Below are 109127 nucleotides of genomic sequence, written 5' to 3'. Positions count from 1 at the left end.
GCAGTCTCGCCGGTGTGTGTGTGTGTGTGTGTGTTTCAAACCTCACACTATTCAAATGATTACAGGAGATAAGAGGTGTGGAAGTTGGCAAACTGTAAGAAGCTCGCTAGGTGGGAATGAGCCCTTAAAGCCTCCTCCCTCACCTCTCACGGCTCCTTGGCTCCAGGCTGTTTCCCCTCCGCCTTTAAAAAGTTCAGGTCTCTCAAGTCTAAAAACAAAACCGTGGTGCCAGCACTCCGCTCCAAAGTGCCCTCTCCAGCAGGTAGCTTCTAAGTGCTTCTCTGCCTCTCCTGCTGGCCTCTTAATCAGTGTCGTCGCGGTCCCTCCCCCTGCCCCTCTCCACTTCCTCATTTCTCAACGCGTGGCAGTCTACTTTTTCTCCCCACACACACTCCCTTCCCTAACCCTGCCCAGGCAAGAGTAACCTCTGATCTTCCTTTTCCCAAAGCGGGCAGGTACTCCTCAGGCCTAACTCTCTGGATCTTTCTGCTACGTTTGACACCTCAAGATGACTCTCACCTTCTGGAATCTCAATGCTCCTTCGGGTTCCAAGGGCATGCCCTCCCCTAATTCTCACATTCTCAGTAAATGAGGCCCCTGCCTCCTCTGATGACATCCTTCAGTGACACCAATTGTGACTCTGCACCTTAAATGAGAGCCTCCCCATAAGCTCCTGTCACTCCACTCTTCTGGGGACTACCTCCATCCTCACCGTTTCAACTACCCAATCAGCCATCTCCAGCCCAGACCTCTTTCACAAAAACTAGACCCAAATATCCAGCTGCCTGCCTGGCAGCCCATCACACAGGCACCCCAAAGTCAGCACAGCAGGGAGTGAGCCCATCCCACTAGCTCCATCTCAGCCCCTCCCTCAGCTGTCCACACCACCACCTACTGCCATCAGAATTAGAAAGTTGGGCATGAGTCATTCTTGATTCAGCCCTTTGCCTTATCCAGTAACCCAGTTATCCAGTAACCTTATCTATTTCACCTCCTTAATAAGCCTGAACCCCTACCTCCTACAGGCTCCAGCCATCCTTTGTAGCAGCCTCCTTCAGACAAACTTGTCCTCCACTCAGCCTCCAGAGTGAACTATCTGAAATGCGCTTTCACTGAAAATGCTGCAGAGGTTCCCCAGGCTTCTGGCTGCGAGTGTACCTCCAAGGCATCCAGCATGAACCTGTCAACGCATTAAGGCTTTTGAAAGACCCCCAAAGAGCCCCCCCAGACTTCAAGAAGCAGCCAAAATCCCCAGAGCAAGGCCACACACGGCAGGGCAAGGGAAAACTGTAGGAAGAAAAAAAGTAATTGAATATATCAAGAAATTCCCTGCTACAGAACTTCTGGGTATACAAGGAGAGAATTTGGATACTGACTGGAGGAGATGCTGAGTCACTAGGAAAAGCTTGAGTGTGTTTATACACTGAGGGGAAAGACGGAGCCAGAAAAGGAAGAGAAGCCCAAGAAGAGTCAAAAAAGAGTGGAGCAAGTCCTGAGAAGTTCCGGGAGGCTTGCTGATTTTCCACCCATGATGATTCTGGGCCCAGCAACTGCTCACGAAGGGCCCAGCCCCTCCCTCCTCGATCCTGCTCCTTCTTTAAGCCCCAACCCATGATCACAGCACCAAATAGACAACAGTCCTCCCAGTAAGCTCTAACTTTACCTTCCATAAGGACTGTCTGGCTTCTCCTCCACCCTCAAAACCCCTTTCCTGCTTGCCTCTGGCATTCACCATCACCTCCCCACCAAGATCACCAAGAGGGAACATCCACACATTCACTGCACCCGGTGTCTCTCCCTCATTCCAGCTTTTGGAGAGGGGCAGGGCCTGCTCCTGAGAGAGCCCACCCTTTGTAGGTCCCGTCCTGAGCCTCCCAAAGGTCACACTGTTGCCTACTCCAGCTGATACTTCTCAGACCTTATCTTTCAAGCTGGTTCTTCAGCATTTTTCTCCTGCTCTGGAGACAAGTTTCTCCCAGTTTCCATAGCTTGCTTCTGGAACTACCTTTTGTTTACTCCCTCTCAACTTATGGTGGTGTCTCCTCTATCCTGCCTTTCAGTGGTGCTGGGGCCCAGGCTCACGTTCAGGCTCAAGAGTGCACGTGTCTCTCTACACAAATTTTTGTTTGTTTAATTTGTCATCTGTCAACTTCACAAGAATTGTGGGTGGGCTTCACGGGTCTACAAATTCCTTAAACTTCAAAGCAAAAACTTTTATTATAAAAGGAAGAAGTGTAGTTTTCATCAGCTTCTCAAAGGTGTTTGGGACACCCAGAAAGGATAAGAGCACTGACCCACATGCAGTCCCCCGGGGTGACCTCTCCACCATGGCTGTAGCTAACATCTGCATACCTGTAACCCCTGTCTCTCTTCAGAGTCCCTGGGCCATATGTCCCGATCATCTTCGCATGATGTCTCACTCCTACCTCGTAAACTCACTTATCCAAAACTCAACGCTTGCCCTTCTTCCCCAAACCAGCTCTTTTCCCAGGTTTCTTGACTTTAGCAAAAGGCACCCACTGCTCACTCCAGAAACCTGGCAGTCGTTTTTTTCCAATCCAATAACAAACCCATTTCACATCCTTCCACATCTCTCCATTTCAACTGCTATTAGAAAAACCCAAGCCACCTCCATCGCTCACCTGGGATGCTGCCTTAGCCCCCAACTAATTCCCCTACTTTCACCCTTAACTCCTTTCCAATCCATTCTCCCATAGCAGCCAGGGTGTATTACTGTGTGGGACTCAGAGCACAGCTCTTGATGGAGGCTTCCAGTTCACGGAGAATAAAATGTGAGTATCTTTGACCTACAAGGTCCAGTGTTGGAAGTGGCCTGCCTCGCTGTCACTCCTCCACCATCACTCTCCTTTTACCCCAGCTCTCCTTCCCCACCTCACCTCATTCCAACCATAGTTGCACCTTCTTTCAGTTCTGCAAACACACCAAACTCTTTCCTGCCTCTGAGCCTTTGCAAAACCTGTTCTTTCTGCCTCTTCCCTTTTTTCCTTGCCTGGCTAACTCTTACAAATTCAGCTCTTGGTTTAAATGCGTATGCATCAGCTCCTGAGAAAGGCCTTTCCTGGCCACTCATTCTTTCCTTTATTTTCTGATGACCTCCATTTGTTTTCTTTATAACCATTATCACAATTACCTGCAAGTTTATGTATGTATGTAACATCTGTCTCTCCCACCAGACCAGATGAGGACCAGCTGCAGCTCCAGAATTTTTCTAGAAGGAGATTAAAAGTGGCAATCTTTGGGGTGCCTGGGTGGCTCAGTCAGTTAAGCATCTGACCCTTGATATATCACCTCATAGCATGATCTCACAGTTTGTGGAATTGGACCCCGTGTCGGTCTTTGCACTGACAGCACAGAGCCTGCTTGGGATTCTCTCTCTCCCCCTCTCTCTCTACCTCTCTCTGTCTATAAACAAACAAACAAACAAACAAACAAACAAACAAACTGCATTAAAAAAAAAAGTGGCAATCTTTTTGGAAGAGGAAATGAAGGTTTGTCCTGAGGCTGTGTTTGCATGGCACTTTATTAAGAGTGAAAAAGTCAGTTGTCAATTTTTGTAAATGGGGGAAGGACTTTTGGAGTTATGGGAAGAGACACATAAAATATCCCCTCACACCATCTCTTAGTGCTGCTACTGGCACAGACTGAGTCAATTTGGTTTATTACTACATACCCAGCACTAGATGAAGCCTGGCATATGGTATACACTCAAATTTTGTAGTTGGATGAATGAATGAACGAATGAATGAGTGGATGAATTTACAATCTCAAAAATCATCTCTTTCAAATGCCTTTCCTGAATCCCGGGCTAAGAATCTCTCTTCTGTGCATCTCATTCATTACACTTACAACGTTAATGAAGTATCTGTTTAGTGTCTCTATCTTCTATTTGTTTATGTTGTACTCATATTTTTGTTTCTATACTTCTAAATATTTTCATGTGTTATTTGATCATCACAACATTGCCAATACTGAAAGTACCAGTTACTGTTTTCTCTATTTTTTATAGGCGAAGGACCTGGGGAAAATTTACATGTATTATCTCATTTAATCTTGAGAATAATCCTAGGAATTAGGTATTATTATCATCTCTATGGTTACAAATGATATTGAGGAAAGCTTAAAATCTCATCTTACAGAATAGGAAAAGATGTGAAATAACTCATTCAGGTTCCCAGAGCTAGTAAACAACAGCACAGCCAGGATTCAACCCAGGAACTTGGCTCCAGAGCCAACTGTTCCCCAAGATGACCAAATGAAGCAATAGTCATTTGTCCTCTAGGATCCAAATTATTTGGAATATCTATTTAAGCACCAGATTCTGACTTCCTCATGAGCAAGGACCTAACTAACCCATCTCTGGGGCCTCAGCGCTTAGCTCTGAGGATAAATCATTATCATTGATTTTCACAACTACTGTGTTGGACTAGCAATGGAATGGCTATGATTTCCTTTTTATTTTATTTTTTTTATTTTTGAGACAGAGAACAGGGAACAGGGGAGGGGCAGAGAGAGGGGGAGGGGCAGAGAGAGGGAGGTGGAGTATCTGAAGCATTTAACAGCACTGAGTTAAATGGAGAGCTCAGACTCTCCATGAGATCCTGACCTGAGCTGAAGTCAGATGCTTAACAGACTGAGCCACCCAAGAGTCCCATGATTCCCATTTTGTAGAAATGAAAAATGAGTTTCACAACTTCACAAGAGGAAGCGACTTGTTTAATTGTCCTTTTGACTGACTCTCACTCCCTTTTGTATTTCCTCTGCTGCTTCCTTAAAAGGTTGGAGGACATGTGTTTAGATTAGAAAGACTTTACCTTAAGAAAGACTGGGGGGAAAACACCACAGCACTCACTGCCTTCCACAGAAAGAGCAGCCATTAAAAGTTCTTTGATTATGACGTTTGCCTAACAAGCTTTCCTTCCTTTAGCTCCTTCTAAGCTATTCTGTCCCCATTTAGCTTGAACCATGCAGGGGTATGTGTGTGTGTGTGTGTGTGTGTGTGTGTGTGTGTGTGTGTGTGTGTGTGTGTTAGAACAGGAACAGGGAGCAGAGCTGTGAGTCAGATGTCTAGAAATCAGAGTCCAGGAACTACCACTGACCTGTTTCTGTTGCTGAGCAAAGTATGTAATCTTTTTTGCCTCTGACATGAAAGAAAAGCCAGGGGCCCCAAATTCTTCTCAGGCCATGGTGCCCTGGAATCTAGTGGATCACATGACACTGAATATTATTCACCAACTCACTGTTTAAGACATAGGGCCCCTGCTGGAGGAGTGCTCACTGACGGCATAGAGCCAGTCACGTGTTAATAAACCAGTCCTCCAAGAGGAAAACAGTCCAGATTTCTAGCACCTGCCAATTTCCTGGTGTAAATACTCCCACTATGGCCAATTTCAGGCTACCAACAGTTTCAGCTGCTCACAAAATTCCTGAAAATTTAGCAATCTGCTCTAATGAGCCAACACAAACCAGCTCCAACACACCGCTGCTTACAGTAACTCCTCATGTGGATGAGGAGAGAGGAAAAATGCAAACAGCCCTTTAAACGATGGTTTTAGGGACAAGACCTACCTCATAGGCTGTTACAGAGAATTTCCCTGTATTTAGATATAATGATTTCACCTCTGCTGAGTAAAGAGCAATTGTATTGAAGAGAGGAAAACTGGGTTCAAGACTTAGCCTTCTTAGAAGTAACATATTTATTTCTTTGAATTTCAATTTTAATGTAAATAATATTACCCACTCCACAGGATAGTTAATTATCTAACAAACACTTATATGGCATTTACTATCGGCCGGACACTGTTTAGTACTTTACAAATACACTAATTTAATCTTTAAAATAACAATGTAGGCTATGATCAAATTAGAGATAAAAGGACCAAAGCACAGAGAAGTTAACTAAGTTCTCTAAGGTCACACAGCTAGCAAATAGTAGAGGCAGGATTTGAATCTGGCTCCAGAGTCCATGCTTTTAGCCTCTAGAACCCCAAGTTGTTTTTATAAACAGAGTTTTATTGGAACACAGCCATGCTCAGTCGCTTACATATTATCTGTGGCTGCTTTTGTGATTCAACAGGAGAGTTGAACAGTTGTGACAGACCCTATATGACCTACAAAGCCCAAAGTATTTACTTTCTGGCCCTTTATAAAAAAAAAAAAAAAAGTTGTCTGTCCCTGCTGTATGATATCCTGCCTCTTTGTATGAGGTGAGACTATAGTCCCCAATCTTGAGCTGGTTCTGAAATTGTATTCTGAGCCAATAAGATCATACAGAAATAATGTCAAGATTGTAACTGTATGGGGGTGCCTGGGGGGCTCAGTCAGTTAAGCATCCGACTTCAGCTCAGGTCATGATCTCACAGTTCGTGGGTTCAAGCCCCACATCGGGCTCTATGCTGACAGCTCAGAGCCTGGATCCTGTTTTGGATTCTGTGTCTCCCCTTCTCTCTGCCCTTCCCATGCTCATGCTCTGTCTCTCTCTGTTTCTCAATAGTAAATAAATGTTAAAAAAAATTTTTTTAAAAAGATTGTAACTGTACCCCATCATTTGTACTATAACAATTGTATCAGTGAAGTAGCATTAAAATGTAGGCTTCAGAAACAAATGGTCCATGAAAATGTATGTTAATAGAAACATGTATCTCCCTTCATGGGATCCCAACATCTCCAGGTTGGAATTATTTTACAGATTCATCCCAACCCCAACTCTTCACTTGGGGAATGCAGTTTCAGGTTTCTGAACTTAATGCTGGAAATCCCTCATGATCATCCCTGGAGTCCCGCAAGCTGATTCCTCTACACAGACATGGGTTTTTTGCACAGCAGAGTCTCTTTTATGGGACTCGGGCCCCAGGCTCACATCTCCACACCTGTCATTCTGTCTCCGAGGAGTTCCACCACACGGCTGTTTCAAATGCCAAGCAGAGCAGCTCCTCAAAGCCTATCACACTGGTCTTCTGTGTAGTCATTAAAAACTTCCCCCGACCTTTGCAGCTACTTCCTGTGAGTCTCTCAGGGACTAGTCACTTGTGACCTATTTTGAGCTGAAACTTCTGGCTACCAGAGGAAATGAAGACCAAGACTGAGCTACACATGGTCAACTGTTTCTTTTGCACTCCTGACACCAAAAAAGACTGGCCCAGTGAAAGGATTGTAGGTCAGATGGGCACCTGGTTGCCCCGCTCAGGTCAGCAGATTTTCATTGCACTCTAAACCATGGGTCAATACCTCAGGATCACTAGAAGGCGGTTTGTTATCTTCCATTTGCTGAAGACAGTTGCTTCCTTAGAGTCATGGAGAAAAAGAACCCGTGTGCTCTCCTTGTTGAGTGTTTTTCCTCAAGGTGGAGATGCCTCCCCAGAATCGGTAAGGTAAGGCGACACCGGCTGAGCTCCTGTGTGCAAGTCCCACTGCCAAAGAATGTCTTTCATAAACATTTCAAAAGTGAGTTGATCCAAAACACACCTCCCCTGTGAGGTTACCTGTAATCTAATCCAGCCTAGGAATCACAGTCCAAACAGCTCGAGGTGCTGCAAATTCCACACAGCTGCGCAAAATGCAAGAGCGCAAGACTTTAAGGTGAAGAACACCAGAAATGTGTCCACATTTCCACACTGTTCTTTGTCACTACACTCCTTGAATGCATTTAAGTAGCCCTTATTACCAGCAAAGACAACCCAAGTGAAACCTCTTGGGGCTTTCCTAAAAAGCCCCTTTACAATTTTTTTAAGTTTACGTGATTACTCTAAGGTATCTTCAAGTAAATTTATGAACTTAATTTCATTTTTATTTTTTATTTTTTAAACGTTTTTTATTTTTGAGACAGAGAGAGACAGAGCATGAACAGGGGAGGGGCAGAGAGAGAGAGGGAGTCACAGAATCTGAAACAGGCTCCCGGCTCTGAGCTGTCAGCACAGAGCCTGACGCGGGGCTCGAACTCACGGACTGTGAGATCATGACCTGAGCCGAAGTCGGATGCTTAACCGACCAAGCCACCCAGGCGCCCCATGAACTTAATTTCATTTTTAAAATACACATACTTTTAAAGAAGTCACAGGGACCTAATGATCTCAACTATTTAAGAAGTACCTAAAGCTCCTTTAGGTTCCTAAAATACTTGATTTTATCTCTCCATAAGAAATTATGTGTTCCTGAGGGGTGCCTGGCTGGCTCGGCCAGTAGAGCATGTGACTCTTGATCTCAGGGTCATGAATTCAGGCCTCAAGTTGGGCGTGGAGCCTACTTAAAATAAAAATTAAAAGAAGAAAGAAAAGAAAAGAAATTATGTGCTCCTAAAAATAAAAATCATGCCCAGTCCATCCTCCTCCATAGCAATCCAGATATTCACAGACTAATTTGCAAGCTCCAAGAGACAAGGTAGGGTCATGTATACACCTTTTTATTGCCCACAACATGTGGCCACAGTAGTAGATGGTCAGTAATTGTTATTGTTGACATATAACCTCCATGAAGATAGGAACTTTCTCTGTTTTGCTCATTCCTATAGGCCCAGCGACTAGAACAACAACCAACAGGTGGTACTACTCAAAAAGTATTGAATAAATTAGCCTATATCCTTAAATGCAGGGGAAGGAGGTTTAGAATTCTTACACATTTTTCAATAACTTTGGTGCTTCTTGTAAAAGTCAGGAATCAATCAGAGAAGTGGAATCAGTAGAAGATATACATTGATATATACTAAAAGATTTATTGCAAGTATTTGGTTGATATGATTATGGGGGCTGGCTAGGCAAGGCTGAAATTTGCAGGGCTGGTCCTCAGGAAGGGCTGACCGGCACTCTTAGATGGAATTTCTTCCTTAGGCAAGCTTCAGCTCTACTTGTAAAGCCTTTCAAATGACTGAATTCGGCTCAACCATATTCTTTTTTTTTTTTAATGTTTATTTATTTTTGAGAGAGAGAGAGAGAGAGAGAGGGAGATACAGAATCAGAAGCAGGATCTGAACTGTCTGCACAGAGCCCAACGCAGGGCTGGAACCCACGAAGCTGAGATCATGACCTGAGCTGAAGCAGAAGCTTAACTGACTGAAACACTCAGACGCCCCTCACCCATATTCTTTAGGATATGGTCAATAACATCTACAAAATACCTCCATAGCAACCTCTAGATTAGTCTTTAATTGAATAACTGGAGAAATTGCTTAGACAACTTGACACACAAAAAAGACACAGAAAAATCAGTAAATGTAATATACCATGTTAAGAGGATAAAGGACAAAAATCATATGATCATCACAATAGATGCAGAGAAAATATTTGACAAAATGCAATACCCTATCATGATAAAAACATTCATGCCAAAGTTCATAGCAGCATTATTTATATTAACTAGAAAATGAAAATAATCCAAATGTTCATCAACTGATACATGAAACAACAAAATACAGTATATCCACACAATGGAATATTATTTGGCAATAAAAAATGAAATGTGGATACACATTGCAACATGGGCGAACCTTGAAAACATGCAAAACAAAAGAAGTCCGTCACGAAAGGCAACATATTATATGATTCCTTTTCTATGAATTTTCCAGAACAGGCCAGTCCATAGAGATAAAAAGTAGACTAATGTTTGCTAGGACTGGGGTAAGGAGGGAATAAAGAATGAGTGCTAGCCTGTATGGGGTTTCCTTTTGAGGTTATGAAAATATTCTGAAGTCAGATACTGGTGATGGTTTTATAACTCTGTGAATATGCTATAAAACACTGACTTGTGCACTTTAAAGGGTAATTTTTATGGTATGCGAGTAATATCCCAATAAAGATGTTATGTCTAAAAAAAAAGTATATTTACAAAGGGTTTTAAATAACATAATGAGGGCCATGGCTCAGTAGTGCTTTATTTAAACCTTATATTCCTCCAAGTACCATAATTCAATTCTGTCATTGAATTAGACCATCAGAAGGCTCCAAATGGAATCGTATTTAGTGCCTCACAATCACCCTAACAGCATCACCTGAACATTTTCCCTATAGTTTTTTTAACTTTTTTTTAATGTTTATTTATTTTTGAGAGAGAGAGAGAAAGAGACAGAGCATGAGCAGGGGAGGGGCAGAGAGAGAGAGGGAGACACAGAATCTGAAGCAGACTCCAGGCTCTGAGCTGTCAGCACAGACCCCAATGTGGGGCTTGAACTCATGAACTGTGAGATCATGATCTGAGCTGAAGTCAGACGCTCAACCAACTGAGCCACCCAGGCACCCCTCCCTATAGTTTTTTAAAATCCAAATTGTCATAATAAATAGCTGCGTGGAGCTTACTTCTGCACTTTTTTGCACAAATAATAAGAACATTGCCCATCCCATTACTATATCACTATCGTTCTTTGTATTACAGAATACTTCATGAAAATTTCATGTTAAGCTTTATTTTAGGAAATGCAATGTCCCTTAGGAATTATCCTTTCTGATAATCAAAACTATACAACTGATTTTAATTTCTTTTATAGCCTGGGAGGAAGCTCAGTTGAACCACAGCAATTATGTTGATCGAAGTAATTAAAATTTTTGTCTCCGTTTTTTTTTTCTTTCTGTTTTTCTTCTCCTATTCATAACCTGCCACCTTAGTGCATGGAATTTTGGTGCAAGTCACCTCAAATCCCAGTATTTATTTGAAGAATTGGTCCAGGATTGTGGACTAAGGTTCAGTACTTAATTGTGCCTCACATTAAATCAGGTTTTTCTATATTGGCACTTTGAGCTAGATCATTTGGAAGTGGGGGTCTGGTGGGGGGTTGCTCTGTGCATTGTAGGATATTTAGCAGCATCTTTGGCCCTCACCCACTAAATAGCAGCAGCTCTCCAGTTGGACAATCAAAATGTATTGAGACATTGCCAAATGTCCTCTTGGAGGGCAAAATTGCTCTCAACTGAAAACCACTGCCATTAAATCATCATGGGAAAAAACTGACCATGCCCCACCCCCCCGCCCAACTCTTCCCAATAACTCTAAGAAGTACCAGAAATTCATCACTGTAGATGGTAGATGATAGATGGACAGACAGACAGACAGATAGATACATAGATTCATACTTTGCTCACTTACTTGAGATGAATCCAGGACACCTCTCCACTTGGTGTCACTCCCTAAAGCAGATCTGTTTCCATATAGATCTTCTCATTTTACAAGGAAAGAATTATTTTAAGTTTATTCATTTATTTTGAGAGAGAGAGAGTGAGAGAGTATGCAGGAGGGTCAGAGAGAGAGAAAGACAAAATCCCAAGCAGGATCTGCACTGTCAGCATGGACCTTGATGCAGGGCTCAAACTCACAAATCGTGAGATCATGACCTGGCCTGAAACCAAGAATCAGACACTGCTTAACCCACTGAGCCACTCAGGCGCCCCCAAGGAAAGAATTTCCTTATCTATTATTTCATGTGAGCCCAACAATCCATTAAAAAGGAAATTATTATTACTCCAATTTTTAGATGAGGAAATTGAAGAGTGAAAATGATCAACTTCAGAGCTAAACTCTAAATTCAGTCCTACTCCCCTCTGTCCATGTATCTCCACTATCCCACCCTCATGGGAAGACATGAGTTAGACACTGGTAGAAAATAACCAAATCCAGAAGTGGGAACATTCTATAGGACAACTGGTCTGAACTCTTTCAAAGTCAGTTCTTGAAAATAAACAATCAAAAAACAAAACCATGCAGGGAATGTTTTAGAATAAAACAGACTAACAAAACATAACAATCAAATGCAATGTGTGAACCTTGATTGGAATCCTGGTAATATATAAAAGGAATTCTTAGAATGAAGGGAATTTTGAGTTTGGACTGGATATAAGATTGTGGAATCAATCTTAGTGTTCTTAGATGTGATAACGGTATTGTTCTTAATCTGTTTTTTTTTTTTTTTTTAAGGGTGGTTTTATTAAAACATGGGACAGGACTGGTAGGCAGAAAGAGCGGCCTGATTTTGTTCTTATTCTTTTTTTTTTAATTTTTTAAATGTTTATTTAGTTTTTGAGTGAGGGAGAGACAGAGTGTGAGCGAGGAAGGGGCAGAGAGAGAGGGAGACACAGAATCCGAAACAGGTCCAGGCTCTGAGCTGTCAGCACAGAGCCTGACACGGGGCTCAAACCCACAAACTGAGAGATCATGACCTGAGCCAAAGTCTGATGCTTAACCGACTGAGCCACCCAGGTGCCCCTGTTCTTATTCTTAAGAGATACTTGTGGAAAGTATTTTGGGATAAAGTACCATGATATCTGCAATTTTCGAATGGGTTGACAATAGCAAAACAAGATAGATGATAGATAAAGTAGATATGGTAAAATATTAACATTTAAAACATTTACATGGAAGAGGGGAAGGAATTTGTTGTACTATTCTTTCCATTTCTCTGAACATATGAAATATTTTCATAGTAGAAAGTTTAAAAAAAGGAAGTTGTGGGGCGCCTGGGTGGCTCAGTCGGTTGAGCATCCGACTTCAGCTCAGGTCATGATCTCACCACTCGTGGGTTCAAGTCCCATGTCGGGCTCTGTGCTGACAGCTCAGAGCCTGGAGCCTGCTTCAGATTCTGTATCTGCCTCTCTCTCTGCACCCGCCCCCCCCCCCCCCCCGCTTGCATATGTTCTCTCTCTCTCACTCAAAAATAAACAAAACCATTTAAAAAAAATTTTTTTTAAAAAGGAAGTTGAAGGGAAATTAACAAGTCTCATTAACGCACTGATTTTATTAATTTTTAATTTTTAATTTTTTTAACGCACTGATTTTAGAGTAGCCCACACATCACTTTGTGGGGGGTATACATGGTTATGCTTCGAGGACCCCGTGACTCCCCCTATAGCTGTCAACAACATTCTTTGTACAGATGTGGCTCTACCTTTCTCTGGGGAGAAGTTCTGTAGCTCCCATCTGATTTTTTTCAAATGGGCCCCATCACTCCAGAAAGGCTGAGGCCTTGAGGCTTGTCTGGGGATTTGGGGTCCGGTGGCTGAAGATACGTGAGATTCTTGGACTTTGAGACATTTTCTGGCTACTTAAATCACGTGTTGTAAATGGCTGCCTAAAGTCACAGGACCTTAGAACCGAAAAGAGCCTTAGAAATGATCGAAGCTCTGAAATAGGCCTTGCCCAAGGTCAGGAATTAACTTCGTGGTAGAAAGAAAAGCAAAGTCCAGGTCTGATTCCCAGGTTTCCACTCTGCTTATTCAAAGAACCAGACTTTGTTCAATCACCTGACCTCTTCCAGTTTCTGCGTAGACTAGAAAAGCCATCAAACATACTTACGTAGGCCTTCCTGACCGCTTCCCCCCACCTCCTTATCTGATATCCCCTCCTACTATCCTACCCTGGCTCACTCCTTACCTGCCACATGGTCTCCTTGGGGTTCTGCTGACACAGGCAGCACTTGTGGCCTCAGGACCTTTACTCTGGTTGCTCTTTCTTGCAGCTCTTCCTCCAAATGTTTAATTGCCTAACTGCCTCACATTCTCCACGTATGCTCAGGTCTCTCCATGTGGCAAATCACCTGTTTAATAGTCCAGCCCCCACCCCACCACCCCCAACATCACTTGGCCCTACTGCTTATCTTTTTTCCATAGCACCTGTGTCCTAACACCTATTCAATTTTCTTATTTGTTATGCTTTTTTGTTTATGGTCAGTTTTCCCCGTTAGAAAATAAGCTCCACAAGAGCAGAGATCTTTGTTTTATCTACTGATAAATCCCAAGTGCTTACAGCAGTGCCTGGTACACAGAAGCTATTCAATACTGGAAATGTTGGTTGAATGAATGAATGTTCTTTCGCTGCAACTCAGGATTTAATTTCAACTTAAAAGGGGCCACAAAAAGGCAAGAAGAAAAAAGGTAGGAAAGATGGAGGAGAGGCATTATACTGAATGTTTTCATTATTTAAAAGATGGGATGTAGGCTTTGGGGCATATGAACAGTAGCCCAGCACTGTCTTGCACAACGTCAGCCAGCACAGCTCTGTACGCAAAAGAGATTAGCAGCGTCTCTTCCGCCGGAGGGCTTACATGTTGCAATTCTCTTGTAATAAGTTCCTAAATATTTAATACTTGAATGACTTCCTAATAGGGTGTTGATTTACTACATCATAGGCATAATTAAGAGGCTTCAATTCAGGTCTGTTGGGATTAAATTTAAAGCCCGAAAGCTTAGCCTTCAGAGCCAAGCAAATCAGAAAACAGCACATGCATGATGCAGAGGAACATTTACACACAAGCTCAAACTTGCAGCTGTATTTCTAAGATCCCCATCTTTGCTTCGGGCCCAATGGGCTTCACTTCCTTCTGAGTCTGTGGGTGAAACCCAGATGAACCCAGAGTGTTACTCCCATAAGGATCTCGGTGGAGGGCCCCACAAACAGTCCCAGCAGTTTTAAGCCTTGGAAGGAGACCTTGATCTGGTATTTATGTAGACAGGTTCCCTCTCATCTTCCAGTACAGATGGATGTGGGTGTTCATTGCTAAATGAAACTGAGGCTCAACTTCAGAGGAAAAAGTATTTGCTTGTAGCACGTTAATGTTCCATATGTTTCGTTAGTAACTTTTTTTTCAAAATTTTTTGAATGTTTATTTATTTTTGAGAGAGAGACAGAGACAGAGCATGGACGGGGGAGGGGCAGAGAGAGAGGGAGACACAGAATTCAAAGCAGGCTCCAAGCTCTGAGCTGTCAGCACAGAGCCCGACGTGGAGCTCAAACTCACGAGCCGTGAAATCACGACCTGAGCTGAAGTCGGATGCTCAACCGACTGAGCCACCCAGGTGCCCCTTGCTAGTAACTTTTCATTGCAAATATGCATGTCTATCTCACCATGACCTCAAGTTATAAGGGAGCAAGTGGACTGATTGGTAAGGGATATTGGAGAGCTCTGACAAAATGTGGACAAAATTGTTTCCCCATCCTCAACATATTGTACACCAGGGTCTGTCAGACAGTTTTCCTGAATTACAAAATTCTTCTCTTCCCCGAGGATCCACCTCATCCCTTTTCCTGATGCAAGCTTACCCGAATAGTTATTGGCCTCTTTTCATAGTGACAAACCATTGCCTCTGCTCACTTATTCCTGGCTTGTGAGACATAGGGAAAAGAGGTTTAGTGAGAATTTTCTTAAAAAAAAAAAAAATACCAAGGCACCTGCATGGCTCAGTGGGTTAAGCACCTGACTCTTAACTTCAGTTCAGGTCATGATCTCTCAGTTCGTGAGCTTAAGCCCCGCATTGGTCTCGGTGCTGATCTCACAGAGCCTGCTTGGGATTCTGTCTCTCCCTCTCTCTCTGCGTCTCCCCTGCTCATTCGCTCGCTCTCTCTCAAAATAAATAAACTTAAAAATAATACGTTATTTTCTGTGGTTGTTGTGGTCACCATTCATTGAAGAAGTATTTTGTGGTGCACCTGGGTGGCTCAGTTGGTTAAGCGACCAACGTCTGATTTTGGCTCGGATCATGATCCTGGGGTCATGGGATCAAGCCCCGAGTCAAGCTCCACGCTGAGTGTGGAGCCCACTTGGGATTCTCTCTCTCTCTCTCTCTCTCTCTCTCTCTCTCTCTCGCCCTCTGCCCCTTCCCCACTTGCACCCTCACTCTCTCTAAAATAAAATAAAATAAAATAAAATAAAATAAAATAAAATATTATTTCATGAGTGACTACTATGCGTTTTAGAATGTGCCAAGCACTGAAGAAACAGTAGCACAGAACACCGCTCCCATTCCTAGGTATTTACAGTTTAAGGTAGTAAAACTGAGAAATAAAAGAAACCAGGAAGTTGAGACACAGAAAGAGAGACGCAGCAAAGAAGGTGAGTACAGATGGTTGTGGAAACTTCCTAGGTACTAAGGAAGACTTTCAGTAAGAAGTAGCATAGCACAAATCTGTGAAATAGGAAGCGAGAACAAAGACAAACATCCATGATGGCACTGCCCAGGCGAGGCACTGTGAGAGCCATACACATGTCCTTTCCGGCACTTTTGAGTCATTTTAATATGGTGGCATTTATCCTAAAGGTAGAATCTGTCACCTGACCTTCTTCCACTTAAAATAAGAATATAAACATTTCCCCGATTTATTAAAAATTGGTCGTAAGCGTTATTTTAGTCGTATCAATATGCCATAGTCTCCTTATCCAGTCCCACATGGCTTATCATTTACGTTGCATGTTGTTTCCATTCATATTAATTCATTCATTCTGCGTCTGTTGAACTCTTGCCTTTCAAGAATGGGGCAATGTGCTGGGTTTGATGATACAAAAATGAGCAAGTCTGGGCCTCCAGGAACTCCAAAGGCAGAAGCAAAGTGACTTGGAAACAGACATCAACAATCAATATATAAGATGAGACAATTTTTTTTTTAACGTTTATTTATTTTTGAGATAGAGAGAGACAGAGCATGAACAGGGGAGGAGCAGAGAGAGAGGGAGACACAGAATCTGAAACAGGCTCCTGGCTCTGAGCTGTCAGCACAGAGCCCGACGCGGGGCTCGAACCCACAGACCGTGAGATCATGACCTGAGCCGAAGTCGGACGCTTAACCGACCAAGCCACCCAGGCGCCCCAAGAGGAAAGAACTTACAAAGCAGCACAGACTGAGTGGCTCAACGAACAAAGATGTATTTTCTCATTCTTCCAGGGTCTGGAAGATGCAGGTCTGGTTTCTTCGGAGGTCTCTCTCCCTGACTCACAGGTGGTCTGTAACCTCTGACGGTCCTTCCTCTCTGGGCTTGCATCCCCGGTGTCTGTGCGTACAAATTTCTTCTTACAAGGACACCACCCCAGACTGGATTAGGGCCCACCATAACTGTCTCATCTTAACTCCTCTTAAATCACTACTTTAAAGGCCGATCTCCAAACACAGTGACATTCCAAGGCATTGGGGTCAGGGCCTCAACACGTAGATTCAATTCAGCCCAAAACATTTAGTGAGAGAAAAATGCTTCTTGAAGGAGATGACACTTAGCTGATTCTAGAAGGATAGTGAAGAATGGAAAATGAAATACACATATGTATAAAGGCCTAGAGACAAGAGAGAGAGGATGCAGCGCTTTTAGGGGAACCACAAGTATTTCAGCGTGATGAGGGCAAGGGGGAGAGAGACAAGGGGAGAACAGAGGCGTTATAATTCATTCTCAAGTGTAAACCTTTGTCCATACTTCTGATTATGTCACTGAGATCAGCCTCAGTGGAACGACTGGGCCAAAGCAGGGTTCTTCCCACACTCCCCTCGCTCTTTCCCTATGTGCTCCGTGTTGACACTTAGCCAATCACGGAAGTCCCTGCAGGTGCTGGTTAAAAGTGGACTCCCAGGCCTCTTACTAGAGATCTGATACTTGTGTCAGGTCTCAGTCACTATCACTCTTCAGCAGCACTCTCTCTCCAGGGACCCAGGGATTTGCTTCCATATCTAGTCACTTCTCTGCCTGCTTCCCTTTCAGGTTGCTCTCCTGTCTCCCCAGCCTTGCTCAGAAGACTTGGGTTCCCAGTTCGCCCGTTCACCTTCAGAGGAACAAGTCTGCACAATTCAAATGAAGTACAAACGAGGAATTAAACACTAGGGGTTGAATTTCTCCATGTCTTCTTTCTTGAGCTGGATTATCATTTGCGTGTCTTGTCTCCTTGTCTCACGAGAGCCTGGTGCTATCACTTAAAATAGAGAAAGATGATTGGTAATTCTTTTTGCTTCCTAGGCCTCTGTTTCCCTCTCTGTAAGACAGGGACCATTTTTTAGAGTCTGTGAATCCAACAAACATGCTAACATCTTTGCACAGTGCTTTCAAATGTATAAAAGGGGCACCTGGGTGGTGCAGTCAGTTAAGCCTCCAACTCTTGAACTCATCTCAGGTCATGATCTCACAGTTCATGAGTTTGAGTCCCACGTTGGGCTATGGGCTGACAGTGCAGACCCTGCTTGGAGTTCTCTCTCCCCCACTCTCAGCCCTCCCCCACTCATGCGTGCATGCACCCTCTCACCCTCTCTCTCAAAATAAATAAACTTTTAAAAATTAAAAAAATAAAGTGTACAAAATACTTTTGACAAACAGGATGCTTTAAATACAGAAATACCCGGTAAATATTTACTGACACAAATAGCAGTGATGATTCTGCATGATGTGAAAAAAACCTACTTATTGTTAAAGTTCCCTCTAGTCATTAAGTTTGAGTCACTTCTTTTTGAGTTAGGTTTCTTTCTTTTTTTTTTTCTATGTTTATTTATTTATTTTGAGAGAGGAAGAGAGCACGAGCTGGGACATGTGCAGAGAGAAAGACAGATAGAATCCCAAGTAGGCTCCAGGCTCAGTGCAGAACCCAATGTGAGGCTCGATCTCACGACCCTGAGATTGTGACTTGAACTGAAATCAAGAGTCAGACGCTCAACCAACTGAGTCACCCAGGCACCCTAAGATTTCTTAAATGACTATCAATCACTATGTGTTAGAATTAATTGTACCTCCTAAGTTTAATTCCTAAATATTGTCACAACCTGAGAAAAAGGTTCTAGGCACAGTTGCTAGTTTAAAAAAAAAAGAAAAAGGAGGAAGGGGCGTCTATGTTGAGTTAAGCGGTACTTTACTAGGGGAAGAATATCTCCCCAGGTGTTTGTTTCTACCTAAGTTGATCGGCATACATTCAACATTTTCATTACCCAGCCCTGTTTTTGTCCTTCTATTTTATTTTATGTGAAACTCCTATTTCAAAATGCAGCTTTTCTCAGAAGAGTGCCTGCCCATTCTCCTGTAGCCATCCTGAACGGAAGTCACTCGCAGGCACCTGCCGGAGGCCATCTGCAGGCGCACACTTGGGCATACAGTGCTCTGACCCCTCAGGTGCGCCCTCTTGTAAATACACGCTCTCCTGGTCTGCTGCCACTACAAGGGTTCAGTTTCACTGTTGCTGTGAGTCTGACGCCAGTGCTAAGGACAGTGAACTTTTAAAAACAACCTCCTCTTTCTTCTCTAATCTGGGAGAAAAACAAAGCCCAAGTCAGGAACCAATCAAGTGAAAGAGAGTGTGGCTAAATCAAATAAACACTGAACTTCACTTTCTCTGACACCAGTGCCTAAAATCTCTTGAGGGGTGCAAGGATCTACGGGACGAGCTGTTTTGGAGAGCCTGGAGGAGGGCGCTATCACAGGGCACGAGGTATAACACCTAAGGGGGTGTGAAAAAATAAGGGGGGGGGGGTGGTCCTCTTCGTATATTACTGCCTTCCTCCTGTCACCTAGGCCTGAACCTCATAAAGCCTAAGAGCCAGGCCATCAGCATTTATTCTCCCGTTAGAGCACTCCCAGGTGAGACTGGAAAATATCTGAGTTGGGAGAGATTTTTGAGGTCTCAAGGGTAAAAGTTTCATTTCACTGATGGGAAAACAGGCCTGGAGGAGGAAGGAGGCTTTTGCCAAGGTGATAGGCCACTGTAGAACCCAAGGTCCTCCTGACATCACTCCCATGGTTCCCAAATTGTGTCTTGCCCTCGAAGCACTAGTCCCTCTCCTAGTTTTTCTGTTGCTATCAGAAGTCCTTTTTCTCCCAGTTAATGAGAGTGGAAACCTGAAAGTCCTTATTAACTACTCTTCTTTATCCCACATTTCCAGTGAATGACTCCCACTGGATCTTACTTTATTTTTTTTTTACATTTATTCATTTTTGAGAGACAGAGACAGAGTGTGAGTGAGGGAGAGGCAGAGAGAGAGAGAGAGAGAGGGAGACACAGAATCCGAAGCAGGCTCCAGGCTCTGAGGTGTCAGCACAGAGCCCAACGTGGGGCTCGAACCCATGAACCAGGAGATCATGACCTGAGCCGAAGTCAAGTGCTTAACCGACTGAGCCACCCAGGTGCCCCTGGAACTTACTTTAAAATATCTTGCTCTCTCTCTCTCTCTCTTTCTCTCTCTCTTTTTTTTGGTAAGCTCCATGCCAATGTGGGTCTTGAACTCACAACCCTGAGATTGAGAGTCACATGCTACCAACTGAGCCAGCCAGGCACCCCTAAAATACCTTGCTCTCTATTCCAGTTGCCATCAACCTTCTGCTTGCCTCCCTTGCCTCTGACCTCTCTAGTCCATCCAGTGGACAGATAACACATTGATAATAGCTGACACTTGTCATACACATACGTGCCATCATTGTTCTAAGGGCTCCGCATTTCCCTATCTCATTTATTCCTCATAAAATCCTAACAGCTGGATGCTTTTATTACCCCCATTTTATAGATGAGGAGATTGAAGTACAGTGCTGTCAAATAATATCCCTAAGATTAGGCTAGGGGGCACCTGGGTGACTCAGTCGGTTAAGTGACTCTTGATTTCAGCTCACATCATGATCTCCCAGTTTGTGAGTTCGAGCCCCGCCTGGGGCTCTGCCCTGACAGTGTGGGCTGTGCTTGGGATTCACTTTTTCTCCCTCTCTCTGTCTCTGCCCCCCACACACACAAAACTTTTTTAAGTGTTTTAAGATTACACAGCTAGCAACTGGCAGAACTGGGATTTTTAAAACACCAGATTGGTGTCAAAGTCCAAATTCCTAACTGCTGTGCCTTATTGCTTTTTTCAGAAGCACTTACATTGCCATGTTACTCTTCTGCTCAAGAACCTTCAGGGGCTCCCCTGTGCCACTGTGGAAAGTCAGAGTCCTAATTTAGCATTGAAAGCACTAAATGGTTTGGCTCTCACTAGCCTTCAGGTAAATTAATTAACTTCTCTGGGTCTCAATTACCTGTTCTATAGGTTGAGGATGATCATAATAGTAACTGCATCACTGGGCTGTTCTGAGGATTGAGCAAGGTACCAAGGTACAGCTCTTACCTCAGTGCCTAGCACAAAGTGACTCTTGATCAATGTTAGCTATCACTGAGTTACCTTTGGACCCTATTTCTCACAACTTCCTTATAGGCCCCGCTGACCAGGATGTTGCTGCAGATAAATTGTGCTTGTTGCTGAGCTGAGTGCTGGCACAGCGTTTCCCTGGCTAGAAATTTTCCCCATTCCCATAAGCCCATCCTCGTCACCCTTCTTCAGCAGCCCCTCCCCCCATGCTAATCGGAGTTTCTGGAACACTTACTCCTACCATCCCCTTTTTCTCCACATCATTTATTTAATCACCAGTTAAAAATTTATTGAGTACCTATCTAATAATAACGATAATTTCACTTGACATTAGCCTTTACAAAGGGCTTCTAGTCCCAACTCTGTCCTGTGAATCTCTACTGAAAGCCTCGGACGGACGCCAGTTCCCACTTCCGAGCGGCTTTTGTTTGAGTGTCAGTCCCAGGGACCGTGGGCAGCAGCGTGCAGATGCAGATCGGAACCCCATGTTCAGGAAGCTCACAGCCCTGTCCTCTCCGCACGTGGTGGCGATCCCGGGCAGCCGGTGGCAAGGCCCAGCAGAGCGCATGCTCAGCTTCAGGCTGGGCAGACATACTCGTCACCATTCGGTGCCTGCCCTGCGGCAGAGGCTCACACACACCATCGCAGAGGGGAGGCTGTCAGAAACAAAAGCAGCTCGCTCTCCAGCTGTCAGGACCTCTGCAGGAGATCCTTGATGTCAGCAGAGGCTGAAAGAGCAACGCTGAGAGAAACGTGGGCTGCTGCTGTCTTCCCAGAGATGGCAGGTGACCAGCCCTGGCCCGGACTGTCTTCTTCAAAGCACAGCTGTAGGCCACCTGGCCCCGTCTTCTGGTCCCCACTTAGTCTTCTGAGAGAGCTGACTGCCTTCTGATAACAAATTGCTACATTTGCTTGAACTTTTCCGTTAAATGAGGCCGATTTTGCTTTAACATGCCCTCTGCCTGCCTGCCACGGAGCAGCCCGAAGCCTTGGGCCGGGAAGGTGGGGTGACGGGGTGGCGGGATGGTGTCTCCCCTCGGGCCAGGATTTGGGAAGTGCCCCAGGTGCGGCAGCACTGGGCAAACTGTCGGTCAAGGTGCACCCCTGCTGCAGAGAGGGTGGGATCGCCGCTGGGTCTCCTCCGTGCCACAGTCCAGTCGCTGTACTGTCACGGCTATAATTCGCTGCAGATGGAAATCAGTTTCCTGGGCAAGCTGACAATGGCTAACAATTTCACATAGCCGTTTACTCTGGCCCGGAAATATCACTCCTAGGAAACCATCCTAAAGACGCACAGAAATTCAAACATTAAAGTATGTATCTTATATATTTTATTTGGCAGATTTCTCTTGGATGTTCGCGAATATATTAGAATACCACAAAATGAAATTTAGATTTGCCAACTTTGACAAAACAAAACAAGTGAACTTGTGCTATTGGGCTGGTGGCATAAATAAACAGTGAGGAGCTATGTCAATGACGTCGAAACTCAGGAAAAGTATTCTCCCTTCTGAACTGCCAGCACCAAGGACAGGCTACTTTCAGTAACCGTGTGACAAATCCACTCAACTTGGTGGTTTAGTTTCCATTGAGAGGTGCCTTTCCATTGGGCTTGGGGAGTGCCTCCCTGCACCCTGGGGTCTGATGGCTGATCTGGCAATAGCAAGGAAAGTAAATTCATTCTGCAGGATGCAGGGACGCACTTCCCAGAGGCTGCCCCTCCTGAGAAGCTTAGTCTTTTGTTCTTACCCATTTATTCACTGCACAAGTTTTTTTTTAGTTTTTTTTTTAATTTTGATTCCAGCATAGTTAACAATGTTATATTAGTTTCAGGTGTACCTATTGTGATTCAACAATTCTGTACATTACTCAGCAATCATCACGATGAGTTACTCTTTAATCCCCACCATCTGTTTCGCTCATCCTCCACCCTCCCACCCCCTCCCCCTACTCCCCCCACCCTGCCTCTGGTAACCATCAGTTTGTTCTCTGTAGCTACAAGTCTGCTTTCTGGTTTCTATCTCTTTTTTCTTTACTCATTTGTTTCTTAAATTGCACATATAAGCAGGCTCATATGGTATTTGTCTTTTTCTGACTTATTTTGCTTAGCATTATACTCTTTAGCTCCATCCATATGGTTGCAAGGGCAAGATTTCATTCTTTTTGTGGTTAAATAATACTCCATTGTGTCTGTGTGTCTGTGTGTCTGTGTGTATATATATATACATATATATATATATATGTATATATATATACACACATATATGTATATATACATATACATATGCAGAATGAATATATATATATATATGTATATATATATATATATATATATATAAGATGTGGTATATATATATATATATATATACATAGATATATAAGATGTGGTGTATATATATATATATATATATATATATATATATATGATGCGGTATATATATATATACCATTTATCTATTGATGGACACTTGGGCTGCTTCCATAATTTGGCTATTGTAAATAATGCTGCAATAAATACAGGGGTGCATGTATCCCTTTGAATTAGTGTTCTTGTATTTTTGGGGTAAATACCCAGTTCCCTGCACAAGTATTGAATGTTTGCTATGTGTGTGTCTTTTAAGTGTACCACATGACTTCATAAAGACTTAATGCAGGCCCAAAGCAGCCATATGGCATAGAGGAAAGGAAGTAGATTTTGAAGCTAGAAAGGACTCAGCTTCAGTCCTGGCTTAGCCACTTTCTAGCTGTGAACCCAGTTTCCTCAGTAAGATGGAGTCAATGCCACCACCATTTTGTTGTTATGAGAATTAGAAATGACAGCTGGAAGCCTCTTGGCAGAGTCCCTGGCACAGATTAGCCACTTCTACTCATTACTGAAGAGAAGGTTGTATGCATGCACTTTGACCTTTCCTCCTTTGGGAACAGCTGGTATGGAGTCCAGGTGATGAGACTGCTGGAGGCGGGTAAGGGGACCCAGCAAGTCCCTCTTCCTGTGGCTAATGGGGGAAGACAAGAAAAGTGCCTGCACACCCTTCGCATTCTTCAGGGCCCCTTGCAAGTCCCACCTCCTGGCACAATTAATGCCGCCTCCCTTCTCCACATCTTTCCTTCAGGTCTGTTTTAACACATTGTTCATGTCATGTATTACTGCAATTTTAAGTAGGCTTCACACCCAGTGTGGAGCCCAGTGTGGCACTTGAACTCATGACACTGAGATTAAAACCTGAGCTGAGATCGAGAGTTGGATGCTTAATTGACTGAGCCACCCAGGTGCCCCAGTGTGATTTTTTTTTTAATTTTGTTTAATGCTTATTCATTTTTGAGAGCATGAGCAGGGGAGGAGGAGAGAGAGAGGGAGACACAGAATCTGAGGCAGGCTCCAGGTTCTGAGCTGTCAGCACAGAGCCCAATGTAGGGCTGGAACTCATGAACTGTGAGATCATGACCTGAGCCCAAGTCAGACACTTAACGACTGAGCCACCCAGGCCCCCTGTGATTTTTTTTTTTTTTAATATACATCTGTTTTTCTCCCATCCTCCTCTTTTTTAAGCTATAAACTTCCAACAAGGCAGTCTTTTTTTATCTTTCTTCCCCCACCCCAGGTGCCCAGCTCAGTGTCAGACACATTGTAGGCCCTTCAAAAACCACTTATTGCCTTGAAAGCATGTCCAGCAAGAGACAGTAACACAGCGGGTTCAGGGCTGGTGGTGAGGAGGACCAAAGTTTCCTACAAAAAAAGTGAAATGATGGGTCACACTTTCTTCCCTCTGGCCTCGCATTTCATCTTTATTTCTGCCAACCTTGTTCCAAACTTTGACATAAGCACTAACCTAAATCGTCTCCCTGATTTGGCTCTCTCTTTTATTCCAGATTAATCACCAAACAAGATCACCTTAATCAAGTTGCTCCACGCTGAAAAGGACAGGATGGTCCTTCTTTGCCCATAGAGATTTAAATTCAAATTCCTTACTCTTGCATGTGGGGCTCTTCACGATTTGATGATATGCACCTGTTCTAAGGTTCTTTCATATTCCCTGAACATACCTACCCTTTGGCCAAGGGCTTACTTGGTCTTGTCCAAATATGTCTGATAGATCTATTTATTCATGCTTGGGCTGTCCTATCCAGAAGGCTGTCTCCCTGTCTCCTTCCCAAGTGGTCCATCAAGGCCCCATTCCTTTCCCCACTCCGATTATCCCTGCCTCTCCAGCCAATTGTCTTTCCCTCCCATAAACTCCAACATTGCATAAGTATTCCTTGTTATATGTGGCCTTTTATCATCAATTAGTTTTCTTATATTCACTCAGGTTTTATTTCTTCAGCTACTCTGTGAGCTCCTTAGAGGCTGTGCACATCACTGTATCTCCCTAGGCCTCTACCACAGGGCCTGCCTGGAGTAGATACTTGATCATTTCTTTTCTATTGATTTTGTAATCACCATGAGGTGTAAACTCCTTAATGTGGCCTACAGATCCTATACCAGTTATCCTTCTTTGGGCTCATTTGTGGCTCCTCTCCCTCCATACTTCATAGCTAACCACCCCCAGTATCGGTCAGTTCCTTAAACACTCCAGCCTAGACATCTCATGCCACTTCCTCTACACAAACACTCAGTTCCTCCTTTGTGTCTGGGTGACACTTACCCAACCTTTGAGTCTGAACCCAGGCATTGCTTCCTAGGCTCTGTTAGAAACTGCATGTTAGTCAGGTGGAGGCAGCCAAATGCAGTGTGTGTGTGTGTGTGTGTGTGTGTGTGTGTGTGTGTGTGTGTGTGTTTGGCAAGAGGAAATGAGAAACATCTACATCCATCCATCTGTGATCTCTCTCCAGCTTCTTCTTTTCCCCTAGTCCTTTCTGGGTGCCAGCCATCTGAAATTACTCACAGGACCTCTGAATAGTCCTCACTTTCTTCTGCCTCAGTGCCTTTGTACACACTTTTCATTCTGCCTGGATCCCATTTAATCCACCACTACCTTTCTTCACGTAGTTAACTCCTATTCATCCTACAATGTCCAGCCTGGGAGTCTGTGAAATGGGACCAGTAGTAACAGTTTCTACTTCAGAGGGTTGTTGTGATGATTACATAAGTATATATAGTTCTTAGACTACTTCTTGGTATATAGTAAGTGCTTGATAATCACCACAGTTCATGTGATCAAGCCCCACATCGGGCTCTGCACTGATAACACAGAACCTGCTTGAGATTCTCTCTCCCTGCCCCTCCCCTGCTCACGGTCGTTCTCTCTCAAAATAAATAAACTTTTTTTTTTTTTTTAAAGGATGTTTGTTCTTGTCTTTACCCATTTTCTAATTAGATTTTTTTTTTTGTAAAAAAAAGGATGTTTGGTTCTTGTCTTTACCCATTTTCTAATTGGATTTGGTTTTTTTTTTATGTTTTGAGAGTTATTTATATATTCTAGAAACTAGTTCTTTGTCAGATATGTGGCTTGTAAATATTGTCTCCCACTTTTTAGGTTGTGTTTTCATCCTCTTGACAGGGTCTTTTACAGAAGAAATTATTTTAATTTTGAGGAGGTCTAATTTATCCATTTTTTCCTTTTATAGCTTATGTACAGATTTAAAAGAATTTTTTTTAACGTTTACTTATTTTTGAGAGACAGAGAGAGAGAACAAGCGGGGAAGGGGCAAACAGAGAGGAAGACACAGAATCTGAAGCAGGCTCCAGGCTCTGAGCTGTCAGCACAGAGCCTGATGCGGGGCTCAAACCCATGAACCATGAGATCATGACCCGAGCTGAAGTCAGACACTTAACCGACTGAGCCACCCAGGTGCCCCCAGATTTTTTAAATGTAGACATATGCTTTCATTTATCTTGGATAAAAACCTAGAAGTAATACTGCTGGGTCATATGGTAAATGTATATTTAACACTATTTTTAAAACTCTTGAACTGCTTTCCAAAGTGACTGTACCATTTCCCATTCCTACCAACAAAGTATACCATATGTATATCCTCCTTAGGAGGTCTGTTCATGGAGTGCCTGGGTGGCTCAGTTGGTTAAGCGTCCAACTCTTGATTTTGGCTCAGGTCACGATCTCACAGGCTCGTTAGATTGAGCCCCGCATTGGGCTCTGTGCTGACAGCGCAGAGCCTGCTTGGGATTTTCTCTCCCTCTTTCTCTCCCCCTCCCCTGCTCATGCTTTCTCTCTTGCAACATAAATAAACATTAAAACAAACAAACAGTATAGTTCATATACAAAGGCTTAGGCTACATATGCCTGGGTCTATTTCTGGACTCTAGTCTGTTTCATGATCTACTAGATGGAACTATAGAAACATTTCATTTTCTATGGAACATATTTTTGTAGTGGTTAAATTTTTTAAATTATTTTTTTAGTGTTTTTATTTATTTTTGAGAGAGAGAGAGAGGGAGGGAGGGGAAGGGACAGAGAGAGAGGGGGACAGAGGATCTGAAGCAGGCTCTCTACTAGCAGCACAGAGACTGATGCAAGGCTCAAACTCACAGACCTGAGCCACAGTCAGATGCTTAACTGACTGAGCCACCCAGGAGCCCCTGTAATAGTTAATTTTTAAATAATGTGCATCTAATACTTTTATTGTCAGTAAAAAAACACAAGGAGTTTGAAAGGAATATTATCTGCCTAAGTGTAAATACAAAACTAACATAATGGTTTGAATAATATATTGGGGAAATTTTCCAGCAAATAGAGCAAAAAGACCAAAAGGAAGAAAATAGGAGAGTAAAGGTTAAAAATTAGAGTACGAGTTTGGAAGGTCTTGCAACCAAATTGCAGTGTTTCCAGAAAGAGAGAAAAGGAAAAAAGGAAAAAGCATCAGAAGCAATCAATGGTATAATTAAAAAACAGAATGAAGGAAGGCCAGATTGAAGGACTTGTAAGTGGCCAGTACCATTTTAGAGACCAAGAGATTTCACTGTTTCCAGGGAGGATAAAAAGTGGGTTACACACAAAGTTTAGGAACCAGAATGGCTTCTAATTTCTCACTAGAAACCCAAATACAATGAAGTCTTTAAAATTCTGAAGGATGTCATTTCCAATCTAGAATTCTACACCCAGCCACACTACCAATCAAGCATGAGAGTAGAAAACAATATTTTCAAGTAGGCAAAGTCCCATTTCTCCTATTGTGCATGCTTTCTCAAAAACCACTAAAAAATAAAGCAAATCAAGGAGAAAGATCTAAAACATGAGAGAGACAAAGAGGTTTCCCAGGAGGATGGTGAAGGGAAATCCCATAATAGCTGTGTACCAGATGTAGAGACCAACCACTTCCATTTGGAGAAGTGTGACTCAAGAAACAAATACTATGAGAACTATTACCACCAAAATTCCCGCTGACATTATACCCTCACTTAGATGTGAGGACAGGTTTATCGTGTTGTCATGCCTTCAACATGTATTAAGAAAATTCCTGCTCATCTTTCTCTCTGCCTTGCTGCTAGAATTAGCTGAGAACATTAATTTCCCAAAAAAAATCCCATTTCTCAGGTGTTCTGCTTTGACCTACTCTTGAGAGCTGGACATAGGCCATGTAAGCTTGTAAGCAGAAAATACAAGCAACCCTCTCCCTCTGCCCCTATCTCTATAGGGTGTTCAGCACCTGGCCCATACTGTAGATCTCCCAGATGCTTAGACACAGGTGAGCCCTCATCGCTAGAGACTTACTTATAAACTTAAGCTCCTTACTCATATGGGTCCCACCCAATGCCCTGTACCCAACTCAGTATTTCTAATTTTGAACTCATAATCATGTTTTTTTCCTTCATTTTAAGCAGGCTCCACTTGCAATGTGGGGCTTGACCTCACAACCCTGAGATCAAGAGTCCCACGCCCTACCAAGTGAGCTAGCCAGGTGCCCCTAAACTCATAATCTTCTTAAAGAGTTTTCCAAATTACATAATCTTTAGACCCCCACAAATCCTGAATCTTTCTCTACTCATCACTTTGCCTTCCAACTTCTCCAGAAAAGTCTTCTTTTTTTTTTTTTTTTACTTTTTTTACATTTTTATTTTATTTTTGAGAGAGAGAGAGAGAGAGTGCGAGCAGTGGAGGGCAGACAGAGAAGGAGACACAGAATCTGAGCTTTGGGCACAGAGCCTGACGTGGGGCTCAAACTCACAGCCTGTGAGATCAGGACATGAGTCTAAGTTGGGGGCTTAACCAACTGAGCCACCCCGGCGACCCCCTCCCCCCAGAAAAGGGTTTTGAAAACTCAGGGAAGGAATTCTTAGCCCAGTGACTCTATTTAGCTTGTTTTTCTGGGAAATCTCATCAAATACTGGCAAGAGTGCTCATTTCTTCCACAGCTGGCTTTGTGTTATTCAAATTCGAGTGATAGATTGTTTAGGGCTGTGTAACTTGGGGAGAAACTGTAAAGAAAAGTGGAAAGATTAACATAAATGTCAGTCCAATGCTTACCGAGGAGGATGGGGGTAGTCAGAAGAGGCAGAGATTGGAGATAGGCCCACATCTGGGCTTCAGATACTAGTGGGTAACAGGTGTTTTGTTTTATTATTTATGTTTAAACTGTACATATACTTCGGTAAATGTGATGCATTTCATAATTTAAAAGGAGGCAGAGGTGCTTAAAGGACATTGTTTCCTTCCTTAAGGGTGGGAGCTGGAGACAGCAAGTGAATATGGGCAGAGTCACTGTCAATAGCAAGTTAAGTACAAAAGGTAACAATTATTTTCTAACATTCTTATAAATCTGTGACTGGTTAGAGAGGAAAGTGGTTACTTCAATAAAGTCCACTGACTGAGCAGAGACGGGGCAAAATCCAGCTGGCTTTCCAGCCCTTCCTGCCACAACAGCACCTTTCTGGTGTTGAGGGTCTTGTGGACAGGGAAACTGAAGGGACCCCATGAAAGACTGCATATTTTTTTTAAGTTTACTTATTTATCTTGAGAGACAGAAAGAGGGAGGACATGAGCGGGGGTAGCGGGCGGGGGGGGGGGGTGGGCAGAGAGACAGGGAGAGAGAGAGAATCCCAAGCAGGCTCTGCACTGCCCCCACAATCTTGACACGGGACTTGAACCCACAAACCACAAGATCATAACCTGAGCAGAAGTCAAGAGTCAGAGGCTCAACCAACTGAGCCACCCAGGTGCCCCAGGACTGCATTTTTGCTGCCTCTATTTTTGCTAGGACACACAGCTCTATCTTACACATGTCTTAACGTATGTCCTCCTTGTAAAGGTGAAGGAGTTAATGATCTCTTTGGAGACTTGCAGCCCAATAGATAACATCTAAGGAGTGACTGGGTGGGCGGGTTGTCATGTGCATTTTCCAAACCTCTGACTTCCCAAGATCCCTGGTTCCAGGGCCTAAGTGACTTATGGAGGACACTTAAACACTCGTCTTTGTTTTAACCAGTTCCTGGATGCTTGAGAAGACACATACATGGGACCACAATCCTCAATAAAAACCCCTGACACCAAGCAAAGATGAGACTCACTCTCTTCTCCTTTCCTTTCCGAGTCTCCTGGACACTCTGTATCTGCTCTGTCTGCTTGGCTTCATTAACCTCTGTTCTCACTTCCTCCCTGTTCACATTTGATTTCTATCCTGTGCAAAGCCAAGGACTCTCTTGGCTGGTCCTGCAGGACCCCCTCTGGGTCCTCGGACCCAGCCAGGCTGCATCAGCCTGATCCTCAGTTTTGCATGTCTTGGAACATGTTTTGGATGCTCCCCTGCAGCTTTCTTGGCATGGAGAGAACACTTCTTAATGACCAGCCACTTGTGAACTCCCTGAGGACAGAGATCATCTTTTATCCATCTCCAAATTCTCAGTGCCTAGCAAAGTCCTACCTGCAACAACAGTTAACAGACTTTCCTGGCAACCTGGATACTCATGTGTTCCAAATAAAACATCCATTCCTGCTCTGGAGGAAGAGCTCCTTTCTGAGGACCTGGTGGCCTGTGAGAAATAAGCCCACTGACCCCATCAAAGAGGGACGCAGAGACTCGGAGCACAGTGAAGTGAGGCTTCACGTTCTTGCGAGAGCAGGTGTCTGATGGACAGGAACACTCGGGGTGGTTACAGCAGGCAATTTACCTCTTAGCTTGCAAATCCCTCCCCTGATTCCTCATTGGCTGAGTACGACAGAGGTTACAGCCTTACCCGAAGCCGGCCAAATAAAGAGGGGAAGAGAAATCTGGTAGTGATAAGGATTTGGGACTCCACTGGCAGGGGTGGGGGGAGTGTTGTACATATTTCCAGTAAGTTGTAAACCTATTGTTGACTAGACAGCACAGCTTTTCTTTGGTATTCCTGAAAATGAATCATCTCGCTTCTCACATGGCCTGACCCTCTGCTGAGGACAGAAATCACCCACCATACTACAAGCTCCTCATGCTCTCGTTCCCCCTGCCTGAGCCTGAATACTCAACCCTGGGGCAGTATCTTGCTCATAGTAAGGACTTGGGGTTCCAGAAACAGATGCAGAAACAGAGTAGCTCAGGCCACAGGCACACTTTCCCTACCCCTCACCCCCGGTCAGGTCACTTTGTGGTCTTTACCTTATCTGCACATATATAATCCTCTAGTCAAGCCTGCAGAGAAGTTCAAACCAGAAGTTTCCTAGAAAAAAGTCTTAGAGTGTCAGTCCTGCTCAGCTGTTAAAATGTGATGGGGAGCATTCGATTCCACTAAGCTAAATACACTTGTCAGTGTACCCTGCATTAGAGCGCTCCAGTCAGAGCTTCAGCTACCGGAACAAATCACGAGAACCAGACTCAGCCCTCGCAAGTTCAGCGCGAGTGATTTGACCATCAGGACCCTGCTCCTCACGTGCACTGATAAATGCTGACTGCCCTGGGGACAAGCAACTGGTTGCTGTGCCTGAAGGGACACGGAAGCTGTGTAAGGCTTGGCCCACAGCCAGAAATAGTTTAGATTCCCAAAAGTTCTTGCCGTGTCCAAGCAGCTAGAACGCTTCCTTTTATCTATAGTCCATCAGAAACAGACTCAGAAGAGTTTAGAAGTGGAGTAACAAGACCAAGCCTAGAACAGAGTTCTCCTAATAGCCACATGTTCATTGTTCTCGCTATCACACTGTGCATCTTTGATCCCATGATCTGAGTATCCCACAGTGAAAGGCCTGCCACCCACCACGGCAAGGTTATGGGTCTTCTGTTGGCATTTATATAGAGTTACATCTTTGTAACTGCGAAAACCATATTAGCTCAGCTAGCCTGTTGAGTGGATAAATAGTGATCACTCCTTCCTGATCCTATCTTTATAATATGGCATGTTTACAGGATGGGAATTCTAATTTGCAATCTATTTCGCATTCATATATGTAAATGAGTTCCCCCAGCCCCGGAGGAAATACCATAAATTAATTAATGGAGCCTATAATAGCCAAATCCAGTTATGTGGAACATTAGTGATGAGGTTTTGGGGTGTTGGTGGGGGTTCAGAGCTGATGACCAGTTACGAATTCTTTGGTGCAAAAAGGTGATTTTATTAAAGCATGGGGACAGGACCCGTGGGCAGGAAGAGCTGCACTGGGGTTGTGCAGAATGATTGCTTATATATTGTGGAGTTGGGGGAGGTAAAGTCAAGAGGGAGTTTCTTAAAGTCATTTCCATATGCTAAAGTGGACTTACAGTTTACTGGAGGCCTAACTGTTGTCAAGTTAAGGTTGTTTTTCCCTCTAGCAAAGCATTATCATTAAGATAGTAGAGAGTTCCTGGAAATTAGGCTATTGATGAGATATGTGTAAACTGATGGAGACTATCAGTTTAACCATTTGTGTTCTGTCCTTTCCTTTGTTCTTAGGCAGCCAGGAGTGCCTGAGGAATGTCACACATATCCCACCTGTTGGGGGTGGGGGGGGGGGAGCGTTGTTCTAGCTCATGCTTGGCCCTCAGCTTGCCTTATGGTCCCTCATCCCTAGGACACCTACCATAAACTGAAGGGAGGGCTTGTTACTTTTTAGCGACTAGACTGACACACACTAGAGGCATGAATTCCTTTCCAGAACCAGGTGGGGTATATATGAATAAATGTTATCCATGTCCCAACTTAGGGAAAGAGATATTATGGGAATCGATGTCTGTTACTATAAATGACAAAGAGACTGCTCGCCCTATTTCTGCTCTACCCTTTGGCTTATTCTGAAATACGGGTGTAGGGTTAAGTGGGGAATCACATAAAAGGTGGACTTCCCTTTAAGGGAGAGTGAGACAGAAGAAGAGTGGGCCTGATTGTTCATCTACTGAGAAAATATTGCTTGAATCTCTTCTATATTTTTTGTGAGGTTTTGCGTGAGGAGGTGATGGAACATCTAATAAGATCCAGGAGCCCATCCTTGGAAAAGAGCCTGATATGACTATTCAGCATGAAGAGCAGACACCTGGGAAAATGTCTGCTGCCATGTGATGGAAGTGACCTCATCTGGAAGCCCAGACACCTGCTGCCAGCCAAAGCTTTGCCATTCACTTTGGGCAAATCACTTCCCCTCTCTGGGTCTCAACATCCTTGGCTATGGAACTAGAGGTGGGGAAGAATTACAGGTGGCAAAGAAGGACCCCTCCCACACAGATAAGGACCTGACGGTCCCTCTGGAGTTTTTAGTCTACGGCTGTCCTGCTCTCCATAGAGACCATTTCAAAACTTCTCCACTTTGCTTGGGTCTCCAAATCCCTTCCGATTCTCCCCAGTCTTAGCAAACGCTCTGGCACCCTAGCGCACAAAGAAAAGACAAAAATAAAACAGAATTTTTATTGATGTGCAATATACCCTCACACATATTTATCCCAATTTTTCAGCCTATCCTTTCCAGTGGGCATGTAATTTCGCTCCTATTTCCCCCTTGTTTTTAAATTTTTATCAGCATACATACTTACTCCTCAGGAGAAATTCCTAGCAAAATAACTGTTGGGTCAAAGATGTAGATAGAGGGGTGCTCACCTTTCTCAGCCTGTGTTCAGGTAGCTGCCTTGATCAAGTTTCCGGCCACAACCTTCTTGGAACCATAGTTGGAAAGTATTTGATGTGCCCAAGTCCCAGACTATGTGCCAAGTTTTCTTTGTTTTTGAAGATGTCAAGTTTCATCTTTTCCTGGAATCCTCATACAGGAAATTAGCAGAAAGTACAATGGAGCTGCCAGCCTGGTGCCATTTTGAAATAGCAAAGTCTTCTTTCTTCTGACTCTGTAAAAGGGCCTGAGCCCCTGCCATGTGACTGTCACCAGTGCTAATTTGCTCTCAAAGGGCTCAACCTCCTGTGTGCAGGGGCATGAAGTGGTGGGGAGGGCGGACATTGGGACAGGAACCCACACAGTTAGTGAGTGCCATGTAGACTGTGGGGAGTCATATTATAAAGTGCTCTGACAGCCCAGAGAGGAGAACAGGGGTAATTTAGGGTTTAGGAAGGTGGATTTGAGAGCCAAAGGACAGGGGAAAGACTTGGACAAAGGCCCGGAGATGTGGGAAGACATTGGGGTAAAGACCTTGTGGCCGTCGTGGATAGAATGTTAGAATGTGTGTGTGTGTGTGTGTGTGCATGCCTGCACAGGAAATGATGAAACGGATATGATTTACTATTGCGAAGGATCTAAATGGTGTGAGGCTTTGAATGAGAAGCCACCAAGGTTAGTCCCTGTACTACAGGCACCTGGAAACTAAGGAAGGACTTTTATTTATTTTTTTTTTTTTAATTTTTTTTTTTCAACGTTTTTTATTTATTTTTGGGACTGAGAGAGACAGAGCATGAACGGGGGAGGGGCAGAGAGAGAGGGAGACACAGAATCGGAAACAGGCTCCAGGCTCCGAGCCATGAGCCCAGAGCCTGACGCGGGGCTCGAACTCACGGACCGCGAGATCGTGACCTGGCTGAAGTCGGACGCTTAACCGACTGCGCCACCCAGGCGCCCCAAGGAAGGACTTTTAAAAATAATGCTTAGTCTGATCAGGGTGGTAAAGCCAGAAACAAAACCAGACTTTCTGTGAGGTTATACACTGGCCCCAGTGTTCTTCCCCTCCCCTCTTCTCCCTCCACCCTGGTGGTTAGGAGAAGGGAGCTGCCTGCTCTTGCCTCAACCTGACAAGTACGTTTTCAGAAGGCTGAAAAATATTCAACACATCTTCCCTTTTGATTCTGACAATATTTAACTACACTGAGTCTATTGAGTGGTGAGCCTCCAAATTCAACTTGTCTTGCAGGCCAGGGGTAATTATTTCAGGGGTCTGGTGCTCTAAGGGCAAAGGGGGTGAAGAGAGGAGGGTGAAGGCTCAGGGAACAGTTTCTGGAATGCGTCGGGTCCTGGCTTGAGTGCCCAGAGATGTCACAATGGAATCAGAGAATTGGTTTGCTAGAGGGAGGAAAGAGGCCCATCGGGCAGAGGACAATGGTTGGCGGGGGGCAGTTTAGGAAGTTTTCCTGGGGTGCAAAAATTGCTAGTTCCCGTTGTGGCTGCTCCTAATATAGCAATCCTCTCTCCCCTCTAATCTCGGTGTGGCTACCACAGCCTTCCAGCTGCTGTGTCCAAGTGGCCAATAGGAATTGCAGTTGAAATTAAGCACCAACAGAAAGACACGCCCCGCAACCCTGCATGTTTTGCTGAACACCGCAGTTTGGAATCCTTTTTCAGACAAGTTTTAATAAGCTGAGGCTCGTATTCAATCCTCCTCCACTTGGAAATTCTTCTGCTCGCTTGGAGAGCTAGTGCTGAAGCCTGAGGAAACCACTGGAAAGCATGTGCTGAGGGCTTCATCACACGGCTGGGCTGTCTTGCCTTCATGGAATGAAAGGAGCTCAGGACCCCAGAGAGCTCAGGACCTGGTCACTCCAATCATACTTTGAGATGGAGATGATGTGGACTGGAGCAGAGTTGGGGAATCCAGTCTACAGGTGCCCTTAAAGCACGGGGCAGCCCTGGGGGTCAGTTTGTTCTGGTCTGAAAGGGTCGCTGAAAGCCAATAAGCTGCAATTTTACTCCCCCCCCCCCTTTTTTTTTTTCACAACACCAAGAAACTAGAAAAAACTGGGAGTCAATCCATATGCATTTCCATTTAACCCGCCAGCAATCTTCTGCCTAGCTTTACACAAGAAGCTATCTTCGTTGTAATCAGGAATGATAATTTTAGCAATGATTGGTAGCAAAGCCATGCTAATTATTTCAAAACAAAACCCACATTTTTCAGATTTTCCTCTTCTTATTCAGCAACCTCTTCTAAAAAGAATCATAAGAGTCGAATGACATTGGTTGGTTCTTTCTCATTTTCCAGGCCTCTGTTGGAGGGGCCCAGGAGGGATCAGCCACGGGGCCTTTTCTGATCACTGGATAGCCCCTCCCTAGGTCAGCTGATCCAGCACTCTGGCTTTCTGTATCATCCCCTGCTGGTTACTCTTAAATAAATGCCTCTCTCCAGATCCAGACTTCCAAGTGCCATTGACATCCATCACCTCGTGCATGTCCAATAAGTAAGTCTGCCCTCCCCGATCACTTGCCCTCCCTTTCTCAAAGCTTCTCCTCTCTCTCATCTTCTTCATTGCCTCCATAAATCAGAACTCTGTATTTCCAGCTGTTCAGGCCTCAAGCCTTGAATTCATCACACATTCCTCTTTCTCCTTCACTTCATATATAAACCATCAGTATATCTTACTTGCTCTATTTCCAAAATACATTCAGAATCCTTCTCACCTCCTCTTTCTATCATCCTAGAGCCAGACATCATTATCTTGCTTCTGGAGTATGCCAAGAGCCTCAGAGCTCACTTCCTAAAGTCTATAGGGATCTTTTTGCAACTTGAGTCAGATCGGGTCAGACCACCTCACTGGTTCCGGCCCTGCCCTTCTCCCTCGGCCCAGCCAGCCTGCCCTTACCCCCTGGTTCTGCTCCAGCTGCTCTGGCCTCTTCCTCAAACAAGGCAAACACTTTCCAGACTCAGCAGATATCTTTGGGGTGTGATCCTTTCACTTTCTTAAAGTCTTCACTGAAATATCACCTTACCAGAGAGGCCTCCTAGGGCTGTTCCTTTTAAAACAGCACCCACGCTCTCCAGTGTTCTCTAGTTCCTTATCCTGCTTTGTTTTTTTTTTCATCACACGGATCACCCCTCGGCATTTTACCTGTTGGTTTGTTTGTTTATTGTTTGTCAGTTGCTTGCCCCCCCCCCCGCCCCCACCCCTCAGGATATACACTCAGTGAGAGCAAGGTCTTTGCTGCTAAATCCCCAGAGCTTGGCACTTAGTAGGTGCTCAATAAGGGTGTTTTAAAAGGGGGACTGATAGGCTCTCAGGGTTCATTCAGTCCAAACATGTCAGTTGACACACGAAGATACCAAGGCCAGAGGACAACTGTCCAGAGGAGGCCACTTAGAAGATTAACGGCTCTGTTGAAACAAGGACCCAAGTGCCCTGACAACCAGCCAACTCTATTAAACTGAGGCCCGCAGCCAAGAGGCGTTCTTACGTTAACACCAACACACACATTTTGTCCGTGTGTATTATCCACTAGTTAACTTTACTGTGTAATACACTCTGATGTTCATATTCCATTCTAACTCAATTTCATTTTGTGAAAAAAGCTGACCACACTCCATGAAATTCATTAACTTCAGGAGCTATTCATGGGTTGTGACCCAGAGTTTGCAAATAATATGCTATGCTATAGGGGAAGGAAAAAACAAACAAACAAACTTTCTATACCTTTTTCCACTGTTATAGTACTAAAAGACATGGCTGATGCACAGACATATCTGTTTTAAAACGTTTAAAATGCCATAGGAAACAATCTACTGAAAGTAATTCTGTAGTAAAGGTAGCCATGAAAAGAAATAAAAGAAATCCCTAAGGTCTGGTTTCTTGGCTCTCCTATCTCATGTATATTAATCTCAAAATGTCATCTTGTTCCTGATTCCATCCCTGTCTCCCTGTTTACAGTTCTGAATTTCATGCTATGCCGTGTCATATTCATTTTCTTGGTTTTGTGTCTTGCTTTCTGCACCAGCTCATGCTTATAAATTGCTGCTTTGTACTTGCAGTCAGAACAGTGCATTCCAAAAGGAGGCAGGCAGAATGGTGAGGGTTTTCACATAGCTGACTTTGTTTTGACAGTGATGGTATCTGACAGAGTGGGAACTGATTTCAGCCCGACCAAGTCACATTGTACACACCAACTATTTATTCATAGCCACCGGGGGCGGGAGATACACAGGAGTGTGGGGGCAAGAGACTGAGAAGCTGATCAAGCTGAGGACAGGGAATATGCAGTTACGCAAGGCATACAGGTCAAGGTCATGTTAAAAATCAAGTATCTAAAATACTGGCTCCAGAATAATAACCCTCTGGTCTAAATTTATCCCCCCTCCTCCAGCTCTCACCGGACTGACAGCAGCCAGTGTCACTGCTCAGGAAAAAGGCAGAATGGGGTCCAAATGTGTGTCTAAAAGAAATCTCAAATGAAAGATGGAGAAGATTTGACCTGATTCCTTCACATGCTGTGAAAGCTGCTCCATGTCACGGGATATTATTTCAGGAGAACATGGTTAGATACATTTAAGACAAAGTCACCACCTTCATTATTATCACTGTCATCACCCACGTGGCAAGGAATTTTATCGGGAGTGTGCCACCGGGTCCAAGCCATTCAGACTCTTCTCACATTGTTGGGGAGAAAGACTGGGTGGCACCCGAGACCAGTGTCCTGGTTATTCTCCACATATCCCTCCTCCCCTTCTATTCCCTGCCCTGCTCTGTGCCCTCTGTTTCCTATAACTGTAACACTAATCTCCCAGTTCCTCTGGCTTCGTGTTGGGTTCAGCCAATGGGAGGCACTGGCAAACATTCCAGGTTGACGCATTGCTTCCCCACTCCATTCCATCCCACCCACTTGACTACAGTTCCAGCAGTGGTCATGTCCTCTGCGGCTCTGGAAGGGGAGGCCCTTCTCTCATGGCTGAAGCTCTCAAGGCCTCCTGGCACACCATTTGCTCCCCGGGCCCTTCAGGTCTGGTCCTAGTTTCTTGCCATTCTGTGTTGGTTCCTTAACTCTAGCCATACCTTTGTAAACAGTTCCTTCATGAAGCTCTTATTCTTTCCCTCCTTCCAGTTAAACACTTTTGAGTATGCACCTGCTGCCTGACGGGACCCTGAATGATGGACTTGCTCTCACATCCATGGATGCTCTAGGCCTTGCTCATGCCCTGCACCTCACAGAGGTCCAGGAAGGCAGAACAATTTGCTGCCCTGAAATCTGACCTCTAGCCCTGGCACAGGCCCATGGCTTTCCCCCTCTATCCATTTAGATCCCGCTTTTTTTGGATAACTGAATGCCAGCAGCTGGGACGTTGAAGGAATCTCTTGAATTTGTTACATGACGTTGGGCAGGATCGGGTAGGGCTGAAGCTCATGGTGGTAACTCCAGGTTTTTCAGGCCTACTTCCTTTCCAAGGGCTCAGGAGAGGTGGAAACATGCCAGTTCAAGCTAGCCCCCCAAGGGAAGTAGATTCTCAGGTCTGGGAAGAACGTTAAAGGTCATCTGGGCCAATCCACTCCCTCTGCAGCTGGGAAAGTAAGACCCAGGAAGAGGAGACTCCCTTGAGAGAGACAGCGTGAGAATCCAAATCTCCTGAATATGTCATCAAATCTCAGCGCTGGAAGGAGCATTAAAGGTTATACAGCCCTGCCACGATAAACAGCAAAGTTCACAGGTCTGCCATTTATAAGGCGGGGACTGCCAAAGCCACAGTGGCCCCTGGCAACCTCCAAACCTAACCTAACCAAGGATGGTCCAGACAGCGCACCAGGGTGTAATGTGGCGTGAGGAGACACCTGCCACCTCCCCTCTCCTAGCAGGGCAAGCTCCCTGCCAGCCTACGGAGCAGCCGCTCAGGGTGTGGGCAGCACAACCTTCCCTGCTTCGTGTGAGTCGGCCAGTGCTGGCTAGGTTCCCTACCCAGGCTCACTTCCAGGTCTACACCTAAACTAGGTTTCCCAGCCCCTGGGGCTTAGATGGGGTCATGTAACCAATCCTTACCAACAGAAACAAGTGAAAGGTATGGGTCACTGCCAGTTGGTGGTGGCAAAGAAAAAGCTTCACTTTCTTTTCTGTCCATGTGGCTGGAAGCGAAGGACTCCAAGACGGCAAAGTTGCCAGAGGGGTCCAGCCAAGATTGCCGTTGTCTCTGGGAGACAGCTGTGTGAGAGCCCTACCCCACCCGTGCCACCCACATCTTCCTGCAATGAGGGGGACGCAATAAGCTTTTGTCGTGCTGAACACTGAGATGAGAGGTGGAGGAGGGTGACCAGCAGCTAGTGCCAACAGTCCCGGCTAATACAGAAATCGAGTAACTTTCCTGGTAACCCACACACCCCTCAGTCCCTCAGGCTTGATCTTTCAGAGACAACTTCGAGCCTCCCTGTCTGCCCCTTCATGGAAGTCTCATTCCACAGTGTCTCCTTCCCACCTCTCCTCTCTTCCCTTCCCCTCTCCCCTGCTGCTACCACCTGGATGGCTCAAATGGCCTTCTAGAGGGTGGCTTGCTTCTCTTGGAAGCACCCTTCCACGCTGCCGGAACCATTTCTTTATGGGGCCCTTGTACCCTCTTCAGTCCTCCAACAACACACCTAGCGTTGCCCTGAGAATTGCCTGGATCCCAACAGTCATCTCTGGGCCGCTTTTCTTAAAGCTGTTGGTGAATAGCAATATTCTCTTTGCAAATGCATGCAGAAATCTCCATTATGTCCTTTATTGTTTTAAAGGGACAATAATTTAAGAGCACTATTTACAAGTTTTTGATAACAACAACAATAATAGCAATGACAGAGATGATAACCCCGCCTTTTTTTTTCCATTGTAGAAACTTCCAGCCATTCACCCTATCAATCCCTTAAAATAGTCCTTCCTATCTCCACTCTTCCCTTTTGGGACATGACCTGGGTTTCTGTGTCTAATCTCTAAGATCCTAGGGTGGTACCCACATAGAGATTTTTTTTTTTTCAATTGCTTCAGGCCATAGGGGAATTTTGTGCTGAGAAGACAATGCAATTTGTGCTTTTTCCCACCCTTCTGGAGGAAGAAACATTTCAGGGGGCACCACACCTAAACATCCTGGGCATTTCCAGCAAATCTCAGCAGATGATGAGATGTGGTGGGAAAAATATGGCAGTTGAAACCTATAATGCAGATTTTTTCCCCCAATCATTGTAGGTGTTCAATTAAGGTAGATTAACCTAGTCTTTTATTGGTTCCTCTTCACTTGCTCTTGAGTTGATCAAAGGGTAAAAAATCTTTAGTGAAATGATTGTATATGATTATTGGATGGTGACTTAGTGATGCTGGAGAGAGTGAATTATTGACTGATTGAGTGAATGGATATTATAATCCACTAGCCTCACGGTCATGTGAGGGCCGTGGAAAGCAGGCTTGCCAGAGTCAAGAGACCTGGGCCTCGGCCTTAGCCCTGTTATGAGCTCAACCGTGTGATCATGAGCAAGTCACTAATGCAGACTGATAGTTGGTTTTATCACTTGTAAAATAAGGAAGTCGGACTAGACCAGTGCTTCTCACACTTCTGTGTGGACACAGATCACCCGGGGATCTTGTTTTAAATGCAGGTCCTGACTCAGGAGGTCTGGGGTGAGGTCCAAGTTTCTTCATTTCTAACAAGCTCTTGGTGATGCTAGTTCTTCTGGTCTGGGAGCCACACTTTGAGAAGCAGAGGTTTCAACAGGAAAGGTCCCTTTCTTAATGTTCAATGGCTCTGTTTTTGACACATTAGAATAATCAGTTTATTTGCTATTCAGCAGCTGAACTCCTTATAAAAGATACATTTGTTTGACCCATTGGTTTCTTCCCATATAATTCAGAATGAAATCCAAATTTCGCCATATGGGCCTATACAGCCCAATACGATCTGATTCCCCCCCTCCGTTACTTTCCTAACCCCATTTCCTACCACATCTTCCCCTTGTTTATAGATATATTCCTGCCAAGGTGGCCTCTTTGCTGTTCCAGGCATGCTCTAGACTCAGAGCCTTTGCATATGCTGTTCCCTCCACCTGAAATACCTGTTCCTTAGATATCTGTGTAATTTGGTCTTTGCTCAAATGTCTTACCAGAAAGAACTTCCCTGATCACCCTATAAAAATTGTTCCCCATGGGGTGCCTGGGTGGCTCAGTTGGTTAAGCATCTGACTTCGGCTCAGGTTATGATCTCATGGTTCATGAGATCAAGCCCCAGATCGGGCTCACTGCTGTCAGTGAGGAGCCTGCTTTGGATCCTCTGCCCCCCCACCCCCCGTCCCTCCCCTGCTTGCACACTCTCTCTCTCTCAAAAATAAGTTAACATTAAAAAAAAATTGTTCTCCACTACCACCCTATCACTCTTTAATTCCTCATTTAATTTTCATTCATAGCAAATATTGCCATCTGGCATCTTGCACATAAGTTTTGCAGTTAGTAATTGTTTTATTTATTGGTGTGTTTGCTTTAATAGTTGTGTGTTTATTAGGCTCTATGTCTATTGTTTCTCTCCCCCACCAGAATGTAAGCTCCACAAGAGCAGGAATTTTATCTATTTTGTTCACTGCTTTCCCCTCAAGACCTGAACAGCACCCAACCATCGCTTGTTAAGCGAGTGAGTAAAGGAATAAATGAATAGAGAAAGTGAGATATGGATAGGCTATTAAAATTTTTTTAAGTTTATTTATTATGAGAGAGAGAAGAAGAGAGAGAGAGCATGAGTAGGGTAGGGGCAGAGAGGGAGGGAGAATTCCAAGCAGGCTCCACACTGACACAGTGCAGAGCCCAATGTGGAGCTCAAACTCACAAACTGTGAGATCATGACATGAGCCCAAATCAAGAGTCCAATGTTTAACCGACTGAACCACCCAGGCACCCCTGGATAGACCATTTAAAAAAAAGGGGGGAGGGTCCTGGGGTCCTCGGCACCGACAGCACTGACTGAGCCTGCTTGGGATTCTCTCCTCCCTCTCTCTCTGCCCCTCTCCCACTCATGTCTCTGTCAAAACAAATAAATAAACTTAAACACACACACACACACACACACACACACACACACACACACACACGGTCCTCTGCTGTCATTTGACCCATCTGTACCCTCTTTGTTTCCAAGAAAACCTGTGAGTGTCCTAACTCCTAGAGACTGCCAGAAAAAAAGAAGTCTGCAGGGAGAATGGCGTGGGGTTCACCCTAGCCACAGAGCAGTTCTGTACTTACGACTCACTTGACTTCCCTTTGCTACCACCGTCACCTGAGAGGTGTATATCTCCCTGGTTGGAGAGTGACCGCATCAGGTCACCATTCAGATCACTGAACTAACTCCCCTCACTCCATTCTAGGGCCATCATTAGCCTCTTGATTATGACTTGGCTTTGCAAGCAACCTCCCACAGTGAGAAAGAACAGGCTGGTCAGGCTGACCCAAATGCCCGCTTCACCAGGCGTTTATACATCTCATTATAAATTAATCATTTGGCATTCTGCTTTATCCCCTCCAGTCTCCTCTGAGTGAGTCAGCTTTCTGAGTGCCATTAACTTTGGGGCCCTGAGGAGATCAAGTTTCTGAACCTTCAAGGCCAGACCCTGGACAGCGGCTACGTCTACAATATGTGACTACCCTCTGAAGGCAGTCAGCAGTTGGCCTGCTGGTCTTTCCTGGGCTCTCCCGGCATTACTGCAAGCTTTGTTTAGCATTTTCCCACAGACCCAGCAATTCCACCTAGAGAAGTTTGTACTAAGGAGAGAATTGGCTAAGTATGTAAAGACATATGCAGAAAGGTGCTCATGATTGAAGTCGTCTGCCCTCTTCCTCAGCTAAAGGTGGTGGTGGTAATTTTGTATCGCATGCAGACACAGATACAGATGCTCTGTATCCCCAGAGTGTGGGTGGGTGCTAGAGCCCCCCAGGCCCTGCCTCATATAGCACCTGGGAGTGGGGGGTGGAGAGGCAAATTAGCTGATGGTGGTGCCTCTTACTATAGTTGTGAGGGGAAACAGAGTAGCAATGGTTTAAGTAATCGGTACCCAAAAACCCAGAAGTGAATGAAGCTTTGGTCGCATTTAGTGACCAAGGAATTAGGGAGCCACATTTATTGCTGGGGCCAGGAGTGGAGTCCTGATCCCAGAGCAATGGCTGGCCTGGGTGGGCTGAGTCCTGGACCAGGAGGTGGCCCAGTCGTCTGTTCTGGCGATTGCTCTGGGCATTGCGGGGGCAGGTTTGCAAGTTGACCTAGAAGTCAGCCAAAGTCAGATGGGCTCCAGTCTCCGGCCTCTCCTTGAGGCTTCCATCTGGAGCATGCAGCTTCTCCAGCCAACCAAAGGCCCCTTATACTCCCTTTCTCAGGGAGCCTCCCCCGACCCCCTCATTCTCCAGGGAGCCTTAGCCCCACAATCACTACCCTCACCACTTGAGAGGAAGCAAGCTACTTTTAGTCTCCAGAGATGATTCATCCTCCCAAGGGTGACCAAGATGACCTCTCTCCCTGAAGCAGGAAATAACCCCCAAGTTAGCAAAAGCCTGGGAACAACTGATCCATCAGTCGGGGTCTGGCTCACTATGTTAAGGTTTATTCATACAGCATATTAAGGTTTATCATAAAGCCATTAAAGTGAAAATACAGATCTATACTAAAAGTGAAAAAAAGAATGTGACAAAACTGCCCATTCTTTTACTCTGGTCCCGATTTTACAAAACTATGGATGTGCAAGTATAAGCACATGTGCATGGAGAAATAACTGAATGATACTCATCAAAATGCTAACAATGGTTATCTTTGGGTGGTGAGATTTCTGGTAAGTCTTTTTTATTCTTCTCTGTATTGCTTGACATTTTACAATGAGCATGTTTATTTTATAATTAGGAAAAAAGGACTTTCAGTTTGAAAGAAAAAGCTTCCATTCAATTTGGCATACTATAATGTTCAAAATGCCGGAGCAGTGGCCGGTATGAGGTACCCTGGAAACACAGAGTTGAGAGTGGCATTCACCCTGCCCGGTGTGTGCAGGACCAACGTGCCCCAGTCAGATGACCTCTATGGTAGGTCTTCCTATTTCAAGAATCTATGGCTTGAAGACGCCAAACAGTATCTCTAGATCAAAACTATTTATAAGAATCATTTCCTTCATAATGAGTTGGAACTTCCACTAACTGCTTGTGTTTAGATGACATCATCTCTGAGATTTATGTGAAATGACTCCTTTTCCTTGATGTTATCAGGGCGCTTCAGCAGTTGAGTTCCTTATATTTCTTTGTGTTTAAATGATATCTGAAGAAGCTGTCATTTGTCAAGGTTTAATTGTCTCCGTTATTTTTTTTCTTGGTAAGTTTCCAGATCATTGCTGGGTAGATTTGATCCTGAGGCCAGCAAAGACATTGAGAGAACGGATCTGCCTCCAAGTTCCAGGTTCTAGTCCAGATCTTCCACTTTTTGGCTATATGACCTTGAGTTAGTCACCTCTCTCTGAGCCTTACCTTTTTTCACTTACATAAAAGGGGAGAAGGAAGGAGGTTAGACGAGATGATTTTAAAGATCCTGTCCATCTCTGCCTCTCTATGATGAGTTTTAACCCTGAGATTATAATAGAATATCTCATGGTTTTGGTCCCAAATATTCTTTTTTTGGAGGGGGGGGCAGCAGGCAAAAGTTTATTAGAATATAAGATCAGAAAGGAAGAATAGTATGAAAGTTCTCTTTACAGAGAGGGGGCATTTGAAAGTGAATGCCCCCGGTCCCAAATATTCTTAAAGTTATCTCAGTATAGGGGCACCTGAGTGGCTCAGTCAGTTAAGTGTCCGACTTTGGCTCAGGTCATGATCTCACAGTTCATGAGTTCAAGCCCCACGTTGGGCTCTGTGCTGACAGCTCAAAACCTGGAGCCTGCTTTGGATTCTGTGTCTCTCTCTGCCCCTTCCCCGCTCACACTCTGTCTCTGTCTCTCAAAAATAAATGTTAAAAAACTGTTTTAAGTTATCTCAGTATAACTGGAAAATGTTATTGTTGAATAATACCTCAGAGTCTACCGCCTGAACTAGGCAGTACCTCCTGCACTACCCCCACTAGGTAGTCACCCAGTACCTACTAACACCTCAGAGACAAGAAGCCTCCCAAAGCAGCCCATTTCCCTTTAGCCAAAAAGAGCATTTAAAAGACGTTTCTTCACAGAAGTGAAATCTGTCACCCTGTAACTTCCACCCAGAGTTCCACACTCTGAGTCACTTTGCAAAGGGCATGGAAAAGGCACTACTCTCTTGTTCCCTTCAGTGCCCCCTGGGCAGCCTCAATGAAAGCGCTTCCAATTCCTGACACGGATTTTTTTTGTTGTTTTTTTTTGAAGACACTGCTCTTGGGGGAGGGAGTCTCCCCCTTCCTCTTTGAGACCTCAGAACCTGGAAAAGGGTGAGCACTTCTTTACTCAAAGCTGCAGTGATAAATGCGAACTATATAGAATAAGGAGTGTGGAAAGTCAAATATTGAATCCCTTTGCTTTGTTCTTTTGCCCTGAGTCTAAGTCTGAAGCCTCACTGCCCTGACCTATACCTTGTGGTTGTCCCGTCCTTTTCTAATATTAGCCTTTCTCCCCCTTCTCCTAGTCTCTCTTTCCTTTTCATAGCCCCTGTCCTCGGAGTCCCTGCATCACCCCACCCCATTTTTCTGAGTTACCAACACTCTCACCAGAAATCTCCAGGTCTAAGTCCCTTCTAGTGCTTGTAAATTACTCAGCCTCTGGCATCTCACTCTCTTCTCTCCACTTTCTGCCACTGGGTACAGAGGAGAGTTGGTTCTGAGACCCAACAATGAAAATAAAGGACATCTAGAATAAAGGGGACTTCCACTTCAGAATGCAGCTTGCTTTCCCCCAAAAATGTTAGACTAAAAAATGGATTACAAACTTGCAACTAGTGGATGAATACAACACGGAGAGCTAATAATGCACAGGATAGTGATTATGGTCAATACTGTATTATAGACTTCAAAGTTGCTAAGAGACTAGATCTTCAGGGTTTTCACCACAAAAAAGAAATAATAATTATGTTATGTGCATGCCTGATGGAGATGTTAGCTAAAACTACCATGGTAATCATATTGCAATATATAAATGTATCAAATCAATACCTTATATACCTAAAACTTACATAATGTTCATGTCCATCATATCTCAGTTTAAAAAGAACAAGATAAAGGGGTGCCTGGGTGACTCGGTTCATTGAATGTCTGGTTCTTGTTTTTTAGCTCAGGTCATGATCTTGCAGTTTGTGGGTTTGAGCCCCTCATCAGGCTCTGTGCTGAGAGTGAGGAGCCTGCTTGGGATTCTCTCTCTCTCCCTCTCTCTCTCTGGCCCTCCCCTAGTTGTGTTCTCTCTTTCTCTCAAAATAAACTTAAAAAAAAAAAGATTAAAAAGGATTAATTAATCCTTCAATGAGTCTATGTTAGTACTTCATGTTCCTTTTGTCAACATAATTTTAATCTTTCATTTTGTAGAGGAACAAAGGTCCCTCTGCTTTCCCAATCCTAGAGTTTCAATACAAGGTACTCTTCCATTTACTTCAGAAAATCATGCCTTCATGCTCCCTAACTCTTGGGTTTCTCTGCTGGATGAGAAGGTGGGAAATAGGAGGGACTTCAGAGACAGGCATTTCTATCAGTCAAGATTCAACTAGAGAAGAACAAGTAGGAGATATATATGAATATATTAAGACATTTATTGCAAAGAATTGGTTTATGTATTTCTGGGGGCTGACTAGATAAGCCTGAAATTATGGGGCAGACCTTCGAGAAAGGTGAGCTGGAACTCTCAAGTGACTTTCTTCTCCAGGCAAGCCTCAGCTACCCTCTTAAGACCTTTGAACTCTTTGAACCAACTGATTATCTAGGATAATGTCTCTTACATAAGTCAATTAAGAACTTTAATCTTATCTACAAATTACCTCCACACCACATTTAGATTAACATTTGGCTGAATAACCGGGGACTGTGATCTAGCCAAGTGGACATGTAAAAGAGACCCAATACATCCCTCAAAGACCTATCTTGGAACTTTGGAAGTGACTTGTTCTATATATGTGCTTATTTCCTTTTTCTATAAGGAAAGGAAGAATTGATAGAAAATGTGCCTGCATGTATCAAGTTTCTTTAAAAATGTTTACCTCCTTTGCTTAGGCCACTCATAAGCCCCTCCTTTGCATGTTAATAAAGAGGCGTATGGAACCCAAAGTGGCTGGGTGTCAGTCTCAAATTCTGGTTCAATGGAATCATTGTGTTTCCCAGTGTAAGCATTCCTCTTTTTGGAACTAAGATTTCTAGACCAGTGGAGCCTAAGAGCACGAGGAAAGAAAGCAGGAATTTTTCTAGTGGATCATTAAGAATAATAGTGAGTGGAGGGACTCCCATTTCCACCCCTTGATTCCTGAACCATGAATCCTGTCTATGGGAGAAATAGCATTAGATATTGAACACTGGTTTAAAGAATATACAGCATTCTAAAGGACATTACCCCAGCCCCACAAGATATTGTCACCTAGCTGGTACTGTAACTGTGTCTTCAAAAGGCCATCCCACCATTCTATCAAGTCAGCTGATTCAGGATGATGGGGGAACATGGTAAGACTAGTGAATTCCACAAGCATAGGCCCATTGCTACATTTCACTGGCAATAAAGTTAAGTCCCTTGATCAGAAGCAGTGCTGTATGGAATAATATGATGACAGATAAGGTATTCTGTAAGTGCACCTATGGTAGTTTTGGCAGAATCATTGTGTGCCGACAAGGCAAATCTATACCCAGACTAAGTGGCTATTCCAATAAGAACAAAGTGCCATGATGGAACAAAGTTTCCATGATGGAAATGGTCCAATGTAATCAATTTGCCACCAGGTAGCTAGCTGATCACCCCAGATGATCTCAGTGTTGGTCTCTGCTGCTGGCACATTGGGCACTCAGCAGTGGCTATAGCCAGGTCAGCACTGATGAGTGGAAGTCCATGTTGCTGAGCCCATAGCATGACCTCCATCTCTGCCACCATTCTCACTTTGTTCATGAACCCAGTAGGCAATGATAGGACTGAGGAAATAAGGTGACGGGTATCCATAAAATAGGGTGTCTTATCCACTTGATTAAATTTTCCCTCTGCTAAGGCTACCCTTTGGTGAACATTCACATGGAATACAAATACATTCACATCTTTTGCCCATTCAGAGAGGTCTATACACTTACCTCCTTCCCAGACCTCCTTGTCACTAACTTTCCAATAATGTTCCTTTCAAGTCCCTGACCATCCAGCCAAACCACTGACCACAGCCCATGAATTAGCATAGAATCTTGCCTATGTATGAGCATAAGAGTTCTGAGTTGAGTGAAAAGTAGTATATCTTGGATCACGAAAAACAGAGTCATGATGGCCCTTCAATCAATTCCTAGACTTGAGCCAGTTTGCAGACCTAGAACCTCTTGAATGAAGTAGAGACCAGGTTCCCTTGAGGAAGAACTCTACTAACATTGTTAATCTTTCTTTCAGTCTTCCCCAAAGGGACCGTGATCTACCAGCTAAACACCATAGGTCTCTATGAATCATAATATTGTGATTATTGCTTGGGCATAATCGTCCATGATGGTAACCACACACAGCTTGTCTTTGGTGATTAAGTGATTATCACTTGGTACCTGCCGCTCCGAGATCCCATTATCCCCTTGCATGAGGGATATAAGTTTGGTGGTTGCAGTTCCTATTATAAAGTTTGACCTACAGACAAGAGTGACCACAAGGAAGCTGAGGCCCCCTTCACAAACTTATTTTCACAGTCAGAGCAAAAGGTTTGTACTCCTGGCCCTGCTGATGTCGGTGAGCAGGTCTTACGTGATAAATTGACTTTAACATACCAGTCTCCCTAAGCTTTTGGCTACCTTCCTCTACAATATGCCAAAGCTGTTCTGGCATTTAACTTCATTTTGTGTAGGCCACCTTTAGATCCATGGTTTAGCCAACGAACCAAACTGTAGAGACCTTTTAACCCCTCAATCTAATACACTGAATTCAGGGAGCGCCTGGGAGGTTCAGTCGGTTAAGTGTCCGACTTCAGCTCGGGTCATGATCTCGCGGTTTGTGGGCTCAAGCCCTGCGTCGGACTCTTATCAATCTGCTTATTGAGCATTTGCTACATGCAAACGCTGTGCTAAATGCTCTACACACACTATCTCATTTGCTGCTCATGGTAACTCCATGAGGTAGATATTTTTATTCCCATTGTACGTATGAAGGAACTGGAATTCAGATGGTCACAAAACTAGTAAATGACAGGAACAGGATTCAGACCCTGGTCCAGCTCCCCCCTGTCCTTGTCCTTATGTAATCCAGCATGAACGGAATTAATCGTGGAGCGAGACAATGGGAGAAAACATAGGATGAAGACAAATCATGAAACATTTTGTTTATGGATTCTTCAGTGCCATTATTTAACATAGAGGCTGGGGTGGGGGTGGGGGGAAGGAGGAAGAATGGGATTAGAATTATGTCACTTCCCATGGCCATCGGGAGGTAGTTGAGAGTTGGGTTAGGAGGCTATGGCCCTGATCCAGACTTGGAGTAAGAAACCCACTGCAAACCCTCAAGCTTTGCTACTCAAGCATGTGGTTTGTGGACCAGCCGACTCTGAGTCACCTAGAGCTTGTCAGAAATGCACACTCTGAGCCTTGCCCAGACCTACTGAATCATAGTCTACGTTTTAACCTGATACCCGGCCAATTCTAATGCACATTGAAATCTGTCCAGCGTTGCCATAAAGGACAGGAGCTCTGCCTGGGTGTCGCACTCCTCCTAGAGGTACACATCTTTTGGGGACGGTGGATCCCTTTGAGAATCAGAGGAAAGTCAAGGACCCTCACCCTGGAAAAAAGTGCTGATGCATACCAACAGTAGCTTACAACTTTAGGGGCATCACGGAGCCCTGAAGAGCATGAAGACCACTGCTTGTCTGTAGGGATCCTCAAATACTTTTTTTTTAATATTTATTTATTTTTTGGAGGGAGAGAGAGAGAGAGAGAGAGAGAAGGAGACAGGCAGACAGAGCGCAAGCGGGAGGGGAAAGAGAGAGAGACACAGAATCCAAAGCAGGCTCCAGGCTCCAGGAGCTGTCAACAAAGCCCAACGCAGGGCTCGAACTCACGAACCACCAGATCACGACCTGAACCGAAGTTGGACACTTAACCAACTGAGCCACCCAGGCGCCCCAGGATCCCCAAATCTTAATTCATTACTGATTTAGTTGGGGAGCAGTGGTGAGGAGTTTACAGTTAAAACCCATTTCAAATCTGAAGTTACGGATTGTCATTTTAGAGACCTCTTCAGAGCTGGGACCAGGCTTCCCACACTGCAGCCAGGGCCAGGACTCTGCTCCCCTCCTCCCCACCCTCCTGGCATTGTTCTCCAAATCCCCTGGTGGTCTGAGCAGATACCCTGGAGCAACGAAACAAGGCCCACCCTGGCTTCCTGGAGCTGGATGGGGCTGGCCTGCCTCCTTTCCTTTAGTCCCAGAAAAGCCAAAATTAGCCTCACTTTTGTTCCTTTTCTCAGGAGCCTCTACATTGTATCTCAGGAAAGGATTATTGTGCTCTGGGGACCCTATCTTATCATGGGGTGTGGGGGAGGTGATGAGTGAAAGGAAAACGGTCTTTGACAAATTGGTTCAATTTGGACAATCACATGGCTTTCCAGTAATTGCCCACCACTGCCTCAGTAAGGCTATTGTTTCAGCTCCCAAATATTTAGCTAAGTAGGAGGTGGGGAAGGTTGGGGAGCGGTCAGAGGTTTGAGAGCATGAGAATGTGGGGAAAGGACTTTGGTGAGGCTCTGGCATTATGTTGGGAATGGTGACACCCAGGAGGCTCTGGTCCCCGCACGTTGAGTTCCTTATCACTAACTGAGTTCTTTGGAGCTCAGGAAAGGTCACTTAGGGTCACTGCCTGAATGCAGAGGAGTGGGAGAGACCCCTTCTGAGGTAAGGGCTCTGGAGGCAGTAGCATTTGAGCCTAGTTTGGTTCAGCAATTACCTCCTTCTTGGCTGGATAGCCTGCCTTGCTGACTCCTCTGGAGCCAGATGAAAATACTCTTTCACCTCTCACAGCGAACACTGCTCAGAAAAACAAAACCATGCACGGTAAGCCAAGGAGCAAATGGGACTTGAGCTGTCAGAGCTAAAGGTTTCACACAGAGAATTCAAGGCATGACCAGGCATTTGTCCTTGTACGACTTTTCAAAAAATTCCTGGGTCTCCAGGGAGAGAGTTCCCGCTGACCTCACTCAGGCTTGCTCAGCCTGACATCACAGGACATTCAGGAGATGAGGCCACAGCAGCACATGAGAATGCGTGTTATCGATGGGGAGCACTTTTCCCCTGTGCTCCTGTGGTCATCTGTCTGATATGCCTGTGGGTGGAGGGGGGCAAAGGGAAGGGAGTGTCCAGTCACCGGCGACAGAAAAGAGCCATGAGGTCATCGGAGCGCAAGGCTTTCCTCACTGACCATTGGCAGCAATGGTTTCCTAGCTTGCATTCCCAGGGCTCACCTCCACTCTCGCGGAGGGTTTTGATATTGGGATTCCTGCTTTAGACATACATTTTTCTTCCATCTGAAATTATGCTCCAATAGCCAGACAGGGGATATATTAATTGGCAAGAGATTTAAGATTTAACGTTGAGGGGGCGTCTGGGTGGCTCAGTTGGTTGAGCGACTGACTTCAGCTCAGGTCATGATCTCATGGTTCTTGCGTTCGAGGCCCGCACTCTCTCTCTCTGCCCTTCCCCTCCTCACACTCTCTCTCTCTCAAAAATAAGTAAACGTTAAAAAAAGGTAAAAATACAAATAAATACTTTAAAAAAAAGATTTAATTTTGGGAACTGCATTGTGTTTCCAGCTTCTGATGCCAACTGTCTGATTCTACCTGGGATGCTGCCCTTGCCTCTAACAACTCCCTGCCGGGGCACGACTGTGTGGGCAGCCTTCCATCCACTTTGTCCACACCCTCCTCACAGGTCCCCTCCTTGTTGCATTCTCAGTAGGATTTGGGGTCCCCGCCCTCTTCCACTCCCAGACCCACTGTATCAGCAATACGTGAGAATCTATATGATAAACAGACCAACCTGATGATTTGGCTGTGCACAGAGTCTGGTAATCATCGAGTCAGCTGATCTCAAAGGACGGATTTAGCTCCAATATTTTAGGATCAAAATGTTCTGGGGGATGGCAGCCTCTGGGGAATAAGCGCACAGCCATTTGCACAGGTGGGTATTAATAACCATTAGGTGTCAGTCTTCTTATTTCAGTGATTGTCTGCCTTGGCTGCTTATTAGAATCACACGTGCGGTTTGTAAAAATTGCACATGACGTGATTTCGAAGCAGACAGTAGATGTGTGGGGTTTTGCCCTCTTCTCTAGGAAACAAAAAAGTGCCTGAGGATCCCTGGCCGTGGTTCCACCACAAGGGCATGTGCTGGCACGTGGTAATTAATCTCTTGGGGAATCTTCCTAATGAGGGTCAGTCACTTGGCACCACAGAGGACAGACAGCCTTCTGAACAAAATGGGGTGTGGGGCCCCAGGACTCACCCTGGTAACTTCCTTCAAAGAGTAGCCTCACTGGGGAAAGGGATACGCTCAGATCCTTAGACTCCAAGACGGTGACAGAAAAGCTGCGGGCACAGGGTGGGTCTCTGTGGGGAAGAGAGTGAAGATTCAGGTTTCGCCAGCTGGAGGGGCTGGAACCAGTCTGACTCAGCCTTGCTCAGCTAGCTGGTCTCCCGGGGAGGAGGCTGTGTAGGTGAACTGCTATTTTAGGAGACCAAGTCAGGGTACCCTTGGCCATGATTAGGAAAGGGGGAGGCTGCTGTCCCTTCTTCCAAGGGCCCCAGCTGGGCCTGAAAGGCTGTAGGGAGCAGGGGGCACGCACCAGCTGAGAACCGAGGGGATCGGTGTCCAACAGTGACACCATGAGGCAGCGAGAGATCACAGCAGAAGTAATGGTAACTGCTAACCTTTCTTAAGTGTTGTTTGCCCAGCATTGAATTCAGTGCCTTGCACTTATTCATTGATTTAATAACATTCAGTATCAGTTCTGGGAGGGAGTCACGACCACTTCTATTGCGCGGAGAAGGAAACCGAGGCATGGAGGTTATACGGAGAACAGCTGCTAGGCTGTGAACCAGAGAGTCTGGCTCCAGAGCCCACCCCCCTAACAACAGGCTGGCCCAGCTGCCTCTACAGCCACAGCCATCATTTACTGAGTGCTCACTGTGTGCTCTTGTGTGCTCCGTGCTCCCTTAGTCTTCACTGCCATCTTATGAAGTAAGGACTGTTTTTATTCCCATTTCGCAGATGGGGAAAGTGGGGCATGGGGAAGATAGATAGATAAGTAGTGGACCGTTCATCATCCGTCCTCTCTTCTCTGGGAATGGAGGCTGGAAGAATGCCACCTAACCCCATCGCAGCACCTTCACTTTTTGGACTATCTAAGCCTTTCGGGTTCTCAGCGAACTGAAGCAAGAGTTGGAGATCTTTACGAGGGGATGCTGAGCTTCCTGAAGTAAACCATGGGCAGTCTTTAGTGAGAGACTGGAGAAACAAAGTGGGTGTGACAATATCTCCACCTTGGATTTGTGAGAGCAGGCCATACCAATAACCGGGGGGGGGGGGGGGGGGGGGGGGGTACTGTTCCAGATACACTGAATCAGAATATATAAAGGGTGGAGCCAGGAAACCTGAATTAAAACAACGAAAACCAACCACAGGTGATTCTAGGGCACAGCCAGCGTTAAGAATTACTCCCTTTATTTCACAGTGATGTTTTACAGCCCCCAGTGAGCAGGCAGCAGTGATTCCAGGAACTGTGGCTAGCTTTCACATCATCTCGCTTAGAAAGAAGCTGCCTGGGGTGCCTGCGTGGCTCAGTCAGTTAAGTGTCCAACTTCGGCTCAGGTCATGATCTCACAGTTTGTGAGTTCGAGCCCCACATCACGTCAGGCTCTGTGCTGACAGCTCAGAGCCTGGAGTCTGCTTCAGATTCTGTGTCTCCTTCTCTCTCTCTGCCCCTCCCCCACTCCAGCATGCTCACTCACTCTCTCTCAAAAATAGATAAAAATAAAAAAAAAAAAAGATTCTTCCTCTCCCTCTGCCTACCTCAAAAAAAAAAAAAAAAAAAAAAAAGGAAGCTGCTTGTAGAAGCTGACCAGAGGGAAGGAGCTGGTTAAGGACTGGGGCAGAGAACCAAAGGCCATGGGACTCAAGACAGACCCGTATGCTTGTTTATACTCACCCCTCATCTTCTCTGTGTAGAAAGTCATTATCTGTTCTTCAAAGACAGGCTCAAACATCTTATTCCTAGTGTAAACTTCCCCTGTCTGGCCACCACTCCTCTAGCCTTGCCCCCGCCAAAGGACCGCCCCTCTGTAAGCCCACAGCACAGGCCTCCCTTAGACCATGGCCCTCCTCTTCCGTTCTCTGTCAGCACCAGGCAAGACACTGCTCACATTCTCAACTGCATGTGATTCATGCACTGCCCCAGCCAGCAGGGTATCTGGGACAGAGAACCTCTCAGAAAGTGCTAGCTGAGTGAACACAAGGGAAAGGAAGAAGGGGAGATTAAAGACAGGAGATAGGGAAGACAAAAAGAGCCAAAGGGAACACCCTGGAGGGAGGATGGCTAGTGAAATCTGATTTAGTGCTGATTCCTCAAGCACATGTGACCTTTGCTCTGACCCATGGGACAGCCACTCCAGGCACTCACCTGGTCACCCCAGAACTGGGTAAGGTACAGAGACAGGAGAAGACGTTTATGATTTCACCACAAATCATTCCTTATCTCTGTTGATGCTTATAACAATTTTTTGAGATAATAACCTCATTTTACAGCTGAGAAAATGAAGGCTCGGAAAGCTAATAAACATGTCCAAGGTCATGTGGCTAGTGAGCAGAGGACAGATTCATCCAAATTCTTGGCTAGACAAAAGGAGTTCAGATTCTTAAGTTTGGAAGAGCCGTGGCATATCATCTGATCCAACTCTCTGGGCAATGGTGCATCTTTCCCAAAACCTATTCAAGGAGGGGTGATGGAGTTGGGTTGGAATAACTCTAGTGCCGGGGAGCTCCGTGCAACCACAGCAGCTGGGGCAGGCCCACGTGAATGTTCTCGCTTGCACTAAGTTATACTCTTCTCTGTAGCAGCTCAGTCCTCTCCTCCTGAAGGTCAAAGGCATTGCTCCCATTCCACTCTCCCAGTTCTGCTCTACCTCACATGAGACCCCAAGGTCCACAGCTCGGACTAAGGAGGAGGCCCTGCTTCCCCTCCAGTGCAGCACAATGACCCACACTCCCAGTGTTCGCTCAGCTACTCACTAGCTCGGGACAGCGTGGATGAGTCACCACCTGTCTATGGGGATCTATTTCCTGGGTAAGGTATCCCAAAGCAGTGACATCTTCTGCTACTCTTTCTTTGCCCAGGAGAAAGTGAGCATCTCAAAGTATCTCACTCCTGCCTCCTCAGAGGTTCAAAGGGGCTTTACTCACACAATTTCACAATACAAATGTACTCAAGGCCCAACTCACTTTGGACCCCTAAGGCGGGGGGGGGGGGGGGGGGGGGAGGAGAGAAGCTATAAAACAAACTACTTCATTCCTATAAGGTAATGATGATGACCAACATTTTACTGGCCTTTAGGAGTTGAAAAGGCCTTTCATGGTTTGTTTTCAGGTTTTGTGGCCCACCGATAAGGCAGGTAGGAGAGGAATGAACTTTCTTGTGAACAAGAATAGCAGGAATCAGTCTCACAGCTGGGGAGTGGTGAGACTGGGATTCACCACCAGGCCTTCTGGGTCCAAGATCAATGACTCCCCCCCGAGGCCCTCTGGAGACCATCCAGGTGCCCACAGCGCCAGGCACGCAGTCCTGTGGCTCACAGGCCTGAGTGGCGGCTGCTCTCGCTGGGTTTGATGCAGCACTTCTGAGCCTGGCGCTTTATTGTGAACTATCTTATCTCAATAGGAAAAGGCAATTCAGGGGAAGAATTTCCTTGTCACGGTGCTCTGGGCTCTCCATTGTCCAGCTTTCTTAGCCCTGGTTCATCCCCTGGGTCTGACCATTACTCATATCCCTGGAGGCGCCTTATCAGGGCTGTCTAAGATATAGGACCTATTTTTTATTCAGTACCAGACAAACTGGAATCTGTCCATCTTTTGTGTCCTGACATCATCCCACAATTAGCCCGCTCTGAATCCAGCCACACTGGAAAGCTGCTTGAAAAGCAGCCTGCAGTAATCTGGTTGGTTCCTTCGCAAAGCCCTAAGGTTTCAGGGTCCTCCACTGGTGAGTATGATGAAAAGCCGTCTCCTGGTGGAGCTGACTGTGAGGGTCTTTATTCCTGTACCTTCTCCCCAACTTTTTACTCGGGAAAACTTCAAACCTACAGAAAATTTGAAAGAATCATCTAACGAACATACCTACTGTTCACCGAGATTCACTAGCTGTTCATTTCATCTTTCACTTTATCTCTTTCTTTCCATATACATACACACCTGAAAAATATATATTCCTCACCTGCCTCAAGCCACTGAAAAGTTGCTGAGTCATAATGCTTCTCTCCTAAGTAGTGTGGCATGTGTATCCTAAGAATAGGGCATTCTCATTTGCAACTATGTGGATGGAACTGGAGGGTATTATGCTAAGTGAAATTAGTCAGAGAAAGACAAATATCATATGACTTCACTCATATGAGGACAAAACAGATGAACATAATGGAAGGGAAGCAAAAATAATATAAAAACAGGGAGGTGGGACAAAGCATAAGAGACTCATAAATATGGAGAACAAACTGAGGGTTACTCGAGGTGTTGTGGGAGGGGGGATGGGCTATATGGGTAAGGGGCATTAAGGAATCTACTCCTGAAATCATTGTTGCACTATATGCTAACTTGGATATTAATTAAAAAATAAATAATTAAAAAAAAGAATAGGGTGTTCTCCTATACAACCTAACACTATTATCACTCTCAAAAAAAAAAATGAAACAATGTTAGCTAATATGCTGTACGTATTGAAATTTCCTCAATTGCCCCAATAATGCCTATATAGTGTCCCATCCCTCCCTTCAGACTCCTTTATACCAGTACAGCTTTCTAGTTCTTTTGTTTGGTTGTTTTTTGTTTTGTTTTGTTTTGTTTTTGTCCTTCGTGACATCTAAAAAAACTCAAGGTAGTTGTTTTGCAGAATGTCCCACAATTTGGATTTGTCTGATTGTTTCCTCAAAAGTATATACAGGTTCCAATCAAAATACTGGACAAGACTATTTCACAGGTGATGTTGTATCCTGTTCAGGATATTGCACCAGGAGGGAAATGATGCCAAATTGTCTCATTTTGGTGATGTGAATGTGATTACTCGGTCAAGGTAACATCCTCCAGATTTTACCATTGTAAAGAAACCCATTTCTGCTTGTAATTCATAATTTGTGGGGTGATATTTGAGACCCTGTGAATATTCCCAATAACCTTCCACCTGATGCTTTTAGCATTTATTGAGATACTTGCCTATCAATTATTATTATGGCAGATCACTTTGTCTTTACCTAATTAAAAAAAAATACATACTCACTACAGAAAAGGTGTAAAATACCAAAAAGTATAAAGGAAATATAATTTCTACATACACAGAGAGAACAAGATAAAAATGCATGCACAACACACAGTACAGTTACACATGAATTTCCCCTTTTCCTAATGTTTATGCAGATTTTGGGGGGGTAGCATATATTCATTTACAACTTTCTTTAGTTTATTTTGTCTAATTATATAATAGATATATACTAATTGAAAAAGTCTAAAAAGAACAAAAAAGCATTAAAAATTATAAAATTCATAAACATATCCCGGGCAAAGTTGTGCATACATTTTCTTTTCCATATGCCTCTTTTTTTATTTATACTAAGAACTCTGAAAAAGTTTTGTCCTTTTAACTTTCCTGCCCTGCCTTTAAATAGCAACTAGGCTGTCATATTTTCCCAGGGGCTCTCTCCTGCTTACTTTCCTCAGTTTGGGAGTACTTACTATCTGGTCTCCCATTACATTACCTTTATCTGGTCTTGGGGGACATACTTGGCAATGAGCTGGATGGGAACAACAGCATCTGCTTGAGCCACAGGGTTTCTCTTGAAACAAGGATGTTTATGCTGCAAACGTTAAAGGAAAGGGAATTTAGGGGGAGATATTTTTTAGTTGGGGGTGTATTTAACTGCTTCCACAGTGGAGAAGCCACTACTACAAGAATTCACATCATCCCTTTGCAATGGAAAGACTAAGAATGACTGATAAGGCTCTTCTGATCTTACTAGTGAATGATGTTCTTAAAATAATTGCTAAAAAGGGGGGACCTGTGTGGCTTAGTCGGTTAGGCACCTGACTCTTGGTTTTTCACTCAGGTCATGATCTCACGTCATGATCTCACGGTTTGTAAGTTTGAGCCCTATTGGGCTCCATGCTGATGGTGCAGAGCCTGCTTGGGATTCACTCTCTCCCTCTCTCTCTCAAAATAAATAAACCTAAAATTTTTTTTTAATTGCTAAAAAACCCAAAATAGCTCCTAACAGTGGCACACTGTCCTGTGTTCTACTACTTTTGTTACTTGAAATTGTCTTTTGTTAAGTTTTTATGTTAACCGTGTTAGAACTGGGAATTCTTGGGGCACCTGGGTGGCTCAGCTGGTTAAGCATCCAGCTCTTGGTTTTGTCTCAGGTCATGATCTCACTGTGAGACTGAGCCCTGTAGGATTCTCTCTCTCTCCTTTGTCCCTGCCCCTCTCCTTGCTTGCACATAGGCCGCTCTCTCTCTCTCAAAATAAATAAATAAGCATTTAAAAAAAAAAAAAAGGTAAAACTGGTAGGAAGGACGGGAGGGAGGAATTGAAAATGGAAGGAAGAAAGGTGGAGGGGATGAGCAGGGCATTGTTACTTTTCTTCATAAACTTTTTGTTACAACCTGCTTCTTTTTTAAAAAACTGTGTATCTGCACTACCTTTCTTTCAAAAAATATGTGTATTTAAAAACAAAGATGAGAGTGACTTACAGTACACCATAAAGGATGTCGAGTGGCCTCAACTACGCTAGGTACGGTAGAATAATCTTAGAGGCATCCCTTTAAAACGCAAGCCGGGCGACTGGCACACCAGCCGCCGCTCAAGCCGACTCTCCCGACCGCAGCCAGCCCGCGAGGCGGGAACCTGCGCGCCGCGCGGTGGGTGTAGAGTGCGCATGCGCCAGACCGCCCAGTTCCTCTCCTCCCGGAAGTGCCCGGCGGGTGGTTTGAGTGGACCGCTGGACGCCGAGGGGTTGGCGGCTTCCCCGGGAAAGAGGTCCGCCGATAGGAACCGGGGTTAAGTTCTGGCAGGGCCAGCAGCGGTCCCGCACCTCCCCTCGTAGTCCTACGTTGCTTGAAGAGGGGCCAGCGCACCTGAACCCCATAGGGACTAAGCCCTGCTGCAGTCACAGCTGCAGACACTGAGGACCCGGAAAGGAAGAGCAGGGAACCTCTGTCGTCAATGCCGGCAGCTGGTGGAAAATTTCCAACGGAATGGGGGTGGGGGTATGATGAGTTCTCCAAGCAATGGATTAATTTGAAGTGAATCTGAAGGCACTTCAAGTGAACGCGCTGTTGAAGTGTCCAGCCCCAGAGGAGCAGTCCTGGATGCCTGGTGCTTGTTTAGCTTTCAGAGTTTGGTAAGGAAAAAGCAGATCAGATGTTCTCTAAGTCATTTGATTTAGCACCGCTTCTTGAACTTCTTTCTTGTTTAAGGTCGTCCCTCTCACCTGATGGTGACCTTTGGGGTAATATCACACAGGATGTGTAAACTTGAAAAAGATCTTTGTCAACATTGCATTATAGCTTGGCTTGTTTCAAGGCAGAGCGGTCTCTGCTAAAGCATCACCCTGAACTTGGGGAAAGGGGAACAATGAACAGTGTAAAGTCGGAGAGAGTAGAGCAATGCCCTCATGGTTGAAAAATGCGGAGGATGATCAAGTAGGCACTGAAAAAGAAGTGGACAGAATCTTGGAAATATTTAGAAGTCAGTCTTGAGACACTCCTAAGACATCTCTAGCCTTTTCCTCAGTGATTGATACAGATCCCTTTTCTTGCACTGTGGAAAATATTTTTCATATATCCTTCAATATGAGAGATGGTTTAGCAAGAGTGAGCCTTGAGCCTGCCAATAATAGAGGCTCTTAGTATTAATAAACTAAATGAAGTCACCAGAATCCCCAAGTTTGGAAACAAGGTGTTAATAGTTTTTGGTTTTCAGTACTGGAAGGAACCTGCAAATAATAATAATTTTTTCTTTTTTAATTTTTAGAGAGTGCATGAGCGGGGGATAGGAGCAGAGGGGGACACACACACACACACACACACACACACATAGAATATTAAGCAGTCACCATGCTCAGTGTTGAGCTTGATGTGGGGCTCGATCCCATGACCCTGGGATCATGACTTTAGCCGAAATCAAGGGTCAAGTGCTCAACTGACTGAGCCATCCAGGTACCATGGAATCTGCAAAATTTTTAAATGTCAAATGCTGTGATCTCTTCATGTTCTAGCATAGACAGATTTTATCTTAATTGGATAGCAAAACTCAAACAAAAGTATATATTATATAATGAAATCTATTTTCACAATAAATCTGAAATTTGTCTTTATGTTTTAATATCTTTTTGAGAGTTTATAAAAATGCCAATCTTCTGTGGGAAACAAACTCACTGGCATATTCATAAAAGGGAATACAGGAAAGAAATCTGGCCTAACTTCCGTTTTACAAATGAGGAAACTGTGACCCAGAAAGGGAAATGACCAGGATCACACTTAATCAGATTTGGGAGCTAGAGCCCAGCCCTGCTACTTGGCTGAGTGCCTCTCCTTACTCTGTAGGAGGAGTTCATACCCCATTGTGACAAACATGATGTGAGTGTGGCATCAGATGTTGTTCAAAGATCTCTTCCTCATGCTAAAGTACTGGCGGAGATAAGGAGACAGTGGTTCTTCAGGGTCTAGACAGGACTTTAAGAAAGTCTTAGTGATCAGAACTCTCCCTAAAGGATACAGACTTCTTTGGAATAGAAAATGGTGAAATCTTTTTTGGAAGGGGAGGAGCTTAAGTAAGGGCTAGCTAGTCAATTCTTAGGATTGTTAAAGGGATTCAAACTGCTGAAGTCCCTTCTATCTGTGGAGCTGCTATTTTGGGTTACTCACTGCCTTTCAGCACATAAATGGCCAGGAAGTATAGGGAGGAAGGGAACCAATCCCTCTTCAAGGTCTTCCTTTGAGTCAGGTATTGTGTTATGCATTTCATATATGTTGATTTACTTAGTGTTCACAACAAGCTTTGTAGATAGGTATTATTCTCAGTCTACCTCAGGTCACAAAGGTTAGGTGACCTGCTCCAAGCCACGCAGATAACAGGCAGCACCACTGAGACCATACTACACCATCTCTCATATCCGGATGAGTGGGCAGTTTGTCCCCTGTGTAGGTTACCCCTTGGCGAATCTTCAGAGCAAGGAATTCCCATATCCTTCCAGTGTGACTAACAGTGCGGATGAAGCTACAGTGGGGGCCTGGGGCAGGGACACTCCTACTAGGAGAAAGGCATTTTGGCTGGCACCTCTTCACAGAGGCTCCAGGGTTCCAGAGCTTTGCATAACAGGCACGTTCTCGTTGAACAATGAGACCAAACTTTGCTTCCAACATTTTCAGTTTAATAGTTCACTCTGGGTGAAGAGACCTGGGATTCAGCTTTGAGGCAGGATTGGACCACAGCCATAGGAACTGGTTTGTGAAGGAAGCCTGGGATGATGGGATCTAGGGAGACAGACGGCATCTGGGGCTCAAGTAGTTTGTGCTGCTCGATCAGCAAGACTGTTTTGACGTTCTTGGGTAAGTGGCCACTTCCATCAGGATCCAGCCAGTTTCTGATGCTCCAGGGAGCACGGGCCAGCCTCCCCTTGAGAGAGGGAGGCTGTGCTACAGGCAGACTCCAGAGAGGATATCCTGCCCCTGTGCCTTATCTTTCTAAAGTTGAGCCCTCCTCCTGCCCTGCTGTTATCACTCAGATTAAATGTTCTCCATGTTCCTACTGTATCCATGACTACATTTCTGCTTCCTGAAAAGTTGTGGCCATAGGTAGAAAAGCCTCACCAACCAGGTGTGGCCTACCTGAGGCATGTCCATCACCTTCCTACTCTGGTATCAGTCATGGCTACCAATTAGCCACAGTTTTAAGTGCCAGCTCCCTAGGCTCCACGGTCTGGTTCCTTGCCAGCCTCTTCACCTTTTACCCACTGTTGCACCACCCATTCTGGCCACATCAGACTCATCCTTCCTTGACGAGATTCCATCCTTCTTGGTGTCCAATCCTCTGTAGGATTTCATCTGGAATGCTCTCCCCACCCCATCCCCCACTCAAATCTTCATCTTCTCTCAAAGAACAGCTTCTGTGGTTAAGTTAACAAAGCAAAACTGGCTTTAGCAAACTCCATTACAAGACACCCAGGGATCAAAGCAGTTGGATAAAGGGGATAGAGTTCACTTCCAGCTTAGAAGGCACTCAGAGGATTAGTATCTCCACAGAGATCTATGGAACCAATCTGCTTCCCTGAGGCACTCTCTTCGTTGTGCTGGGATCTGCACTACTCCTTTGGAGAAAACTGGGCAGCTGTGTGACTGAGTCACACAGGCTGCCAGGGGCCATCCTGGAGCAGAGCTGTGTTTCTCGGCATGTCTCCCAGTTCCCCTTGTGGCTGGCTTTTGTGGCCATGCTGGGATTCAGACATCTCTGTACTACACAGTGAGATGCCTCAACTCACTCAATCATGATTTATTCACTCCAGTGTTCCTCCCACCTTGGCCCCATTCCCTCCCTCTTTACCCCCTCCCATGATCACAGTATCAAAATAATCCTAAAACGGGATTGCTGTGCTTGAATTTGACACCTCCCACCATGCCTCCCACCCTCCACATGCTTTCATGTTAGCTCCTGAAGCAGACAGTCCCCCTCACCTGCAAACCCTGCCCAGCACACACCTTGCCAAGTTGGAGCAGGGGCTGGTATCTAAGGCAATTTGTTTTGCTTGCCCTTGCAACACCACCAATCTTATAAATTCCTGGTTGACCAAGAAGTCCTACCTCTAGCTTCCAGAAGAAAACCCAAGTGGGTGACTGGAAGGGCAGGAGCCAGGTCCCATTAATACCAGGGATCATGTCTCAGATCTCCAGCACATGTTCCCACCCCTCTCGTCTCCTGGGCTTAGCCAGGTCTTGCAGAATGAGGCTGTACTGAGATCCAAACACATCAGCTATTTGTTAGATGTTCCTGTCACCTAGCAGATATTGAGAGTATGGCTGAATCTGAAGGGAAAGGGAAGAGCAGGTCCAATGCCCTTTAGATGAAGGTTTCTACTTCGAAGCAAGAGTGGTCTGTGAACTTCTGATCTTCAAAACAAACCACATGCCCGGGTCTGTCCACAGGACCCAAGGTCTTAGCTCCATTCTGAGCTGTGATGCAGACCAACCTAGCTCAGTGACAGCTCCTGGTTCTTTGCTTTCACGGGCAGCCTCTGTGGAAGCTTAAATTCCCGCCATGGGTGTCACTGCAGGTTGATCCCTGCTCAGTTCCTGATACAGGCTTGACTAAGGGCTCTGAGCTGATGGGCTTGCTCCAGGTGTTACTCATCAGATGTCAAGACCACTGGCCCCATGGAGCACCTGTGCACCTGGGATCTGAGCATCTCCATGTTGTCTTTGTTCCCTTCAAGATTTACATCTTCAGGGTCCCACTGTGGAGAAAAGACACAAATGGTACCTTGGTGGAACAGACTCTTCCCATCTCTTACAATGCCCCACCCCAAACAATAGCTCCAGTCCTGGTTCTCATGACCCAGGCACAGACAAGGAGAAATAAGGACAGGTTAATCAGGCCTAATGGGACAAGTATAAGTTTAAATCAAGAAATTAATGGACAGCCACCCTGAACAGACCAGCCCCACTTCCCTTCCTACCCCCCTTTTCTACCTCTACTCTAGTGAGACTGAGTTATGTTCCTTTTATCCTGAGACTTCCCACCTCCATGCCTAACTCATTCCTGGAATAGACCAGGCAAATTCAACCCTTTCTTTACGGCCCAGGTAAGTACCTCCTCTTCCAGGAAGCTTACCCTGACTGCTTTCACCCATTGAGCTCACCCCCTTCTGTGTACTGCCCATACCCTTCATTTGCAGCTGAACATGCACAGCCCTGCCCTTTCTCTGGGCACCACCTTGTCCTTCCAGGGAAATGATGAGCTTCTTAAGAGCAGGGCACCAGTTTGCCCTTGCTACCTGCCCCTCCTCCCACCATGCATTTCCTGTTAACTTGAGGCTCAGCAGACTTGTCCAAAACACTTAAAGCTTGATTCAGAATGGTGGTCACTGGCAGAGAATATTTCATTACTCTGATTCAGACAAGTGTGGCAAAGGTTAGGAATAAAAGGTTAAAAACAGAGAAGCAGTCATAGCATTGAGGACACTGTTTGCAAAGTCCTCCTATTGTTCTCATGTGACAAATGACAGAGAGAACTTTGCACGTGGCCAAGAGCAGGGAATCCTTGGTGAGTCTAGCCATGGGGGCAAGTGGGGGTTGGACTCAAATCCTCTTTCTGCCACTAACTTGCTTTCTCTTTCTTGGGCCTCACAGTTTCTCCAGGGGTAACCTGGCGTGTTGGATCAGTAACTACATATGATCTCTTTAGTTTCTGAGTTTCTATGACTAATGATTCTGAATGACAAGGTTACATTTGACATTATTAAAAGACCCAGGAAATAATATAGGAAAGGATGTGTTAGCCTAGACCTGACTATCTGTTTGGACAAGAAAACATAGCCAGTCGTGGACATGCTCTCCACGAAAAACACTCCACCAGCAGCTCAAACTTAAGCTGAATAAAACAGCCCAGTCCTTAGGGGTCCTGGATAAGGTCTGCAAGGCTCCCTGAGCCACTCTGGGCATCACTGAGAGAAATGCCCCCACCATGCCAGTTGTAAAATACAAAATGTGGCTTTGTTTTGAAAAGAAAGGAAGAGCCCAATTCAATTAGTGATTTACTGATAACTGAGTTCTACTACTTGCTGATTAAAAATAGTATCATGTTGGGGCACCTGGGTGGCTCAGTCAGTTAAGTGTCTAACTTCGGCTCAGGTCATGATCTCATGATTTGTGAGTTCAAACCCGGCATTGGGCTCTGTGCTGACAGCTCAGAGCCTGGAGCCTGTGTCTCCCTCTCTCTGCCCCTCCCCCGCTCACTCTGACTCTTTCCCTCTCAAAAATAAATAAACATTAAAAAATAATAATTTGAAAAATAGCATCATGTTAAAACAGCCACCTCATCCCCAGTGACCCTGCAGGCCAGGGACTAAGCTGATTGGGTTGGTGCTGCTCGACCCCCAGTACCTGTTTGGGGCTCTGCCAGCCCCTCCAGTGTTAACTTCTTATTTACTTGTGGTTGCAGACTTGGGGGAACAGCAAGCAAATCCCAAGTTAAAGAGTCCCCCTGGCCCTTCAGCCTCCGTGGTACAGATGCCCAGCAGTGGAAATAGGGGCCTGTTCCATTCTTTGAGGATGGATAGTATGCTTTTCAATATATGCTGTTTCCAAGCTGAGGCCCATGTTCTAGATCACAGTTCTCTGAGTGTGCTATGGATCAACCTCACCAGAAGCAGCCAGGATGCTCATTAGGAAGGGTGATGCCAGGCATCCTAGACCCTATCTGGTTTGGGAACTAAGGTTTAACATTTTACCAAGCTCCTTGCATGATTTTTAGCTGCCCTGATATTTCAGAACCCTGGCTCCAGCTCCTGAAATGGCGTCTTAAGAGTTGTTCTTGCTACTTACTCCTGACCAATTCAGCTGCGGGAAAACAGAGCCACTTTGATCAAGTGCACTCTTTGAAGTGGGTTAAGCCTTTGAAAGCATCTTAAATCTCTTTCTTCTGAATCCCCAGAATAACGTGTTTCAAAATCTCACTTTAAGCAATAAAAAAACATTGCTGGAATCCAGGCATAAAGAAAATTTGAGCAAAAGATGATCTTACCAGAAATAATCCTGGGAGACGACATGCACAGGTGTTTGTCATAAAACATGTGCTTATCTGTCCCTCGCAGGCAAGGGTGGCGGGGAGACAGCTGCCAGCTGCCCAAGGTGACAGTGTTGGGGAATGGTTATCTCCACCCCTGCAGCCACCCCCAGCACCGCCACCCGTGGTAACCTGCAGCTACTCCACTTGTCCATGGACCTTTGTTCCAAACCATGCTTCTCCTTGGGTTACACATCTTCGGAGTCCCTACCAGATGGTTTGGGCACAGCAGAAAGAACTCTGAACTGAGAGAGCCTGGAAAATCCCCTGATCCTCTGACTCGCCTCCATTTTCATTCTTTCTTTAACTAAAGGAATGTGGCATGGGCCCGGCCATCCAAGGGGGGGAGATAACAAAAACAGGAAATGGAATCAAGCCACAGGATGTCCCTTCTGGAATAGAGTATGATTGTCCATACCTGCTCCAAGTTTAAGGCTTCCCAATACTTCTGCTGCAGAATAAAAAAAAGAGATGGAAAAAAAAGTGTTGGAAGGATTTTGCCAGCAGAGCAGAGCAGAGCAGAGCTCAGCTCAGCACCAGCACTGTCTGCTTGGTGAGCGAGGAGGCAGGCCCTTCAGTGATCTGGAGGCAGAGGAAAAGCTGACTTCAGCAAGCAGAAAGGCAGCAGCTATGGTGGCTACAATTTAGCTAAATGATCAACAGGATAATTGTGATAATTATGAAGGGCTGCAGGTCCTTGGAAAAATTATACAGATTTAAAAATTACTATTATTAGGAATTATTATCAGGCATAATAATAAATCTTCCATTTATTAACCACATGGCTGAGATGAGTCAACTCAAACCCATAAAACTAAAAGAGATGCAAATAAAATCCCCACCTCAAAAATACAGGACATTTGCTACCAGCCAAGATTCACTTTTAATCAGCCTTTACTGCATGGGTGGTTCCACCCCAAGGCTCAAACATGTCTGACTTGGGTTCTTGAAGGGTGGTGTGACGGTCCTCTCTGGTTCATCTGGCACCTCACGCAGTGCCTGGGAGACGTGTGTTTCTGACATAGAGCGCTTATGAACCTACAGACGTCTGTCGTACCGATCTCTCAATGTCTGTCAAATTGAATAGCTGCCAACCTGCACAGTCCACAGGACTTGCCATTGTCTCACATTAAGACAAATCCTCCGGCACAAAAACAGACACTCAGATCAATGGAACAGAGGAGAGAACCCAGAAATGGACCCACAAACATGGCGAACTCATCTTTGACAAAGCAGGAAAGAATATCCAATGGAATAGACAGTCTCTTCAGCAAGTGGTGCTGGGAAAACTGGACAGCGACATGCAGAAGAATGAACCTGGACCACTTGCTTACACCAGACACAAAAATAAACTCAAAATGGATGAAAGACCTCAATGTAAGACAGGAAGCCATCAAAATCCTCGAGGAGAAAGCAGGCTAAAACCTCTTTGATCTTGGCGGCAGCAACTTCTTACTCAACACGTCTCCAGAGGCAAGGGAAACAAAAGCAAAAATGAACTACTGGGACCTCATCAAAATAAAAAGCTTCTGCACAGCGAAGGAAATAGCAAAACTAAGAGGCAACTGATGGAATGGGAGAAGATATTTGCAAATGACATATCAGATAAAGGGTTAGTATCCAAAATCTATAAAGAACTTATCAAACTCAACACCCAAAACACAAAAAATCCAGTGAATAAATGGGCAAAAGACATGAATAGACACTTCTCCAAAGAAGACATCTAGACGGCAAACCGACACATGAAAAAATGCTCAACATCACTCATCATCCAGGAAGCACAAATCAAAACCACAATGAGATACCACCTCATACCTGTCAGAATGGCTAACATTAATAACTCAGGCAACAACAGATGTTGGTAAGGATGCAGGGAGAGAGGATCTCTTTTGCACTGCTGGTGGGAATGCAAACCAATGCAGCCACTCTGGAAAACAGTATAGAGGTTCCTCAAAAAAATTAAAAATAGAACTACCCTATGACCCAGCAATTGCACTACTAGGTATTTATCCAAGGGACACAGTTGTGCTATTTTGAAGGGACACATGCACCCCCATGTTTATAGCAGCACTATCAACAATAGCCAAAGTATGGAAAGAGCCCAATGTCCATCGATGGATGAATGGATAAAGAAGATGTGGTATTTATATACAATGGAGTATTACCTGGCAATCAAAAAGAATGAAATCTTGCCATTTGCTACTATGCGGATGGAACTAGAGGGTATTATGTGAAGCGAAATTAGTTAGAGAAAGACAAATATCATATGACTTCACTCATATGAGGACTTTAAGACACAGAACAGATGAACACAAGGGAAGGGAAGCAAAAATAATATAAAAACTGGGAGGGGGACAAAACATAAGAGACTCTTAAATATGGAGAACAGAGGATTACCAGAGGGGTTGTGGGAGGGAGGATGGGCAAAATGGGTAAGGGGCATTAAGGAATCTACTCCTGAAATCATTGTTGCACTATATGCTAACTAATTTGGATGTAAATTTTAAAAATTTTAAAAAAAGCCTCTACTGTTCAATTATTTTAAATTTCCATTTAAAAGATTTGTTTTAAATGTAAAATATTTTTAATAATTATTTTCTAATTAAAAATCCAACACTTTTTAAAAAATTTTTTTTAACATTTATTCATTTTTGAGAGGGAGACAGAGCGTGAATGGGGGAAGGGCAGAGAGTGAGAGAGAGAGAGACAGAATCTGAAGCAGAATCCAGGCTCTGAGCTGTCAGCACAGACGTGGGGCTCAAACTCACGAACCATGGGATCATGACCTGAGCCGAAGTCGGACACTTAACTGACTGAGCCACCCAGGTACCCCAAATCCAACACTTTAAAAAAAAGTAACCTGTATGTCCAATGTGGGGCTCAAACTCACAACCCTGAGATCAAGAGTTTGCATGCTTTACCTACTGAGCCAGCCAGGTGCCCCTTAAATCTCCATTTTAAACAAGTTTTTAGGGGCACCTGGGTGGCTCAGTTGGTTGAGCATCGGACTCTTGATTTCAGCTTGGGTCATCATTTCATGGTTCGAGGGATCGAGCCCCTCATATAGCTCTGCACTGACAGCATGGAACCTGCTTGGGATTCTCTCTCCTTCTCTCTCTCTGCCCCCCTTCTGCTCATTCTCTCTCTCTCTTTCTCTCTCTCTCTCTCAGAATAAATAAACATTAAAAGTGCACCTGGGTGGCTCAGTCAGTTGAGCAACCTACTTGGGCTCAGGTCATGATCTCACGGTTTGCGGGTTCGAGCCCTGTGTTGGGCCTTGTGCTAACAGCTCAGAGCCTGGAGCCTGCTTTGGATTCTGTGTCTCCCTTTCTCTCTGCCCTTCCCTGCTCATTCTCTGTCTCTGTCTCTCTCTAAAAGATAAACATTAAAAAAGTATACATACAAATTTTTAATTGTACATTTTTCAGTCGTACATCAACAAAAGAATATCCAATGAACACCCATGGACATACCTTATCTTATTTGCTCTAGCTCCCCAATTTTTTATTTGTTTAAATATTTGTAAATAAATAATTTAATCTGTAAATATTTTAGTATGTCTCTCATAGATAAGGACATTTTTAAAAAGTGTTTATTTATTTATTTATTTATTTATTTATTTATTTATTTTGAGGGAGAGAGAGAGTGCAAGTAGGATAGGGGCAGAGAGAGAGGGAGAGAGAGAGAATCCCAAGCAGGCTCCGCACAGCAGAGCCGGATGCGGGGCTCAAACTCATGAACTGAGATCATGACCTGAGCTGCAATCAAGAGTTGGCAACTCAACTGACTGAGCCACCTATGTGCCCCATGGACATTTTTTAAAAAATCCTAAGAACAGTGCCATTATTAGACTTAACAAAATTAGTGATAATTCCATAGTATTCATCTTTTAATGACATCCTACTGGGGGAGGGAGACACAAACTGAAAAAAAAAAACAAAACTACAGGACTAATTGGAAAAGATATGAAATCACAAAAAAATTACAGTTCTACACACACTGCAGACAGAAATGTTGGTGAGAACGTAGTGGTTGAAAAGTGAAGTAACTTTTACAAATGTAACCGAACTAAAGAGACAAAAGAAAAGATGCTAACTTTCACCTTTCTTTAGAAAATACAGATGTTCATGTAAAAACAGCGACAGTAATCTGATGTTACCACAGTGAGTAGCTGTTTTGTTTGTTAAAAAAAATATTAAATGCAATGTGCTATACTGAAAGAGAATAAGAATATTAATGGAAAAACTGGTGACATCCAAATAAAGTCTCTAGTTTAGATGATAGTAATGTACTAGTGTTAATTACTCAGTTTTGATATTAACATTATAAGAAAACAGGTGAAAGCACACAGGAACTTTCTGTACTACCTTTGCAACTTTTCTGTAAATATAAAATTATTTCAAAATAAAAAAACTTTATTTAAAGTCAAGCAAATAAATAAGCAAACAACTAAACAGGCTTACGTGTCCCTCAAATGGATTGATAAGAAACCTTGAAACTTCCTTTCCAAATCTTCAGCATCATAATCTAAAATTTAAGAACCCTGCCCTCTAGTGGAAGTAGGAGAAGTTCCTTTTTTAAGCCAACGATGATAATGTGCCTAAGGAGTGCAATTAACCCAAATCTTGGTAACTGAGATCTCTCTCCATGCCCGTAAAAGTAAAAATAAAATAACATTTTTCTAGTCCTTTCTTAATTTCAAGAGCAAAATGTGTTAATTTTTGTACAGATTTTTCTTCAAAAACAAAATGATTCTAGCCCATGAATTTTACCCCAAGAAAAAGCCTCCATGAACAGTTATTGATTAGCCCTCTGAAATACAGACACATACACACACAAACCAAAATGTGCCAATGGCTTTTCTCCCTTGAGTATTACCACAGATCTTTAAATTGTCTTTAGAACCATGATTCTATCACCTCCATGAACCACACAGCACGTAATATTTCAACTCAGCTCATTTCTAAAGGCACACTTCTTTCTGCTTCTGAAACCAAGAAGCAACCTGTAGCCCCTGTTTACCAAGCACGCAGTATATTTTCCTTTGCTCCTGAAGGCTTTTAGGAAACCATTGAGGAAACAGGGTCACTTTCCAGGATTACATTTTAGACTGTGTCATCTTACATTTAGGGAGAAGCGACTTTTCCCAAGACTGGGGAGGTGACACGGTGTTGGACTCAGGACAGATCATAAAGTTTTTTGCTTCCTCTGACTATACAACGTTAAGACTGGCCAGGCACACACCAGCTACGATTCTCTCCCAGAATTCACTAAGTGGATTTCCTTTTGACCTGGAGCCTTACAGACTTTAAAACAATTACTGTATGCTTCAAAATTGCACCCTTCCTATTTCTCTAGTTCATTAAGCAGTTCCATAGCACTTACCCCAGATCGAGCAGGGATTCACCTCCCCATGTGTTCTTTCCTCCTCTCTACCTGCCCGAACTGCCCTCTCTGCCTGCCCTTCCTTCCCAGCTGTTGTGGGGAAGATGGAATGGGGGATGGGAAAATGCTTCACAGGCCATGAAGTCTGTATGCAAGAGCTGGGCTTCTATAGAAAGTGTCCCCCCCCCCCAACACCCCCCTTGTTACTGGTGGCTCTGGGTCGTTTAACCGCTCAACCTCTCCTTGTTCGGGGCTGAACGGGCCCATTATAAACTGGATCAGCGAGAGAATTCTGACCTACAGCGGGCTGGTTTCTTTTACAAAGACGACAGACAGCTTCACGTCAGGGACATTCTGAGGCTGGGACAAAGGGGCCGAGACAGAGAAGTCCTGTGTATTAAAACAGTGGGCTGCAGGGTTAGGCAGGTGCACCTCCAAACTCCAGCCACAAAGAGAGACAAACACTGTATTTAGGTCAATTCCCAGTGGGAAGGCCTTGGCAGCCTTGGCTTTTATTCCTGATTTTTTTTTTTTAACCATTTTTTTCCAGTTTTATTGAGATAGAATTGACACATGTGACAAACAGTGTGTTCCTCACTGCAGTAAATGTTGTTCAGATGCTTCCCTGAAAAACCGAAGTGGTCTAGGGAAGGGTCAGAGTGGGCATGATCAAGTTTGATTCAGGAACACAGGACACTGAGAGGTGCCTGAGTGGCTCAGTTGGTCAAGTGTCTGACTTCAGCTCAGGCCCTGATCTCACAGTTCATGAGTTCAAGCCCCAAATCGGGCTCTCTGTTGTCAGCACTGACCTGACATCAGATCCTCTGTTCCCATCTCTCTCTGCCCCTCCCCCACTTGTTCTCTCTCTCTCTCTCTCTCTCTCTCTCTCTCTCAAAAATAAATAAACATTGGGGCGCCTGGGTGGCTCAGTCGGTTGAGCGTCCGACTTCGGCTCAGGTCACGATCTCGCGGTCCGTGAGTTCGAGCCCCGCGTCAGGCTCTGGGCTGATGGCTCAGAGCCTGGAGCCTGCTTCCGATTCTGTGTCTCCCTCTCTCTCTGCCCCTCCCCCGTTCATGCTCTGTCTCTGTCTCAAAAATAAATAAATGTTAAAAAAAAATTAAAAAAAATAAATAAATAAATAAACATTAAAAACAACAACAACAGGGGCGACGGTGTGGCTCAGTCGGTTAAGCGTCCGACTTCAGCTCAGGTCATGATCTCACTGCTCATGAGTTCGAGCCCCGCATCGGGCTCTGTGCTGACAGCTCAGAGCCTGGAGCCTGCTTCTGATCCTATGTCTCCCCCTCTCTGTCTGCCCCTCTCCTGCTCACACTCTGTCTGTTTCTCTCAAAAATAAATAAACGTTAAAAAAATTAAAAATAAAATAATAAAAACAACAACAACAACCCCAAAACACAGGACACCCAGTAAACGTGAATTTCAGATCACAAATAATGTTTTAGAATAAGTGTGTCTATCTGAAATTCAAACTTCACTGTACATCTTGTGTTTTTTGTCTGCTAAATCTAGCAACTGTACTCAGGAATACAGGAAAGGCTTCCTGGAGGGAGCGGGATTTAGCCAGGGCCTTGAAAGGCGGGAGGAAAAGCAGAGGAACGCAGAGAAGAACTTGGGAGCTGGCCCAGGCCAGCAGGTGAAGTGTGCCGGACTTACACTATAAGCAGGAAGAAGCCACAAAGGCCTTAGGGCAGGGCAGGCATGGGGCGGGGGTCCAGTGTTGCAAGGATCCCGGCAGGACAGCAATGGAAGGAGGAGAATGGAGACAGGAGGCAGTTAGGAGTGCCTGCACTGGTCCCGGTGGAAGTGGAAGGCTCTTTCCTGGACTTCGGGGCCAGAGGAAGTTTTCCGTGGGCGGCAGCGAGGCAGACCCAGCAGCCCGAGTGGCTGTGCTATCATGATACTTTTAACAGGTTTGACTCTTGTTTTCCTGATGGAAGCCTTCCTACTTCTAGGAAGTGACTCGGCACTGCTAGCCTCTACTTGCGACCCCTCCACAAAGACACTCTTACACTTAAGGGCATGGTCACTTCAAGACGGCCCGGTCCCAAGCTGGGGTTGCAGGGTGAGCATCTATGGGAACAGTGCTCTTCACATCCCAACCTTGTCGGAGCCTTACCACCCTCCCTGCAGTCATTATCTCCACCTTCAGAGAAGGGCCAGAGGAATGAAGGAGTGCTGCCCAATTCCACAGCCTTAAGAGTGCATATCCAAGCCCACCCCCAGCCTGCTTCCCACGACGCTATGTGGAGCACCTCTGGAAGTCTTGCAAAGCACCAGTTGCACCCATTTGATCTTCCCAATCACCCTGCAACACAGGTAGGGCAAATCTCAGGATACCTATGCACAGGAGAAGCTAAAACTCAGGAGGTCCGGTGCAGGCCCAAGGCTGCAGGTCAAAAGCCCCCGAGCCTGTGTGGTTCCTGGGTCAGGGCTGGGTCTCCTCCACAGCCTGTCTCCCTTTGGGGGCCTTCCGGGGAACCTCTCTGCTCACCCCGGGGAAACCAGGTAACTGACCACACATTTCAGGAAGTATTGTTTCTCACTGCCTCACTGCAGGTGGCGCCCCCCTCTGGGAAAGAACCAGATGCATGGAGGGTGTAAAACCACATCCTGGACTTGATTTTTTTTTTATTATTATTTTTTTAATGTTTATTTATTTTTGAGAGAGAGAGAGAGACAGAGCATGAGCAGGGGAGGGGCAGAGAGAAAGGGAGACACAGAATCCGAAGCAGGCTCCAGGCTCCGAGCTGTCAGCAGAGAGCCCGACGTGGGGCTTGAACTCACAAATCGTGAGATCGTGACCTGGGCCGAAGTCAGAAGCTTAACCGACTGAGCCACCCAGGTGCCCCCTCCTGGACTTGATTTTGACCTTTGGTACCTATTTCTGGCGTCTTTCGTATCTGTATGTATTTTCTTCTAAAGTTAGCACTTTTATAGCCTATATAAATATATATTTATAAAAATATATGTAATAAATGTGTACACAAATATAAATGTATATATAATAAATATATATTTAAAATATTTTTATTTAAGTATATTCTATTACATATATAATATATAACTATGTCATATATATATGTATATGTGTGTGTATATATATATATATATATATATATATATATATATATATATATATATAATTTTTTTCCTTAAAAGAATGACTTGGATTTAAAAATGGCAAACATCCAAAGGAATGTGTTCTCGTTCCTGGTGCAAAGGCAGGGTTTGGAGAGGGAACGAGCAATCTTGGTTGTCAAGAGACTTAGGCACAGAATTAGCAGGAACACACAAGGACCTGACCTTCTTCAGAGACAGCAGTCTGTGTTTGGCCCTCTTCTCATCCTCCACACATGTACACACAACACAGACTTTGTTCCATAGACAGAAACAGCCTTCTTGCAAAATTTCTACAAAGCTTCTTCCACCACGTCTATGGCATTGCTAGGAAGCACAGCAGGGAGAAATGACTAAGCACTCTCGCATCACAAAGCTGGACTCAAATCTTTGCTTGCATCCCAGAGGCAGAAAGAAAAAGAAAAAGCCTTTAAAAAGCATAGGAATGGTTTCAACGCTGGAAGAAAGTCCACCCGGCGCTCAGCACACAGGTGCTGGCTGCCCCGGAAAGTGAGAAGGCCAGGCCACTCTGGAAAGCCCTGAGTGGGGCTGGAGGCCTGTTCTGCGGGCTGAGCTGGGGCAGGTGACTTTATAAACATACATTCCTTTTAGCATGGGCAAAAGCCTTCATTTCCATTTGCCTAATTTATCTTGTTAATGTGTATTTATTTATTTGGGGTGGAGGGAGCAGGGAGAGAGGGAGAGAGAATCCCAAGCAGGCTCTGTGCTGTTGGCACAGAGCCCAGCATAGGGCTCAATCCCACGAACCATGAGACCATGACCTGAGCCAAGATCAAGAGTAAGATGCTCATCTGACTGAGCCACCCAGGAGTCCCCCATTTGCCTAATTTAAAAGCATGACCCTGTCCCCTTGGAACTTATTTAGTTTGAAAAACATGTATGTCTAAAAAGATAGAGATACTAGAAGGGAGAATGACAAGGACCACAAATCACAGAAGGGCATAAACCTGCCGCCAAGACCAACTTCCCAACAGTTCAAGGTCACTGTCTAATCCTTACCTCAGCTTTTGCTGCCCTTGTTTCCACAGAGCAAATACTGCCTCTGGGTCTCCCCAGCCCCTCCCTGACTCACTGACTTAACTGTCCTTTCTTCTCACTGAACACACTTTGCCCTCAGGCTCATTCTTTCCCCTTGAACCTTAGATTTCTGCCAAGGCCGCTGGATCCAGGCTGCCAAGCCACGTGCGCTGGGTGTCCTACAGATTCTGAGACTGGATCCAAGAAATAAACAACACCGAGTGATATGGGGATACATGGACCCCAAAGGGTCCTCAGTCTGGTGCAGAATTGCTCCCTCAAAACCCAGCTCTTAATGGCTAGCTGTGTTCTGGAATCAAGGGGCAGAGGAAGGTGAAGGTGGCTCAGGCCCCACTCCTAAAAAGCTCATGCCCAGCCTGGCCGGGGAACAAGCCGTTACAGCTCACCAGATGACACGGCGAACAATGGAAGTTGTGTAAGAGAGTCGTGTGTGCTCTGGCACCCAAGGGAAAGAGCCATTAATCTTGTGTGTGTGTGTGTGTGTGTGTGTGTGTGTGTGTGTGTGTGTGAGTTTGGCGGGATGGAAGTAACTTCACACAGCAGGTGGCATCTGAGTAGGATTCTGACACATGGAAAGAGAAACTGACACACGGGCCAGGGAAAACCCCAGGAAGAAAGGCCCAGAGGCCTGGGTACAGGGAACAGTCCATGGCCAAGGTGGACAGCTAGGGCAGTGGGGAGGGGTGGGTGGGCAAGGCACATAAGGCTGGGGTAGTTGTGAAAGGTCTAGAACCTCACATTAACAAATCAGGACTTTATCCCACAGATCAGTGGCTCTGAGTCTTTTGGATTTGGGGTTTCACAACGAGTTCAACAAGTTTGGGGGCTTATCCAAGATGGCGAAGTGGCTGTTTTGCAAAATAAGGCCATTAAAACCAACACCAACCACCCCCTTCCTATTATCATCATTTTATAAAAGGGCATTTGAACTCCAAAATAGTAGAAGGCAAACCCAGGATGAAGGACTGTCCTCCTTCCCCCACCCAACCCCTGCCAAAAGACAGCGGACACTCTCCTGTTGACATCATGTGCCCCCTGTCCTTGCTCTCATTTTCCACAACAGGAAACTTCCTCACAGAACAGGGCTGGGAGCCACAGCTGGGGGACAGGCAGTGACCCAAGAGCTCGGACCAGGGAGTTACACCTGTCGCTGGTGTCCAAAATATGACATGTGTCTTGCTCACAGATCCAAAAACTCAAAATGATGACAGTGCCAGGCATGGTGTCCACCACGGGGCTCCTGTGTATGACCCTGAGGACACTGCAGGTGTAGCTGCTGCTCCTCTCTGGAAGGGATGCTCCACGGTCAAGTGGGTTTGGGGAATACCCAGACTCTAATAAACGTTAATTACGCGTGTGTTTATTTCTGTAAGACCTGAACGTGCGGGTGACTCTTTAAGATGGGACCGTGACATGCAGTGCTTCCCTGACTCATTTGACCGTGGAAACCTCTTCTCAACAGACCCCGCGTGGGCGCTGCCCCATGCATGCCCCTTCACTGCTTGGCAGGCGGGAGGCCAGCGTGGGCGGATTAGGGCACAGCAGCGTGAGCACTGTGACCAGTGTCAGTGAAGGACAAGCCATGCACCTGGCGGGCAGCAGCGTGTGAGTACCTCAAGGTCGGAGTTGATGGAGGAGACTTCGCAGGAGCTGCTGGAAGACACATGGGCCCGGATGACCTGAACGGGAGGGTAAGAGGGCGGCTCCTGCAGGTTCGCGTCTCCAGGGTTCATCTGTCCATCGCCAGGCAGCCGGGTGGTGCTGCAGCCTGCCTGCAGGGTGTGTGGGCAAAGGGCAGGCAGGGAGACTTAGTCTACTTTATTTCTGAATTGTCGAAGCATTCACATGCGCTGGTGTTCAGAAGGTACCAAAGGGTGGCTGAGTCGGATGAGCTCGGACTCTTGATTTGGGCTCAGGTCACGATCTCCTGGTTCATGGGATCGAGCCCTGCATCTGGCTCTGTGCTGGCAGTGCAGAGCCTGCTTGGGATTCTCTCTCCCCGCCCCCCCCTCAAAATAAATAAATGAACATTTACGTTTTTTAAAAGGTACAAAAGGGTGTAGAATGTGAGGTCCGCTCCCACCTGAATCCCCCAGGCACCCAGTTCTCCCCAGGGGCAACCAGCGCTCAGTTTCTTGTGTATCTGTCCAGATAGTCCATACATAACCTAGCAAATGCAGATATATGACTTCCCTAGTTCTACAAAGGCTGCCAGCACATCTACACTCTCCTATGCACCTTTCTTTTTCTCACTTAACGATGTGTCCTAGAGATAGCTCTAGAGCAGAGGCTTTTGTTTTTCTTTTTGTTTCTTTTGTGGCATCATGTAAGTGTTCACAATCTGCGTAACCTGTCCTCAAACTGATGGACATTGAAGGCATTTCTAGTCTCATGCTTGTTTGCTTGGCTGGTTTTTTTTTCCAAGAGAGACAGAGTGCAAGTGGGGTAGGGGCAGAGAGAGAGGGAGACACAGAATCCGAAGCAGGCTCCAGGCTCTGAGCTGTCAGCACAGAGCCCGACGCAGGGTTCCAACCCACAGACCGTGAGTTAATGACCTGAGCAGAAGTTGGATGCTTAACCAACTGAGCTACCCAGGAGCCCTCCAATCTCTTGCTTTTACAACACTGACTGCAATAAATTATACCATACACCCAAGGTTTCAGGGTTTTTAAAGGACGAATTTCTAGAAGTGGAATTGCTGGATCAGAGGATATGTGCATTTGTAATTTGGATAGCAACTGCCAAAATGCACTGTATGGGTTCATACCCACCAACAGGTGGGGAGGTTAAAGGGAGGAAGAGCCTTACAAGATTTCTATCTATCACCTATCTATCTGTCTGTCTATCCATCCATCCATCCATCCATCCATCCATCCATCCATCCATCTCAGAGAGAGCTTCCCCCACAGAGCTCCTGGGGCTGTCAGAGCTCCGGGAAGCTCTGTTGGCTAGGGTTTCAGAGTGGGCAGGATTTGGGTCATTCCACTGACACACCACAGGGCAACAGCCTGCCTTCTGGATCCACATCTTCCGCAATGAAGCACATGCCAAGGTATGTATCTAGCGAAGGGGGTGGTAATCCCTGCCTTGCCTCATTTGAAGGGGTGTCACAGGGCTCAGATGTAATGCCCTGGACACATGAGAATGGCTACTCGTACTGGGCCCCAAATCACGTGGGGCTCTAGCCCTGGATGGGTTAAGTACACAGTTTCACATGAGAGTTGGCTAGACAGGCTAGGGGGCGGGGGGCACGGGCCTCCCAGGCAACATCAACGATAGATTCTATAAATTCCCAGGGCCCAACCAGGTCTGAATCAAGAGGGAAAATGGAGTTTTCAGATGCTCCAAGCCATTGATCCCCAGGACCCCAAGGTCCTTAGCCCCTCAGCTCAGCTGAACCCAGCTGCATCTTCTAGAAGACCCTTCCTTAGGACAGTGCCCAGTGCCCAGGGGGGCCTGCTGAGCAGACAATAAGTGCCCCTGTGGTTCTTGTTGTCCACTTCCAGGTGGCTGTGCAGATGGGACATACATCAATGCACTTGCCAACAGGGGACCTATTTCACCACAACCTTGCCCACTGGAACATTCTCATGGAAAAAAAAGGAAAATTTTGCCAACTGAGCAGGCATGAAATGAGCACAGAGAACATGTTCTCTTTTTTTTATTATTAAAAAAATTGTTTAATGTTTATTTTATTTTCGAGAGAGAGAGAGAGAGAGAGAGAGAGAGAGCATGAGCAGGGGAGGGGCAGGGAGAGAGGGAGACACAGAAGCCAAAGCAGGCTCCAGGCTCTGAGCTGGCAGCAAAGCCTGACGCGGGGCTCGAACTCACAAACCACAAGATTGTGACCTGAACTGAAGTCGGATGCTTTACCAGCTGAGCCACCCAGGCGTCCTGAACATGCTCTCTTTATGAATCAGACGGGCTTTATCTGAAACCCATTCCTGTGCTTCTCTAACTATGAGATCTTGGGCAAGTTACTTAACCCTCTCTGTGCCTCAATTTAAAATCCTAATACAATGATTAATTATTAGACAATAAAACAATATAAATAATAATACTTAATGAGAATTTGCATTAATAATAATTTTTAAAGACCCAACCATTTATCAAGTGCTTCCTTGGTGTCAGACATTATGCCAAGTAAGAGGCAGTGTTGCATAGTGGTCAAGGGCATAGACTCTGAATCCTGGTTCTGCCACTGACAAGCTGTGTGACCTTGGGCAACTTGCTTAATGTCTCTGTGCCTCATTTTCCTTATCTGTAAAATGAGGTTAATACCTCAGGGGTTGGCGGTGAGGTTTACGTGAGTATACCTCACGTAGACCAGTACTCTAAGCACTATGCCCAGCACAATAAACATCACAGAAGTGTTGCCTGTTATTATTTTCTCAGAGACTGGCAAATAACCCTCAATAAACAGGCTACTGTAGAAGGGGTGCCCCTAGCCCTGGATGGCCAGGCTGCCCACTCCCTGCTGGGAGCTGTCTCGGGGACACCACTCGCCCTCTGGTGGACACGGAAGGAAGAGGCCAAGTGCGAGTATTTGCTCAAAAAAAACGTGCCAGAGGCCTCAGTGGAAGAGAATGAGAAAGAGAGACACACTCTTCTTTAATGGAGTCTGTTCTGCAGGAAGAATCCACTCAAGCTTCAGGTATTGCGTTAGAGTGAATGCAAGTTTTGCACTATTGTGGTTTGAGGATTTAAAAATTTCTAGTGCAAAACACTGGCCAGATGCTGCCGGGGTTCCCTGTGCCTTCCCCAGACTTCCCATCTAAGAGGGGTTTCATGGCCGAAATGGGCTCTCAAACCTGTGGGCCTGTGAAAGCAGGCGCTGAATCTCCCTGAACACACTTATGTCACATAGCGTTACTTGTACCCACTTTCCAAGGAACCACAGCAAAGACTGAAACCTATCTCTCAGGCCCAAACTCTCTGAGCACCCGTAGGTCCCACGGGCAGCTGAGCGGCGGCTGCTACCACTGAACTTCATGCTACGCTCCAAACATCCTTTACTGAGGGCCTGTGGCCCGAGGCACCAGGGTCTCGGCAAACAAGACAGAGGCAAAGTTTCTACCCCAGCAGGAGACAGACAACAAACAAAAGTAAAAGACAGCGAGAAGTACTTTGCAGAGCATTTAAAAAGGCACATTTAACATAGAGAAATAGGACAGAGGGGTGCGGGCTACTTTTGAGTGTGCAGTCGGGGGTGGCTTTTGGAGAAGGTGACATTTAGGTTGAAGGAAAGGAAGGAGGCAGCCATATAAAAAAAATGGGGAGGAAGAGCACTGGAGGCACAGGAACGGAGGGAAATCCCAGGCAGCTAGGAGGAGTGAACGAAGAGAGAAGAGACGAGGACACAGTCAGAGAGAGAGGGAATGCTCGGCTCGTGGGGCCTTGCAAGTCTGTGTAACTTTAGAGTTTCTTCTGTATGAAATGGGAAGCCAGAGGGTTTCAAGCCAAGGAGGAACACAAGGAATCACCCCTCCTGGCTGCAGGGTGCAGGTGGCAGGGGTGGGACAAGATTAACAGTGGAGACGGAAACGAGGTAGGAGGCTGTGGGATCTATTTTACACCAAATAAATAGGAGACTCACACATGGACAGGACGGGCATAGGCATGCACTGAGGGGGGGGAGAGGAATTCATTTCCTAGGATGAGAGCATGGGGGAGGAAGGGGGCATGGAAATCCCACGTTCTGTTTGGACACCGCAAGTGTGAGAATCCACGTGGGGACGGGTGCCCAGACTGAACACTGAGGGGAGGAAAGCATGGGGAGCTGGGAGCGCGAGCGCCCCATAAGCCAGAAGCAGCCGGTGGCCGAGCGTGTTGAATCTCAACAAAGACAGAGCTAACCCAGGATTTAGTGACCCTGAGGCCACTGGAAACCTCCACGAGAAGTCGCAGTGGGTGTGGGACGACGGGGCGGACTTCCTGTCAGCTCTTTCCCTCACTTCTCTAACGTTCTTGCTCCTGGGAAGCCCTGTGTGCAGGCCGGAACCCCGGGAGTCATCGGGAGCCCTCAGCCTCTCTCACCCTACACCCTCACGCCCTCAGCACTCTGCCTGCCAACCCCCCACTTGGTCTCTGCCTCTCCACCTGCCCCAGCCTTGCCCCTGCTTCAGGCCACACCACCTCTCACCTAGACTTATCGGCGCCCCTCACTGACTGCCTTGTTTCTACCTCCTCTCCCCTGGTCTGCCCCCCAACCTTGCCTGAGAGACACCTCTAACAGGCGCATCTGACCCTGAGTCTCTAGTCCTGATGCCTCCTGGACTCCTGTCCCTCAGGATGACAGTCAGGTGGCACGGTACGAGGATCTCTCGCTTGCCTCCTCTCCACCCTTTCATCTGTCCCCCACTGAGGCCTTGGAGACCTCCTGCCTCCTTTTACATGCTTTCTTGTCTCATCCTGCCCATCCTGCAGCTAAAGTATCGCCTCCTCCGGGAAGCCTTCCATGGCCACTTCCCACCCCTCTGGACTCCGGCCGCTTACCTGCTGCACGGGCTCGATGGTCAGCTCCATGTAGCGACTGATGGCTGCCATTGTCCTGAGTGATTTGCAGGGTGGTAACGTGGTGAGAGGCACCCAGTCTGAATTCTTTCAAGTGGAGACGGGGAGGTAAAAAGAATTCTCAGTCAGGAGACTTTTTCTAAAAACAAGATCCCGTTCCTTCAAAAGCATCTCTAAAATATTATTTCTGTTTTTTCATGGCCCATCTCCCTTTCTGCTTCCTATAAGCTGTATCTTATCTCTGTCTTTGATGTCACAGTAGGTCAGGGGTTCCCAAACTTTGCTGCACAGTGGAGTCACCTGGGCATCTTAGAAAACAAAACAACTGATGTTTAGCTCTCCCAGCAGACGTTCTGATTAATTGGTATGGACGTGACCTGGAGAGTTTCAAAGCCCCTCACTCCCCTGCAGATGATTCTAAAGTTTGGGCCAAGTTTGGGAACCACTGCAGTAGGTGCTAAATGCTTTTGTAAAGCAATGGTTCTCAAACATTAGTGTGCATCAGAAGCACCCAGTGCACTTATTAAAACACCCTCAGTCTGGGGCGCCTGGATGGCTCAGTCGGTTCAGTGTCCGACTCTTGATTTCGGCTCAGGTTATGATCTCAGTCTTAGGACTGAGCCCCTTGTCAGGATCTGAGCTGAGCCTGCTTGGGATTCTCTCTTTCCCCCTCTCTCTCCCCTCCCTTGCTCTTTCTCTCTCTCTCAAAGTAAATAAAATTAAATTTAAAAAAATAAATAAAACACCCTCAGTTTAAGATTGGGTAGAGCCGATGGAGCCCTAGAATTGCATTTCCTGCAAGTTCCCAGGCGATGCTGGTGTGGGGACCTCACGTTGAAAACCATCGCTCGTAAAGAACCGTGGAAGCCATTGCAAAGGCTCTGTGTCATCCCTTCAGAATGCCAAGCCACACAGGGCTCTCTCTCTTTAAATACTTTAGCTCCCTTTGGGGATAGAATTTCGTCAAGTTTCTAGAATGGAATGAAAATAACCTCCCATTAGAGCCTCCACGGGAATGTGGAGCTTTGGTCCAAGCTCTTACATAAACCCCTTTACCTTGGCCACACCCACCACTATCTTTTGTTTCGTTAACTCAGTCAGATTACATTGTTAAACCTAGAATATTCGAAGGGATGGACCCAGTTCACTCACTCACCTTCTCTGGAAGAAAAACAAGGACAGTAAGGAGCCTAGGTAACAGGTGAGACTTTTTCCTCAAGAAATTATCTTAGAAAAGAGGGAACTGCCTTATGTTCAAGTCCTTATAAGCACTCTTGTATTATGAAGCAATTTCTCAGCTTTTTGGAACCAAGGACTTTTGACAAAGACAAACTGAGAGTTAGAGTAAGTTCTGCCTACTTAGGTCACCTGTTAAAATCGGTAAGGAGACAAACACATTTTCTGGTACGATGTATATGGGGGATGTTACTGTAAACAGCACCTTTAAAGATCAGCTTTTTGGCAAGATCAACTGAAAAAAAAGGGCTGTGTTAGTGATGGTGACGATGTATACGTCAGAGACGCATGTGCAACTAGGAATACGTGTTTTTATGAAACAGGGTAAAATCATATTATTTCTAAATTAACCTATTAATTTATGTAGTATGTGAACTTATATATATGAGGAAGTTACTAACTAGCTTAAGCGGACATTTAACTATCTCGTCTACATTGCTCAAAATACATTAAAGTTTATTAAATGATCTCAAAAACCCATTTAAAAATATGTTGCAGTTGGGAAACTGGAAGATCCTATTTATTCAGGGCATCCTTAGCACTGGGCATAAACAGTAGCATTTTGGGTTTTTTTTTTTTTTTTTTTTTTTTCATAAAAAATAGTAGTAGTTTTTTAAAGTGACCAACTGTCCTAGCTCGAGAAACGCCCAGCATTCTGCGCACAGACCCCGGTGGGCCCAGCAGTTTTCCAACCGGCGAGACCTTGCCTCCTGGCTTTCTTCCTCTTTGTCTGTGCAGGTCAAAAGGGCCTGGGTGTCGGGGCTCCCTCTGGCTTCAGGGGCAAACCCCAAGGCCCGTCTCATCTTGCTCTTCATCACCCAGGAAAGGAAAATGATCTGAGAGGTAGAGTTAAGGTGCAACAAAGCACAGCATTTCAGCCACCCAGGGCTACCTTCGCCTCTGCACCCCGAGGGCTCTCTCTCCCCAGATGATCCTGCCTGGGTGGGCCCCAAAACAGACATGAGCTCATTTAAGAACAGAGCCAGGTCTGACTTTCTCCACATTTTCCCCACGAGGACTCAGCAGCCAGCAACACCTTGCCCCCCAACAAGCACTCAGTAAATACTTGTTAATCAAAAGCATTTTGAAAAACACCTTCCTTGAAGGGCTTGGCTTGTCCCTTGAAGGGACAGTACATGGAGTGGGTTGAATAGTGTTCCTCCCCTGCCCAAATTCATATCCATCTGGAAACTCCAAAAGTGACTTCATTTAAAAATAGGGTCCGGGGGAGGGGCACCTGGGTGGCTCAGTCAGTTAAGCGTCTGACTCTTGGTTTCAGCTAAGGTCACGGTCTCAGTTTTGTGAGTTCTGGCAGCACAGAGCCTGCTTGGGATCCTCTCTCTCTCCCTCTCTCTGCCCCTCCCCCACTCATTCTGTCTCTCTCTCTCTCAAAATAAATAAATAAACTTTCAAAAAAAAATAGGGTCTTGGGGCAACTGGCTGGCTCAGAAAAGCATGCAACTCTTAGGATTGTGAGTTTGAGCCCCACGCTGGGTGTAGAGATTACTTAAAAATAAAATCTTTTAAAAAGGGCACCCCGGTGGCTCAGTCAGTTGAGCGTCCGACTTCAGCTCAGGTCATGATCTCACAGCTCATGAGTTCAAGCCCTGCTTTGGGCCATCAGCGCAGAGTCTGCTTCAGATCCTCTGTCCCCATCTCTCTGCCACTTGCTGTCACTTGCCCTCAAAAATAAACATTTAAAAGAAAATAGGCATCTCCCCCTTAAAATAAAATAAAATCTTTAAAAAAAAAAGGGGGGGTGTTTGCTGATATAATTAAGATGAGGTAACAGTGGATTAGGGTGGACCCACAGAGCTACGTGAAGGGAAGAAGAACATGTGAAGACTGAGGTAAAAAATGAAATTACACTGCCACAAGCCCAGGAGCACCAGGAGCCATCAGACGCTGGAACAAACAAGGGAAGATTCTCTCCCAGGGCCTCTGGGAGAGTGTGGCCCTGCCTGGACTTCAGCCTTGTAGCCTCTGGAACCGTGAGAACACATTTCTGTTGTGACAAGCCACCAACGTTGGGTAACTTAATAGGGCAGCCCCAGAAAACTACTACAGCACAGGAGAAAATCACAGTTTCTAGTGATTTCTAAACTATTTATGATAAATCCACAGGTGCTTCATACACAAATTACCCGCTGTCCACCTCTCTATCTGCCCAATGTCTGAGCTTAGCTTGCCCTTGAGGTTCTCACGTCAAGGTCACTGGGGTGTCATCACATCAGGCGACAACCCCTGGGGAACCAGAAAGCAGTCATTGACAAAGGGCGGCCCTTGTCAGCTTTGATCTCTGCTTCCTCAACCCAAGGTTCCAGTGCCAAAGACAACAGAATGGGATGATCACCCCTGCGTGGCAGGTCAGCTTGCAAAGCCCCTTCCTAGCCTTGTGAGAAAGACAGGGCAAAGATGAGGAAAACGGGTTCACAGGAGGGTGGGGACCGGCCCACGTGAGGAGCAGCACTGAGACTGGAACCTGGGTCTGCTCCTGGGGCCTGCACACCCCCTCCTTGTGGCTTTTCAGAGCTCCAGCCAAGAGATAATTGCTCCATATAGTATATATATAAAGGGAACAAAATACAAAATTGCAAATGATTGCCATTGCATCTGTCTGCCCCAGGCTTCAAACCTCCTCCCTGGCCCCCCTGGGAGAGAGTGCCATCTAGCCATAGGGAAGGAGGGCACCGCAGGGATAGGGGGAGATGAGACACCAGCAGTCAAGCCCCCTAGGCCCAGCGTGGATACAGAGAGGTCCAGTGCAGCACGGCCGAGGGAGGTCAGGAACCAGGGTGTGGCCCGAAGCAGGTACTCAGGCCGCCGGTCATGGGCCACAATGGCCGAGGCATAGAGGAGGCCCGCCAGGGCCGACAGGAGCCGGGTCCACAGGTGGATGGAGGGAAATGCCTTACCCTGGCACTGGACAGAGAGAGGAGGGAGCTATGCAAGAACACTGCTGTCCTCCAGCCCCCTCGGAGCAGGATTCTAAGATCTAGGCCTTTGGTCCTGCCCTTGGCAAGTTGGAGCGCAAGCCTTCTGCCCATGGCCAGTCCCCAAAGGTGCTGCTTCTATTAGGTTTCCAGCTTTTGCTCAAGCTGCTTCCTTTACCTGGTGAACTCCTATTCATGCCTCAAAACCTGGCGTAAACTCAACTCTAACAAACCCACCCCCCCCCCCCCCCCACTTAGGTGGCATAGTCGGCTAAGTGTCCAACTCTTGGTTTCGGTTCAGGTTGTGATCTCAAAGTTGGTGAGTTCGAGCCCCACGTTGGGCTCTGCCCTTCCCCCACTTGTGCTCTCTCTCTCTCTCTCTCTCTCGAAATAAATAAATAAACTTAAAAAAAAAAAAAAGAAGTCTTCCATACACCTCCACCCTAACAGGGGTGAATAACTCCCATTCTAGGCTCCATTACACATGACACATCTCAACAGACAGAGGGCTCCTGAGAGCAGGGCTGGGGTCCTGCCCATCTTGGCACCCCTAACCCCTGGCACTGGGTAGTGGCTCACGAGTGTCACCTGGGATAACGGGAGGGACTTTTCATGAAGTATGAACAGCTAAGGATTGACTTCTCTTCCTGGGACCGCCAATCCTCAACCTGGCCAGCCGGAGAAAGTCAGGAAAATTAGAGGTGACATTCTGGAAGTTTTGAAGCCAAGGGAATATTTTTGGAGAAAGAGTGATGGTAATATTCGTTAAAAAAAAAAAAAGAAACATATTCAATATTTATATTTTAAATACCCTTTACAGGTATGAAGTCACCTTATGTATACATTTATATGTATATACACAAATACTGTATATTTTCAATTATATATAATAACATAGTATATTTAAATCTATAGAAGTATAAATTACATGTAATTTATTTTACTCATTAAATAACTGTATCTAGAGATATACAGGTATTAGCTACAGACTGAAAAACTTTCAGAGGAAAAAGCAAGGTTTGGCTGATTTTCCCCATTTTTATTTTAACTCAAAAAGATTCCTTGGGAGTGTTACACTTTCCTTTGCATTTCTTCAGGTTTGGTTCCCAGGGTTTCCTGTTTTTGGTTATTTTGTTTTTAGCCTTGCCCTGAAGACTGGTTAACAGAGACAGCAGCCAGGCTGGGGAGGGTGGCCCCTGACTTGCCGGCCCCAGAGGCCCTTCCCACCTGACACAGCCCGGGAAGCAGCCCTGTCCCCTTCCACCTGACTCAGCCCAGGAAGTGGCTCTGTCCCAGACAGCACTGTTGTGGTGAGAAACCCTCAGGGGTCCCCCAGGCTACTGACCCCCATTTACAGAGGACACTGATGGCCAGTGACTTGCAGGGTCAGGGCTGAGAACTGCCTTCTGCCTCTTGACTCACACTTGCTGCTGTTCTGCGTGGGCTCTCTGCCGTCATTCATGTGCCAACCCACGCACAGAGCTCACTGACTTCAAAACTCCATCTCTCTTCCTGGTCAGTCCTGGGGCCTGTTGGGTTCTGTCTGCCTACACGCTGGACACGCTGTAGGTGCTTAGCAGCTGCTGAAGACTGGGACTGGCTTGCCGACTGGAGATACGGCAGGTCTTTGTCCAGCACATGTGGGCTTCATCTGGCTGGTCACACAGAACTCAGGGTGGCTACCTGGTGAAACCATTGCGGGGTGCTCGAAGCAGGATGTGTGTCAGCTCCTGCAGCAGCGACGGGTCCCAGTGCTGCCAGCACAACCCCATACTGGTCAGCGGGTGGGTCATGCCCCTTGCTCTGTTCAAGCACTCCTGAAAGAATGGAAACTTCTTCCACCTAAGCCACCCAGCCATTCTACTCCTCAGCACCCCCAGCAGGGATAAATTAGAAGCAGCTTCTGGGGGATCTAGGGTTCAAGGCCATGCTGGCTAGGCTGCCTAGAACACCCCAAACCCTGCTGAGTTTCTCCCTAATAAGGGGACCCTAGCTCTGGGTTCTTCTTTATGGAACCAGAGATACTCAAGGCTGGCAGTGCCTCAGAGATTGCCCAACTTTATCCTTAATACAATTTAACTCTATCTTCCTGCCAAGGGGCCATCAGGCTTGAATGCCTTTAGTGATGGGGAGTCCACTAGCTCCTAAGGCAAGAATAATAATACTAATTGCTCTCAATATGCCAGAAGCCATGCAAAGCATCAAACCCATAAGTGGATGTGGACCCACCATAACCTCTCTCCACTCTTGGTTTTGCTTCTATTTCCCAAGACCACAGAGAACAAAGCTGCTCTTTCTGCCCCCAAACGGCTCTTCTGGTTCCTGCATCCATAAGCTTCTTTTTTTCCAGACCACATTATGTCACTCGCTATCATCATTATTATTATTTAAATGTTCATTTATTTCTTTTGAAAGGGAACACACATGCATGCGCACACAAGTGGAGGAGGGGCAGAGAGAGAGAGAGAGAGAAAGAGAGAGAGAGAGGGAGAATCCCACGCAGGCTCTATGCCGTCGGCCCAGACTCCGACTCAGGGATCCATCTCACAAACCATGAGCTCATGACCTGAGCCAAAATCAAGAGTCGGTCGCCCAAACGACTGAGCCACCCATCCAGGTACCCCTTAGGTAACTCATTTGAGAGTGTGCTGGCACCTACCATGAGCAGGCTCCCAGCACCTGGAATACAGTGGAAATAAAATAGACAAGACCACTGCTCTTGTGGCGCTGATGTCCTACCTGGGACCAACTTGGTAAATAACTGAAGGAGCTAATTTCAGGTTGTGACCAAGGCCGTGAATAAAATGTAGCGGAGTGAAGGTCAGTGGTGGGGCTGGCCTGGGGCTATGTTAGGTGGGTGGTGTCAGGGGTTGAACCGCGTTCCCCTCTCTCAAAAGATGTTGAAGTCCCAACCTCCAGAACCTGTGAATGTGGCCTTCTTTGGAAATAGGATCCCTGCAGATGATCACGTTAAAGATGAGGTCATTAGAGTGCACCCTCATCCAATATGACCGTGTCCTTATGAAAGGGAAGCCTGGGCACAGACACGACCAGAGGGAAGGCCATGTGAGGACACATACAGGGAGAAAGAATGCCATGCGAACACTGGAGTTGTGCAGTTACGCGGCCATCAGCCAGGGAACTTCCAGAAATTTAGAAAGAGGCCTGGAAGAGATCCTTCCCTAGCGCCTTCAGAGGGAGCATGGCCCTGAGGACACCTTGATACTGGACTTCTGGCCTCTAGTACTTTGAGACAATATGTTTCTGCTATTCAAAGTCTGTGATACTTTCTAATGGCAGCCCCAGGAAACTAATACAGCCAGGCACTGTACCAGCCCCTCTGAAGGTCTTCACGTGACGCAGCTTCGAGCCCCACCGTCCCAGGGGCTCCCCACTCTCCCCTCCCTTGATCCAGAGGCAGCACCTTTGCTGGGAGGCCCCGTCACCCGTGAGGTTTCTGGCCATGACAGCACAGGCATCAGCTTCCTATCAATGATCAACTAAGCACCTGCCCCCCATACCCCCCAAATCCTGGAACTGCTGTTAAATGATGCTCTGGGGCAAGTGGTTTCTTTAGACCTAGTGATGGCCCATCATGTCTCCTGTGTTAGGCCTGGCCATTATTCCTGTCAGGGAGGCCCTCCCGGCACAGCAGAGCAGTTCTGCACACCCACGATATCTTGCTCTTCCTGCCTCAGTGGCTTTTCCCCGCATGCTCTCCGCTTTCCCTCCCTCACCTCTGCCTCCTCCAATCTCACCTTCCCTTCGGAGCCAACGGGAAGCGTCTCTGGCCCCGTCCACCAGGCAGTATGAAGTTTTCACCCTCACTCATAGGAATAGCATAGGAGCCTTCTCTCCCTCTTGCGAACCCCCTAACACCTGATTCTATCTTTCTTCGAGCATTAAAATAACCTGCTTTTGGGGCGACTGGGTGGCTCAGCCGGTTGAGCATCCAACTCCTGATCTCAGCTCAGGTCATGATCTCATGGTTCTTGAGATCAAGCCCTGAGTAGGGCTCTGTGCTGGCAGTGTGGAACCTGCTGGAATTCTCTCTCTCCCTCTCTCTCTCTCTCAAAATGAATAAATAAACATTTAAAATATTCTGCTTTGCATTTCCGTGTCTTCCATGAGACTGGGAGCTTCCCAAGGGTAAGCACAGCATCTCCCGTCACATCTCCAGTCACATCTCCAGTCACATCTCCAGTTCCCTACAGAACTGGCCAACACAGGGCTTTCCTCACCCTGGATGCCTGGACAGCATCTGCAGCAAAATGCTCCCAGATGGAACCCAAATACCTGCAGGATTCTCTCCTCTAAAACCTTCTCGTCTCCTAGTGGAATGTTTGTTTATCGAACCCCAATGCCTTCTTCCTGACAGCCTGTTTTTCCTTTGCTCTGGAGAGAACTCAGTGCGCTCCCCTGTGAGAGGCTCTCGCAGACCTCAGGACCTCCCCTGGGTGGGCGCCCCACCCCCTGCACGTGCACACATGCACACACACGACACAACCCCTCCACCCCAGGACTCAGAGCTCAGAAGACGCTCCCAGATGCCCTAAGACCTGCCATGGTGACCCACAGTCCCAGCCCCGACCCAGCCTCACGATTCTGGAGAGCGGGGGGATTCGGGAAGCCCAGGAGCCGAAGGCAGCGATGGCACCCAGCAGGTAGCCGAAGATTTCGGTGTTGTCCTGAGGGAACAGGTGATACACTCAGCGCCCTGAGGAGACAGCCCATCCTTTCCGGCTTTTAGTACTTTCTGGCTAGGGCTGCCCCTGCCCCTGCCCCTGCCCAGGGCATTTGTTGGGGCCGTGAAGAGGGAAGGGAATGCATATCCCCACGCCCTCCTGGGCAGGCTCGGCCTCACCTGCAGCAGGCTCTCCAGTAGCCTCCGCTGGGGCCCTCGGACAGGGCCTGACGCCTTCCGGACGGTGGCCCAGAGAGCCCAGCCTGGCCCCAGGCTCAGCGGCAGGGCCAGAGCAAAGACACTGGCCCTGAGCCGCTGCCTCCTCTTCCTCTCCCGGGAGCCCCGACCTGCAACAAACACCAAAATCCCACAGGCCCCTGGGGTCTAGAACTCAGCGGAGAGCTGCATCTCCGGTGTGCGCCCATCTCCGATGCCAGAGCGGGTTCCCACGTTGCTCGACAGGCCAGATCCTCTCCACCCTTCAAGGCCCCGTAGCTCTGCCACCCCGTTGGAGGAATCTTTCCTCCCCACCACCTCATCCCACCCACTCGCACGACTGGCGCTCTTCTCCTTCCTCGGCCCTCAAAGCATTTTCTTTTCACACGTGTCTGTGCACACAGAGTTGCCTCTGTGAGACTGGAACCCCCCGAGGGCCGGCAGTTTCTGTAATCTCCACAGAGCCTGGCACAGAGCTGAACCGGCACAGCTTTGGAGAATGCATCACGGTGTTTGTGCCAGGGCCTGAAGCTGTGAGCCAAAAAGGAGCACGGTCTTGGAAATCTCCTTAAAATATGAGACAGATAGTCCTCCGAGAACTGTAGTAGGAACACATCTCCTCTGGGCAGCGCTGAGCAGCTCGGGGATCTTACGTTACCCCACTGATGCAAGCACTCCCCTTTTGCACCACGGCGGGGGCACACGGCTGCCCCTTCTCAGAACGCCCAGTCCGGCATACTCAGGGCGACCCATCCTACCTCAGTAACTTCCAGCCCCCACTCTGCCTGAGGTGGCCTGCGCCCATTCCTGGCATCCATTTCTGGAAGTTACGGGGCTGTGTTTGGCCAACCCGGGTTCACAAACTGAGATATCACTGTTCATCCCCACAGTCATGCACACCCATCCTCCTGGCCTTCGCTCATGCTGTTCTTTTCACCTGGAATACCCTTCCCTGCGGCCCCTGATCTAACGTCACATCCTTCCCCTCTGGTTGCCCACGGTGTGCACGCACCTCCTCGCAAGCAGCGTTAATGACCGTTTAGGGCCCTGTCTCTCGGCCCTGGGTGGGGTCTCCGAGCTCATTCACGTGTCCGTGCCTGGCAGGGACCCAGCTGAAGCCTGACAGGGGGTAGGCGCTTGGTGCACTGATGAATGAAGACAGGAACAGATGGCCACACACTCACCCAAATTAGACTTCAACTTGGAGCCGCAGACCGGGAAGAGGATGAACACAAAGTTCACCAAGTCAACAGCTGCTAGGTAGGCACCTGTGAAAACCTGGGAGCAAAGGAAATAGAGTCATGGCGTCCAAACATTCTCCAGCAATCACAGCACCTGTCATCCTGGATCTCCTCTGCCCCTGATGAGGTACTTCCACCGAAGCCGCCTGCCAACCCCAGGAAAGGCTGGTTATCACCTCTATTTGCCTGACGAGGAGAACGGGGCACTGAAACGAGCAATCCCTTACATGGAGGCCCATTGGCAGAACCCGCCCTCCACTTCCCATGCCGCGCTCTTTCCGGTGCATGGTTACTCTTTGCTGTGTGACTCTGGCCCAACCGCTGGACTTCTCTGGGCCTCTGTTTCATCGTCTGTAAAACAGGGGTAGTCATGGTGCCTCTCTCAGTGCTAAGCAGATTACATGAAGCACTACAGGGAAAGTGCTTAGACCAGCACCGGCAAGCAGGAAAGCACAAGGCTCCTACCCACAAACGCACCAGCTACTATGCCAGTGTAACAGTGGTGAGGAGCAAACTCTGGAGTCTGGATCTTGCCACTGCTGCTTACTGGATCCTTCCCAAAGTTGTTCAGCCGCTAAGTCTGAGTGTCCACATGTGTAAAACAGGGATAAGGAGAGAGCCTACGTCCTAATATAATTCGAGGATTAAATGAGTGAATGCATGCCAAGCCCTCATTGCCAAGCACATAGTGAAGGATTTTTTTTTTCTCTTTACATTTATTTATTTTTGAGAGAGACAGAGACAGAGCACAAATTAGGGAGGAGACACAGAATCCGAAGCAGGCTCCAGGTTCTGAGCTGTCAGCACAGAGCCCAACGTGGGGCTCGAACTCACGAACTGTGAGATCATGACCTGAGCCGAAGTCAGACGCACAACCCACTGAGCCACCCAGGCGCCCCCACAGCAAAGGATTTAATAAACATCAGCTATTATTCTTGGACTCGGGCTGAGCATCATTGGGTTCCAGCAGCCAATGAGAATGGGCACCCAGAATAAAAGGTGGTTTGTTTGTGAGACAATACTGTTTGAAGCAGGGTCTAGAACTCCCAGGTGTGTGTCCCGGCCATGAGGCCGCCTTCCTCCATGTCTACCTGGGTGGGTGCCAGCCCCATGAGGTGCCTCTCCAGGGCATATTCCTTTGGGATATGTGTTTTGGGACAGGCCCCATCTACACAGGTTTGAGGGCCTAGACTTCAGAAGAGCTTGAAACTGTTTCTCACTTGCCCCAAGGCCTGCATTACCACTTGGGAAAGCACTCAGCCACCCCTGTTTGAACTGAGGCTGGGCTCCAGGCTCTAAAAACAATGACCACAACAATCGCTACTTATGGAGCATCTACAATGTGCCAGCTGCTGTTTTAAGGGATGGGGATATGGTAGTGAATACAAAGTTTTGCTCCTGGAGAACTGGCACACTAGTAGTTCAATGAGCAACAGACACACTCAGTAAAATAGATGGTGTATTGGGGGGGGGGGGGTCCGCTTTGGGAAAAAACGGAGCAGGACGAAGGAGTCCGGAGCACCTGCGGTAGAGGGAGGGCACAAGTTTACACGAGTGCTCTTGTTAGGCCTCATCGAGAAGGTGACTTTTGAGCAAAGACTTGAAGGAGGTGAGCAGTGAGCCCTGTGGCTATCAGGGCAGGAGCACTGGGCAGGGGCAGACAGACCAACAGGGGCGCGGGCATGAGGTGAGACCGTACCTCAATGGTGAGGGAACTAGACAGAAGCTACTGTCACCCTGTGGGCCCTACGCACCTGGATCGTGAGCTGTCTGGCCAGAATCGCTCCGATGGTGTCACACAGGCTGGTCAGGAGGCAGCATGCCGCGCACAGCGCTGACTGGTCCCGTCCGGATTTCTTTGTACACCTCAGATAGAGAAGCCTGTGGTGACAGACGGGGGTATGGATGGGTATGGACGGAACGCGGGAGCCATGAGTGGGTTCCCAACGCAGGTGTCTGCAAAGGGCAACTGTGATTTTGTGTCCTCGTGAGGCACTCTCTCCCCCAGATATTCAGCAGGTATTTTTGAATTTAGTTTACAGATGGGAAAATAAAGGGTCAAAGACTCCAGAACCAGCCCGTGGCAGGAGCCAGACCTGCCTCTCTAACGAAGAGGCATTTCTTTCCTCCTACAAATCTGGCCAACTCAAGTTCATGACCCACCACTCAGTGCTAACAAACTAGCTATGGGGTTTTATTTTTTGAAAGGAAGCATGTGGATTATAAAAGTAACCCAATCACTGTGGTTAACTGCAGAGTATAGTTAATTGCCTAAATTAAAACAGCAACTTGTTTCTTTTCAATTAAAGTGAAATCCTGCTAAGGAGTTCATGTGTGCAGTGGGGTGGCTGGGCTTTTGCTGGCCCTTGTCAAGTTGAGCATGTTCTTCTTTTTTTTTTTTTTTTAATTTTTTTAACGTTTATTTATTTTTGAGACAGAGAGAGACAAAGCATGAACGGGGGAGGGTCAGAGAGAGGGAGACACAGAATCTGAAACAGGCTCCAGGCTCTGAGCTGTCAGCACAGAGCCTGACGCGGGGCTTGAACTCACGGACCGCGAGATCATGACCTGAGCTGAAGTCGGCCGCTTAACCGACTGAGCCACCCAGGCGCCCCGAGCATGTTCTTAACATACACAGAGAGCAAAACTCCTCGAAGATGCCATGGCACTTTGGGCTGACCTCTCCCTAGAGTCGCCCACTGCTGGTTTCTCTCCCTTATTCCCCTCTTCCTGCCCCACCCCACTCCCCTAGAACAAGCACAGAAAGGCACAACAGGATGGAAGGAGTCAGAGGTCGCTCAGAAACACCTGATCAGATCTCAGAAACACTTTGTTCTAGATGTTTCCACGTTACATATCTGGGCCGGGATAACTGCAGTTCTTGTTTTATTTCCATCAACCACAGGGTGGTACTCACTCCTCACGGTTAGACTGTTTGCCTGGTTCTGAGGGTCGGCCCTTGGGAGCAGGGGATGGGGATGGAAGGCTGCTGGGTTCCAGAACATTTCCTGATCTGTCAGACGAAGCCCAGAGCTCACAGTGAGAACAGCAACCTTTCATCTAGGCCCTGGGCTCCTGGCACCAATTCAAAGCCTAAGAGTGAAGGCTCTAGAGACTCTCTGAGTTGGATTCAGATTAGAAATAGTTTATTTCAGGGTGCCTGGGTGGCTCCGTTGGTTGAGCGTCCGACTTCGGCTCAGGTCATGCTCTCACGGCTCATGAGTTCGAGCCCCGCGCCGGGCTCTGTGCTGACAGCTCAGAGCCTGGAGCCTGCTTCAGATTCTGTGACTCCCTTTCTCTCTGCCTCTCCCCTGCTCATGCTCTGTCTTTGTCTCTCAAAAAAACAAAGGCTCAAAAAAAAAAAAAAAAAAAGAAAGAAAAAGAAAAGAAATAGTTTATTTCAACCTTCCCATTAGAGAGTGGAGAAAAGTGAGGCCGATGGTGACCAGCTGAGTTAATGGCCGACCCTCTGGCTTCACATGTGGAGGCTTTCTCTGTACCCTGCTGTTCTTTAGCCATTTCCCCAGCCCTCAGGTCAGGGATCCAGGCTGACCCTACCCCAGGCCACACACAGCTCCGAGGATACACATTCCCCAAGGACAAGAGGAGGCTCAGGGATGGCAAAGTCCTGACAACAGATGGGTGTGTCCAGACTGAGGCAGGCTGAAAAAGCAGATTTGGCTCTCATCAGACTGACTGGCTAGGCATTCTCAACGGAGTTATCTAACCTCTCCCACCTTTAGTTTCCAGCTCAGGAAATGTCTAATACTGCTGACTTCAGGGCGGCTGTGAGGACCAAATGAGATAACGCACAGAGAGTGGCTTGTTGGTGTCCACCTCTGATCTGGACAGTTTAATCCTCACAAGTCTGCCCCTTTCGAAAAGGGTCTGGCGGTCCGGTTCTTTCCATTCGCTAGGGCAAGTTAGTAAAGCTGTCAGAACCTCCAGCTTCCTCGGGCGGGGGGGGGTGGTAAATGGGAGTAATAACGGTCCCTCCCTCGTGGGGTTGTGGCAGGGAAGACACGAGCTAATAAATGCAACACTAGGCCCACGTTAAATGTTCTAAGTGTCTTTTTATTTGGTTTCCAATGACTGGGTAGGGGGGTTGCCAGATCTCTGCAACAATATCAAATATCATCTTAAGAGTGCCTAAGATGAGCAGGTGCCAACCTCCCAGGGGTTGCTGATCCTTTCTCCTCTGTCAGGGAATACTTGGGTTGCACCTGCTTGGGACAGGGTACCTGAAGACCTGGAGGCCATCTTTAGCCAGACTTCATAGAACCCAGGTTATGGTGACCACCTGACCAGATGGCTCCAGGTACTGGCCAGAGTCAGATCACAGCCAGTCGCCCTCCCCAGATCAGAGGGCCTGGGGTAAAGGGAGACCAGAAACGCCAAGAGCCTTGTCCAAGGTCCTTGCCCTCTGCCAAAGGTTGGTGGCAGGACAGGAGCAATCATAAGGATGTTTAATGAGCACATACTAAGAGCTTTACGGAAACTAACTCATTTAATCCTGCCATCCGTCCCATCAGTTATTAACCCCGTTTAGGTGAGGAAAATGAGGCTCTGAGGCTTTACAGCTTGCCCAGCTCACACCTCTGGTGGATGGGGAAAGGGTGACAATAGAACCCAGGACTCAGGACAGCTGCCTTCGAGGGCTCCACGCACCGCACGACCCGGCCTCTTCCTACTGGCCCACAGCCCAGCCTCCCCCTCCCTGTGCACGGAATCCGGAAAGAAGTCCTATCCGACTTCAGTCCACAGCGGAAGGGTCCTTTCGATCCTGGCACCGCGCTGCCTCCTACCTCCCCCCTTTATGCCCCCTTCCCTCCAGGTTTCCAGGAGGGAGTTGGCGGGAGGCGTCGCCCCGCGCCCCCCGCCGCAGACCCGGCCCCCTCCCCCGCGCCGCCCGGTCCCAGTCCCCATTACAGCGCGTGGGCGGCGATCCAGCAGGAGGAGGCGCAGATCCACAGGCCGAAGGAGATGCAGACGCGGTGGCGGGCGAAGCAGCGGTCCAGGTAGTCCCAGTCCCAGAGCGCGGGCGCGGGGCTGGCCGCCTCCCCCATGGCTCGGTGGCTCCGCCCGGCCCGGGCCCCAGCCTCCCGCGTGGCCCCGCCGGGGCGCAGCCTCGCCGCGCCCCCTTCCCCGGCCCGGTGCTCCCGCGGCGGCGGCGGCGGCCCCGGCCCAGCGCACGACCGCGGCCGGGAGACGGGCGCTGGCGGCGGCGGCGGAGGCGCGAGGGAAAAGTTTCCGGGACCGCGCGGCTCCCCACCCGGCGCGCTATTGTCGGGGGTCGGCGGGCCGGAGGCCGCCCCCCAGCGGCGGGAGCTGGGAGCGGCCTCGGCACAAAGGCTGCGGCCCCAGCCCCCGCTCCCCGACAGCGGTGGCGGCGCCGCTCGCAGACCCCTTGCGGTCTTCCGGCGGCCAGGGCCGAATACCGTGACCTGCCCGGCCACGGTAAGGCGCTTTGTCCGCCCATTAGTGCGCCCCCTTTTCTGACCCGAACAATACACATGCTTCGCGCCTGACGCAGCTCTTGGGTGCTGGGGATCCCGGGCGTGAGCGGCTGGTCTGATCCTTCAAAAGGTACAAAAGAAAGGGGTCCTGGGAGGGGGGGGTGGCGGGGAGCGGCAGAAGGATACAGCCCCCTCCCCGCCCCCCAACGCATCTTCTCCCACTCTCTGGTCTGAAGGCGTCAGCGGCACCCTCCACCCCCACTCTAGTCGCCCAAGCCGGACTTCCAGAAGTCACCCTAGAAGATGCCCCAGGAGGCCCGTGGTCTTGGCCGTCATGCTGTCCCATCCAGCCACGTTGCCACACAGTCCTCGCACGCAGAGCTGTTCTTGAAAACAAGCTATTATAATTTTAAAATGTCCTTGTTGATTTTAGTTAAGTTTGCTTAAATAAGGTGACCCCGTCATTTCGTTATTTTCGTTGTTAAAAACAGCAGTTTTCTTGAGATCTCATTCATATACCATAAAACTCACCCTGTTAACGTGTACAGTGTTTTAGTGTATCCAGAGTTGTGCTACCACCACCGCTATCTAATTTTACAACATTTTCATCACTTGTTAAAAAAGCAAGTACTCATTAGCGGTTAACTTTCTTCTCCACACTCCCAGCCCTAGGCAACCACAAATCTACCTTAGGATTCTACGGACTTGCCTGTTGTGGAAAATTCCTTATTAATGCAATCCCATCCAATAGGTGAACTTTTTTTTTTTTAATTTTTTAAATGTTTTTATTTATTTTTGAGACAGAGAGAGACAGAGTATGAACGGGGGGAGGGGCAGAGAGAGAGGGAGACACAGAATCGGAAGCAGGCTCCAAGCTCTGAGCCGTCAGCCCAGAGCCCGACGCGGGGCTCAAACTCATGGACCGCGAGATCATGACCTGAGCCCAAGTCAGCCACTTAACGGACTGAGCCACCCAGGCGCCCCCAGACTGTTCTTCTAAAGGGGCTACATTATTTTACTGTTTCATTTATTTTTAAAGTTATGACCGCTTTTGGTCATGAAACATAATTTGTCAGACATTGTCAGACGAGGAGCTGGGGACACATTTTTGAGAAAAACAGACAAGTCCCTGCCTTCACTGAGCTAACAGTCCAGTAGGAGAGAGAGCGACACTAAACAAGCAAAAGAGCGAGTAAAGGTAAAATTAAAATAGGTTATTCGACAAAAGGGGCCAAAATTAAAATATAAAAATGATGATAAGATAAAGTAATACAAAATGAGTACCAGCGAAGACAAGATTGAAAGGTTAAAATAAAAGGGGAAACATACAGTAGCCAAGCGTCTCATAGATGATAACCAAGTACCCTGAAGTCCCTGCCTGCTGATTCTTTGTGGGTTCTTCTAGCTGACCTGTGGATACTGATCTGTGACTGCCCAGCTTCCCGGTTTCTCTAGTGACGTTGCCTATTTACTATTCTGGAAAGATAATCCATGGCACTAACTATCTTGCTGAAATGAGGACACACCTTCCCCGTCTCATGCCCTAGGCAGGGCTACCTTATGCTCTGTTTGTTGAGACTTGAAGATACCGCTGTTTAATTTGATTCACTTATGATGACTTTCCTCTCCCTCAGGCTCAGTATAAGCCCTTGGAGGCTGGACCCAATTTAAAAATGGCTTCATTCTGGGGCGCCTGGGTGGCTCAGGTGGTTAAGCATCCAACTTCGGCTCAGGTCATGATCTTGTGGTTCGTGAGTTTGAGCCCCGCGTCGGGCTCTGTGCTGTCAGTGTGGAGCCCACTTCGAATCCTCGGTCCCTCTCTCTCTCTCTGCCTCTCATGCTCTCTCTTTCCCTCAAAAATAAACACCAAAAAACAAAATAAATGAAAAATTGCTTCATTCCTCCCACCACACCCTGGACCAGGTTTACGCACCTGAACAGCTTTTCCTCAGAGTGGTTAGTTCTCAGCCTTTGTGGTGAACTCAGAGAATTTGAGGAAGACCTCGTCCCTGAAAAATGTGAACATCTATGCACCCCCACACAGTGTTCATACAATCTTTAGGAATTTATAGTCTCTGAAATTCAACTGTGGATTTCGTGGAGGGCTAGACCCCAGACTAAACCCCCTAGTTTAAGCGTTTAAATCCTGAGCCCCCTCCCAAAGCAGTTGGAAGGGGTGTGGTCCATAGATCATGGATCATGGTTTCAGGATCACTCTGACTGCCTGTCAAAAACCAGCCCGGCGAAATCCAACTCTCTGGGCGTGTGTCCTTGGAATCTGCATGGATTCATTTCTTGTGGCTGCTCTAACAAATTACCACAAACTTAGCAGCTTAAAATAACAGAAACGTATTCTCTCCCTATTCTGAAATCAGGTCCGCTGGACCACGGTCAAGGTGGCCGCGGGGCTGCCACCCTTCCGGGGACCCTGGAAGGAGAATCTCTTCATTGTCTCTCTTTATCCAGCATCTGGTGGCTTCCAGCACTACCTGCCTGGCAGCCGCGTCACTTAATCTCTTCCTCTCGTGGTCACATTTCCCTCTTGTCTTGTGTGTGTGAAATCTCCCTCTGTCTCTTTCCTATAAAGATGGCCCTTGTGACCTGCTCAGGTAATTTATGTTACGCACCCCATCTCAAGATCCTTAATCACGTCTGTGAAGAGTTCGGATGTCACAGAAGGTGACATTTATAGGTTCCAGGGATTAAGACCTTGTATTTTGGGGGGCCATCATTCAGCCTACTAAACTGCCTTCCCGCAAGCTTCCTGTGAGATTCATACGAGGAACACAGGCTTGTGGAGATGGCCCTCGGTGGCTTGGACAAGTGTGGGGAGCCGTTGCCAGTCACTGGACACATTGGCTCAGAGAAAAATGCAATGGGAAGAATGGGTGCTTCGGAGCCCGCAAGTCGGACTGCAGTCCTCACTCTGCCTCCTCGCAGCTGTGACTTGGGGCAAAGCATGGGTCCTCTGCAACTGTGTATTCTTACCTGTCAAGTGGGGATGATAGTGCCTCCGTCAGGGCAACTGGGATTAGTAGAAACCCTGGAGGTGAAGCATCTGGAAGTTATTATTGCTGTTGTCTTTCCTGGGAAGAACCTCTGATCCACTAAAAATAATAATAATAATAATGGTTCAAAGAAAATATGAATAGCTAATGGCGTGGAGACACAGAGCTCGGGTCTTGGTGACACCTGAAGCATCTGAACTTCTAGCTTTAAATACCGCCCCTGTGCCTGTGCCTCCTGAGCATCTATCTCCAGATCAGACCTCCTTCCCAGACTTTAGATTCATATACGCAGCTGCCTATTCGACATCTCCACTCGCATGTCCGATTGAACACGTCTACAACCAGACTTGTGATTTTCCCTCCCGAGGCGCCTCCACCTGCTGTCCTCCCTGCCCAGGCTGCCTCTGTGTCCTGGTCCTATAGGGGACAGGCACAAGCCCCTGGGCCTGTGCTCCTCCTCAACCAGGGCACCCCTTACAGTGTGGCAGGTGTTGTCTTTCAACCCGGCTGTGAGAGTCTTCAGCCGGGGCTGCTGATTTCAGATCTGTACCCCAGCACCTGACTCACTGCCTAGCACGTAATAAGGAACATAATTACCGAATGAATTGATTTTTAGATAGGCTGTAAAAAGGTAGTGAGAGCATGTTTACAATGCTTTGGTGGCCCCTACCATTGTGTGTGTGTGTGTGGGGGGGTGTTGGGAGGGCTTTCAAGAAACCCACGAGCTGGGCTTTGGAGAACAAGTTTGCTTTTGGCAATTAGTGCGGCAGCAATCTTGGAAAGCTATCCTGGCGGCAGGAAGACGCTGGCTGGCGGATGCCTGCAAATGGCAGAGGTCCTGCAGCGAGGGCGGATGTGGGGCAAGAGAGGCAGGCTCCCGGCACCCACCAGCTCTTCATCTGGTGGGGAACACTCAGGATTGTATGTGCTAATCTACTCCCCTCCCTCCTGGAGTTAGGACCCCTCCCAAATTCTGCCAGGACCTTCCAAAGGGCTTTTTCCGTGGTCGGCCCTCGGGAAGTGAATCAGTTCCTTTAGCAGGCTCCTCTGAGGCTTGGTGGCTGCCCCACCCCAAAGCTAAAGCTAAAGTTTCTTTGGCCATGGTTCAGAGTTTGCCAAGAAGAAAAGCTAACAGGAGGGCCACAGCTCGTAGGCATTTCCTGTTGGCAGAGGCACTGAGCCCACAGGCATTGTCCTGAAGAAGGAAGGGCTGATCAGCCTGGCCTGTCCTTGTGGGAGCCTGCTGGCCAATCATGGCCCTAGGTCCTGGCCACCTGGGGGCACAGACCAGCAGCTCAATAGCTTTTGCTTCTGAGGACATGCTACCTCCTGCCAATGTTCTTATAAAATGCGTTATTTAGAGGGTTTGTGGCTACTACTCAACTGGTAACATTAAAAAAGGCTCTATGCCAGTTTGATTTACCTGCTGTAAGTATAGAGAAATCAATTCTTTGAGAATGCATTTTGAAATAATGGCATTTCCAAATCTGAATCAATCCCATTGTGGACATGTTGGATTATCATGAGAGAAGCAGGTGGTAGGACTGGTGGGGTCCTGGGTTCGTTCTATCTATCTATCTATCTATCTTCTATCTACCTATCTATCTATCTACCCACCTAGTTAATCATCTATCTATCCATCCATCCACCCACCCATCCATCATCTAAGTTTATTTAGAGAGAGAGAGAAAGAGAGAGAGTGAGCACACACACGAGGGGCAGAGAGAATCCCAAGCAGGCTCCCTGCTGTCAGCACAGAGGTCCTGGGTTCTATTTAAAACTCTATCATCAGCTTACTGTTTGATCTTGTGAGAGTTTCTTTACCTTTTTCACCCTCGAATGCTTCATTAATAACATCCTATTGCTGAAAGCAACTTACTTCACGATGCTAGAAGTTGGGCGAGGGCTAATGGAATGCACAGATGTTGAAATGTTACATCAAGGAAAGCCCTATTTTTTTTTTTTTTTCCTACATGATCTTTACCCCCAACGTGGGGCTGGAACTTGGGACACATAGTTGCATGCTCTCCTGACTGAGCCAGCCAGGCGGACCAGGCTACTCACCTTTTAAAAAGCCAATTAAATAGAATTCAGTACTTGAATACTTGCATTGAAATAATTAGTTAAAAGAAATGGGTGTTCTCACCGCAGTTTATAATTCACAAGGAAATCGGCATCCTGCCAAGTTCCATGCGGGCCAGTAAGGGAGCTGGATTAACCTGCTTCCCCAAAGCCAGCCAAGACAGAGTAAAGACAGGAGCTTGTGGTCCCTATTTGATTCTAATTTCCCAGTTCAGTTCTGTCTGTTCTCCTGAATGGCTCCTGAGCCCTTCTGGAATTTAACTGTCTACTTCTATGACCTCTCCCCACTCCCCACTGTTTATTTTGAAAATTTTCAAAACTACAAAAAGGTGAAAACCACCTAGGACCTACCTACCTACTCACCTAACACCAGCTGCAGACATTTTGCCACATTTGTTTTGTTCCTTGCTCCGGTGGAACCATTGGAGGTGGCAGCTGTGACACCTTACCCCCAGTGCCTCAGCATGTATCTCCAGCAGTGTTCGCGACCTCGCCACACTTCTGTTACACTGATACAACGCTATCACCTGTGTAATCCATGGTAAAATTTACTCGGCCGCTCCAAGAATGTCAAATATATAGAGTGTGAATGTGTGTTTCTGGTTCAGGATTCATTCATTTAGCTGTGTCTCTTTAGTCCCGGTCCCTTGTGTTCTGGAATGTTCCAAATCTGGAATTGTCTAATTGGTTTCTTATGATTAGATTGAGCCGAAATGTTTCTGCAAAAGCAGCACAGGGTTATCCTGTGGACTTCCTGTTGCACCACATCAGGAGGTGCAGAACATACTGGCATAGCACTGGTGACAGAGTTTGGTCACTTGTTTAAGGTAGTGTCTGCTGGATCGCTCCATTGTAAAAGGCACTTTCCCTTGGCATTGAATAAAGCAGTGGTGATACTTTAAAAGGGGGCCACTATCCCATCCCCCGGGACCTTTCCGTCAGTGGTCTCAGCACTTTGCTGGAATCCATGATTTTGTTGATGGTTCCAAAATGGTGATTCCGTCATCCCTTCTACGTTGTTTCATTGAGATGCTTTTGTTTAAAAGTTGCCCTGCCTCTCCTTATTTAGAGTACTACTATGGATTCAAGAATCCTTAAAAAAAAAAAAAAACTCAGTGCCTTACAATTCACACGAAAGATTGTGTTTTAATACTTTTAGTAACCTGCTTTAGAAGTAGCCAAGATGTAGAAGTTATAAATATGAAATCTACCCTTCTTCCCCCACTCTCCTGAAAAACTCCCACCATTCTGACCTTTGATTGTTGGGTCAGGAGGGAGTTAAAAGTCATTACTGTTAGCAGTGAACTTCTGAAGTTGTCACTAGCCACATTTTAAGTGTTTGGCTGTAGTTAACTATGGGATAGCACAGATTATAGATTTATTTGCATTGTAGTAGTAAGTTCTATTTGACCACACTATTATGGTATCCATGGCAGCGCTATTTTTAAAAATCAAAACCCTCTGGAGAGTAATGTTGTCAGTGTAGGTTCATTGTTTTGTTTTTACATTTTTTTGGAAGTTTATTCATTTTGGAGGGGGGGGGGAAGGGCAGAGAGAGAGAGGGAGACACAGAATCCGAAGCAGGCTCCAGGCTCTGAGCTGTCAGCACTGAGCCCAGCGCGGGGCTCGAACTCACAAACTGTGAGATCGTGACCTGAGCCCAAGTCGGACGCTTGACCCACTGAGCCACCCAGACGCCCCGGTGTAGGTTCATGTTAACAAATGCACCGCTGTGTGGGGGATGCTGAGGGTGAAGGAGGCTGTGCATACGTGGGGACTGGGGAATATGGGAACTCTCTATGCTTTCTGCTCAATTTTGCTGCGAACTTAAAACTGTTCTACAAAATACGGTTTGTTAAAAATTTAAGAAACCACAAACCTGCAAAACGTCTACATGTCCATCAATAATAGAACAGATAAATGGTGACATATTCGCACCACAGAATACCCTACAGCGGTGACAATGATTTATTTATCAAATGCAAGACTGTGGACGGACCTCACCATGTTGGATTAAAGAAGCCAGATACACGAGTGCACGCTGTGTAGATTTTTTTAAACAATTTTTTTTAAGATTTTTTTTTTTAGTAATCGCGGCACTCAACATGGGGCTTGAACCCAAACCCCGAGATCAAGAGTTGTACCCCGACCGACCGAGCCAGCCAGGTACCCCCGTAGATTCTGCTTACGTATCATACAAAACGTGGTGAAAAGGTGAGAACAGCAGTAGCCTTTGGGGTGGTCAGTCTTTGCTGAAAGGAGGTACGAAGTGTTAACCGTGTTCTCAGTCAAGGTGCCGGTTGCATCAGTATGTTGGTGAAAGTCAGCTATCTATACTCTCACAGTTGTGTTCTTTCTGTATACGTATCACACTTCAACAGAACACTTATGTATTCAGTGTTCTGTGCACTGGGCACTCTTCACTTACATAATGCCCTTCACTTTTGGATTGCTCAGAATTGTTGTTTTGCCTTCATATTGGAGCCTTTGATAGCAAGTTCTTATCTGTGTGGCCCTCTCTTCACCCTCAGTTGGTCTGTGGTGTGTTGAACAAAACAGACAACGAACTGTTAGGCGTTTGTTCATTCTGAATGATTTTCCTCACTGCTCCACAAGGACTTTAGAGGGGTGGCATTAGGTCGATTTCTGGCTTGTGGCCACATTTCCCAGTTTGCCTGCCAAGAAAACCTATATTGCTATTGATGTCTTGACAGAAACCTCCACTTCCTCCTAACTTCCTGAAAAGGAAACGGAGGACAGATGTATAGCAGGTTCTACTTTAAAAGGGCGGTATATTCCTTGTAATAAAATGCTGGGGAAAAAATTTCAAAACAATGAAGTGATCATGCTAATGGCTGGAACTTGTAAGTCTACCGTACTCCTCGCTACAAGGGTGAGGATACTTAAAAACAAACACCTTCCGGGGTGTCCTAGTTTGGGTTCTTCAGACTCTAAGCAGAGGACTTAGATTTAGTTAATCTGGGAGGCAACCCCCTGAAGCAGAAGTGAGGGAGTGGACAGTGAGGGAAGGGAGGAGGGCAGCGGGCGAGTTAGTGAGATGATTTCCATGGAGGATCTAGTGTGGAAAATGTACAGTGTATGCACCAAGTGACAGGGAAGCTGGGGCACTTAGCACCCAGCCCCCATTCTTGACCAGTTGGGGGTTGCTCTGGGGGTTGTTAAATCCCCAGGCCGTCTAGATTGCCCTGTGTGTGCAGCGAGCAGGCTCCTGTGGTGCAGGAGAAAGGAACGCAGGAAATACAGGGCTTGCAGAGGAAGGGCTCGCACAGGAACCGTCCACTGGGGCTGCAGGTGAACTCAAAGTGGCTAAGGGATGGAGGGGTGTGGAGCATCTACACAGAGAGACGTCTCTTACCAGGAATACTTGCTAGAAGATGGAGTCGGATGCTCTTCACAACTGTTGCACATTCATGAAGGTTAAATACCAAAGGCATACATCCAGAAATAAGCCCTCACATTTATGTTCAATTCTCAACAAAGGTGCTGAAACAATTGAGTGGGTAAACACTAGTCTTTTCAACAAACTGCTCTGGGGCTACTGGATGCCACATGCAAAAGGTCCATCTTCTACCTCACACCAGATATGAAAACTTAAAATAGACCAGAGACCTAAATGTAAGAGCTAAAACTCTGAAACCCTTGGAAGGAAACACGGGGGTAAATCTTAATAACCTTGGATCTGCCAATAGTTTCTTAAATTTAGCACCAAAAGCACAAGCAACCAAAGAAAAAATGGATTCATTTGGACTTCACCAAAATTAAAACTGTGCTTCAAAGGCACTATCAGAAAATGAAAAGACAACCCACTGAATGGCAGAAAACATTTGCAAATAACACATCTGCTAAGGGACCTGTACCTAGAATGTACAAACAACTTTTATAACTCAGTAACAAGATAAATAACTCCATTAAAGAATGGACAGAGGGGACGCCTGGGTGGCTCAGTCGGTTAAGCGTCCAACTTTGGCTCAGGTCATGATCTCATGGTCCATGAGTTCGAGCCCCACGTTGGGCTCTGCACTGACAGCTCAGAGCCTGGACCCTGCTTTGGATTCTGTGTCTCCCTCTCTCTCTGCCTCTCCCCTGCTTGTGCTCTGCCTCTCTCGCTCTCAAAAATAAATAAACATTAAAAAAAATTAAAAAATAAAAGAAATCCTCATTAAAAAAAAAAAAAAAAAAAGAATGGACAAAAGATCTGAATAGACATTTTCCCAAAGATCTACAAGTGGGCAATAAGCACATGAGAAGATGCTCAACATCATTTGGCATCAAGGGAATGTAAATCAAAACCATGACGTATCGCTTTATACCCACTAGGATGGCCAAAACATAAAAAGACAGTAAGACAGTAACGTGTGTTGACAGAACTACGGAGAAACTAGAACCTTTATACACCATTGATGGAAAATGTAAAATGGTACACCCATTCTGAAAATCAGTATGGTAGCTACTCAAAGGTTAAATATATTGCAGTTCCACTCCCAGATATATACTTAAGAATTAAAAACCACAGAAAAACCTGTACACAAACGTTCACAGCAGCACTGTATTCATGATAGACAGCAAGTGGAAACCAAATGCCTTTTAACTGATGAATGAATAAACAAAATGTGGTGTACCCATTCAGTGGAATGTATTATTTGGCAACAAAAAGCAATGAAATACTGAGATGTTAGAGCATGGATGAACCTTGAAGACATCAGGCTAAGTGAAAGCCAGTCACGAAAGGTCACATAGCTTATGATTCCTTTATTATGAACATATAGAATTGGCAAATCCATATATAAAGTAGATTAGGGTTTGCTTACGGCTGGGGGGGATTGGGAGGATTGGGGGCCACTGGCTAAAGGGTCCTGGGTTTTTTGTGGCAGCAATGTAGAACTGGTTGTGGTGATGGTTATATAACTCTGAATATACTAAAAACCACTGAATTGTATCCTTTAAAACTGGTGAACTTGCATGGTATGTGAGTATCTCAATAAAACTTACAAAAATAATCAGGAACGTGAAGCGTATGTAATTACTTTTTCTAAGAAGTCTCATGTTTTAGCTATTACACTATCATTAAAGCAAAACTTATTCAAAATCAGTACATGCTCTGTCCATTCAGCATGGAAGTTTCTCCCAGACAACCGTGCCTGTTCTTCAGTGAATGGAACAAAGT

At 46.3% G+C, this 109127-nt stretch overlaps 1 protein-coding gene and 1 long non-coding RNA gene across 6 annotated transcripts; both read right to left on the bottom strand.

Annotated features, from left to right (window-relative positions):
• Nucleotides 1-22069: 22069 nt before the first annotated feature.
• On the bottom strand, nucleotides 22070-60005 carry LOC122198417. 2 transcript variants are annotated; one of them, XR_006192973.1, is made up of 3 exons: nucleotides 59904-60005; nucleotides 58913-59011; nucleotides 22070-22115 (listed from the first exon to the last, which is right to left on the bottom strand). It is a non-coding gene; the product is annotated as an uncharacterized LOC122198417 (long non-coding RNA). The 2 variants fall into 2 exon arrangements; XR_006192972.1 differs by lacking the exon at nucleotides 22070-22115 and adding an exon at nucleotides 53413-53509.
• Nucleotides 60006-62562: 2557 nt separating this feature from the next.
• TMEM44 (transmembrane protein 44) lies at nucleotides 62563-98537 on the bottom strand. 4 transcript variants are annotated; one of them, XM_042956017.1, is made up of 11 exons: nucleotides 98326-98537; nucleotides 95151-95277; nucleotides 93340-93433; nucleotides 92120-92286; nucleotides 91857-91943; nucleotides 87074-87244; nucleotides 85030-85158; nucleotides 83069-83173; nucleotides 78187-78345; nucleotides 67409-67441; nucleotides 62563-64660 (listed from the first exon to the last, which is right to left on the bottom strand). In XM_042956017.1, the coding sequence occupies exons 1-11, from the start codon at nucleotides 98460-98462 to the stop codon at nucleotides 64550-64552; spliced, it is 1320 nt and encodes a 439-aa protein (XP_042811951.1). In that variant the 5' UTR covers nucleotides 98463-98537; the 3' UTR covers nucleotides 62563-64549. The 4 variants fall into 4 exon arrangements, with proteins under 4 accessions (XP_042811951.1, XP_042811952.1, XP_042811954.1 ...); XM_042956018.1 differs by lacking the exon at nucleotides 67409-67441; XM_042956019.1 differs by lacking the exons at nucleotides 62563-64660; nucleotides 67409-67441 and adding an exon at nucleotides 67485-67572.
• Between the last annotated feature and the right edge of the window lie 10590 nt (nucleotides 98538-109127).

This window comes from Panthera leo, chromosome C2 (assembly GCF_018350215.1).
Source record: "Panthera leo isolate Ple1 chromosome C2, P.leo_Ple1_pat1.1, whole genome shotgun sequence".
Classification (NCBI taxonomy): domain Eukaryota; kingdom Metazoa; phylum Chordata; class Mammalia; order Carnivora; family Felidae; genus Panthera; species Panthera leo.
This window is presented reverse-complemented; position numbering and strand designations above follow the sequence as displayed.

Excerpts from the sequence above, each read along its gene's own strand:
- TMEM44 (XM_042956017.1), bottom strand. The coding sequence starts at position 98,462 with ATGGGGGAGGCGGCCAGCCCCGCGCCCGCGCTCTGGGACTGGGACTAC. Across the intron at positions 91,944-92,119 it reads TACTGGAGAGCCTGCTGCAG|GACAACACCGAAATCTTCGG; the intron begins GTGAGGCCGAGC and ends CTGTTCCCTCAG. Across the intron at positions 78,346-83,068 it reads CCATCGAGCCCGTGCAGCAG|GCAGGCTGCAGCACCACCCG; the intron begins GTAAGCGGCCGG and ends CACACCCTGCAG.